The sequence below is a fragment of the Panthera onca genome, chromosome B1, assembly GCF_046562875.1.
Source record: "Panthera onca isolate mPanOnc1 chromosome B1, mPanOnc1 haplotype 2, whole genome shotgun sequence".
Classification (NCBI taxonomy): domain Eukaryota; kingdom Metazoa; phylum Chordata; class Mammalia; order Carnivora; family Felidae; genus Panthera; species Panthera onca.
In genome coordinates this window covers 86,944,205-87,088,383 of record NC_138342.1, presented here as the reverse complement: position 1 = coordinate 87,088,383, position 144,179 = coordinate 86,944,205, and the positions used below count along the sequence as shown (strand labels likewise).

General features: G+C 35.4%; 1 pseudogene; it reads left to right on the top strand.

Moving 5' to 3' along the window:
* The first annotated feature begins 115,392 nt into the window (after nt 1–115,392).
* LOC132677374 (U6 spliceosomal RNA) lies at nt 115,393–115,486 on the top strand (annotated as a pseudogene).
* Nucleotides 115,487–144,179: the final 28,693 nt, after the last annotated feature.

Here is a 144,179-nt window from a genome sequence, read left to right as displayed (position 1 = left end):
TTGACCAGCACTCAGTAACCAGAAAGAGTTAATTGCTTCATCCAAAGTGCCTGATTGCATTCAGGGAAACGTTTAAAACTCCAGGAAGAAATAGACTCATTATCTATTATATCTATGTGACAGAGACTTTCTAATTAACAATGGCCCCATTCAGGCGTTTTTATAATTTGAGGTAAAATTAATATACAGTGAAATACATAGATCTTGAGGGTAAGATTCAATCAGGTTTTACAAACATAAATTTCTGTGACTACCATTCCAACCGAGGTAAACATTTGTATCATCCAGTTCACAGATATCCCATCCCATTTAATTTGCACCCTTATCTCAAAGGTTTTGTTTTCTAACATCAAAGATAAGTTTTGGACTTCTAAAAATTAGAATCAAAAAAGCATGCAATTTTTTTGGAGGGAGGGGGACTTCTCATGTGAAACATAATATTTTTGAAATTCACAAATGCTTTTGTACATATCAGTACACTTTATCAGCAGTACTTTTTAATTACTAACTTCCAACATATGAACATACCACATTTTATTTTTTTATACTTCTATGATAGATATTGGTTATTTTTTTTAGTTTCTTAATGGTGTAAATGAAGCTATTCTAAACATTCTAAGTCTTCTCATGAGTACACATTATCACTTCTTTTGGGTAATTATTCAGGAGTGGCATTTCTGGGTAATGAAGTAGGTACGTGTTTTAACTATATAAGAAAACACCAGTTTTCACATTCCTAGAATCAATGAATAGATGGAGTTCCAGTTGCTCTATATTCTCACAAACATTACTTTGTCAGTCTACTTTGATATTGGTCAATCTAGTGAATGTGGAATAGTATCTCATCTTGTTTGTTTTTTTTTTTAATTTTTTTTCACGTTTATTTCTTATTGAGAGACAGAGAGAGGCAGAGCATGAGCATGGGAGGGGCAGAGAGAGAAGGAGACACAGAATCTGAAGCAAGCTTCAGGCTCTGAGCTGTTAGCACAGAGCCTGAGGCGGGGCTTTAACTCACAATCCGTGAGATCATGGCCTGAGCCTAAGTCGGATGCTCAACCAACTGAGCCACCCAGGTACCCCTCATTTTGGTTTTAATCAATGACAACTAATGACCTTGAGCATCTTTCTCATGTACTAATAGCCATTCATATCTCTTCTGTTTCAAAATGTGGGTTCAAGATCAGTTTTCTATTTTTTAATTGGTGGTTTGTATTTTTATTATAGATTTGTAAAAGTTTGTTATATATTCTGGACACAAACCTGTGGCCAAGTTTGTATTTTGTAAATATTTTATTTTTTGTAAGTTATTTTTTTAATGAGATGTTGTAATTTTTGATGAAGTCCATTTTATCAATGTTTCATTTATAGTAAGGGGTTTTTTTTTGTTCTATTTAAGAAATCTCTGTCTATACCCAGATCACAAAGATATTCTCCTACAGGTCTTAGCTTTTTTATTTAGGCCTATAATACCTTAAATTAATTTTTGTCTATGGGATGAGGTAGGTGTGGATGCTCATTCTTTTCAATATGTTAATCTATTTTATTCCATCATTTGTTGAAAAGACTTTCCTTTTCTCATTGAATTACCTTGAGACCTTGTGAATCTAATTTTATATTTGTGAATCTAATTCTGTTCTCTGTATTCTATTCAGTTGATCTAGTTATATGTTGTCACATCAGTATCATATTGGTTGATAACTGTAGTTTTGTAATAAGACTTGAAATTAGACAGTGGGTGTACTCCAACTTTGTTCTTCTTTTCAAGATTTTCCTGGCTATATTAGGAACTTTGCATTTCCCTGGGAATCTCAGAAATAACTGTCAGTTTACACACACGCACACACACGCACACACACACACATGCACACACACGTGCATGCACACATACACACACACACACACAGAGTTTTTGGGATTTTGATGGAGATTAATTTAATCTATAAATCAATTTAGAGAAAACTGATATCTTAACAATATTAAGTCCGCAATTCATAAAATTGGTATATCTCTCCATTAGTTTGGGTCTCACAAGATTTTCAGTGTAGGGGTTGTACATACCTATCTTTTGATTCTATAAGAAATCAAAATTTAAAATTGAACTTTTCAAAGACAATTGAGTTTGAAATATTGTTCTTGTACTTCCAACCTTGCAAAACTTACTTACTAGTTGTAGCAGTATTTTTTTTATGGTTTGTAACATATCCTAGGAATGTAAGGTATAACATTTTCTGCAATAATCATGTTGTGTGTGAATAAAAAGTTTAACTTTTTCTTTTCCAATATTTATGACTTTTATTTGTTTTTCTTGCATTTTTACATTGTTAGGACCTGCATGTTGAATTGGGAGTGGCAAAACAAAACTCCTGGTCTTTTCTTGATCTTGAGGGGAATGAGTTTTTGGATTACTTCTTTGATTCATGTTAATCATTACTATGTGGTTTAATTTCTAAATATTGGAGTTTTTTCGAATACCTTGTTGTTACTTGTTTCTAATTTAATTCTATTATGTATAAAGGACATATTTGTAGGATTTCAATGTGTTGAAATTTACCGATGTTTGTTCCATGACCCAGCACAGTGTCTACCAGCTAGAACATTCCATACTCATTTGAAAATATGTGGGGGGATGGGCTAAATCAGTGATGGGCATTAAGGAGGCACCTTTTTGGGATGATCACTGTGTGTTATAAGTAAGTGATGAATCACTGGGTTCTACTCCTGAAACCAATACTACACTCACTATATGTTAACTAACTTGAATTTAAATAAATAAGTTAAAAAACAACATATATATATACATATATAAATATACATATATAAACAATATATATACATACATATGCATTCTGCAGTTATTGATTGTAATGTTTCAAATCATTGACATCAATTAAGTCAATGTTTTGGTGTCCAAAGTTTCAACATTGTTAACAATGCTGTTTAACTTGTTCTATCAGTTACAAAGCCAATAGTGTTAAATACTGCAACTATGTTTGAATATTTGTATATTTCTCCATTTAGTTCTGTCATTTTTTTTTCTTTTTATGCATTTTAAAGCACTGTCACTTGTTTCGTACACAGTTAGAAATGTTATGTTCTTTCTTATGGATTGATTTTTAATGAGATGTTTTCTAGTCCCTTGGTAATAAAGATTATTTTACATTGTATTCATATAGCAACTCTAGTTTTTCCTTTGCTTATTAACTGCATGGTATGTTTCCACCATTTTACTTCCAACCTATCTATGTGTTTGTATTTAAGCTTCATTTCTTATGAAAAAAAGCATAGTTGGGTCTTGTAAAAATATTTATTCTGACAATTTTTGCCTTTCAGTTGTGGGCTGTAATCCATTTATATTTAATGTAATTGTTCATCTGTTTGGATTCAAGTCTATTTTCTTGCTAATTCTTTCCTAGTTTTCCATTTGATTTTTTTTTTTCAATTCCACACTTCCTGTCTTCTTTTCAGTTAATAAAATCTTTCCAGGTTTCCATTTTAATTTCTCTTTTCTCTTTTATTTTTGCATTATCATTTTACATTTACCCTAGAAATTAAAACACTAATTTATCACAGTATTCTGTGATATTCTTCAGAATATTTTATTATATTTTTATATACTATATGACAATATGAATTATGATTTCATTTATCCTTCATCCTTTGACTATCACATGTCTATGTATTTTACTAATATCAAAATGCAATATGGGGCTTCTGGGGCTCAGTTGGAAGAGCATGTGACTCTTGATCTCAGAGTCATGAGTTAAAGCCCCAGTTGGTATAGAGATTACTAAAAAAATTTAAAAACTTAAAAAAGAGATCATCAGTTTAAAAAAAAAATGCAATGCTATAAACATTAAACCATCAGTTGTCTTTGTACAGAATTAAACCTGAAAAGAGAATATTTTAGGGCAGCCTGGCTCACTCAGTTGGTGGAGCATGCTACTCTTGATCTCAGGGTTATAGTTTCGAGTTCCATGTTGGGTGTAGAGATTACTTAAAAATAAAATCTTAAAAAAAGATAATATTTTATATTCCCCAGATATTCACAATTCTCAGTGTTCTTTATTCCTTCCTGTAGATCCAAATTGCATCAAGTGTGGTTTCCTTTTAACCTGAATATTTTCCTTTATATTTGTAACAGTGCAGCTCTCCTAGAGACTGATGCTCTCGGCTTTTGTTGATGTGAAAATTTGACCTGATTTTTTAAAGAATATTTTGCTTGGGGCGCCTGGGTGGCTCAGTCGGTTGAGCGTCCGACTTCAGCTCAGGTCACGATCTCACGGTTCGTGAGTTCGAGCCCTGCGTCAGGCTCTGGGCTGATGGGTCAGAGCCTGGAGCCTGCTTCTGATTCTGTGTCTCCCTCTCTCTCTGCCCCTCCCCCATTCATGCTCTGTCTCTCTCTGTCTCAAAAATAAATAAACATTAAAAAAAAATTAAAAAAAAAGAATATTTTGCTTGATGTAAAATATGGTCTCAAAATTATTTTTAATTTCAGTACTCAAAAGTTCTTCTTTCATTGTCTTCCATTTTCTATTGTGTCTAGTCAAAAGTGTGCTATTATTTATATTACTGTTACTTTTTATGTAATATGTTTCTTTTTCCCATGACTACTTTTGTGGTTTTCCTCTTTATCTCCAGTATAATTTTCCTACATGTGGTTAGCCAGGTATTTATCTTGCTTAGGTTTTGCAGAGGTCCTTGGATCCACAAACTGATGTTTTCTTTTCTTTTTTTTTTTCCCAAAGATTTGAGAAACTCATAACCATTATTTTCTGCTCTGTTTTCTCAATTCCCTTTGGGATTTGAGTAACATGTATGTTAGACTGCTTGTCCCTGGAGTTCCTCAAGCTTTCTTAGTTGTTTTTTTAAATCTGTTTTTTCCCCCATATTGGTGACTTTCTACTCTTCTGTCTTTAAGCTCAGTAATTCTGCCTTCCTCAGGTTTCCATCTTCTGTTAAGTCTACCTAGTGCATATGTCACTTCAGATATTGTCCTTTTTGGTATAAGAATTTTCATTTGACTCTTTTTTATACTTTTTATTTATCTATGACAACATTTTCCTATAAGCTTTTGTACCTATCTATAATAATTACTTTAAAACTTTTTAATGACTAATCCAATCTTTGGGTTATCTCAGGGGCTACTCGTATTCTTGCACATTTGCATATTTAGTGAATTTTTAGTTTACTTCAGACATTATGATAATAAACTACAGTGAGTCTAGATCTGTGATTGGCACACATTTTCTTAAAAGCCCACTCACTAAATATTTTAAGTTGTTTCTAGGCAATCTCTGCCATAACTAGCTAACTCTGCTGTTGTGTTGGGAAAGAAGCAACAAAAAATATGTAAACAAATGGGCATGGCTGTGTTCCGACAAACATTATTTTAAACACCAGGTGGCATGCCTGTGGGGCATGACTTACTCAACCCTTCTCTAGAATATGCCTTTTTATTGAAATCGTGTTCAGTTTTATTATGGCAGGCAGTTAGATTACTGGAACATCTTTTTTGTTCTGTCAGTCTTCGCTTATTATTTATTTTGGTGGCTCTAAATCAGTTTGAAATTCATTCTAGGTATTTTTCTTATACCTAATGTATGGACTTCCCAGATCTCTACCGAACAGTCAAGGTGCTCAGCAAGGTCTCTTAGGCTGCTTATAACTCACGGTGTCATCATTCAGTGGTTAACCTAATATTGAGTGATTGTCAGTAAGTACTGCGGAGTCTTATTCTGTGCATACGTAAACCAGCCTTTAGACGAGGCCCATAGTTTGAACTCTCTCTGTTCTCTAACTGTATGCTGCTCCTTCTTATCTTGTACTCTGCTCTGAAAATTCCAGCCACTTCAGCTGCCTTGACTTCTCATCTCTGGATCTGCAGCTCAACAAAATTGTTACTCGGTTTGAGCTAAACAACTCTGTACAATGAAACGATAAAATCCCTTCAGACAGAAGCCAGGGTAATTGCAATAATTACCTCAAAGTTCACAGTCTCGTATTGCCTATTGTTTAATGCCTGCAAATAGTCTCTGTAGATATTTTTTTTCCCCAGTTTTATATGTTTTTCCTTTTGGTGAGAGAACAAATTTGGTACTAGTTATTCCATGAAGACTGAAAGTGGAAATTCATCAACGTTTCTGATTAGAAAACATAGACTTCTCCTGTGTTTATTTTTACTCTCACGTGACTGCCACACTTACAACAATTCTGACACCAGGTGTGTGTGTGTGTGTTTCCCACACCAACCAATTCTGCAATACCAGGTCAGTGTCCTACAATTTAACTCAATTCAGACACTATCTACCTAGGACCGAGCCCTTAACCTATGGGATTTGACACTATACAGGTTAAAGGCTCAGCCCCATAAGACTGCCCCCTCCACCCCCCGCTTCAAATATCAACCACAAGTTTGGGTTGTTACCTGTACTTCTGACTGACTGGTCATAGATTGGAGGTTGTAAGAACTCCTTTTTTGAATTTGATTACCTCTCAGAGTGGTTCACAGAACTCAGGAAAAAATTGTTTACTATTTATCAGTTTGTTATAAAAGGATCTGATAAAGGATACAGTCGATCATCCACATGGCAGAGATGCATAGGGAAAGTTATGTGAGAAGGGGCAAAAAGTTTCCATGCCCTCACTGGGCATGCCACTCTCCTGGCATCTCCATATGTTTATCAAACCAGGAGCTCTGTGAACCCTATGCTTTTGGGATTTCTTTAATGCAGCCTTCATCATATAGGCATAATAGGTCATTAACTCCATTTCCAGCCCTTTTCACCTCCCTGGAAAATAGGGGGTGGGGAGGGCTGAAAATTCTAAGCTTCTCATTATGGCTTGGTATTTCTGGTGATTAGCCTCCATCCAGAAACCCACCAAGAGTCAGTGCATTAGAACAAAAGATACGGGCATCATCCAGCAAATTCCAAGGGATTTAGGAACTATGTCAGGAACCAGGGTCAAAGAACAAATATTAGAACAAAAATGTTCCTAATGCTTTCCTCACTTAGAAAATTATAACAATTTTAGGAGCTCTGTGCCAGAATCCAGGGGCAGAGACTAATATATGTATATATATTTTTTTGTATTATGTCACATACTTTTTAATTTTTAAAGAAGACTCTAGTCAGATATCACAGGATTAGACTTAAGGAATGTTTAAACCATGTTTATGTCATTGGTTATTGGCCACTGAATAATATTTCACCATGACACTCAACATGTATTCAGGGTGCATTTACATTTGAAGTGTCATTACCTGAATGTATAACTGTTAAAAATGCAACTGTACCAAAATTTGTACAGGGAAAGTTTAAAAATTAAAGAGGCTTAATATTTTAGGAAAATCGTGTATTTGAATGAATATATTATGAACTATAGATACTCTTGACCTAATTCTCAGTAAAATTTCCTTCCATGATTCCATATTTCACTCCTCTTCAGTATTCCATATAGACTACAATTAGCACTGTGCTTATGACTCTTTATATCTGTTTCTAAATTGGTAAAGCCCTGGCATTGAAATCTATAGTGAAAATAATGCACTTAGGTTAATCATCATTGTCAAATTTTCCTAATTATAAGCATATAATTAAACATAGAAATTAGGAACATAGTTTGGTCACTTTAATTTACATATTAGTAATCTGTTCAATAATATAATTTCAATATACTTTCATAAAAGAGGTTGACAAGAGGTCAGAAGGCTGGTCTCTATTTCCAGCTATCTTGTTCTGGTATCCACTCCGACGTTAACAACTTTCCTTGGCCTAAGCAGCATGGAAGCTTTGTGTCAGAGTCCAAGCTTGCATGAAAGTTATGTGGGAGGCTTGTCCAAAATGCAGATTTCTGTGCCCACCCCAATTTTATGTGTACCATAGGTTGAGAATCGTCAAAAAAATATTCTCCAATATTACATCCATATGGAAGGTATATATTAAATCAACATGTAGGATGATAATCTCCTTTGCCAACAAAATAATTTCCATAGCCCCTTATGGTTATTAAAGAAAGTCTTCTTTTTGGAAAGTTAACAGATGTGACCAAAATGAGGATTTAACCTGCTATTAGGAAAACATAATCTTCAGAAACTAACTTTATATACCACATTATTTCATGGAAGGAGTTTGTACTCAACCGTTAACTTCTAAGTTTTTTAGCTTTAACAGACATGAAAAAATGTGTCTTAAATACAAATTAAATGTCAAACATTAAATGGTTGGAAAATGACTTCTAATACTCATATTTGCTTTTCTCTGTATTTACAAAGTACAAATATGAAGACTGACATCATTATCCATTCAATTTTTACTATTATAGATTATTAATTAGTTTGTTTATGATAAATATTTAATGATATTTTTGCCAGATTATATTTTATGAACACTTTCCTCTGATTGGAGTAAAAGTCCAAGATTTTTTTCTGGCTACTCTCCTATATTCATGTTGCCATAAGAGAACTTCTATTTCTAGAAGGAAACAGAATTGGAGCAACAATTATAATTCATTTTTTTTCTCACCCCTTACTCTTCAAAAGAAGGGAGAATTGAAACCCAGCCCCTAATTTGTTCCATATTTAAACCCTTCTGAAATTCTGCCACAGTGTCAGAGGCTTCTTAACCCAAACTGTAGTAAGAATATAATAAATGAATGCATTAGGCTCTATTGCTTATGAAGCATATACATGACTACAAATAAATTGCTTTTAAAATAAACCTTGTCAAATTATAGAAGTGTGGTGTAGGATCATACCCCTAAGAAAGAGGGAGGGTGGGATTGTGCTGGGAAGATTTTCTACAAGAAAAACCTCGTGTAATTAACATGACTCTGTCCCTTTAACTTTTAACATACTTCCCCAATTAAGCTTTCAAGGCCTTGAACTACAATATCTGGCCACAGCAGCCAGAAATTGATTTATTCCGGAAGATCACTGGAGCCTCTGACCTCTCTGTTGGAGAATTTTATTTAGCTTTTTGGATATTTGTTTCCTTTTTTGCCCTAGCAGGAGGGTGAAAAAGAAATGATGTAAATATTTGCATATGTTCTAACGGGAGCTTTTATTATTTCAATCTTCTTTTTTAGACACTAGATTATAATACTTACTCATTGTTCTATGAAGGGAGAACTATAGCTATTTTATGTTATAAGCATTTTCGAAAGCATAAATAATGCACAGAAAATTTAGAGTTAGCTTATCTTATAAATATTAGAATAACATGTGGTGAATGTTTTGCTTACACGTTAAGAAATTTTATTTCAATCCAAATCTTCATGAAAATTCCTATTATTATTATTGTCATTGTTGCATTTCTAAAATTAATGCACAGGGACTCACAAAATAATAGGAAAATAGATCATCAAATGAAATTCCATCTGTTTTGAGATGTGCTAAATAATCAAAGATCATCACCTTGGGTTCAGGACCTGTATGGCCCTTCCCACTGCCATGTTCTCTCCCCCCCTTTTTTATAGAGTTTGCAAGGGTTCTATCACTCTCGCACATGTCTGCTTTCTTGGGGAGTTGAAGACTAGTCTACGCTGACTTGACTGTGCTGAAGAACATCTCCTTGCACACCGCTCCTCATATTTATATGTGAGAGTTGCCTTTGTGACGATTCTTCCTCAGCTGTGTGTTGGCACGTAGAGGCCCCGTGGGACAATGAGCCATCTCCCCGGCTGCTTTTGCCAGCACTGCATTTTTGCTTCTGTCATTCCCCTGCCTTGGTCTTAGCGCTGGTAACAAACCACAGGTGTTACAAACTCTAAATTGGAATTGGATGTTGGATTCAAAAACTCATGATAATTACACAGCTGTTTTAAATTGTGGTTAAGTGGCCGAAAACTGCCAAGAAACCCCACCCACATTCATTACTGTCTAAACGAAAAGGACGTGTATACAGTGATTATGAGGTTTCATACGAATCCCCCAAGCCATAAAGCAGACTTTCCTAATTGTCAGCTGGACTGTGCAGTGCTTGTTTAAAATAATTAGAGCACGGCAGCAGATTCAGCAGCAAGCCTCATTTTTTTTTTTTTTAAACCTCAGTGCAGGTTTTTATATCAGATACTATCAGCTTCCTGCTCATTTTGACACTATCATTCTGCCAGTCTGGAAAATGGGGAAGAGGAAAGAAAAGAATCATCCTTAATGTACACAAATAATGCAGCCCCAAAGTCAGGAAGATCCGGCCCCATGTGTGAGATGGAAACAATTCAGCAGACAAATCTAAACTGGGGGTGGGGGTGGGGGGGGAATGTGATTTTCTCTCATTTTTTTTTTCAAGAGGGAGAGCTGAAATCTTTCTTAATTACCGCTTATTCCAATGACAGAATTGTAATTTATCATTTAGTTGTAATTTGACATATGTTCACACCTTTGCCATTTCCAATTTCCTCCTTCATTCTAATTGTCTGCTTCACTCGCCTGTCATGCGCTCCTCTTGGGATTAATTCGAGCTGTCTGTCTGCACCAGGCTACCAGCACACTTGGGGCTGCCGAGAGCGTGACAGTGTCAATGTGCACACAGTTTATCTAAGGCATTACCCAGCCATCACACTCCTGAATCCTCGCCTCCCTCACTGTTTACTGTTTATTCCACTTTGCATTTGTGACTTTTCCATGTTGTATTAGACTCTAATTATGCTCTTGGCTGTCAGCTGTAAAGAGAGAAAACGTTACATTAATTACAGTGGAGGGGGAGGTGCTTAGGATTGGTAATAAATGGACCAGTAGATGTCTCTCTCTGTCTCTAAGATCCATGCATGATTTAAATACTCTTCTTGTTCCACTTTGGTTTGAATCCTTGATAGATGCCTATCCTCAGACATAAACATGCAAACGTTCAAGCTAATGTAGCTATTACACGCAAAGCCATTTTTCCCCCTATCTCATCTGAGACTCGGTAAATTGGCATTAGTAGGAAAGCAACCTCAGCTTTTAAATAACTATCGGTTTTCAAAGGTCAATCGTTTAATCTGTGGATGGTGTCAAAACAAGCATAATGGTGAGTGGTGATGGAGGGGAGCACACTCTGTGAACACTGATATAGTTCAACTTTGTAGAGGTAGATGTTGCTTTGGTCCATTGGAAACTCTTAATTTCTCCTTTCTAAGGCCATCTCAGCTCATTAAATTCAGCAGTAATTTTACATTTGACATCACTTTTTTGCCTTCAGAAAAAAATTCTTCTTGTTGCTTCCAGCCTACCTAAACCATAATGATACAAGTTTTCTGTTTTGCTGAGTAGATTTGCACTGTAGCTAAAACTTCCTGGCAATACAAAGTGGAGGAAACATATCCTCCGCAACCCCCCCCCCCCCACCCATTAGTCCATTAGGATGGACAATAATTCCTCGAATTAGTTGCATCATCCCGGTTGGCCTGAAAGAGTAAATGTGACTGCCTTGAATATCTAATTATCTATGGAGATGGACTTATATGTTGTTTTCTCCTCTTAGAATGTCTTCAGTCATGTTTCAGGTAATTGTGGAGCTGAGGATATCCTGTAGCTTAGATTTTTCTTTCTTTTACAATCCCATCAATTAAAGTTCTGCTAATGATGGTATTTTAGCTTCAGACACTTAGATTTAATTCTGTATACTATAAATACTGCATAACTCTATGGTCTTTATTTCACATATTCTCAGTTTGTGAAAGACCTGTATTCCTGAAAACACGTACATTAAATCATATTGCTAAGTTAGAGTTTTTATGAAAAGCTAATAAGGCACGAGTAAAGAAAGTAACAGTCTATAAAATATGACAACTGAAGACAAAAGTTGTGAAATATTGTTCAGACTTTTCAAAAAATAGTTTTAAATAAGAGACCATAATTTCTGGCATTTACCTAAACTATCTTAACCATGTATATTCTACACTAAAATGAGCATGTAAGAATGTGGTCGTCTCTTGTCTTTTTTTTCTTTTTTAAAGCTTTAAAGCTTTGATGTTTCCATTTCACTCTTCCATCTTCACTCTAGGGTGAATCGATTCTAAAATACTCAAGTCCAAATTGAGATTTTTAAATGTCATGCGAATAGAATATAGCCAATTATAATCAAAATTCCAGCAACCAGAATTTTCTAGCATTTAATGGTTTGGGCTAAATACATTTAAGGAGAAAAAGTTCAAGAACAACAGGATTGGTATGAGAGCATAAAGAAGGGCAGTAGGATACTGATGACTTGGAGGACAAGTGCAATATAAGGGCAACAGATCATCTCAGTAATTAACATGCAGTGTTAAACTGAACAATCGAATCATGTTCTATAATCTTTGACATCTACTTTGAAGGATTTATTTTAACACTGCGCATGCCTTCTTTATTTGCTAGGTATGCTTCATATTCATTTTATGAAAATAATGCAAGGCCTTGATTATTACACAGCTGCATTGCTGGAACACATTTTTAGCTGGATTCTCTTCAAGTTTGGAATCCTTCTAGTGCACGTTGTCTGTAATCTTGTAATGAATCTAACTCAAATATATAATTTTTTAATTTATAGTTCCCTGTTTTGACCCCTTCGCTGGCTTTGAAGGTCATCCATTACGCATAACTATTTCCCACTATTCCATCACAAGAATATGCCACACTTATTCTTGATAAATTGATTGGTTCACTCATTTATTCACATTTGTTCAACAGGTGATTCTATTGTGTATAAAGCAGGGAATAAGACAGAAACTGTTTCCACTTTGAGGCTACTATCTTAATCTTTGTGCTGATTCCCAAACAATGATTATTTCTACCTCTGTGCTCTTGCTCATTTTTCCCCCTTCCATATATTCCTAACAGCTCTGCAAATCTTGAAGGTACAGATCAATTTTAATCTTCCTAATGAAGTTTTCCTAACCCACACTGTGCCACAAAATTCAATTTTTAATTACACGTTATTTTATATATTTTTAACTGTTCCTTTTTTTTTTCAACCTCACTGAGTCAATGCCCATTTATTCTTTATCCTCCAATGGCTAAAGTGTGTTTCTCAAGTAAGACTGTGCATCCCAATCATTTGTAAAGCTCTTTAATAATCCATATTTTTCAAATTGCTGTACCTTAGAGGTTAGGACCCTCAGTGCATTTTTTAAAAAACTATCCCAGAAGAATCTGATCTACCCTCCTGGTTAAGATTCTCTGCTCCAACCAAGGTTGAGCACAAAACACATTGATTAACAGATAAACTGATTCATTCGGGCACTAACTATATTACATTGCCTGCCTTACAGGGCCCTAAGCAAGTTAAATCGTCTTGCTTGTGCCTCTGTTTACACATTTACTACATAAACATTGGTAAAGGACATTGGATATTTGTAGGAAAGATAATAGCATTCGTGCAATGTCCTATTTTATTTCCTTTTATTTATTTAAATTTTTATTTAATTTTTTGGATAAAATTTATCATAGGTGATTTTAAAATTATATTAAATGATGAGATGAAAATTACAAAGAAATTTATTATCTCTCTTTTTTTTACTATATAAGAAGGAAATTTTCATGGCAATAAGATTTTGCAATTAAAAAGTAAAACAAGAGAAATAACATAGCTAAGAAATAAGTATCTTGGTTATAAAAATGTCTCGATGGGGCATCTGGGTAGCTCAGTAGGTTGAGCTCTCGACTTTGGCTGAGGTCCTGATCTCTCAGTTCATGGGTGCCAGCCCCGCGTAGGGCTCTGTGCTTACAGCTCAGAGCCTGAAGCCTGGTTCAGATTCTGTGTCTCCCTCTCTCTGCCCCTCCCCTGTTCGCGCTCCGTCTCTCCTTTTCAAAAATAAATAAACGTTAAAAAAAAATTAAAAATGTGTCGTTAGATAAAAAATATATCAAGGTACTTTATGGAAAGCATGAGACATAGAAAAGAGTTATTTCTTTTTTTTTTTAATGAAAGTACTCACCTTTAACATTTTTAAATGTTTATTATTTTTGAGAGAGAGAGAGAGAGAGAGAAAGAGAGAGAGAGCAGGGGAGGGGCAGAGAGAGAGGGAGTCACAGAATCCAAACCAGGCTCCAGGCTCTGAGCTGTCAGCACAGAGCCTGACAGGGGGGCTTGAATTCTGGAACCACAAGATCATGACCTGAGCCAAAGTCGGAGGTGCCCTGAAAAGAGTTATTTCTTACTGTCTTGTGGTTGAAAGACTTCCTAGCATAAAACGTGGGCTTATTCTGATAAACTATGGGGGAGGCAATGTGGTTTGTCTTGCAAAGTGAAGTTACAGGCATTTGAAATTATGACTAAGTGGCCAAATACACAATTCAGTAACCCATTAAAAAGATATATGGTCATGGTGCCTGCTGATTTGAATGGGCGTGACTGTGGGAAGAGAACTTTAATGCATATCAATCTAAAAGATTATAATAGGAGAGGATCAGGAGAGTTTACACGAAAACTGCAAACCTAAACATAAATAAGATTCCAAGATCCTGCTGGTATGAAAAAACAAAAAAAGAAATAACCTAAAATGTATGCTCTCTTTCGCTAATTTCAGTATTTTTAGGACATAGGGAAGAATATGTTGCTGTGAATATCCTTTCCCCTGTGTTTAATGGAAAAAAAAGGAATTATATGAACATACAAAGAGAAAAAAAACTATTTTGGTTATATCGTGTGAGCTTGTTGCAGATCACTGTCCTAGAAAAGATATGTACAATATAATATATAATATAATATAGGGAGGATATATAAAATTTGAGCAAAATTTAAAATACAAAATCCCTTGGGCACCTGGGTGTCTCAGTCGGTTAAGCATCCGACTTCGGCTCAGGTCATGATCTCACAGTCTGTGAGTTCGAGCCCCACATCAGGCTCTGTGCTGACAGCTTAGAGGCTGGAGCCTGCTTCAGATTCTGTCTCCCTCTCTCTCTGCCCCTCCCCTGCTCACGCTCTGTCTCTCTCTCTTTCTCAAAAATAAATGAACATTTTAATAAAATAAAATAAAATAAAAAATCTCTTTGAAGCCATCAATAGCCAGAAATTGAGAGATAATGATTCTAAAGAGAAGGAAAATTAACAGAAGTAGCTCTTATGATTTTAGATTAATGACCAAAACAAACAAACAAACAAACAAAAAACAGAAACTAATTTTCAGTGTCGAATACTACCCCTCTCCTTCATTTCCAATAATGTGCACTCAAAATGAAAGAAAGTTATTTGGGCAAAAAAATATGTTTCCAATATGGAAGTTTGTAATTTTATAAATGAATGTAGAGAAGAGATATGGAATGAGAAATGTGATTAAATCTGAATTGTGGATGCATAAACATAATGATTATGTCTTATGGAGAAAAATATATAGAATTAATATATGACAAGAAGCAACACAAGAAGCAAAAAGTGATAAAGGGAGTTCTAAGAATGTCTGAGAAGTAACAAAGAGCAAATTTACATAAGATCATAATAAATCTAAAGAATGCATATTATGATTTCCAGCAGTCTTTTAAAGAATAGTAAAAGGATGTACAGTGTAAAAACTGAATGATGAAAAAAATCCTTAATCAATTAAAGGAAAAAAAAGAGAAAAATGTATCAGAAGGAGAACAAAGAAGAAAGAAATTGGATGTTAGATTTTATCAGATAAAACAGGGTTTGAAAATTACACTCCATAGGCTGAAATAGACTTGCTACTGATTTTTTATAAAGTTTTATTGGAATACAGCCACATTCATTCATTTACGAATTATCTATGTCTGCTTTTGCATGGCAATAGCAGTGTTGAGGAATTGTGATACACACTAGATGTAACCCACAGAGTCTAAAATATTTACACTCTGACCTTGTATAGAAAGGTTTCCCAACCCCCATTCTAAAAGGCAGAAATAATCAAACTAGATTTAGGAACATGGAGGGGGTGACCTTAATGCACTTAAAAGTGCTATAAATAAATATATAAATAAAATATAAATGTCAATATAAATATAAATGTAAATGGATTGTATATCTTATAAATATAAATATACAGAAAAAACTGAAAGTAAAAAGTTGTAAAAAAGACCTACCATGCAAATACTAACTAGAAGAAAGCAGGTGGAGCTCTACAAATACCAGACAAAATAGATAATAAAGTAAGAAGTATGATTTGAGATAAAAAGGGATATTCCATAATAATAAAGGAAAAACTTGAAGAGGAAATAATAAGTATAAATTTTATGAAACATACAGTATAGTTTAATATGTGTAAAGTCCAAACTGATAAAGTTAAAAGAGCTTTATAAATATTCATTTTAATGCCTCTATCATTAACTGACAGAACAAATATTTCCATCAGTAAATAAGAAACAAAGAATTGAACCATGCAATTACAAACAACCTAATTAATATTTGCTATTAGTCTATCATCTATTTATCTAATCTATATTTCTATCTAATTCACTCACAACCATACAATATACATTGTTTTCAAATGTGTATGGGATACTGTTCAAAATTTACAATATATTGCACAATAAAGCAAGTCATGACAAATATCAAAGAATGGAAATTGTATAGAATGTGTTCTTTCTATAGTAAAATTAATCCAAAAATCAATAACAAAGTTAATCAGAGTATTGCCAAAAGTTTTAAAATTATGCAAAAAACTTGCTCATAGCTTATGGATCAAAGAAGAAATCAAAATGTAGATTAGAAATACTTCGATCTGATTGATAATGAAACTGATTTACAAAAACGAGTAGGATGCAGCTAAAGACATATTCAGTTGCAACACATTGCACATATTTTGCTATAATAACAAAATGATTATCTTAGAAAAAGTAACATCGATATTATAAAATCATTCATGTCAAGAAGAAAGCAGCAGATTAAACACAAAAGTAATAGAAAGAAGGAAATGACAATAATAGTGAAAATTAATAATACAGAAAGAAACGATACAGAGAAGATGAACAACATCTAAATTGGTTCTATGAAAATATCAATAAAACTGATAGTAAACTTTTTAACCTGACCAAGAAGGTGTGGAAGCGAGAATAAATTATTAGCCTGTCAGAAATGAAAAAACGGAAACCACTAACAATAGACAAAGTCTCCCCAGTAAAGAAACCATGAAAATATACCAAAACACAACTGAAAACGTGAAAGCAATGATCCTATATCTATGAAATTAGTCAAATTTCCAAATAGGAACTGTCTGCTTAGAAAAGCAGACTGTGTTTGGTTCAATAGTAAATTCTGCAAATCATTTAGAAGTAATATAATTGTGTGTGAACTATTCCAGAGAAAAGCAAAGAGGGAGCAATTTCCAATTTGTTTTACAAGATCAATAATTTTTTACAAGAATGGGAAAAGATACACCAATGTCTCTTAAGTCCTTAAAAAAACAAAGTAAATCAAATCCAGTGACCTATAGAACACAAAATACATTATAACTTTGGGGTAATTCTAAGAATGCTGAAGTGGGTAGGTAGGTCATGCATCACAATAACAATAAAGAATAATAATTATGTGGTTATCTCAAAAGATCAGAAAAAGACAATGGTCCCCAAAACTATTAGTAAAGCAAGAATAGAAAAAAATTTCCTTTCCATAAATGGTACCTGCAAAGAATACTTATGGTAAGATTTCCATCTAAAACCAAGAATAGGATAAATATATCCTCTATCACTACCTCTATTCAAATATGTACTTAAGGTTGTAGACAGTGCAATGTAACATGAAAAACAATGACATGTGAATTCAAAAGGAAAAAACAAAAATGTCTTTTCCAGATTTAATTGTATGCATGTAGAAAATCCCAAGGAATATATGGAGGGATTATTGCGATTAATATCTAAATGTAAAATGGTCTTTGGATACAAAGTCAATAAACAAAATCAATCGCATTTCTATATATCAACCATTAACACTTATAAAGTGAAATTAAAAAATGGTTATTATTTGCAATGGCACCAAAAACCATTGGATACCTATTAATAAATCTCATAAAGTTGTACAAAAGTTTTACTCATAAAAGTACAAAATATTTGTGTGAGATTAAAGAAAGCCTTAATATGAGGAAGGGTATATTATGTTCATGAATGAAAATGTCAGTTTTCTCAAAACTGATCCATAGATTCATTGCAATAGCAGTGGAAATTTCATAAGGTGTAATTTATAGAAATTGAAAAAATTCTAAAATTTATTTGGAAGTACAAACAGGCAACAATAGCCAACACAAGCTGCCAGCAGAACAAAGTTTGAAGACTTGGTGGACTAGATTGTAAGAATTGTTATTAAGCCACAGTGACTAAGACAATGTGGGGGTATGGCTTGAAATATAGGTAGATAGGCCATTGACATAGACTTGGGTGTCCAAAAATAACCCAAAACGTATTAAGCCACTTTCTCACAAAAGAGGATGCTTTAAGAGCAGTGGGGAAAAGATGGTCCATTCAATAAATGATGCTGATTCGTTGGGACATCCCTTTGAGAGACTAAATTTTAACTTTCTCTCATACCCAGAACAAAAACCAATTCCACGTAGACTATATTATTTATTATTGAGTTTTATTTTTCTATAAAAGATAAAGCATAAAGCTGCCAGCAAATAACATATGGAACATATTTATGACTTTGGTGTGTGTAAATATTTGTTAAATAGGAAACAATTATTCCTAACAATAAAGGAAAATATTGATAATTTAGATCTATTAAAATTAAGGTGTTCTCTTTATTAAAGTTACTATTAAGACAGTGAAAAATAAGCCAAAGTGCAGAAGGACATATTTGCAACATATTTAACTGACAAATTATGTATATGCAGCATATATAAAGAACTTCTAAAAACAAATAAGAAAACAATCCCCAGATAACCAAATAGAAAAATTGACCATGGGGCGCTTGGGTGGCTCAGTCAGTTGAGCATCTGACTTCAGCTCAGGTCATGATCTCACGGTCTGTGGGTTTGAGTCCCGTGTCCGGCTCTGTGCTGACAGCTCAGAGCCTGGAACCTGCTTCGGATTCTGTGTGTGTGTCTCTCTCTGCCCCTCCCCTGCTCATGCTCTCTCTCTCTCTCTCTCTCTCTCTCAGAAATAAACATTAAAAAAAATTGCCAAAAAACAGAACAAAACAAACAACCAGACATTAAAAAGTATTCAGGAAAATGCAATTAAAATCACAGTTAGAGGGGCGCCTGGGTGGCGCAGTCGGTTAAGCGTCCGACTCCAGCCAGGTCACGATCTCGCGGTCCGTGAGTTCGAGCCCCGCGTCAGGCTCTGGGCTGATGGCTCGGAGCCTGGAGCCTGTTTCCGATTCTGTGTCTCCCTCTCTCTCTGTCCCTCCCCCGTTCATGCTCTGTCTCTCTCTGTCCCAAAAATAAATAAAAAAACTTGAAAAAAAATTTTTTTTAAATAAAAAAAAAAAATAAAAAAAAAATAAAAAAAAATCACAGTTAGATACTATTGAACATGTAGCAGAATGGCTAACATGAATTAGACTAGCAACACCGTATTTGGCAAAGATGTAGTACAATTGGGACTTGCATACACTGGGGGGTTTAAGTTTGTAGCAGCACTCTAGAAAACTATGGGGTGGTATCTACATACCTGAATACTCACATACACTATGACCCAGCAGTTCCCACCCCTGGATATATACCTATCAGAAATGTGCATGTCTGTGTCCCAAAGTATATACACAAAAATGCGCACAAGTTGCATTATGTTTAAAAGTCAAACAGTAGGAAAGAAATGAATGACCATGAAAAATAAAGTGGGTACATAAATTGTGCAATTTCCACGCAATAGACTCCTGTACAGCTATGAAAATCAATGAACTATTACTATGCCAATTTTATAGATAAATCTCAGGCTATTATGTGAATGAAGAAAAGCCAGGCACAAAATAATATGTATTTATAATTCTATTATATAAATTTTCAAAACAGGCAACACTACGTTAAAAACTAATTAATGTTGTTAGACACTAGAATAATGGCTGCCTTTGGATGCGCTGTGTGATTGGGACTGGAAATGACACATTGCAGTTTTCTGAGATCTTTGCAGTATTTTATTTCTTGACCTAGCAGTTTTTGCTGGTTTATCCACTTGGTGAAGATTCACCAGTCTGTGAATTCATGATCTTTATCTCCCTTAGACTGATTTCAGTAACCTCCCCATTCATATGCTGAAGCCCTAATGCCTGATATAATGGTATTTGGATGTAATTAATCCCCATGAGACTGGGGCCCTAGTCCAATGGGTTTAGTGCCCTTATAAAAGAAGAAACACCAGAGAGCTTGCTCTCTCTCTGTCTTTCTCTCTCTCTGCTTGTGTACAGAGGACTGGTCATGTGAGGACACAGTGAGAAGGTGACCGTCTGCAAGCCACGAAGAAAGCTCTCACCAAGAATCGAATTGGCCGGCATCTTGACCTTGGGCTTTTCAGCCTTATATCCAGAAGTGTGAGAAATAAATTTCTATTGTTTCAGCCACCCACTCTCTGGTCTTTTATTATGGCAGCCTGATCAGACTAAGACAGCCCGGAAGCTCCAGGAGGATAAATACCATTTTTTTAAAAAAATCTTGTGTCTCCTGCCTGTATCATTGTGCTTGTCTAAAAGTAGGTTTGCAAGAGATATTTAAATACTTTTTTTTTTCCTTTCAACACGCCCTTTCAATGAAAGTAAAATCTCACATCCTTTCTTTAGTTTGACTTAAAAAAATGAAACATCACTTCATCTACCATACATAAAAATTGCAAGTAATATTGAATATATTTTCAAATACACTCCTTACAATTTTGCTATATTCCCTTACTGTTACTCCTACCCTCCTCTCTTTTGGACTTTTGTACCACTGGTTTACAGTTCTTCATAGAATGATTCACCCCACCTTCCAAATCAGTATTGCAATTTGAATACATCTGTATGTTCTTAGTGTTGTATAATACACATTCATCTGTGGATGAAAAGGTATTATCTGGGATCCATTATGTAATACAGGCAGTATACAAAGATATTCATGTATATGATCACAGGTCATTGAAAAATTCAATCCCACATTTTCTGAGGCATTCTATAATCTATAATCTATAATAATCTGTATGCTCTTAGTTTTCACCCAATGGTGCATATGATGTATCATAAATCATTTTAATATATGTCTTTTACTCATTGACTTTTTTCTTTTTTATGTTTTTCACTCCCTTTGAAGTCTTTCTCGATCACTTGTTTTTCGCCGTTTTTGAACAGTGATGCTCAAAAGTATATAGTCAGGTTTGGACTATATTCATTTTAATTCTTTTATTTAATTCATTTAAATTTTTTCAAATACCACTCCTCCACCCCGAAACAAAAGGGGGAAAAAAAGGAAAAATACGCAAAACAAGACACCAGTTCTGTATGTATGGACATGTGTCTTGACATATAAAGACTTCAAAGAATAATACTACAGTGTTTTGCATTTAGGTAGTGCTCAGCTTTCCAAAGAGCTTCACATACTTCAAATTTCTGATGCACCATATAAAAACATAAAACTTTTCTATTACTTATTCTTTGAAATACCCACATTTCATTCTGTTTTCACATTATCAGAGCTACCTCTGCATCTTGGTCAAGTTTCTGCTATTTTTCCTTTCAAACATTACATTGCAAAACCACAGCGTGAGGGAGTATTTGTAAACAAAGTGTGCCCTTTTCCTGAGTTACTTCATATTTAACCGAGTGTCTCGGTTACCTTTTTTGTTCTTTCTGGCATTTTTTTTTCATAATACTGTTAATTCTATTTTTAAAATAATCACAGTATGTTTATTCTAAAGAAACTTACTTGATTACTGCCTTATTGATCGCAGCCAACTTTTTATCCTCTGTTGTTAAGAAGCTTAAAATCTTTTCCCTGTATTCAACCATCTTATGCTGTAGATTTTCAATATTCTTACACTTTTTTATACCTTGATCCGCCAGACCTCTTACCCTTGAGCACCAACTTCATATGAAGTGATTTGGCATCTCTCTCTTTTTTTATTTTCCCCCTACATTTAGACCTTTGACAAGATTTTACCCTGAAACACCGGATCTCCTCTGAGCAGCATTGACAATCCCTGCTACAGGATTGAATCTCCTTCATAAGATTTCAATTGCTACCTTTCAATTGTGTGGGCTTGCTGTTCCATAAGCCACGGCAATAATTATAATAATGATAATAATAATAATAACAACAACAATAACCTTTCTACAAAGATATTCTACCTCGAGTTGTAGTAGGCAAGCATAATTAATGCATAAAAGACAAAGAAAATAATTGCTTTATAGTACTGTATGTTTCTATGAAAATTCATTGAAGTTTCTTCACTAAGCCATCTTCAACAAACATGTATTGAGCATCTTATTTTTAATGTTTATTTATTTTTGAGATAGAGAGAGAGAGAGGGAGAGAGTAGAGGAGGGGCAGAGAAAGATGGGAACAGAGGACGATCCGAAGCGAACTCCCCACTGACAGCAAAGACCCCGAAGGGGGCTTGAACTCACTAGCCATGAGATCATGGCCTGAGCCGAAGTCAGATGCTTAACAGACTGATGCCCCCATATTGAGCGTCTTAATAAGGGTGTTGATTGATAAGCATGTTACAGTCCCTCTTCACAAGTTGAGTGTATAGAATATTCCTTAAAAAATGTAATGTATAGTAGCCAATTTCTTCATTCCCAATACATTTTCTTTATTTCTTATTCACTCTAAACCAGTTATTTTTATTGATTGTGGATATTGACTTTTTTGCATTTATTTTGTTCCCAAGAATTCTTCTCCCTTCTGACATCATCCCCGTGATTTGTTCCTAAAGTAGTTGTTACTAGTGGACCTGGCATCAATATTTATATATTAATTTCTTTAATTCATTATTTACTACACTGGTGTTAAGTTGGACTTTTGTTTCCCATTTAAAAAAGTCTATTGTTAAAAATATACACAGTAGAGGTCTTCATGGGCTTTTTTTTTTACACAGTTTTTCCACATCAGATCTTATGCAGCAAGACAGCTTATGCAGCTTCAGAAAATACCAGAACAAGAAGTCTGATTAGGCCAGAGGGTTGTAAAGAACAAGGCAAATGTGGACAAATAAGGGGTACAGTTGGTTAAAATGGGTATGCACCTATCAGGGATCTAGGTAGGGACACAAAATCCAGAGTCTAAGTAATCAAAGTCATGTTTTCAATAGATCAGTGATTCCAAAAGTGCTTTAGCTGCAATTGACAAAATTCTATTCAATCTAAGTTTAAAAAAAAAATTCTGATGTAAACACAATGTTACTGGCTTCAGGATTGTATAGAATCAGGGTTTCAAGTGATATCTCCTATTTACTCAACCCTGTGTAACTGATAAGCAAGAAGCCATTGGCTGTCCAAGAACTCCTTCAGAAGAAAGAGAAATTCTTCAGAGAGCTCAGCATCGTATGTCCCACTGAGAACTTGGTCCAGCCTGAATCTTGAGCCTGTTTCAGAAACAAGTGCATTGCCTATGGTATGAATAGTACAACATCAGCCTTACCCCAAGCTGTAAAGCCTTCTCCCACAAGAAACAAGTGGTTCTGTTAGCTAAAGAGGGCAGGGGCACCAGAGAAAACAAACAGATATGCAATACCTCTGGCCAAATTCAACATGGTTATGATCAAGCTGAAGGAAGTAGGAACCAATCCATAAACATACATGACTGCTGGTGGGACACAGCAACAAATACTGGCTATGAAGGGCCGGACCGAAACAAGAAGGAGGGTTTGGCTAATATCTCTAGAACCCAAAGTCAGAGGGATTGGCTAACAGGGATCAGAATAGTGGCAGAAGTCCGTGCAACAGATATGGAAACCACCGGAAATTAACATTGATAACAAACCAGTATATTTAGAGGCATGGGTTCCTCTTGCTCTTTCTTCTGAACATCAGAATCGATATGTATGCATTGAAACAGAGTGTGGGTGGGATTCGTTGCAGGCCAACAAAGTAGGGGTGCATTCCTTGAATGCAGCAAGTCACAAACTTCCTTATAACTTATATTCCCCTTTTCTAATTATTTAGTTATTGCTAAGGAATTAGATGGACCTGCCAGATAAGCAAAGTACCATTGCTCAAAATAAATGTTAGTTTCTTTTCATTCTTTCTTTACCACCCCCCAAACTAGTGTTTGATATAGAGGAATTTGTTCTGTAAAAGTCCATATATCTCCACATACATAAGCAACCTATATCCTTTCTTTACATTTCTATTTAAATTCTAGTTAGTTAACAGTATAATATTAGTTTCAGGTATACAATATAGTGATTCATCACTTGCATACAGTACCCAGTGCTCATTACAAGTGCACACCTTAATCCCCACTACCTATTTAACCCATCCACCCCCTCCACCCCCCACCCCACCCCGCCCATCTCCCCTCTGGTAACCATCAGTTTGTTCTCTATAGTTAAGAGTCTGTTTCTTGAAGAAACCTGTATTCTTGCATCAACTTTTAAACATCCATTTTGCACCTTGTTTATTCCTTACTTTCTCTTGTTCCTGTTTTTCTAGGCAACATGATTATTCCAGCTCTGCTAATCACCGGTTGAGTGCCCTTAGCCAAGTTATTGAAGTTCTCCAAGTATCAGTACCTTCATCTCTTAAATGTCTGTGACCTTCTCATAAAGTGCCTTGAGGATTTAAGAAGTTGCTCCAGGTAAAGCATTTAGCACAGAGCTTGGCCATTAGTAAACACACAATCAATTTCTTCTCTGCATAAGGAAAAGTAACAAAATAACTCACAATCTCTACTTTTTCACACAATGGCTGACACAGTGACTGAATTACTGTATACTGAATGGTAATTGCATGAAGACAAAGTCTCAGCTGAAAACAAAATGCTGATAAACTGATGGGTCAGTGATTCCCATGTACTTTATTTTCATGAATTCATAAATGATGGAAGCCTGATCCTTTGAGGAAGTGTCTCAGAGAAAGAAAAGATAAGAGACGGAAGAATCAGGAATAACATTATAGTGACTTTTCTCAGCTGGGCCCTGTATTCCAGAACTAAGTCTGTGGAAGAAGGAAAAACAGTTTAAATGAGATTTCTTCAAAAGAGGCTTTGTGAGATTCATGCACAGGGAATGTTATTTCTAGGGTCCAAATGACAGAAGTGCCACACGGACTTGGAAACCCAAGCTTTCTACTAACCTTTCCATAATATGTACTCTGGCTGAAAATTGAAAGGCAATAATTTCTGTGAAGAGGCAGCAACTTGAGGAGGGTAAGAAGACCACATTCAAGGGCAGGGCTACTCAAAGTGTTGTCTACATTTGGTGCCCAGTCCATGAACTATTAATACAGAGACTGAGAGCAAGCATTCAGAAATTTTGATAGCTATTTGGCATCACTGTGACATTCTAGAATATGTTATTTCTCTAGAAATTCTTTTTTTTATTGTATTTTACAAATTATTGGTTTTGTGTCCGATTATGAGAGAAAGCTCTTCTTCCAGCACAGGTGGTATGAGAAGAACTGCTCGAGGGAATGTTCTGTGTATTACTGGAGGTCACTATCCGCTCTGGAGGGGGCAAGTTACCTCCCTTAGGTGGGTTTCTGGTAGTGAACATCAGTGAAAAGTGAAGTGGGAAAGTTTGAAATGAATTGACCTTTGAGCACATGTGTGCTGAACACAAGGGTTTGATTACTTCCTGTGCACGAAAAAAAGTAAAATACATACTGTGTTCACTGTATACGTGATACCCACTAGACTTCCAAAAAAAAGTAGGAGAAATTTTGACCCGGGAACTGAGATCTTGTGTCATGAGGTGGGGAGTAATGAATCCATAAAATTTTGGTTATTAATATCACTGTTAGATCATTTGGTCTTGCCTAGAAAATTTTTGGTTAATATTATATTATTTTCTATATATGCCTATTAATAGTAAAATAGTAAGTAATAGTCATACTGATTGCTACAGGGGAAGTGAAAACAAAACATGATAGTTGCTCAGTCATGCCAATGAATAATAGAGTAAAGGGGAATCTAGGCACCTCAGTAGATCCAAAGGAGAGTTTTAATAAGACAAAATCATTTAGTGCTGAGGAAGAAGGACATCAGGAAAGAGCTCTGGTTATGTTTATTTGTAGGTACAAACCAGATCTAAGAAAAGAAACCAGGGACCAGAAATAATTTATATATTTCTGTCAACTAACTATGTCCAAGTACACAGGGAAGTGGATTACTAGGATTGGCTTTCATAAGCTAGAGAAAGAAGATTCTGGGTCAGAGGTAGGCATGACTTGGGAGCTTAGATCCTGGTATCCAAAATATGCAAATATTTTAAAATGTTTATTTATTTATTTGAAAGAGAGAGGAAGGGGAGGGACAGAGAGAGGGAGAGAATCCCAAGCAGACTCCACACTATCAGCCCAGATTCTGTTGTAGGGCTTGATTCCACAAACTGAGAGATCATGAACTTACCCTAAATCAAGAGTTTGAAGCTTTAACCACTAAGTCATCCAGGTGCCCCCCAAATATGCATATCTTAACCATTGAGATAAATCCTCTTCCCACATGAGATGGTAATTTCACAGAATTATTAAGTGCTTTCAATGTAAAGAAAAAGATGAGATGAATTCTGACTTGGTGGAATGTGAGAATTCCATTGTTTGATGGTAAATACCATGAGCCTTGAAGGATTAAAATAAGACTTTCAATAGACTGAGTTGAATTGGTGGGAAAGAGAATATTCCACACTTTACTGACTTTGTAACCTTGAGTAAGTTACTTCAAATCTCTATGTCTCAGTTTCCCTATCTCTAGGAGATGGTGAACAATAGTTGTGATGTTATAGGGTTAGTTACAGAAAAATTGGAGTAGGTAGTGAGAAAGTAAAAATTAGTCCCACTGGTGATCCCATGTTGCTAACAGAATATCAATGACATTTGCAATGATAAATGATGAGACCAAGAGAACAAAATATTTTCAACAGGACACACACAAGGCCTCATTTAGCCATGCAATAACTAAAATAACTGCCCTTTTGTACCAATGACATTCTAGGTCTGCTTTTTTCCCTTCCTCCTGAAAATGATTATGTAAATACCTGATTGCCCCTCACAATTCTAACCAGCACAAACAATCCCTGTAATAAAAAAAAACAAAAACAAGCAAACAAACAAAACAAAAACTACCTCTTTGCTGTAACATTGAGATGTATCCAGGATATCTGAGGAGTGTGTTTTCCCCTTGCTTCAGCAAGCTCGATAGATTTTTTTTTTTTTTTTGTCTACAAGGGTGTGCCAATGGCCTTCTGTGGTATTTAACAATAGAAATAATTTACAATAGAAAATGCAAGGTATAGAAATACTGCATGCCTACATGCAAGAAGGCCAACCAGTATTCGTCTCTTTTACAAATGAAAAAACTGAAGTGGAGTTAGTAAAGTCACTTTCTTCAGGACACAGCATACCATGTAGCTGGTACATCTGAGGATTAACCAAGTATCCAGATCTGGTGTTTGGCCTTATTGCAGAGCTTTTGTCAAGAGACTCGGTTTGGGGGAGAATAACAAAGAGATGATAAAAGGCCAGAATGGACAACAACAAATCCTAAAAATTGCAAAGCATCCGTGAATACAGGACGGTGGGTTGAGCTCTGAGTCAATATCTATTATTCTACCAGCTACTGTGCTAACATTGACCCTCACTCACCCCAAAGTGTCTCAACTATACTCAGCCGTAGATGACTTCACTTCGTGGAGTCACTCTTCTCCACGGGGTTCTTGCAGGGCCACAGAACTGGATCATCTAACACTTTATCCTCCTCTTCTACATACACAAGAAGAGAACGAAGTCTAAGTAGTTAGTGGGGAAGCCAAAAGTTCAGGTCTCCTTGCGATATAATACTTTTCCATGAGAAACATTAGGTCTTATGATGTGAAAATTGCAATAGCCCCTTCATTCACAAACACGTGTTCTGCCTTCCTACAATGGCAGCACAGACCTCTGTCAAAGGTGGATCAAAACAGACAATAATTTATAAAACCCTATTCGCAGGCCGTGTCTCAAGACATTTAGCTATTCTCAACGACTTCATCAGACAATTTTAAACTCTTCTTTTTAAGTATTCTGCAACTTCTCATATATCTTTTTAATGTTTATTTATTTTTGAAAGAGAGTGCATGTGGGAGAGGGGCAGAGAGAAGGGGACAGAGATCTGGAGTGGGATCTGCGCTGATAGCAGCCTCAATGTGGGACCCAAACTCCCGAACTGCGAGACCATGACCCGAGCCCAAGTCGACGTTTAATTGATTGAGCCACCCAGGCTCCCCTGTGACTTCTCATATCTTAAGGAAAACACCAACTGTTCACCTATTCTCTCTTCCATTAATAATTTAAATCAGTAATTTAAAAATCAAGCAAAATTTATTTTACTTTTTACTTGACTTATTTAGATTATTAAATCACTTTGTTTTAAAATATTTTGGTGTATCTACCAGGAACACTTTATTTTGACTATCTTTGCTCTCCTTCTTAAGTTACGTTGACTTTTCTATGCACATCTCTCATTTATTCCGCGACCTTTGCTGTTTTTCTCATGGTCCCTCGTAATTCATCTGTGAATGTTTCCACTCACCATTTCTCTATTTACATGTAGGTGTAGACTGTATATGTTTTTTACCCTCTTCAGTAACTCCAGTAATGAAATCGAGTAATCTGCTAAATGAAATGTAGTACTCCCCACTCCTTGATTTTATGGGTTAGGTATTGACTTTAACTCACACGGTTATAAATAAAATCTACTGAAGCTAAATAATTTCCTCCCAGGTATCATTTCCCAATTTAATTACAATATTAATCTTTTTAAAAAATATTTATCCTAAATTGTACAGCTGTAAAGCAGGGGTGGCAAGCAAATACTTTGCAGCAGGAGATAGCCTCCTTTCCTATTATAATAGTTTACAAGGTTCTTAAGAAATTCCTACAGTTTCTTCCCTACTTTTCAGTAAACCTTCAACCTACTTCTCAGAGGTCACAAAGTTCAGCTCCTTTAGGTGTTTCTTCTGATATTTACCTCTCTGTTGTTGTTTTTTTTTTTTTAAGTAATGCATTCCTACTGATACTGGTTTTCAGCTGTGATGATTTAGCTCTCTTAAAACACCTCCTCATGCATGCACGTATTTTTCCTCTCTTCCTCCTGGACTCCATGCTGTGATTATATCATAATGTGTACTTATACCAATGGTGAGTGTTTAACTATCATGACTGTATCATTTTAATCCATAGCTAAGCTATATATTTTACTATAGTTTTTTTTTTTTTTTTTTTTTTTGCACAACTCTCTGTTGTTGTTGTACGATATTGATCCTCTTTTTTGTTGGTTGAGTTTTTCATGATGAAAACATCACCCCTATGTTCCCAAACTGCGCCCCCAGGAAAAAACAATTCTCTATCAATACGTTTAAATACTTTCCTAATCTTTCCATTTTATCTTCGAATTCAGATACATCCCTCCTTAAGCCCTCTGTTCTCCTGTATATACAGGTTGCTCTGGAAGCCTGACACACATCTGTCATCTTGAGATTTCCTATCCCTGTGAGTCTAGGGCTTCTTTTTCAGTACTCATCTTTAAACACTCTGCTTTCTGTTTCTTGATTAACTTGTTCATTAATATCTGTCACTATTTTTTCTTGAGACGTTTTACAAAGATGGTAAGTTTGAGATCTTGCATATACAAAGAACTCTTTAATCTATCTTCAGACTTGATTGCTAGCTGATGGATTCTAGTTGGAAATCATATTCCCTTAGAATTGTGGAAGGATTATATGACAAGCATGTGCACTGTTTCATTTTCCTCTGGGCCTTTGCAGTAAGAAGGGGCCGTGTGTCTGGAATTAAGTGGCGTATGCCTTTTTCAGCTCTGGCCCCTTCAACCTCCTCAGGAGTTGCTACTCTGTCCCTTTTCCCTTGGATGGCAGCTGATGGGAGATCCAGTGCAGAATTCTGAGTCCCTAAATGAGAGCAGAGGCACTACGGAGCAGACCTAGGCTCCTGAGTACTACCATTACAGGTAGGGCTGAGTCAGGAGAGAGAATTCAAATTCCTCTGTTGAGCCACTGGCATGAGAGTTGTTACAGAAATCAGCCTGTCTTGACTAATACGCACATTCCATTGCCTTCTAGCTCTAAGATTTACTGGTAAGAGGTTTAATGCTACCCTGATGCTGATGTTTTGTATAGATCTAATTAGTTTTCTTTTTTCCTTTACTACACTCTTTTATGGATCTTTGGTATTCCTTACTCTGGGCCAGTTCACTAGAGATTAATGTCCTTTAATTCTTATGCTTTTTCTTTAATTATTTTCTCCTACATCTTTTTATGTATACTATTAATTAGATGTTAGACTTCCTAGAATTACTTTCTTTCCAATTTTATATCTCTTAGCTTTTTGTTTGATATCTTGGAAGATGTCCTCAAATTTATCTTCCACACTTTTGGCTGCATTTATGATTTAAGTCATATTTCTAATTTTCCATAATTGTCTTGTCTCTGAATTTTACTTTTTTAAAGAATGTTTTTATTTTATTTTATTTTTTAGAGAGGGAGAGAGAGAGAGTACAAGCATGTGCGAGAGAGAGCAGGGGAGGGGTAGGGAAAGAGGGGAACAGAGGGTTTGAGGCAGCCTCTGTGCTGATAGCAGCAGGCCCCTTGTGGGGCTTGAACTCAGGAACTGTGAGATCATGACTTGAGCTGAGGTCAGACACTCAAACAACTGAGCCACCCAGGTGCCCCTCTCTGATTTTTACTTTTTAAACAATCTCCCCCTCTTAATTCTCAGGGGACATTTTTTCAAAACCTGACACTATTACTTTGTTCAAAAGACAAATTAGTTACTTTTTTTCTGAGATCCTTGTAAGACCTCATATAATCTGACCATTTTCCCTCTCTGACCTCGTGTCGTACTGGCTTTCCTGTGCGCGTGGCATTTCATCTATACCGGCTTCCTTAGTGTTCCTTGAACCCTCCAGTCATGTTCCTAACTGAATTCTTTGCATTTACCACTCCCTCTTCTCCCAGAAATCCACATGATTTGCTCCTTTATGTTCATTAGAACTTTATTCAAATATCACTTTCTCAGAGAAGTTTTTCAAAATAAACCAATTTAAAATTGTGCCCTCCCTTAACCTCAGTTTCTCTTCTCTGCCTTATTGTTCTCCATAGTACTTGTTAGTTTTTACTTATTATCTTACTCATTTTCTTATCATCCCCAGTAGGACATAAGCTCTATTAGGATCGTCTTGTTGTTTTGTTTTGTTTTTGTTTTTAGCTACTAGCCCTCTAGTTCATGGAACTTTCTTGGAAAATATTGGTACTTCTCAAATATTTTTGAATGGATCTTGAAATCATATCTGTCTCCAATTAGGAAAGCTATACATTACAACAAAACAAATAAAAAGTGTTTTGCCGAAAAACCTGCAAACCTTAAGGAGAATAATCGGTCTCTCTTTAGGACTTCTTCAACACATAGAACATGAATTCTTTCCCATAACATTTACCGGCTCTAAAGTTTGTAAATTTTGGGATATCTGGGTGGCTCAGTCAGTTGAGCATCCGACTTTGCCTCAGGTCATGATCTCTTGGTTTGTGAGTTCAAGCCCCTTGTTGGGCTGTGTGCTGACAGCTCAGAGCCTGGAGCTGCTTCAGATTCTGTCTCCATCTTTCTCTGCCCCTCCCCTGCTGGTGCTCTCTCTCTCTCTCTCTCTCTCTCAAAATAAATAAACATTAAAAAAAATTAAAAAAATAAAATTTGTTTATTTTGATCTTTATCTTCCATGCCAACTATCTGCAGTCATCCTCAACATTATGATGTCACTTGACCTAGCACAGCACTGAGTCTTCCTTTGTTGCCAAGATGGCCTATCACAAGATTAGCGAAATGTTGCTTTCTTCAATCTTTTTTTTTAATTGTTTTTTTTAATGTTTATTTATTTTTGAGACAGAGAGAGACAGAGCATGAGCCTGGGAAGGGCACAGAGAGAGGGAGACACAGGATCTGAAGCAGGCTCCAGGCTCTTAGCTGTCAGCACAGAGCCTGACGTGGGGCTCAAACTCACAAACCGTGAGATCATGACTTGAGTTGAAGTCGGACACTTAACCGACTGAGCCACCCAGGCGCCCCTCTTCATTCTTTTATCTTTGCTGTCTTTCCATCCCTCTAATCATATAATTTTCCCCGTTTCCTTTGTCTTGCAGTTATTTAGTCTCCATTCATGAGTCCTCATCGTTTAACAAATTCTGAGTTAGAAATTATCAGAGGAAGGAGTGGAAATACAGAAGCAGTCAAAGATACAATGTTTATTTCTTATGGTCCTTTTGCTTAACTACATTTTCTGTTTGTTTTGTTTTGTCTTTTTATAAGCAGCCCCACTTCTCCATGTCTAGAGGAATCTGTTTATATTGTTGCTTTGTGGACTTAACTCCATTTACCTGTTTTGCTGTAACTATGGACAATTGAACTAAATATTTCATTTTACATATATGTTGCAAAAAACACTTTTTTCTATTATATAATATTAATCCTTCATTCCTCTGAGGTGTAATGTAGGATAAAACTGGAACGTGTAAAAGAGTCATGCTGTGTCAGGGCAATGAACATTTTTGGAATTGAGGGAAGGCCACTGCCCTGCCATGAAAACTGTGGTGTGGAATCCTGATCTCCCTCCGTGGGAGATCTTGTCCAGTTTCTGGGAAAAGTGTCAGCCGACTGGCTATATCTGTCAGACCCTCTAGGGACTGACTCATCTGTAGGAAATCATCTTGACCGAGGACAACTTCTGTCCTTGGATAGCCTGCATCTGAAGACTGATGTGTGACTTTGAAGTTCTGTTCATTTCGGTCCAACTCAAGACAATTATTTTGAGGGATCATGGAGTCAGTGAAAACTGCCATCGAGCTTGCATCATATCTTGACTTCTGCCCAGTCTCACTTACTTCCCATTCCTTCCATAGTCTTTGATACAGAAATGCACAGAAGGCTCCAGAAATATTCAGCTGAGAGACATAATATAAACTGAGAAGCTGGAGGTATATCAGGAAGAGCTTCCATAAGGAATAGATGCATGATTTAAATATTGAAGATTTAGAATACTAGGCAGATTTCATTAGTCAGAGTAAGTTAGGCTGTGCTGTGGTAACAAACTAAGTGGCTCAGTACAATAAAAGTGTGTTTCTTTTTCATGTTACATTATGACGCGGGGTGATGACTCTTCAAGACAACTATCCTCTGAGGAATCTAGTTTCCTCCAATAATGTGGCCTCAGGAGCTCCTGGGTGGCTCAGGTGCTTGGGTGTCTGACTGCTGATTTCAGCCCGGGTCATGATATCCTGGTTCATGTGTTCCGGCCCTGCATCGGGCTCTGCCCTGATGGGATCCTGTCTGCTTGGGATTCTCTTCTCTCTCAAAATAAATGGATAAAATTTTTAAAAATGATATGGCCTTGCCATTTTAAAATCCATCCTTTCCAGCTGTGCAAGTGGGGAAGAACAAGAAAAATAGGGTAATATGTTTTTACCTAGATCTGAAAGTTGTGAACATCACTTTGGCCAAAATTCTTTGTCCTAAACCAGTCATATGATCTAATAATAATGCAGAAGAGGAGGCTCAGAAATAATTAGAAGACAGACAAAAAATGGAATTGAGGAGTGAATAGCCATTCTCTACAACACAAGTGTAAAAGTGGAAAGTATTTTCGATAGACGGAAAAACATGAACAAACACATCATATTAAGAGACAGTATGGAACATACGGCATAAAATGAAGTAAGGCAGGGTAGGGAATGAGGTTAAAGTGGTAATCTAGGATCAAGTCACAAAGAAAGTTGGCATTCTAAAGGGTTCTGACCTCGTGATAGACATCAGATTTTCCATTAAATATTTTTGTTAGTAAGATTGCCCCATGCCTTTTTAAGGACAGAATGGGAGAAGACAGAACAGGGCAGCAAGCCTGGAGGCAGGGAAGTTAATAACAAAATATAATATGCTTTGTATCATATACTTTGTTACCTGATATTAAATATGCAACTAGACAATTGTTTTTTAACAGACACACTAAGTGGTCTTATAATTTGCATTATATACAGAGACATGATGTAGAACTTCTTTATCCTGTCAATTCACGATTTCTCCTATTGGAATGAATTGTTACATGCTGAACTTGATCAGTTTGGCTTAAGTTCAACTTAATAAAAAATAATATTAAATAACAATGACTTAAATAAGACAGATGTTTATTTCTTCCTCATGTGAAATAATTCTGTAGATTATTACAGCACTGGCATGATGGTTCTATAGGTATTTGGAACCCAGGATTCTTTCCAGCTCACTGTTTTGCCATATTGACCAAAGATGGCTCTAGCCATCATGTTTGTTTTTAAAACGATAGGAAATGAAGCAAGGGTTGAAAAGGAATATGCTTCTTCCATGCTTGCAAGAAGACTTCTTGGAAGCTCCGCATTACATATCCACTTACACCTCAGTGACCAGACTTATTCATTTCCTGAAACTAGTTGAAAGGGACATTGGTCCTTTGGTTGTGCAGCAATGTGCCCAGCAAAGTCAAAACTAATTTGTTAGAGAATTGGAAAGAGGATATTTGATTGGCATCCAGAAGTCCCTATTGCAACTTTTTCAGGTCACTACCATTACCCTTTCAAGTTTATTTCACTCACTTCCCACGATTATAGTGTCTCTTTATAAAGAATTATATCTCATTTATTGTTTCACTAGGAAATACTAATTTTAGGAAAGAAATCATTCTCCTTGACTTGTGTTTCCATATGGAGAGCCCTCCCCACATGGCCTCTCTTCACACCATTCCCACTCTTCGGGGAAGGAATGAATTGCTAATTGCCCAAGTTTCTTTTTTGGACAGAGCTAATCTAAAAAGAAAAAGAAAACCCTGGAGATTAGCATTCTTTTCTCTTGCTGCCTGAGACCAATATGAAGCAAGGATCTTATGTGAGTCTGTTCTTTAGACCTTTGAGTGGGCTAGTCAAAGTCTATCCCACAGTCTACTTGTCAATGCGGTTAATGATGGTGTGGACATTTGCAAACACATTCTGGCACACGTTTTAAGACCACACCTTTTAATCAGTTTTTATTAAAACTAAAGCTGGTATTTTGATCTTTTGTTTCTGGATATTTTCTCTTTCTCAGTGGGTTATGAGTTCAGGAGGGGAATTAGCACATGGCTTATGGGCTCTTTAAGTTCCATCATCCTGGAGATTCTTTCTAAAGATTCCAAAAAGCGTAGCCATACAGGAGTCCGGTAAAGAGCCTAATGAATGAAGCTGTTTCATGAAAGAAGATGGACAAACTAGACAGTCTTACTAATATAAAGAGGGAAGCAGTTCCTCAGCTCTATTAATGATTGCCAGATAGGAATTCATACTTAAAATCGTGATGTTTTCATTATGGGGGGGAGGGGGGAAACTATAAATTGGATTTTCATATTAAATCATCTCTCTTGGACTTTCCATGTCTACTTAAATCATCTCTTTTTAAAATATTGACTAAATTTAATGAACAAAGAAACACATTGTGAATCAAACAAAACCTGTCTATAGACGCGTGAACTGCCAGTTTGTTCTAATATCCTATCATTATCTACAAATCCCAGTGTTTTCATTCTATCAGGGCAGGTTGTTATTCTTCTAGGTTAAAGGGGTTCAAATAATGGAGCCTGGGCCCCTACAAGAGAATAAAATATAACTTTAGGGAGAATGTCTGCCAGCAACATGAAAATATTCAGGGCTAAAAGTAAGGACTACTTAGTACAGTCTGTATTTAATGACACACACTAGCTAGAAAAATGGTTTGCCTTTGAAGATATTTTGTTTGTTTGGAAGTAGTGACTGAATTTTGTAAAACTGAAACTGGAAAAATGTTAATGTTCACAAATAGTCTAAAGCTTGCGTACCATGGATATATCCAAAAGTAGAGAAGAGGAAATAAGAATATTCTTATTCTTATAAGCAGCCAGCAGGGGAAGCAGCCAGCAGGTGTCAGAGGCATAGTAGGACTTAAAAATAGAAACCAAATAAGGGATTGTCATAGGAAACATTGCTAAGACTCTGCTGTGCATTGACAACTCACAGGACTAAAAAGAGGGATTTTTGGCTTTCTCCCTCACTCTCCTATTTCTTCTTATGGAAAAAGTGTATTTCCCAAAAGCCATTGCATCCTTTTTTAAATTTCACCACAGCATCAATGTCTCTTCTTTTTTAACTTCAGGATGCAGGGCTAAGTTTATTTTTTCAAATAACGGACGTCAGGGGTAAGTCATAAAGGTTGCAGCCTTCCGGTGGGAGGAGTGCTCACATTTTATTACCAGGTGATTTCAGTTAACAAAGTACCAAATTCAAGATTTTATATAAAATCTAGAATATTAATTTTACTCTATTTCTTTTTATTATTTTATACCTTATATGCAACAATCTTGAAATGTATTTAAAAAAATAAATATGTAAGAATAAATCTGTACAGCATGTAATTGGTAGAATTCTAAAGATTTTAGCTTGAGTTGTATAGAAAACAAATATTATTCTAGAAGCAAACTTTTATCATTGTTTATTAAATTAAGTCTATTATATCATTGCTAATATACTTTTTATTTTTATTTATTTAAAAAAATTTTTTTTAACATTTATTTATTTTTGAGACAGAGAGAGACAGAGCATGAATAGGGGAGGGGCAGAGAGACAGGGAGACACAGAATCTGAAACAGGTTCCAGGCTCTGAGCGGTCAGCACAGAGCCCGACGTGGGGCTCGAACTCACGGACCGTGAGATCATGACCTGAGCCAAAGTCGGCCACTTAACCGACTGAGCCACCCAGGTGCCCCGGTAATACACTTTTTAAAAAAGACTTTCAGCTGATCCAATGTGACCTAATGATGAAAATACTATCAAAAAGCATGTAACATTTTCTTTTGTTCCTAGTTCATGAATGAGCACTTCATCGCCTTTAATTATTATTATTTCTAAGTTTGTGTAAGACATAAGAACAATTAAGTCTCCTGTTATCTTTAAGATCATTCTATTGTTTTGTTCTATGTGTCACCTGGATAACTAAAGAACAATAAGGCATTTAAAAACTGAAAAGCTTGTCATGTTGAATAAAAAAGTAAAAGACTTTATTTTGGGGGGCAAGGGGCAAGACATTTTATGCTCACATCCTCCTAAGGTATAACATATCGAGGAAATTCATGCACCCTATTCTGCAGTAAGGTCAATTTCAGGGCAAGGTGAAACTTCTCAGCATAACTTGTGAGGACTGTTGGACATTTTTATAGCAGTCAGTCATCCATATATCTGGTCAGTACTTATTCCCAGCAGATAAGACTGCCATATTTAGCAGCTTCCAAGGCATACCTAGCACATGGTCTATTAAGTTTATCCTGCCTTAGCATACTAGGACATCAGGAAAGATCTTCAGGTTCTATTTCCTGCCACCCTTCAGAATCTGCGTGCTACCTGAGCCAGTAAGAACAACCTTTGAAATGATAATTCACTGGACCTCTTTCACAACTTCTCCTTTCAGTTTAGGATGCTGTTTTCTGGGATGTGTCTTGGCACCATAATTATACCGTCTTAGATGAGCCTCTTTTCCATATCTGTCCATATATGTGTAGGTTTATTTCTAGAATCAATATTCTCTTTTATTGAACTCTTTGTCTATCTGAATATCAATAACATTATTTTGATTGCCAAAGTTGTATAAGAAAATCTTCAAACTTTGTTAATTTTTTTTCAAAGTTATCTTGGATATTCTAGGTCCAATGCACTTCCACTTAGAAATAGTTGGTCAATATGTACAGAAAAACTCACTGAGATTTTGATTGACATTGCATTCAATCTATAGATCAATTTAGGGAGAGCTGCTATCTTTAAAATATTGAGTCTTCTAAGCCACAAACATGATATATCTCCCTATTTATGTCTTCCTAATTTCTCTCAGCAATGTACAGGTTTTTGACACAACTTTTTTTGTTTTTGTTTTTGTTTTTTTAACACATGTATCTGCTTTTTTTTAAGTAAGCTCTACACACAACATGGGGCTTGAACTCTTGACCATGAGGTCAAGAGTCCCATGCCCTACTGACCGAGCCAGGGAGGCATCCTGTCACAATTTTTTCTATTTGATTTGATATTTTTAGTACTGTCGTGCATGGCGTGTCTGTCTCTTTCTGTGTCTGTCTGTATCTCTTTCTCTCGAAGCTCTTGTTCTGAAAGAATTAAGCTTTCCATAGATGAAAAGGCCTATGTGGCAAGGATTTGGTGTCTCAGGCCAACAGTCAAGTGAGAACTTCAAATCTGACAATCTTTACATGAGTGGGATTAGAAGAAGATTCCTCAGTCAAGAATCAAAATGGTGACAATCTTAAGCAACACCTTGATGTAGCCCTTGTGAATGACCCAGAGTTGGAGGCATCCAGCCAAGTCGCACCGCATTACATGGTCCACAGATACTATGGGATAATAAATATCTATGATTTGAATCCACTAAATTTTAGAGTAACTTACTACACAATAATGCATATCTAACATAATGATTTGCATTTATGCAAGTATCACTATATATTGTCTGCATAACCCATTAAAATACACTTATTACTTTTTTTGCTATTTTAATGTAGATTTAAATTAATTACAATTAATATTTTAGTTCATCAATCTCATGTTCCACATTTTAAGTGGTCAATCATCACATGTGGCTAGTGGTGATCAATGTACTAAACAGGGCAGTCTAACAGCGTGTTCTGCTAGATTAAACCACCACATTGATAGAAGGTTAGGTATGCTGATCAATTTTTTTTAAGATTACAGAGCAAAGCAAAGATTCAGAGACTGAAGTCACATTTCCTTTTTCCTGTCTCATATTTTTATGCTTTAGTTCAGCCAGCTAGTGCTCTATTGTGTAAGCATGTGTGTGTGTGTGTGTGTGTGTGTGATATGAAAATAAACTAGAACCTCTGCCACATATGGTAAAGAAAATTTTTGAATTCTTTTTGACTGCAAAAAGGCAAACTGGCCAAGTATAAGGAGGTTCAAAGACAATAATGGGTAGATGTAATTTTCAAGAATTTTCTTGTTTGGAAAGAACATAGGTAGATGTTAGAGGGCTCACAAAGGCTAATATTCCATGGTGAAAAGACAATTTGTCTTATTCCTCATGTTCTGCACTGCCCTTTCTGAGCAAAGATTTCATGCACAGGTTATGTGTCTCTCTTGTTCAGGTCAGACTTTGTAGTGCTTGTGGCATTAATTTAATAGTAAGAGAACATGCTGGAATTCTCTAATGCTATTCTCTTCTAGAAAAAAAGGCAATGCATCACAGTTTAGTGCTTTTATGACACTGTCTGTTTGGTCAGATAATCATTGTTTAAAGAACACACTGACCCTTTTTATGTGAAAGCTGTCAATGTATTTGGGTCATATCCACATGGGAAATATGAAGTTAAAAATTGCACAATTATTTTAAAATTTTAGGACATAGTAGATATTTTTTCTCTACATTAGCTATCAAAAATTTAATAAAAATGCATCGACATTTCTTTAATTTCACATTCACAAATACAGCTAATATTCTGTGTATGGAAATAAATCATTGCAAAGTTAAATACACATGACAAGGAGGTACAAAAATGTGAATTTATTGTATTTAACTGAACTAAATTGGCTCATGAAATCCCTCATTGTTGTTCTATATTTAAGAATTCAAGATTTAAACTTACTTGCCAATTTAGGAAATATAAGATATTTCAGACAATTAAAGGTTTACTCTCTTCTACCCTGTTTTCTTCTCTGCTTCCTAGCTGTCATCTGAGTGTGGGATGATACACAGGTTTCTCTGATGATTTGGTGCAGTCCTCACAGTGCAGTCCTTCCTGGCCTCCATAATGGATAACCAGCCTCCTCACTTGAGTGTGAGGTGCTGGCTCAGAGGGGTAGAATTTGCTGTTGATGTCCTCCACCCCTCACAGGGTCTCCACCTGCAAGGAGCACACTGTGCTTTCCGTGTCCTGAAGCCAAACCCACCCTGTCTCTTTCACCAGTGCTCCCAGTGCTTTCAAATCCTTCGCAAGATCTTTTTGAAAATTCTAGATCTTCCTTAATGCCAGATGATTTTTATGAGGAATTCTGGAGGGTGATAGGTGTGAAGTACGTTTCAGACATTTCTTTAATATATCGTGTTACTATTTTTATTCTGCTCTTTCCACTCAATTGTTTGGCAAATGACAACCCGCAAGGCCTTTCTTCCCAGAGTTCTGAACCAGAAGAATATCACAACTCTCTTTGCTTTTGCTTTTCCCTTCAACTTATTTCAGATTTTCTGTCACCTTACTCTTCCCCTGACCTTGGGCTTACAGGATTGAAAGCATTAGATCCTTTCTCAGTGACTTCACAGGATTTGAACTTTTATCTTATTTATTACATATTAACCCAGGTACTTCCTAATAGGCTCCAAAGGGTTTTTCTCCTTTCTAGATTTCAGACTCCTTTCCAGAGTTGGTCTCTGTGTCTTATGTTATCTATATCTTCTATCTTTCTATAGATATAGAGATATAGATATCTATCTATATCTCTAAATCTTTCTATTATTTAACAAAATAAATGTTATTGATCTAATAAGTAGAGAGCCCCAGGATAAGTAGGCTGTAGGGATAATGTCGAGCAATAAAAGGAATAAAAAAAATACTCAGACAAAACAAAACCTTTGTAGTAGATCTCCACATAGCTGATGGCTTAGAAGTGGAAGGACACTTAGGAGAGTGGACTTATTATTTATTTATTTATTTATTTATTCATTTATTTATTTATTTAGAGAATGCATGCACACATACATGTGGGGAAGGGGCAGAGAGAGAGAGAGGGAGAGAGAGAATCCCAAGCAGGATCCGCACTCAATGCAGAGCCTGAGGTGGGGCTCAATCTCACGACCGTGAGATCATTACCTGAGCCAAAATCAAGAGCTAGACATTTAACCAGCTGAGCCATCCAGGTGCCTCATTTTCTGAGAATGGATATTCTTTGTAAGAATGCAAAGCTCTCCAAAGTTGGGAGGGTATGGAACACAACAGATAAAACCTGGAGAAGTATATAGAAGGGTGTCAAGAGGTTATTAGAGTCATCTGACTGAGTACATCATGGGGACTTGTCTGAAGCCTCTGAGAGGAAGAACTATGTTTTTCTAAAGAAACAGGAGAACTTTCATTATTCCAGCCAAGAGAAGAAACTGAAATTAATCAGGAAGAGAAAGACATATCAAACAGAGGCCAGTGGATATATTTCTTCCCTCATGCTGCAAAAAACGTAATGCATCCAGGAAATTAGCCCTTGATAATTAGGACAGAAAATGTGGGAATAAACAAAACCATTGCGAATTCACACTTATAACCAGAGTCTTAGCTTGTTTTTGTTTTTGTTTTTGCTTTTATCTTTGTCTTTATTAGACTTAATTTCAAAACAAGAAGACAAGTACCTTCTTTAAGGGCAGGATTTAGTCTCACCATCCCAGCACCCATCAGATGAAATGGAGGCTTTAGCTCTACTGAGGTAAAGTTATAGAATATAATGTTATAATAGTAAAAATATAAAATTAAAATATGTTTATTTTACACAGATTTAAAACATTCAAACCTTAGCATTTTAATATGAACTTTACAGATGCTGCCAAAACAGTCCCTACATCATGTTGTAGAAACATGGTTTCTTATTGCAAAGCTAAAGGGCATCTAGGGATCAGTGATACCATGGCTCCCAGTCTTTCCCTTTTGACTTTTTTCCTGCTGTGGACCCAAAAACTCAAGATAAAGATCCACTAAAAAAGGAATAGAAAATGGAGACTTACCCCAAGAAAATGAACACTGAAAATAGAGAACCAGACTCGGGGAGCTTCAGAGAGACCCAGAACCCTCGGTTTGGTATCACTAACCTGACTGCCGGTTTATACTGAGTTCTTTCACTTGAACTGTCTTTCCAATGCTGTTCCCACATCTGCTTAACAGAGAACCATATTTGGATCTAGGCTCTTTTCCAGGTTTTCTCCCCAAAATCACCTACTGAGTATGTTTGGATACACAGCAGAGTTTGTTGAAAGTTTGCAGAGGGGTTTAATCATAAAAAATTCAAATGCCTTACTATTAAATAGCAGACACCTTGGTTCTAAAAATTCTATGGATATAGATCCCTGGTAATTTTTCATTGGCAACTTTTTTCTGCATTCTAGCCACATAATTTATTATTTAGTTCCTGTTCACTCTCCCTCTACTCCAGCTTTATTTCACCTGGTGTTTTGTGTCTGATGTAACTGGCATTCATGATCTAGAATCTAAATCATGGCATTCATGGTCTAGAATTCTATGAGAACTGGGTTTTAAATGTGACCTTTCCCGGATGATATTCTTACGGTGGGTGTTGAGGGGCCATCAACCCATGACCATTTTGAATTAAATCTTAAATGATTCATGAGAATTTGAAGCCCCACACTTAATTGCAGGTGATATGATTTGTAAAAATTTGATTGCCACACCTAATTCTCAGAAGATATCTCATTTGTAGACACTCAAATGTAAGGCTGAACTAGTCAGTCTCCTTTGTGTATGCCTTTGTGGGCAGATACGTTTTCTTGTCTACCTTTTTACTTTTAACTTTTTGGTTTTTTATGGGCATCTGCGGCCCAGCTCTTCACTGTACACAGATCAGGGTCATGTGTCCTTTTTCACGTGTGCCTTATTTTTTTTTTTAAATTTTTTTTAACGTTTATTTATTTTTGAGACAGAGAGAGACAGAGCATGAACAGGGGAGGGGCAGAGAGAGAGGGAGACACAGAATCGGAAGCAGGCTCCAGGCTCTGAGCCATCAGCCCAGAGCCCGACGCGGGGCTCGAACTCATGGACCGTGAGATCGTGACCTGAGCTGAAGTCGGACGCTTAACCGACTGAGCCACCCAGGTGCCCCACGTGTGCCTTTAAAACCCAAGACTGAATTATAAGAATTGGCAAACTCTGTTAGGCTGGTCACCAGCTTTAGTACTTGCTTTTATGTGTAGATTCAGACTCATTTCATTTTTGTCTCCTGTGGAGATCCCTTTCTTGCAAGCTCTGACATGAATTTAAGAAAATTAAATATATATATATTTCAGCCAATTTTGTTTTGTATTTAATGTTTTGTAGACAGGGAGTTTTCAGGACATCTGGTCTACTATATGACCAGAAGTGGAAGGCTCTCCTTTCTTTTCTCACTCATTACCAATTTCTGTTCATTTCATAGGCGGAAACATTCACTCTTATTTTTGTTTGTGTGGGAGTCTTTTGCAAATATTTCTTCTGTTTTTATCTTCTCTGCATAAAAAAGCTTAACAAGATACTGTTTTAATCAAAGATAACCTTGGCTCTAAAATAGATGTCTGTGACGTTTATTAAAATACTATTTCTTCATACTACTACATCGTATCCTCTATAATTTTACCCACAAATCATTAACATTGGCAAATAGCAGTAATTTGGTTCGTTGGTCTTTCATTTGCAAGGGTTTTTTAAAAGTATGTTAGGGGCGCCTGGGTGGCGCAGTCGGTTAAGCGTCTGACTTCAGCCAGGTCACGATCTCGCGGTCCGTGAGTTCGAGCCCCACGTCAGGCTCTGGGCTGATGGCTCGGAGCCTGGAGCCTGTTTCCGATTCTGTGTCTCCCTCTCTCTCTTCCCCTCCCCCATTCATGCTCTGTCTCTCTCTGTCCCAAAAATAAATTAAAAACGTTGAAAAAAAAATAAAAAAATAAATAAAAGTATGTTAATAGACCACAATATAGTTGGGCCTTACTTTATTTCTAGTGCCCAGAGTTTCCGAGACTTTGCTGGGGCTTGTGCTTAGCTCTCTAAATCAGTGCTGCTCAAAGCGTCGTCTGTGGTATGAAGATGGTCCATAAACTGTTATTGGTCTCCAGTAAGTACAGTACAGAAGTGGAGTGTTTAGAAGCCTTCACAATTTGGCATTGCAGATTGTAGACATATCTAAGTATGCAGTAAGTGAACTAAGCTTATTGAGCAGGACATAGTCTGGTTGTTCTGATGGCAAATTCATGATTTCTGTTTGGCGGAGCTGTGTGATAGTTGTGCGATATTTGTCCATGAAGAAATTTATTTCACTCCACGCATGAAGATATGTATCCATATCTTCAAATGAACTCAAATAGTTCTTTCTAGCAGTATATTCAGTTATTTCAAATAAATTACTGATAAGGCCCAATTTTTTTTTTCTGGGTAGCCAGTGCTTCTAACCTGAAATTGTATACTTACACCTCTTCCACGGGTACCACAGGTCACATGAAGGCATGAACAAAAATCAAGCTGTAAACATAGGTGTTTTACTTGTGTTGGAAACACAACTCGAAGCACCTGTACCACCATCATTTGGTAATAGATGCTACTACACTAGGCAAGGAGAGCATAAAGGCTGTCACTATTCAAGAGACAATGTAAGTTTAGGAATTGAGACTCCAAGCTCTGAAACAAGAATGCCTGGTTTTAACTCCAAGCCCCACCACTTAGTAGCTGTGTAACATTGGGCAGGTTACTTAAACTTTCTGAGCCTCACCTTTCTTACCTTTAAAATGAGGATCATGGCAATGGTCCCATGTCCTAAATTTGTTTGGAAAAAATTCAGTGAAGATTGTCATCATTATTTTTGGCACTATTTCATGCACTTAGAGCAGAGAAGAACACTATGATAATCCACATTTCTATCCAATGCACACATAGTTGTTTTGATCTTTAATAGTGGATGAAAAAAATGCAAGTATGCAAGTTTTAACTGTGTGTTTTTATTCCCTTCTTAATTTTCCTAACCCAATAGCTTGCTCTTTCTTTCTTTCTTTCTTTCTTTCTTTCTTTCTTTCTTTCTTTCTCTTCTTCTTTCTTTCTCTTTATATCTGTCTCTTAACTCTTCTCCAAGCAGTTCTCTGTATCTTTGTTCACCCCAGTTTCCAAATATTCTCCCTTGTTATGAGTCTTTATACGACAAATATTAAGAATCTTACAGGTTCCAGGCAGTATTCCTGGTTCTTGGGATAAAGGAATTAATCAAACACTGGTTCTGTTTTTAAGAAGTCCACAGTTTCATTTGGGCTACTGCATATGTAATAAAGATGAGTATTGTAAATGTTATGATACATACATGAATGAGGTATAGGAGAGATTTAAAAAGAAAAGTCTCAAAATTTTGTGCTATGAAATAGTGTATAAGTGATGTTTCAGCTGATCATACAAAAATGAATGTGCTCTTCAAGAGGACTGGGCAAAGGTGATCAGATGAAATATTTGTTAGATATAGCTAATGTAAATAGGAATCATTCCATATAGGCATATAGAGAAAACTTTTCTTTTTACAAGAGGAGGTTGGTGGTAAAATATATCCACAACTAGATCCAAAGCTCTGCCAAAATAACAACCCCTAACTTTTACAAAGTAGAAGAGAAATCAAAGTTTGCACTCGGTATTTGCACCAGATCTTTTTTTTTTTTTTTTTTTTTTTCAGGAAATCTGTGATTTTCTTCATTCTATTTGCTTTATTTTGCTGTAGCCAAAGAAACAATCAGGAAAAAAATATAATCCATTTGTTCAATATCACAAAGTGAAAATAAGACGGTTGCTGGGTCAGAGTAGGGAAGCAAAGTGGAGATACATACCTAGCCAGGGAAAGCAGAGAGAAAGCCAATGACTGTCAAACAAGAATGGTCACCTGGGTCTGCAACAAACTATAAGATTGCAGAACACGGGCACAGACATGTGAAGTACAGAAAACAGCCCTGGAATATGATGAGCCAGTGGAGAATTTCTGGACTGAGGAATTAAGTGACAGGAAAACACCAAGCTGTAGGAATAATTCTTAGTGAAGTGACTACTCCTACAGCAAGTTATAAATTAAATATATTTAAATCGATAACTATTTTCACAACTTAGTTCTGATTTCCTTGCATGCATTTTCAAGAAACAAAGATGGAAATGTTGTAAGCTACAGTTCCCATAATTCACTTTATCTTTTCCTAACTTTTAGTCTCTTAAAGAAATACAGACAATAATGCTTTTATTTCCAATATGTATTGCTAAGGCTAAGTAAAGTAAGAAAACCAAGCTTGTGTACACAAATGAATGAGTTGTTTCCTTTCTTGTGTGCTCACTAATATTAACTCACCTTTATATTCAACCTACACATATAAACACACACAGATACGCACATCCACATACACATGCTTCAACACATAGAAAGAGGATAGTTTAGATACCCTTGAGTAATATACTATAACTAAGTACCTAATTTAAATCTTTGCCAAGAAGTTGGAAAGTGAGGGAAGGGAATATAATGGATTTTAGCTTTAATTTGTGAAAAATTTCTCTGCCTGTTGTAAGTCACAGTGGAGAATGGAAAGAGATCCTTCTATGAAAACTGGGTTTTGTGTGACTGACACACACTGCAATTTTAATAACACAGACTGAAATACATTATTCAGAATTAACTCTTGTCCAGCAATTCAGTTCTGCTGTAGATCTTCATACTTCTAGTAAGTCTGTTGTCTGCAAAAATTCAAATTATTTTTCTGATTAATACTAGTAGCCAAGATAGTACTTGTCTACCTAAGTAGAATTTAGTGAAGAAATTCTTTGTAATGTATTTCAATAGATCAGATAATTTTGAGTTAGTATTTAGTGTGAAATACTTCAATGAATATCTAAAAGTATCTAGCCATTTTGATTTTGATTTCCCTTTGACTGGTAAGAATAGTATCACATTTACATAAAAGAAATTATCCATGTCAAGGGACAAAGCATAGTCATAGATGTTACTTCTAAAGAGCTGCAATAAAGCCCTTATTAACTTTCAGAAATTCTTGAAGTGTGGGATGGTATATTTAAAGATGATAATATTTATTGTATTCATCTAATAAAGGAATATAGTCTCACCTTTTCAAAATCAAATACAGTAAAACCTTGGATTGGGATTAACTTGTTCTGCAAGTGTTCCCAAAGATGAGCAAACATTTCTACTAAATTTTAACTTGATAAATGAGTGATGTTTTGCAATACAAGTAGTACGCGATGCTGAAAGTCACATGATCACAACTGAGCCAATGGTTCTTGAAATTCACTTTCATATATACAAGTGCTTTGGATTACAAGCAAGTTTCTGGAATGAGTTATCTGTGTAAACCAAGGTTTTATTGTAATCAACACAATTTAAGGTAAGTTATCTTGTATAGGTACAACTCTTCCACCAAGATGATATGATCTGTCAACTGTATGCCTTTGTTATTTGATATTTAGCAGTCCTGCTTATTCTTATGCAAGAATGACCCCTGTAAATTCATGATCTGGAGTAAGGTAATTATTACTCTAATTCACCACATAGTTTTGGTGAAGAATCAATGAAGTGATATATGCAAAATGCTTAGTGTAAATCCAAGGAATCCTTATAACATGTGTCTAGTATGTGGGAATACAATCTCCTGAAGTAAGTGATCACAGGCTAGAAACAAGAAACTGGTCGCAAGAAATGCTACGGATTAAAAAGGACAGAAAGACATGAAGTTCACAGGGATGCATTTACATTAATTGACAAATGTCTTACTTTTCTCCTCTGTATGGGACACATTACAACAATGAATGTCTTTTCCAGGAAAATAATTATCTTCAACCATGAGGAAACGCTTCCTCTAATTTCTTATTTTATTCCTTAGAAATCAATAGATGAATGGGGAGGAGGCAATCAACATGACAAAGAACAGAGGAATAAGGCAGGGGGAGAAATGAAGAGGGAAAGGGAGAGGGACATAATGAGGAGGTGAGAAGAGGGGCAGTGATGTTGAACATGTCGACACTGTACCTCCTTCTTCCATCCTCTCCTCCGGGTATGAAGGAGACAAAAACAAAATTTTCTCAACATACCAATCCACTTTTAAAAAAATGTAATTCCTATTTATACCTAAGCCCATCTCTTTGCTCAGTCCATCCTCCATAGAGTACACACACACACACACACACACACACACACATGCATACACCTCACATTTCCATACACTGGACTAATTGAATCAATCAAATTGAATCTATTCAATCTAATCCTACTGAAAAATTTATAGCTAAAATTGAAGTTTCTTGTCATTAGTATATTACTTTTACTTGAGTAAGCTTATATGCTTTGGACATAAATAACTATATTCATAACTAAGTAAATATAATATACAAAAATATTAAATAACTTAATATATAACATAAAAATTATAATTAAATTTTTATTCCAAGTGATTTAAAGACCAAAAAATAGTTAAAAATAAGTTTAAAATGTTGAGGATACACCAAACTCCACACCCAAGAAACAAATAATCCAGTGAAGAAATGGGCAGAAGACATGAATAGACACTTCTCTAAAGAAGACATCCAGATGGCCAACAGGCACATGAAAAGATGCTCAACGTCACTCCTCATCAGGGAAATACAAATCAAAACCACACTGAGATATCACCTCACGCCAGTCAGAGTGGCTAAAATGAACAAATCAGGAGACTATAGATGCTGGCGAGGATGTGGAGAAACGGGAACCCTCTTACACTGTTGGAGAGAATACAAACTGGTGAAGCCGCTCTGGAAAACAGTGTGGAGGTTCCTCAAAAAATTAAAAATAGACCTACCCTATGACCCAGCAATAGCACTGCTAGGAATTTACCCAAGGGATACAGGAGTGCTGATGCATAGGGGCACTTGTACCCCAATGTTTATGGCAGCACTCTCAACAATAGCCAAATTATGGAAAGAGCCTAAATGTCCATCAGTTGATGAATGGATAAAGAAGTTGTGGTTTATATATACAATGGAATACTACTCGCCAATGAGAAAGAATGAAATATGGCCTTTTGTAGCAATGTGGATAGAACTGGAGAGTGTTATGCTAAGTGAAATAAGCCATACAGAGAAAGACAGAGACCATATGTTTTCACTCTTATGTGGATTCTGAGAAACTTAACAGAAGACCATGAGGGAGGGGAAGGGGAAAAAAAAGTTAGAGAAGGAGGGAGGCAAACCATAAGAGACTCTTAAAAACTGAGAATAAACTGAGGGTTGATGGGGGGTGGGAGGGAGGGGAAAGTGGGTGATAGGCATTGAGGAGGGCACCTGTTGGGATGAGCACTGGGTGTTGTATGGAAACCAACTTGACAATGAATTTCATATTAAAAAAATAAAAAAATAAAATGTTGAGAATAATGGGTAGTATTTTATGCCAGTAGACATCAGATATTTTCTCAGACTTTTAACATATCTTGGCCACTGATACCTTTTTTCTTTTCCTGGAACATACCAGGTTTATCCAGAAATTTGGCTTTTCTCTTCACTTCATGGTAGGAAATAAAAATTATGGAATGTTCAAAGGTGAGTAGAGCAGTGGCTGGGCCCTGAAATAAGCAATGTCACAAATATACTGAGCTAAAAGGATGACATATGATTTTCTTTATATTGGTTAGAAAATACTAAGATAGTTTTCCTATTCTCCGCCATCGTGATGTATACAATTGACTTTTCCTCGTCATGTCTTGTCCCAAGACTTTCAGGATCAAGGTACTCCTGGCAAAGAGACGAAAGCAGAATCATCCCATTCCCCAGCAGATACAGATGAAAACTGATAATAAAATCAGGTACAACTCCAAGAGGAGTCACTGGACAAGATCTTAACTGAGTTTGTAAGGGGTTGCACATGAGATGGCACACGTATTGATGCCATATGTAGGTCATGTGCTCATACCTTATCATTCTGTAAACATCAACTACTATCTGAATGATATACATGTTTTATTGGGGAAATGATTTTTCTCTTTTACTATGCTTCTGCATCAGTAGGTTGGTTCCGTAACAAATATATGAAACCTTTTCTTTGAAAAAGAAAAAAGAAGAAAGAAAGAAAATACTGAGATAAATCTTTTGTTATATAAAAAAAATCAGAGAGACAAATTTTCTAAGTTAGATTTCCTTCCTTTATAACTCCAAAATAATAGCATACCCCTGAATACAATTGCCTCCTTGGGGTTACTAAAGATAAAGTTTTTCCCTAGGAATTTATTTTTGAAATTTTCCTAATTCATAATTAACCATTTAGTTGCATTTGCACAGAAAATCAAAATGTACCATGCAGTATTTCAGTAGTGATGTGAAGAGTGTAATTAATTTAGAAGTTCATGCCAGGGGCTCCTCCTTTTAGTTATAATTTCTATTTTCCCTTTCCCCTTCAAATTATTTGGATCCATTTTACCACCTCACTCTGCAGATCATGACAATAGTTCAATAAAATTTGCAGGTGCTAAGCAGTGTGCGTGGAAGAAACAGAAAAAGCTTTCTCATTTATGGTAAATGTATCTTGTGATATGGTCTTTATTTTTTTAACACATAGAATGAAAGCAAAACAAAAGAACTTTATACTAAATTCTTCTATCACTGAAAGACATTTAATTCATTTATATTTAGTGTAATTACTGAGAGTTCTTATATTTAATCAACACATTTGATTTACAGTTATTTTTTCTTTTGCCTTTCTCTTGGTTAATCAGATATGTTTTTGTTCCATTTCCCACTTAATTTATAGTTATACATCCTCTTTATTCAGTGTTAACACTAAAAATTATAATATACATTTCTGAGTTCTCACAGGCTAATTAATACAAGTTAACTTTATCACATCCAGATAATGCTAAAACTTTACAATACTTTAATTTATAATTCTCTCACTTGTTTGCATTATTTTATTTTGCATTTTAATTTATATTACCCACATATATACAATTTTCAGTGTTTGTCATTATCATTTTAATTTCCATGATTCTATTTGTCATTATTTTTCTTCTGACTGAAGAAATTTTTTTTCTCAGTATGTAAATAAAATTTATTGAGATGTAACTTACTGGATTAAAATAAATAGGTCTTAAGTACACATCAATGAGTTTGTTTAATTTTTTTTTAACTTTTCTCTTTGAAGTAATTATAAATTCCTTAGAATTTGCATAGATAATACAGAAATTTCTATGTGTTCTTTAAAACCTTCCCCAAGGTTACAATCTTTGTAACTATAGTACATCATCGGTTCCAAGAAGTTGACGCTGGTGTAAAGAGTATATACAGTTCTACATCATTTTTCATATATATCTAGATTTATGTAGCCAGCACCATAATCAAGATACAGAACTCTCCTATCAGTACAGAAATCTCTTTATACTGTCATTCACTTCTCTCCCTAACCTCTGACAACCACTAATCTGTTCTCTATCTCAATAATTTTGTCATTTTGGGAATGCTACATAATGGAATCATTATGAGACCTCTGATATTGGCTTTTTTCATAAGAAGTAATGTTGTTGAGAGATATTCCAGTTATTGCATGTATCAATCGTTTATTCCTTTTTATTGCTAAATGGCATTTCATGTTATGGATTTATCACAGTTTCTTTAACCATTTCTTTATTGTAGGAGATTTTGGTTGTTGCTATGTTTGACAAAAACAAATAAACCTGCCATGAACAATTGTGTACTTTTTTTTTTATTGTGTAGAAATAAGCTTTCATATCTCTAGGGTAATTGTGATTTCTGGGTTCTATGAAAAGTATATGTTTAGTTCTTTAAGAAATTGCCAAAACGGGGCACCTGGGTGGCTCATTCATTAAGCATCTGACTTTGGCTTGGGTCATGATCTCACAGTTCATGAATTCAAGTCCCACACCAGGTGAGCTAGAGCCACACATTGGGTGAGCTCAAGCCCTGCTTCCAGTGAGCTTGTGCCCCCTTGTTTCAGGGGAGCACAAGCCCCACTTTGGGTAAAACACGAGCCCTGCATGAGCCCCGTTTCTCTCTCTCTCTCCCTCTCTCTCTCTCTCTCTCTCTCTCTTTCTCTCTCTCTCTGACCCTCTGGGACTTTCTCTGTCTCTCTCTCATCCTGCCCCTCACTCACTTTCTCTCTCTCTCTCAAAAAAAAAAAAGTGCCAAAACTATTTTTCAGAGTGGTTCTGTAATAATGAATTCCCACCAGTCCCTCCACACCCTTCAGCATTTGATATTTCAAGGTAAAAAAAAAAAAATTAGGTGCATGATGACAGCTTATCATGGTCTTAATTTGCATTTTTCCCAGTGGTTAGTGATGTTAAACACATTTTTATGTGTTTATTGGTCATCTGTGTATTATATAACCTCTTTGGTAAAGATATGTTCATGTCTTTGTCCATTTTCAAATTGGAATTCTTCTTAATATTGAGTTTTTAAATTCTTTGTCATCTAGACATCAGTCTTTCCATGGACCTGTTGTTTGCAAATATTTCTCCCAATCTGTAGGTGTCCTCTTAACCATCTTTATAAGATCTTTCAAAGAGAAAAATGTTTACTTTGACAGAGTCTAATTTTTCAATTTTTTCCTTTACTGGATTATGTTTTGGTGTCATGTCTAAAATATTTTCACCAAACAACCACCACTGCAATAAGTGACAAATCTCATTTCTAAAGTTGTTATATTATTTGAAATTTCCAATTTTCAATAAAATTATGAGGTATGTAAAGAAAGAAGAAACTATAGCTCTATATACAAGGGGGAAAAATCAACCAATAAAAGCTGTCCCTAAGCAAACTCAGATGACCTAGAAAGCTAAGGCAATATTCAAGAAGAGCATAAAGCTAGGATTTATACAGTCACCTATCAGATCTTACTAAAAAATGAACAAAAAAGAAAACTAGGATAATTAATGTCAGCATGACATTGGTGCAAAGATACGAAGTTACAAAATGAAATACAATAATCTAGAAACAGGCCCACAGATAGTCACTCTTTGGTATATAACAGACACCATTGGAACTAGGTGAGGAAGAGAGGATTTTTCTAAATGGTGCTGGGTAAATTAAATATTTATTAGGGAAATAAATGAACCTTGACACCATGAAAATATACAAAATAAACTTGGGATGGATCATAAACCTAAAAATGAAAAATAAGCAATCAAACTTCAAGATGTCTTTAAGATAGGTAAAGATCACTTAAACCAAAATAGGAAGATTGATATTAAATTTAAGAATCACTGGGGTGCCTGGTGGCTCAGTCAGTTAAGCGTTCGACTTAGGCTCAGGTCATGATCTCACGGTTCCTTGGTTTGAGCCCCACATCGGGGTCTGTGCTGACAGCTCAGAGCCTGGAGCCTGTTTCTGATTCTGTGTCTCCCTCTCTCTCTGCCCCTCCCCTGCTCATGCCCTGCCTCTCTCTGTCTCTCAAAAATGAAAAAAATGTTTAAAAAATTAAAAAAAAAGAATTTCCATTTATCAAGAGACACCATCAAGAAAGTGATAATATAAACTAGTAGAACTACCTGACATACTTATGTATTAAATAAATGGCTCATTCTATTATATGTAAAACACTCTAACAACAAAAAAGCTCAAATAACACCATTAAAAAATTAGCAAGAATGGACAAGTACTTCGCATAAAAAATGATAAAAAAAAAGCTCAGTTGACATATGTGAAGTTTCTTGACATCATTACCAGCAGATAATTGCAGATTTAATTTGCAGACCAGAAAGACTAAAATGAAAAAGGCTGACAATACTAAGTTTTGACAAGGATATAAAGCAATTGCAACTATATTCTATTGCTAATCTGAGGATAAATTTATTAAACAATTTAGAAAAATATTTTGGCATTTTTTAATGAAAGTAGACATGCGTATAACTCATAAATCAGCAGCTTTACTCTTGGGTATGTTAATACCACAGAATGAGTCCTTATAATCACAAAAAACACATACAGATAAATTCATAGTATCTTTATTTATAATAGCTCAACACTTGAGAGAACAAAATATAAGAAGGCATAAATATATTATGCTTCATTCATACAATGGACATCACAACAATGAAAAACATACTACTGAAAGGTGCAAGAATGTAACAATCTTAAAGACATGATTATAAGTGAATTAAGTCAAGAACAAAATACTGCATACAGTATAACTTTCTTTATAGCAAGACAAAATTAATCTACAGTAGTAAAGATCAAAACAATGGTTAACATGAGGAGAATACTGATAGGGAAACATGGTGGATTCTTGGAAATATATTATTTGGGGTTATAGTTACATAGGTGTACACCCATGTAAAAATATAATTGACCTGTGCAACTTAGATTTACTCAACTTATTGTATGTGTTGTAGCCCTATAAAAACAAACATTTAAAAAACATTTTTTAAATGTCGAGCAGAAAAGATTTGCTAATAATTGAATTGAGAGTTCTGAGAAATAAAGCAAAAGATTATTTCATAGTTTTTCCTTGAGCAAATGGAAAACCGGAGTCACCAATTATTGAGATAGAGAATATTGGAGGAGGAGCAGGTTGAATTAGGAAAGAGAGATTGAATCATGTTTGTCTGGATACCTATTACACACTTGAATGCAGACAAGTTAGCAGCTAAGATATATAACTGTAGGGTTTGTTGAGAAGTCTAAACTTAAGATAAAATTTTGGAGGTTATCACTGTATTAGGATTCTCCAGAGAATCAGAACCAACAGGATATGTGTGTACATGTGTCTGTGTGAGTATATCCTATATAGTATTTGTGCGGGTATATGTAAAGAGCTTTATTTTAAGGAATTGGCACACATGGTTATGGAGGCTGAGCAGCCCCAATATGTGAATTCAGCAACTGGAGACCTGGGAGGGTCAATACATAGCTCCCTGTCTGAGTCAAAAGGGCTGGAACGCCAATGATGTAAATTCTAGTCTGAAAGTCAGCAGACTTGAGACAAAGAAAGAGCCAATGGTTTAATCCAAGTCCAAAGGCCAGAAAGGATTCATGTTCCAACTCAAACAGTTATGCAAGAGGTTTAATTAACCCTCTTACTCAGCCTATTGTTCTATTTAGGCAGGTCTTCAACTGACTTGGGTGAGAATTAGACCCATTAGGGAAGGCATTATGCTTTTCTATATCTTTGCAGATGCACCAGAATAATGTTTGACAAATATCTGGCGCTTTGTGGCTCAGTCAAGTTGATACATAAAATTAACTGCCATAAATCACCAAAGATTTAAAGCCATATTAGACGAGGCCTCCAAAGAAGTGATGCAAGAACAAAATTCTGGGAAATTTAATGTTTGAAGACTCTAAACATTAGTGATATTCAACTAAAGAGGATTAGAATGAGTGTCCCATAAAAGCATGAGGAAACCAAGAGACAGTGATGTCCAAAAAGCCAAGTAAGTACTTCACAAAGTTGAGCTTAAGCACTATGTCAAAAACAGTGAAATGGAACGAGGGCAGAGACTTGCCACTCAGGACATGGAGATTTGGTTCAAGAGAAGATTGAAATTCTTCTACTCCTGACCATAATAGACCAAGAAGGGTAATTTAAAAGACTTAATCTCTCTACCATAAACAACTAAAAACCTGGATAAAATGCGTACATCACTTGTTTTTCAAACATTGAGCAATAGGTATCACAGAGCTCTAATTCCTGAGAAAAGGAAATAAACCAGGTAAGCCCTGCAATTCCTTTGGCTTTCCGCCTTGCGATAATATTTAGACAAAAGGGCAAGGATGAAAAACCCAAACAGAGCAATTAGATTTGGGAAGGTAGAGGCAGCTGGAACTATGGAGCAAATACCAGCAAGAAAGGTATTGCACAAAGAAAGATCAAGAAGTCTATAGAGGACTGGATCTGTTGTTGTAAGTAGGAGTAGCAAAGAATTACCAGAGAGCTGTAACCTGAATATTTACCCAGCGATTACACAAACTTTATAAATTTTGAGTCACAACCGGCCAGAATGAAGTCTCCATTAAACACCTAGAGCATTCAATATGGACCTCAGAGGAGTAGGAGAACTAAATTAGACCAAAGTAAAAATCACTGTGAATACATGCTAACCAAGTTTACACACAAACCTTGAAAAGACAAGCTAATTTTCAAGTTACCTAGTTGCCTTCAAGAATCCAAATAAATGGAGAGATATAATATGTTCATGCATTTGAGGACTCAATGTTGTTATCTCTGAGGAAGGCATAAGATTTCTAGTATATTAAGCTATCAGTCCATCTGGCCTCCATTATTGTTCAAGCAGGTCATGGATTTGGGGGTATTTGGGGGAATTGGTTGGAATTTATACAATTCTTTGGAATATGTGCTACAAGGAAGGAAATTAGAAATGATTGGCCCCTGTGCAGAACTATGTAATGATACTCACTAAGAACTTTATTCTTGCTTGTGGCTGGCCTGGGTATAACAGATCCAGCATGGGACACATAATGTACCTATAGCCTAAGGCCCTTCTCTTGGGTGTTATGCTATGTACAGTTCTCTTCAGTCTATCATACGGTTATGTATCAGAATTCAATTAGAAAAACCAACCCATTATAAGTATTATAAGAATGAAGGATCTAGAATAAGAATATGAATTCACATGAATGTGAGACAACTGGGGAATAAAGGTCTAGAAGGGGAGTTTGAGTACTGGAAATACAGACACGAACCACGTCAATTTAGTGAGGGTGGAAAGGGCAGAGTTTTGGCGACCAGGCTTGAAGTGGGAGGCTCTGGTGGGAGGTTATGGAGCGGTCTATGGACACTGCTACTTGTGTGGAAGCTGTTGCCTCTGAGGAACCTGCGGCCTGCGCTCTGGGGTAAGCGTGGATAGTGGGCTTAGGGCTGCTATTGGCTATCAAGGCCCCAACCTGCAAGTTAAACTGGATGAAGAGTAGGAGGAAAGAAGAAAACAGGGAGACAAGAGAAAATGAGGTCCTGCTGGACACATCTGGGCCTGCTGGTTATGTTTGTGACCACCCAAACCTCTGACACTAGTGGCTTCTGCTCCCCTTCCACCTTCCACATCTCATGCAAGCTGCTTTTTTGGCCAACTCTAACCAAAATCTGTACCACTCAACTTTAGATAGGAGCAGTGGCACCAAACTCACAACACGAATCGGCACAAAAAGCCTGAAGACCTGTTGAGTGATATGGAACTCTTTGATGGAGTACTTTACATGATGCTGACTATATATGGACATAACATGAAATAAAATGGGGAAGGGTGTTATCTATGTCAAAATCTTAGGTTACTTATGTAAGACCTCTGACAAGGGACATGTGAGTTGGGCGTTTGTCTTTCTTTCTTTCTTTCTTTCTTTCTTTCTTTCTTTCTTTCTTTCTTCCTTCCTTCCTTCTAGATGTTTATTCATTTATCTTGAGAGAGAGGGAGATAGAGAGAGAAAGTGAGCAGGGGAGGGGCTGTGAGAGAGGGCGAGAGAGAGAGAATGCTAAGTATGTTCTATGCTGACAACAGAGTCTGACATGGGGCTTGACCTCAAGAACCGCAAGATCATGATTTGAGCTGAAACTGAGTCAGACCTCCAACTCACTGAGCCACCCAAGCACACCAGCTTTTGTCTATTTTAAAAGAGTGGCAAAATAACAGAATAAAAGTTTAAGGTGATAATGATCAGCTCATTTATTATACTTACCACATACCAGGCATTTCAAATACATTAGATATATGGACTTACTTAAGTCTGACAACAAACTGTGAAGGGAGTATTATTACCCCTATTACATCCGGAGACCTGGAGACATTAAGTAAATTGTTGAAAGTCATATAGTTGGTCAATGGCTAAGCCAGGATTTGAATCCAGGTAGTACAGTTTCAGAGTTTGTGCATTAACAGTGATGATAATATGCCTGATGGAAAAAGGTGAAGGATATTGCAAAGGAAGAAAATGTATGGAGTATCAACTTAGATGCAAGCAGGTAATTCAAACAGCAGGATGATAAATGGACTGGTTTTGATTCATATTGAGTTCATTGATAATTTGAAGATAGAAAATTCCTGTAAAATTTTGAAAAGGGATTAAGCACATGGATCTCTAAGCTTAAAATGTTTTTCTCATGATGAAACTATAGGAATTCACTGTGATGCAAATAGAAGAACTTAGAAAATGTCTTAAGAGTCCAAGTTCATGTAATGTCCAGCAGAAAGAACATTAAGATGTATTCTTTAGGAAGAAGTAACAATATTTGATTACCTATTAAAGACCTAAGACTTTTCATATCTTCTTTGAAAATGTACATGAATTCTAATCCAACCCATCCCCTATCCCTGGACTCAAAGTCAGTGTCAAATTTAGCTCCTTCGTGAAGTCTTTCCTTTCTCCTTTCAATAAATTCAGGCATTCCTTCCTCTGGGTTTTCACAGAAAGTACTTTGTTCACACTTCTAACTTAGTGAGTATCATTACATTGACACTGGATGCTAATATGTGCCATGGATTCTGTAGTGCACAGTTTGCATATCCCTTTAGGACTCAGACATTTATTCTTCTAGCGGGAGGAAGGTCTGTCTGTTGACAACTTACAACTGTCCCTCCCCAAGCATTGCTCTCAGCTGAATGAAACAATTCACCCTGTCCCCCAGGAAATCTCACATTTAATAACTATTTGATGCAAAAGTACAATGGCCTGGCCCATTTGCTCCAATTGGAGATGATTCTGAAGGGGCAGCCAAGCGTCAGAACTCCCTGGGGGACTGACTGAGTTTGCTGTTGCAACTGCACTACAGTTTGATTTCACCTTCTCCCCAGTGCCGCATCCTAGTTGTTGCAACCAGAAGACTCTCCAATAAATCTAAGTGCATTAAAATATACACTTTTATTTTTTAATAGTGATTTTTAATTTTTAATTTTTTTAAGTTTATTTATTTTGAGAGAGAGAGAGAAAGAGAGAGAGAGCGAGCACGCATGAGCAGGGGAGGGGCAGAGAGAGAGGGAGAGAGAAAATCTCAAGGAGCCTCTATGCTGTTAGCACAGAGCCCTATGCAGGGCTCAGTCTCTTAAACCATGAGATCATAACCTGAGCCAAAACCAAGAGTCGGATGCTTAACTGACTGAGCTGACTAGGCACCCCTAATTTTGATTTCTTTCAACTGAGTCCTTTATTTTCAGTAAAAAAAATATAAATATGTTCAACTCTTAGGAATCATCAATGATGCACTGATTTTCATAATTCAGTCATATGATTTTGACTGATTTAGCACCTTTCAGATAAACACCAAATTCAAAAGCATATCTACAACACAGGGAGATTTACTGCATTTTTTTATGTTGTAAGACTCATACAATTGCTTCCTGATAGCAATTACGCTTTCCTGAAATTTAATTACTGCATTGAAAGACTACTTATATTGGGTCAATAAATGAAGGAGTGAATGATTGAATCAATTAATATGAAACTGAGGGATTCAAGACAAAATATCCTGTAAACATATTTTAGACCATGGAATTGTGATGCTTCAATTCAACTCCCTATAATGTTAAAAGAAAAAATAAAGCCATGGATTGCTAGGGAATTGACATTAGTCTGATAATACAAGGAAGAAAAGAAGAAAACAAAGGGTGATAAGTTAAATGTAGTATTTGAGACATTGAGAAATGTGGGCTGAACCAAGAACAACTTGGAAGGCTAAATAGATTTGTGTGGACTAAGGAATATTGAGATCTATTTACACGTCTATGTGTGTTAAATTCAAAACTATGAAAATTACCATATTCACTTGGAAACTTTGTAGGCCGGGGAACTTCTATGTTTTAAAAATGCATTGGTCATACCTGAAAGAAAAAAAAAAAAAAACAATCATCAGAGACTCAGATAACTTCACCTCTGGGGATTAAAAAGTTAGCTATTCCAGCAGAAATGCATGGGCAATGGTCCTTAGGCAATGACTTGTTTCAAACTGTGACAGATTATATTGCTGGCATTAATCAGGCATGTGCATCATGATGCCTTGCACAGCTGCTTAAGGCCATGAAGCTTTATTTAGAAAACATAAATGTACATTTAGTGGATATGTTTATTTTTTACTTATTTCAAATACTTACAATTAAAGGGACCTAGTCTTCTAGTGGAATCACTGTACCATTTTAACATGAATTTTAGTAATGATTTTTTAAAAGATGATTTTATGATTCCCAAGACTTCAATGAAACAGCCTTGTAATCTTATCCAAAGCCATTTATAAACTTTGGATTCAAAATCAATCTAGACATTCCCTAGGTAAGAGTACTAGATATTTGTCAGGAATCTTGGCATGGTCAGGAATATTGCACAAGAACCATGTGTGTCTTTGTTATGAGAAATGATGTTGTAGAAAGAAGAATTATCTAGAGATTATCATTACTTACCATTATTCATATATTTAAATTAAATTCAAATACGAACTCATGGAAAACAGAACCCCTTTTATATAATTACAAATGAATTAATTCAGCAAAGTATAAAGTAGCCTAATCAATAAACAACATCCCTTCCTTCTAACTTTTAGCAGGATACACACGCCTCATAAAGTATGAGAGTTACATGAGTTGAATCAATATTTCTGAAACTAATTATCTGCTAGATTTTAAGAGATAGTTTTGTGAACAGATAAGTGCAAGCTAGTGGACAAGCGAAGCAAAATGACATTCGCTTCTAGCTAGACTACAATAAGGAAGAAAAACTAATTTTATGGTTTTAAGAAATGATTCAAAGTTCATTTTGTTTTTGTCAAAAATTCTCTAGGTTGTAAAATTAATATTTAAAAACAGACTCTGGGGTCACCTGGGTGGCTCAGTCAGTTAAACGTCTGACTCTTGATTTTGATTCATGTCATGATCTCACAATTTGTGGGATCAAGCCCCACCCTGGACTCTGCTCTGATAGCGTGGAGCCTGCTTGGGATTTTCTGTCTCCCTCTTTGCCTTACCCGCACTCATTCTCTCTCTCTCTCAAAATAAATAAACATTAAAAAATATATTAAAAACAGACTCTGAACAAACATAAATTTGAATAAATTCTTTCCCTGGAGATAATGGGAGTGGGACTCAATGCAGGGTATAGAGAGGGCCTGCCATCCATATGTCCCTTTATATAAATGAGGAAAAAGTGTGCTTTGTATGCTTAATGATCATGCCATACACATAAGGAGAACATCATTATCACATCATCATCAACAGCAACAACATAGCAATAAAATCACTCCATAAAGAAGAATTCCCAAAAGGCTACGGATCTACTCTTAAAGTCAAGTAATAATTTCCAGAGGCTTAAGAAAACATCTTGAATCTTTCAACTTTATTCTCCTTTAATGCTGACTTACAGGCATGAAAAGAATCTTCTCCAATATAATCTAGTGTCTGTAAATAACCTCACTGCTCAGGGGAACCTCAAGGATATTGTAGGACCCAAATGCAATACCATTATGTGAGAAAGCACTGTCATGATAACTGGACAATCACAACTGCCTGCATATTAACCAATATACTTCTATATAATCCATTGCCCCCCCCCAATTGAAACAAATTAGATATCTCAATTAAACTTTATATTTTGAGGTACTTGTATTTTCACAGGTAGTTGCAAGAACTAATGCAGAGGAATCTCATGTATCCTTTATGTTTATCCCAATGGTAACATTTTACAAACCCAACCTAAAATATCACAGAGTGTTGACATTGATACAATCAAGCTACAGTTTATTTCCCTGCAAGGACCCCTCAGGCTGGCCTTTTAAAACCAAGCCTACATCTGTCCTGTCCCTGACCCCTCATTAACCCTTGGCAGCCAATAATCTGTTTTATATTTCTGTAATTTTTTCATTTAAAAAAGTGTTCCATAAATAAAATTATACAGTCTACAATCTTTTGTGATTGGCCTTCTTTCTCCCCACAGAGCCTTATTCTCTGGAAATTCACCCAGGTTTTTTTTTTTTTTTTTAATTTTTTTAAACATTTATTTATTATTGACAGAGAGAGAGAGAGCATGAGCATGGGAGGGACCAAGAGAAGGGGAGACACAGAATCTGAAGCAGGCTCCAGGCTCTGAGCTGTCAGCACAGAGCCACAGAGCCCGACGTGGGGCTCGAACTCATAAACCAAGAGATCATGACCTGAGCCGAAGTCGGACCCTTAACCCACTAAGCCACTCAGGCACCCCAACCCAGGTTGTTTTGTACATCAATAGTTTGTTCCCTCTCGTTTAGTATTCCATGGTATGGATAGACCATAGTGGGTTTAGCCTGTCAGCCACTGAAAGACATCTGCTTTTTCTTCCATTTTTTGGCAATTAGGAATAAAACTGCTATTAAACATCCATCTACTGGTATTTGTGTGAACATAAGTTTCAATTTCTCTAGGATAAATGCCCAAAAGTACAGTTGCTGGGTTGTATGGTAGTTGCTTGCTTTAAGAGAGTGTAAATGTGTTTTACAGAATAACTTTATCATTTTTATTCCCACCAGAAATGTATGAGTGACCAAACCTCCATATCTTCATTAGCATTTGGTATTGTCACTACTTATTTTAGTTATTAATAGGCGTGTGGTGATAGTTTGTTTGGTAGTTTATACTTGTAGTTAATATTTGCATTTTCATAATGGTTAATGATGTTAAATAGCTTTTCGTGTGCCATCTGAATATTCTCTTTGTTGAAATGTTTTCACATCTCTTGCCTATTTCTAATTGAATTATTGTTATCATTTTTTTAATACTGAGTTTTGAAAGCTCTTTATGTGTTCTGAATACTCAACCTTTGTTAAATTGTAGTCTGCAAATATTTTCTCCCATTTTTTTTAGCTTACCTTTTTACCTTCTTAATATGGTCTTTCTCAGAGTGAAAGTTTTTTATTTTGATGAGATCAAGTTGATCAGTTTTTGTTTTTTTTTTTTTTTTAATGGTGTGGTTTTGGTGTATAAACAGTAACTTTATGCTGGAGAAATGTGACAAACATTATCTCAGCCAGTTTATCAAAGTCAGCATCAACAATGGTAAGACATGTTGATAGTATGTACCCTTGATAATCATGTGATGAAAATTATACTTTATCTTTGTGTTTCCTTACCTCAAAAAGACACACCCTAGTCTTATCATGAGAAAAACAGCAGACAAATCCCAGTTAAGGGACATTCTACTAAATACCTGTCAAGGTCATCCAAACAAGAAAAGCCTGAGAGATTGTCACAGCCAAGGGAAGCCTGAAAAAGCATGACAATTGAATGTGTGGTATCCTGAATAGGATCATGGAACAGAAACTGTACATTAGGTAAAAATAATGAAATATGGATGAAGCATGGACTTAAGCTAAATATAATTTATCAATATTGGTCCATTAGCTGTAGAAAATGTATCATACTAATGCAAGATATTTATAAGAGGGAATTCTAGGTGTTTGTTATGAGAACTCTCTGATTTGTCTTCATAATATAAATCTGTAAATCTAAAACGTTTTAATATAAAAATGTTATTTAAGAAATATGCATTTTTTCCCCAGCTCTGTCCACTGAAAATGGCTATGTGAAACAGTGAACAGCATAATAACAAGAATCACCCTAGTGCCCAGTGGGGCAGAAGGGACAAAAAAGTTGTGTGATGAATAAAACACATTTCCTTTATTATTTTCCCTAATTTATATGTGTTTGAAAATTCCAAATTTAAAAATTCCTTGAAATGGCAATGTTGTGTAATGAGCATTGCTTTTTATGACCTGAGATTCGTTATAACTGGGGACAGCTGAACTGATATCATCTGTACGGTAACATGTGGTATAGCCATTACCCCGCTAGTAACCACCCATTCCCAAGCCTGTAGGAGAAACCAACCAGGCTCTCCTGGAGACCATGAATTGTGAATCAAATCTATTTTAGCTAATGAAATGATCACAATAATTTTCAAGGAAAATATTATACTTAGAGAGGTACTAAAGCCTACTTCTTCCATCAGATGATTTTCCTGGCTCGTGTTTTATAGAAGAATCTTCAAAACTGATGCCTATGATTCTAGACAAAAGTTTGCTTTTTGTGGACAAAATATGTAAGTACAATAAGCTATTTATAAATGTAAATGCAGATGGCGCCAGGCACAAGGTAGGCAAATTGTGTTCTGGTTTTTGTTGTAGGAGCCATGTGTAGATATACACCTCCTGGCCAGGGACTCTGCTAGCCAAAGGCTTCAGTCACTATGTAGTTGCTCAGCCTCCCGTGAAAGCGCCAAAGAGCCTATCACAATTTTTCATTGATTCTTCTGCTTAGGCACCAGCCTCTTTCCCTCTTATTGCCTCATATTTGACACATATTTTAAGGTTATTCACTTTTTCTTAGTTTTCTTATTTTTATTTTTGAATTTTCAAATATATGTATATATATATACATATATACATATATACACATATGTGTGTATATATATATATGTATATATATATATATATATATAACAGAGAGGGTATATATATATATATATATATATACATATATAAGCAGAGAGGGTATATCGATCATTCCGTTTTACATATCATCAATGCCAATCGATCATTTTCATCTACAACCCTTGCCACAATGGGCACTCAGGTACTTGTTGATATTATTTGGCCATTTCTCGAGAGATTTTCAGTGATCAGAGCTAGGAAACATTTTTAGTCCATTATGGAGTCAGCCTAAAACTTTTACCCAGAGCCTGGGGGAAAGTTTTGTATGAGATTCAGTGATGAGGTTGGACATCAGGAAGATTTCATGGAAAAAAAAAAAGGAGCTCCCATTAAACACGTTTAAATGCTGTTCCTTTAAGGAAGTGCCACTCTGAAAAATAATCCTGTTTGTTACTTCACATTGAATGTCATGTCGTCTCTGTTAGATTTCCTATATAATGCTTTTTGTTTTTTAGTATTTATGCTCAAAATGCAATTTAAAAAAAAAGAAGAAGCAAACGAATACAAATGAATTTTAAAAAATAGCTGGCAAGAATACAAACAAAGTTTTCCATCCCATCCAGCACATGCTTTCAATGTCAGATATGGCTTTTGTGTGGGGTTCTTCATATGTAAAGAAGACCTATGAGGTCAGCTAGTACAGATTTTCTATTTTTCACATCACTGAACTAACAAAACTACAGATTCCCATTTCATTAACATGTTAGAGAAAAACCAACCTCTCTTTTCTATTCATTTTCTTTTCATAAGGATTGCCTTTTCTTTTGTGCTTCCCCGAAATATGAAAACAGTGTTCCTGTACCAAATCACTATACTGTAGCATGCAAGCACACAAACGCTAGTATAGTGTGAAATGAAATGATGAAAATGTGCTATAATCCCCACATTGTAATGCAAACCTATAAATGAAGATCACACAAACACTAGCAAATTTGTAGAATAAGAGAAGTTTGACAGAGTTGCATGCATTTCTACGTATTTTTGTTATTTATATGTCTGATGATTTTGCCCCAAATGTTTTGACTGAAACAAACATTTTGAAGTTTGACAGAGTTGTCAAAAAACTACGTATTTTTGTTATTTACATGTCTGATGATTTTGCCCCCAAAATGTTTTGACTGAAGTGTTTCATGCTTATAACATTATTAGGAATCCATGATTCCAAATCCTGTCTTTAGAATGAGGTCTTTAATTACATATAATGCTGTCATTTCCTAAAACATTAATAATATATGTATTAAAAAATTCACAAACTGTGGTCCCACTACATTGGAAGTTGAAATTGAAAATTAGCCATTGGGAATCCCTCAGGGCACTAAACTATCAGGCAAAGAAAGGGTTGCCTTACAGACTGGGAAAAGTGTTTCTTTCTTTCTTTTTTTTTTAATGTTTATTTTTGAGAGAGACAGAGAGGGAGACAGAGTGTGAGTGGGGGAAGGGCAGAGACAGAGACACAGAATGAGAAGCAGACTCCAGGCCCCAAGCTGTGAGCACAGAGTGCATCATGCGGGGCTTGAACTCATGAGATCATGACCTAGCAGAAGTCAGCCGCTTAACCGACTGAGCCACCCAGGTGCCCCTGGGGAAAGTTTTTCTAATTACCAAGGAGATATTTGAGTGCTGCTCTCTGATATGGATTTGAAGGAACCTTGCCATCTTTTCAGACTCCAGGGAGTTTTCTAGGGAAGTTCTAGGGTTTTCATTTCACAATAAAAACATTTCATGGCAGGTCTTCCAACGCTCTAGGTTTGGTGTTTCACTAAGCAGGTAAAAAATGCCAACCAGCTTCAGCTGAAAGTAAAGGGAACATGGAATTAATGGTGAAACAGGGGTTTTTAAAGACCAATGTGGCCTCATAACCAGTTCCGTATATGATGACTACAGCAGCAACGGATATTTTATTTTTGTATTATTATGCACACATTAATATATTAACCCTGATCTCATCCCTTTCTTTCCCATATTATTTTTTGGTGATAACAACTTTAAAACTCAGTTTTTCTATGATATAATGTTAACATTGAATTGTAATTGAACTAAAACAAGTGTTACTATCATAAAGTGACTTTGGGGATCTTGTACCTTCAGGTTTTGAGAGGTGAATGTCTTCATTTGCATTAAAATTGGCTGCAACTTATCATCAGATTGATATTGTTGTTGCAATGAAATAATTATTACTTATTTTTATTATGCTTAAGCTTAAATGTGCAAGAGAGTATCTTGACTTATAAAAAGGGTGTCACATGGCTAAATATCAGCTTTGCGAAGGCTTCTCCCAGAGATCCACATGCTATCCACACAGCCCTTCTTCCAGTAGTTTCCTCAATGCAGGGAATGGTAATTCCTCACAGGAACTCATCTCTGAGTTTCTTCAACATCCATTTATGGCTCTTCCACAATCCAACACTTGAGTAACCAATTTTCTATATTAAATTTCTTGTGTTTAAGACTCATGGGTTGGTTTCTATATCCCTAGGTATATTGATAACTTCTATTTTTAATGATACCAGATACAAATGGATTAAATGAACATTTATCTTATAGTCATCCAATTATGTTAAAATTGCTGAATAGCCTGAGAAGGTCCTTACATGGATCTGCCCTTAGAATAACTCACAGCATTACAAAATATCATCCATTCCTTTATATCACATATGGGTTTTACCTTGTGGTTATTGTGAATAATGCCACATTAGACACTGATACACAAGAATCTTTTGAGTTCCTTTTTCACTTCTTTTTAGTATATACCCAGGAGTAGAATTTCTGGGTCACATAGTAATATGTTTAGTTTTTTGAGAAACTTCAAGCTGTCTTCTACAGTGGCTGTACCATTTTACATTCCTACTATCAATATATGAAAGTTTCAGTTTCCATTATTTTTTATTTTTATTTTTTTTAGAGAGAGAGAAAGCAAGCAGGGGAGAGGGGCAGAGGGAGATAGAGAGAGAAAAAGAGAGAATCTTAAGCAGGTTCAATGCTCAGCACAGAATCTAACCAAACGTGGGGTTCAATTCCATGACCCTGGGATTATGACCCGAACCAAAATCAAGAATCAGATGCTCAACGGGCTGAGGCACCCAGGCACCCCTCTTATGATTTCTTCTTTGAACCACTGGTTGTTTAATATTTTAGTTTCCACATATTTGTGAATTTTCCAGTTTAACCTGCCTTATGGATTTCTAGTTTCATCCCATTGTTATCAAAGAAGACACTTTGTATTATTTCAATATTGTAAAATCTATTGAGACTTATTTTATGGCCTAACATGGTATTTCCTAGGCAATCCTTAATGTATATTTGAGAAAAATACGTAGCTGCTGTTGTGTTGAGTATTCTATTGGGTCTATTAGGCCTATTTGATTGATAGTGTTGTTCAAGTTTTTTATTTCCTCATTGGTCTTCTGTCTAAATGCGTTATCTATTATTGAAAGGAATGCATTGAAGTCTCCAACTATTATTGTAGATATGTCTGTTTCTTCTTCCAATTTTATCAATGTTTGATTCATATATTTTGGGACTATGTCTATAATTATATCTTGATAAATTGATCCCTTTTTTAATATATAACACCTTTTTTGTCTCTTGTAAATATTTGTGACTTAAATATTTTTTTTTGATATTCTCTTTTGGTTCCTATTTGCATATAATATCTTTTTCTTTTAAAAAAAAATTAACATTTATTCATTTCTGAGAGACAGAGAGTAAGCAGGGGTATGGCAGAAAGAGAGGGAGACACAGAATCCGTAGCAGGCTCCAGGCTCTAAGCTGTCAGCCCAGAGCCCAACATGGGGCTTTAACTCACAGAATGTGAGATCAGACCTGAGCTGAAGTCTGATTCTCAAACAACTGAACCACTCAGGCACTCCTGCATAGGATCTCTTTTTCTGTTCTTTCTAATGTGAGTCTGTTGTAGATAGCATAGAATTAGATCACGCTTTGTTTTTCTTTTTATTTTGCCAATCTCTGTCTTTTGATAGGGGAGTTTAATCCATTTACATTTGAGTAATTACTGACAAAAAAGTACTTACTTCTGCCATTTTGCTATTTGTTTTCTGTATTCTGTAATTTATTATTTTTTGTCCCCCATTTCCTCCATCACCAATTTGTTTTGTGTTTGTTCCATTTTTAGTATGATAAACAACACATAACATAAAATTTGACATTTTAACTATATTTAAACATAAAATTCAATAGTGTTAAATATATTCATATTGTTGTGAAACATATTTCCAGAACTTTTTCATCTTGCAAATCTGAAATTCTGGACCATTCACACAAATTCCCCTTTTCCTCTCCCTTTAGTCCCTGATAGCCAGGATTTTACTTTGTTTCTATGAATTTGATTACTTTAGATACCTAATATAAGTGGAATCATCTAGTATTTACCTTTTTGTGACTGAATTATTTCACATAGCATAATGTTCTAAAAGTTTGTCTATATTGTAGCCTTTTTAAAAGCTGAATAATATTTCACTACACATATATACATTTTCTTTATTCATTCATCTGTTGGTGGATATTTGGGTTGCTTCTACCTCTTGGGTAGAGTGAATTATGTGAACTTAGTTCCCTAGTGTGAACTTGGCTATTGGCTGCCATAAACATGAGTATTAACTGATTTATTGTACTGTACCAATTTGATCCCTTGTGGTTTCCTTTGTGCATATTTTTTTTTTAGGTACTTTCTTAGTGGCTAATGCAGTGATTATAATTAGCATATTAAATTTGTAACAGTTGAGTTTAAATTGATATAAGTTAGATTAAATAGCATGCAAAAATTGTGCCATTGAATAGCTCTTAAATGACCAATTTGTGTTGTTATTGTCACAAATTATGTCTTTATAGAGTTTACTGATTAATATGGATTTACAATTATTGGGTTTTTTTTTTTGCATTTTATTTTAAAATTATGAGAAATAAAGAGTTACAAGTCAAAAAATGCATTTTATATTTTGTATTTACCTCTTTTACTGTCTTTACTGGAATTTTCTATTTCTTTGTGTGGCTTCAAGTTGTTGTCTAGTGTCCTTTCATTTCAAACTGAAGAATTCCCTTTAGCATTTTTGTCAGAAATGCAACTAGCAACAAACTCTTTCAGCTGTGTTTAGATAAGAATGTTTTATTTTCATTTATTTTTAAAGATAGTTCTGCCAGATATAGAATTCCTAACAGTCCTTTTATTCCTTTTCTGCACTTTAAAAATATTACCCTACTCCCTTTTGATTGGTACTATTTATAATGAGAAATCTGCTCTTTCCCTATTAAGGACACCTTGTATGTGACAAGTCACTTCTCCCTTGCTGCTTTCAGTATTCTGTTAGTCTTTGGCTTTGGACAGGATTATGTTGTGTCTTGTGAAATTTTTAGCATGTATCTTTTTTTGGAGTTTGTTGAGCTCCTTGAATATGTAGATTTGTGTCTTTTATCAAAATCGGAAAGATTTGCCATTATTTCTTTGAATAGTCTTTCTGCCCTTTAGTCTTCTCTCTTTCTAGGATTCCTATTATACATACGTGTCCCAAAGGTCCCTTAGGCACTGCTTATTTCTCTCCATTCTTTTTATCCTTCTAGTCCACAGAGTGAATAATTTCAGTTGACCTATCTTCAAGTTTGCTGATTTGTTTTTCTGCCTGCTTAAATCTTCTATTTAAATCCTTTAGTGAGTTTTTTATTTTATTTATTGTACCTTGTGTATCAGCATAAGAATTTTTATTTAGTTTCCTTTTTTAGATTTCTTTCTCTTTATTCTCTATATTTTCTATTTATTTATACATTGCTCTCCTAGTTTACTTTACCCATGGTTTCCTTTAACTCTTTGAGTATATTTAAGATAGTTCATTTTAGTTTTTGTTTAGTAAGTACAATGTCTGTGCTTCCTTAGGTACATTTATCAGTGAATTGGCCATACTTTATTTTTTCTTTGCATGGTTTATAGTTTTGTTGTTGTTGTTGTTGATGTTGTTGAAAATGGAACAGTTTAAAAAAAAAAGAAAATGGAACAGTTTTGACTATTATAATGAAAGTACCTCTGGAAATCGGCTTGTTCACCTCCCTAAAATTTGCCATTGTTTTATACTCTGTATACAACATAGTATACTATGTGCTATAGCTGTTTGTTTAGCAGTTAGTGGTTTTTAAACTACTTTTGTGAAGCCCATATTGTTTATGTGTGGTTTCTTTAGTTCATGTTCTGCTTGTGTTTTCACATAGCTTTATTTCACCTCCAGAGAGAGAAAGAGAGAGAGAGAGAGAGAGAGAGATAAAGGAAGTAAAGAAGGAAGAAAAAAACTCTCTCCCAGTCTTAGTGTGTTGACTCTATGCTGGATCAGTCTGTCAGTGCTTAGACACACTCTTTACGACTCTGCATTAGCCTTCACTTCCTGCTTGCAGTGAGACTACAGGTAAGCCAGAGGGAAAGCTTAGGGTCTTCTCAGTCCTTTCTGAGTATTCATCCTGCCCTGGGCATATGCATTGCTTTCTGTATCTCCCAATATATGAAGGTTCTTTTGAATGCCTTAATTTACCAAAGAAAGCCTCTCCTGAGCTTTTCCCGCCAAGATTTCAGCATTCTAATTTGCCACAATTGTCATATTTTGCCTCAAGCAGCTGCTGAATATTTATTTACCTTACATTGTTTTTGAGGAATGCTACTGCTTTTCTGCTGTTAGTGAGTTCTGAGTTAAGAAAAAAAGTAAAGGTAAGTGCCTTGCATCAGTCCTTCCTGTAGCCTTCATACAGGTTACAAAGGATAAACACATTTCTTTGGGGGTGGGGGGTGGGGGCAGGCCAGTTCTACTCCTTCTGGAATCAGGCACCAGGGTCACACACCGGTAACATGAGCTGCCATCTTTAAGACTTTGTCCCTGTACCAGGGAGGAGATGTGGAAAGGGCACAATAGAAAAACACACAAAGTTTCCTCATGTTTTTAAGTCATCTGTTTCTCGATTAAGCAGTCTCTTGGTTGCTATGAACTTTTAACTGTTTTCCAGAATTCTGACAAAGTTGATTCTGACAGTTTTTCTACTTGATATTTAAAATTTTTCTGGGGAGAGGTGAGCTCTTGGAGCTAACTACTCTGCCATTTTTGGTGATGTCTAATTTATGTATTTTAATAACATATGTTATGTTTGTAGTGAGTCTGCAGCACAAATGCTCTCAAAAGAGCGTGGCACTTACTTCCCAGCTTCCAGGAATGTTGACTGCAGTCAGTTTGTAGCTAAATCTTTCCCCCAGAATTTTTGTCAGCTGAAAGGAGAAGTCTCTTTCAATATAATACCTCTCTGGGGCCAACTCATGTCTACTGACTGGTTAATAAGAAGGAACAAAGGCTGGACCCTTCTGTCAGGACATCTGATGATTCAAGACAATTCTGACCATTCACCACACCTTCAAATTCTTATGGAGTTGGTGAGCTCTTCTTATACCTTCATTGATGTTATTCACTTCCAATAATTTCTGTACACAGAATCTGAGGAATAGGAAATAAAATAATACTTAAATTCAAATGTTAAATTGAAAAAAAACTGAAGAAAATAATTTTATTTTGTGATAACTTGCCCTTTTTATACCCTTCCTTGTTTCTGACCATTATCTATTATTTTCTTAATTTCTTACAAAAAATATCTAATGTTTTTATAAAAACCTGCTAGGCTAGTTATCAAGTTCTGCAGTTTGTGTTATTTACTTACTTTCTCTTTTTGAAAGTAAGGAAAAATTACCTGTATTTTTTAAAATAAATTTATTCCAAATTCCTTAATGATCGCTGATACTTGGAAGTCATCTAATTTCTGCATTCTCTTAGCCTCTGGCAAATAATTGGTCACTACATGACATTTAACTTTTTTAAAGTTATGGATTTTGAAGATTGCCAGGAAATCCCTCTATTTATCCTTAAATAAAATCTTAGGCCAAACCTCACTATATGAGAAAACAAGAAAAACAAATTTTTAACATCATTTTATTTTTAAAATCCACATTGTTTTCTCATCTTGTGGGCAATTGATGAAAAACATAAAGCTTTTTTGATCAATACAACACTTGAAGTAGGAACTTATCGGTGACAGTGGTTGACTTATTTCAACTTCAGCATTCAGTTTATTTCAACACTGCACAAACAAAACCAAAAAATAGAAGAAATATATCTTCTGACACAGAATATTTAGCTAAAAAATTAAAATTAAATTTATATTTGTCTGACTCTGTTTCTAGGTTTTATGGCAAGGCTCAGATAGGATTTTTATAAAATTGAAATATTTCAGTGTGATGATCTAACTCAACGGTCAGCAAACTATGACAGGTGGATAGAGGGATCCACCTGTTTTAGTAAGTAAAGATGCACTGTAATGACAGAGTTGAATAGTTGTGACAGAGACCATATGGCCCCTAAAGCCAAATATATTTACTATCTGTCCATTTATAGAAAATTTTTCCCAACCTCTGATCTAACTTAAAATACAGGCTATGAAATATATGCAAAATTTGCTTCAGAGAGACCTAAAGCATACTTCAAAATAATAAGCAGATATACCCCAGATGGGGTAAAATTGAGATACAAAAGAATGCGTTATTGCCATCCAGTGGAAAGATTCCAGATTAAAAGAAGAAAAAAAGGAAGAGAGAGCAGTTTCAGTAAAGAAATCATGAAAACTCCAAATCAAACTTATAAAGATAAATACTTCAAACTGCAACACTATTGGATCAAAGCTGCTTTTCACTTGGGAAACTCCATGCGCTACCAGAAAAATTGTATTAATTATTATATAATGATGTTAATTAATATTCAATGGGATAAGAGTAATATGAAAAGTATAAAAGAGATGACCCAAAATATATAATAAGTGCTGAAACTATCCCAGATGGCAATATAGAATAGTGAATGTGAACTTGGGCTCTGGAGTCAAACTGCTTGAGTTTAAATCATGCTTCATTTACATATAACTTAAAACAGTGCCTACCACAATGTGAGCAGTCATAAGTGATTGCTGTTTCTATGATTTTGAACATGATATATGCTCTTTTAGCTGACGCTTTGCCTTTTGTAAGTAGTATCCCATTCTTGCGCCTTCCCTTTGTCTAGTAGTTAAATGAACATCCGTGCTTAATTTACATGAGCTAACATATTTATAACTGCATTAAAAAATTATCATATATGTCATGTTCCATAACCTAGACCTTGTCACTACAAATTGTGCAACACTTTATCCCTTTATGAACATAACATCGGATTTTTCAATTCACTCCTGTTAATATCCCAAACGCCCACAACCTATGTTACTTTAAAAATAAACTTTTCTCGGTGCCTGGGTGGCTCAATCAGTTGAGCATCTGATTTCGGCTCAGGTCATGATCCCATGATTTGTGAGTTCGAGCCCCACATCAGGCTCTATGCTGACAGCTCAGAACCTGGGGCCTACTTCAGATTCTGTGTCTCCCTCTCTCTCTGCCCCTCCCCTGCTCACTCTCTCTCTCTCTCTCAAAAATAAATAAACATAAAAAGTAAAGTAAAAATGAACTTTTAATTTTAAAATAGTTTTAGATTTACAGAAAAATCTTGAAGGTAGTACAAAGAACTCTTGTATATCATATAACCAGCTTCATCTACTTCAATGTTTTAGATTAGTAAAGTATATTTGCCACAACTAATGAATTAATATTGATTCACTACTATTAACTAAAGTTCATATTTTATTCAGAATTCTATAGCTCCCTCCCAATGTCCTTTTCTATGCCAGGTTCCCATCTAAGGCACCGTATTACATTTAGTCATTATGTCTTCTTAGACTCCTCGGCTTGAGACAGTTTCTCAGACTTTCCTTGTTTTTGATGACCTTGACAGTTTTGAGAAGTACTGGACAGGTATTTTGTAGAATGTCTCTCGGTTGGGATTTGTCTGATGTTTTTCTTATGATTAGTTGGAGGCTATGTGGTTTTGGAAGAAAGACCACAGAGTTGAAATGCCAGTGTCATCACATCACATCAAGGGTACATGCTGTAAACGTGTCGTATCATTGTTGATGTTAACTTTGATCACTTAGCTTGAGGTAGTGTCTGTCAGCCTTCTCCACTGTAAACTTATTCTTTTTTTTTCCCTTTCCATATTGTGCTCCTTGGAAGGAAATCACTATATATGGCCTGCATTTAAGGAGGGAAAAACTATGTATCAAAGGTTGAATATCCACCCAAAGAATTTGGGATTCTTCATGAGACATATGTTTATGTCATTTATTTGGGCAACCATTTCTTTCTATCTATCAGTACTGATTCATGAATATATATTCTATATTTCAAGTTATGATTCAAATTACTGATTCAATTTACTTTGTTGCTCAAAATTTTCCAGCTTTTGCCATTGGGATCATGTTCAATTGGGTCATGTAACCCTTTGACATACTCATCATTTTGGACTTTTTGGATTTTTTTCAGGTATTTTTGGCATTATAAAATTATCTAGTCTCATCTTGTATATTTCTCCTGACAGTCCTAGAATCAGCATTTCTCCAAGGAATTTTAGTCCCTTTTATTGGGAAATGGTATTAAAAACCAAATTCTGAGTACTAGGGGTGCTTGATGTTACCAGGGTGTTATTGCTTCTAGGACCTCTTAATTAACAGAATAAAAAGATGATGTGTGTGTATGCTAACACTGGAAAATGGGATTTTGTTGAATCTATAGATGCCTTTAGGTAGGATGGTCATTTTAATAATATTAATTCTTTATATTCATGAACATGCGCGATCTTTCCATTTGCATGTGTTTTCTTCAATTTCTATCAGTAAAGTTATATAGTTTTTATTACACAGATTGTTCACCTCCTTGGTTAAATTTATTCCTAAATATTTTTTTTATTTTTGATGCTATTGTGAATGGTATGTTTTTTTTTAATTTCTTTTTTCATATGCTTTATCATTATGTAAGGAATCCAACTGATTTCTCTATGTTGCTTTTGTAGCCTTTAGTAAATCAATGATTTATTGATTTTGTTTGACTGATTCTTTGGCATATTCTGTATATAGAATCATTTCATCTGCAAATAGTGACAATTTTACTTTTCCTTTCTGCCTTGGATGTCTTTTATTTCTTTGTCTTGACTAGTTGCTCTAGCTAGGAGGACTTCTAGTATTATGTTGAATAGAAGTGAGAGTGGGCATCTTTGCCTTGTTCCTGATCTTGTTCCTGATTCTGTTTTTGACTCCTGATTCAATCTCTTTAATGGTTATTGGTGTGTTCAGATTTTCTATTTCTTCCTGAATCAGTCTTGGTATGTTGTATGTTTCTAGAAATTATCCATTTCTCTTAGGTTATGTATTTTTTAGCATATAATTGTTTATAAAGTCCATTATGATTCTATATATTTCTGTAGTATCAATCTTAATGTCTCCTCTTTTTAATTTTATTTATTTGAGTTCCCTGTGTTTTTTTTTCAGTCTACCTAAACATTTATCAATTTTGGTTTTTTTGAAAGAACCAGCTCATAGTTTCATTGATCCTTTCTATGGTTTTTCTGATGTCTATTTTATTTTTTTTCCATTCTAATCCTTTTTTTTTAAGTTTATTTATTTTTGAGAGAGACAGCACAAGGGGGTTTAGGGCAGAGAGAGACACACAGAATCTGAAACAGGCTCCAGGCCCTGAGATGACAGCACAGAGCCCAATGCAGGGCTCAAACTCACAAACTGTGAGATCATGACCTGAGCCGAAGTCAGATGCTTAACCGACTGTGCCTCCCAGGTGCCTCATTTCTATTCTAACATTTATTACTTTCTTAGTTTTGCCAACTTTGAGCTTAATTTTTTTCTTCTTTTTCTTGTACCTTGGGGTACAAAGTTAGGTTGTTTATTTGAGATCTTCCAAATTCCTTAATATATGCATTTATTGCTATAAACTTTCCTCTCAAAACTACTTTAGTTGCATCTCACAATATTTAATATATAACATTTTTATTTTAATTTGTTTCAAAATAATTTTTATTTCCCTTTTGATTTCTTCTTTGACCCAGTAGTTACTTAGAAATGTGTTCCACAGTTTTGTAGATCTCACTTTCCTCATATTGTTTGATTTCTGGTTTCATACCACTGCAGTCAGAGAAGATAGTATAATTTCAATCTACTTAAATATTCTAAGATTTAATCTGTGGCCTATCATATGATCCATCCAGGAGAAAATTCTTTGTGTACTTGAGAAGAATGTGTATTCTGCTGCTATTGGATGGAATGTTCTGTATATGTCTGTTAAGTATGTTTGTTCTAAAGTATGGCTCAATTCCAACATTTCCTTGTTGGTGTTATGTCTGGACAACCTCTCCTTTGATGCTAGTGGGATACTGAAGTCCCCTACTCTTATTTTATGGTTGTCTATGTCTCCCTTAAGATCTGTTATTAATTTTTTTAATGCTTATTTACTTTTGAGAAAGAGAAACAGACAGACAGAGTGAAAGCAGGGAAGGGGCAGAGAGAGAGGGAGACACAGAATCTGAAGCAGGCTCCAAGCTCTGAGCTGTCAGTACAGAGCCCAACATGGGGCTTGAACTCACGAACCATGAGATCATAACCTGAACCAAAGTCGGATGCTCAACCAACTGAACCACTCAGGTGACCCAATATCTGTTATTAATTGCTTAATATATATTGGTGCTTAGGTTTGGGGAGCATATGTATTTATTACTGTTGTGTCTTCTTGATGTGTTGACTCCTTTATCATTAAATAATTAACTTCTTTGTCTCTTGTTACCCTTTTTGACTTGAAGTCTGTTTTCTCTATTTCCCATTTTCTTTAAGTTTGTGTGTCCTTGGAATATCATCTTCCATCCTTTCACTTGTAGACTATGTGTATCTTTAGAACTGAAATGAATTTCCTGTAGGCAAACTATAGTTGAGTCACTTTTTTATTATTCATCTAGTCACTCTGCCTTTCAATAGGTGAGTTCAATTCATTTACATTTAGGGTGATTATCAGTATGTAAGGGTTTGCTACTGTCATTTTATCTTTTGCCTTTGGTTATTTTGTTATCTCCATTGTTTCTTTTTCCTTCTGTTTCTGTCTCATTTCTAAGTTAGTGGTTTTATGTGATTTTCTCAGTCTCCCCCTTTTTTGTTTCATATCTCTTCTCTGAATTTTTGCTTGTGGCTACTTTGAGGTTTATGTAAAATGTCTCATAGATAAAATAGTCCTCCTGCTGATAGCAATTTATCTTCATTAGCCTATAAAATTTCCTTCTGTTTACTCTTCCCTTTTTATATTTTTAGTGTCACAAATAATCTGTTTTGGTATCATGATTTGTTACCAAATTGTAGTAGCTATTGTTATATTTCATACTTTTCTCTTTAACCTTTATGTTACAGTTAAGAGCTTAATCTACTATCTTAAAAAGAGTTACAGTATTCTAATTCGGACTATTTATCACTCTAACCAAAGATTTTTGTATCTTCATCTTTTTTGTTTCAAGTTGAAGAGCTGTTTTCAACATTTCTTTTAAAGCAGGTATAGTAATGGTAAATTCCCTCAGTTTTTGTTTTTCTAAGAAAGCTTTTAATTTTCCTTTATATCTGAAGGATAACTGTTGAAAATGTTCTTGTCTAGTGTTTTTTATCTTTCATTATTTTGAATATGTTATTCCACTCTCCTCTGGCCTGTGGATGTCTTCTGAGAAATCTGCTAATGACCTCTTGTAGGTTACTATCTACTTTTTTTCCCATGTCTTTATTTATCATTGACTTTTGATAGTTTTAATATAATGTGTCTTGGAGAAAGTCTTTTGCATTGAGATAATAAGATGTTTTATTACATTCATGGACTTGTATATCCAGATCCTTCCCCAGGTTTGGGAAGTTCTCAGCTATTACTTCCTTAAATTTGCTCTCTTTTTATTTTTCTCTTCTCCTTCTAGGTTGCCCATTGTTCTTATGTTGTCTTTTCTAACGGTGTCAGATGGTTCTCACAGAGTTTTTTCACTTTCTAAAAATCTTTATTCTGTCTCCTTTTCCACATGAATCGTTTCTTTATTTCCATCCTCTAGCTTATTAATTCTCTCTTTTATGCTATCTGTTCTATTTCTAATGCATTCTAATGCATTCTTCATCTCTTTTATTGAGTTCTTCAGGTCCAGAATTTTTGTTTGATGAAAAGCATTGCTGCATTTGAAGAAGCTAACACTTTCTTATGTAGGTGAGGCCTTATTTAGTTTGATTCTAATAGTTCAACATGTTGGTAATTAGATGTCTTCCTTTTGTTTTCCTGAAGGTAGCACTATAGAAGAAATTTTTGCTGCTAATATTCAAAGTTTCTATAAGTTTGGAAGTTGCTAGGAGGGCTAAGAATATGCACATTAAAAAAAAAAAAGATGGGAAAGAGAGAGGAGCAATGTACTTAGCTAGCGCTAAGTGGCTTTAGGTGTGCTCATGGCTCAGTAGGGAGATCCTCAAAGGACAGAGGTTCCTGGTGGTCCTCTTGTCTCCAGGGGCAGACAATATGAGATGCTGTCTTTCAGTCCTCTCTGTCTGCCTACTTCTCTTTCCTTTCCCAACTTTGGTCACTGTGGGTTCTCTTCAAAGAGAGCAATTGGTCCTTGTAGCTGCAGCACATGTGGCCAGGCAGACCCCCACTAACTGCCTTCACCCTCCACCTCCTCTGCCAGAAAGTCCATGCTGGATCTCTGTTGGACTGGCTTCTCTTGCTATCACAATCCCTGCTGATGCAGGCTCCACCACCATTTCCCTCAGTCTGCCACTTCTTCCACGGTCCAGTCTACCCACTTTTGGGTACACAGATGATGGATCCCTCAGGAGTCTTGGTATGCTGTGCAGAGCCCCCCCCCCCCCGCCCCAATTTGGGTTATGAATGTCCACTTAGTTGTAAATCAAAGCAGACAGAAAAGGGAAAAAACTCAGACAACCATGATGTTGACATCACTCTCTATCCAAGAAGCTTTTTATCATTGAAATAAATGCCATTGCTCCCTTCTAACAGATCAGTTGATTATAATTGTGTTGGCCTACTTCTGGCTGCTCTGTTCTGTTTCATTGACCTATGTATCCATACTTTCACCAATATCATGCTCTCTTGATTACTATAACCTTAAAGTAAGTCTTGAAACTGGGTGTGCAAGACCTCCAACTTTGTTCTTTTTCTTCCATATTGCTTTGGCCATTTTAGGCCTATTACCTTTCCATATTAAGTTTAGAATTGCTACTTTCATATCTGCAAAATATCTTGCTGGCATTTTGGATGGCTTTGTGTAAATCTCTATTTCAAATTAGGAATAATTGACATTTCAACACTATTGAGTCTTTCAATGCACAAATACAGAATATCTGAATATTCTCCCTTTATTTAGAATCTTTGATTTATTTCATTATTATTCTTTAGTTTTCTGCATGTAGATTATGTACACACTTTATCAGACTTAGAGTTACATATTTCACTATTTGGGGCATTATTCTAAATTACATTTTTTAAGTGTTAAGTATTTATTATTTGTATATAAGAAAGAATTCATTTTTATGTATTATGTATCTTATGACTTTGCTATCTTCAATTATTAGTTCCAGAAGATTTTGTGGTCAATTTTTTGGATTTTCTACATGGACAATTACGTTATCTGTGAATAGAAAAATTTTATTTCTTCATTCCCGATATTTATACCTTTTTCCCCCTTGTCTTGTATTATTGCATTAGCTAGGACAGCCAGTATGATGTTAAATGAGAGTGATGAGAGAGGACATTCTTGCCTTGGTTCCAATTTTAGTTGGAAACTGCCCAGTTCTCCACCTTTACGTATCCACTATTTAAAGCTGTTGAGTCTCTCTGGCCCCGAATTCTCTATTTTTCTTGCTTAATTTTTCTTCATAAAAATGTAACCATAAAAATATGTATTTTATTTCACTTAGTATCTGTTTTCTTGAAATAAAGTATAAGCTCCACAAAGAGGACATTTTTAAGGAATGTTTGTTTACTATGTCCATACCATGAAAAATAGTGCACTTATGGACTTTTAATAATATTTGTTGAATAAATGAAAAAATTGAGAAGGGAAAATAAACATGCACAGATACATTGATTTTAAATACATGCACAGAGATGAAATTATAACATTTCAGTTTTTGCTCATATATATGCATATATTTACATATATATGTAAATGGGATATCAAGGTCAGCAGTTTTGATATCTTTCATTCATATTCTACACAAATTAAATTGATTATAATAATGATAATTCACGTCCATACAGCAGTTTATGATTTTCAAAGTACTTTCATATAGTATTTCATATGATCCTCATCTCCACTGATATTATTATTATTATTATTATAAGTTCTCTTTTCATGTAAAGAATCTGAAACCCAGTTTCTTGCCAAAGGGTATGCATTAAATGAGTGTCAAAGTCTAAAATTAACTCCCGGTTTTATTATTTCAAGTCTATTTTCCTTCCTTTCACACAGTGCTCCTGTGTTTTTCATTATTTATAATGATTATAATTATACAGCATGTTTCTATCAGTTGCGTAGGGTTAGTTGAAACCTGTCATATAGAGAAATACAAAATGATCAGTGGGTGAGTATAACTGACATGCTTAATAACTAAAAGTTTTCATCAATTAAAAAGCTAAAAGAACCTTTATATGCTCAAAAAAACTCTATCATTGCCTTTATGAGGAGCTTTGTTCAACGTCTTTAAGACTAAAACCAGAATAAATGTTGCTGTATATTTCCTCCCAACACAAATTTTCATTGTTTCTAAACTTGTTTTTGTTTGCTTTCCTTGTTTTTGGCATCAATTTCCACCAAAATAAGATACCTGAGAAATCTACTTAATTTCTACTTCTCTTAGCCTCACCGTTATAACCAATGAATGACCAAACCCTGTTAATTTTACTTAGCAAATATTTCTGGAACATGTATATTTTACACTCCTACTCTCACTACAGTAGTTCAGGCTCTTACCATCTTTCACTTGACCTCCAGGGACAGCGTGTTAACTTTCCCCCCTTAAACAATCTCAGACAAGTCTTCAATATGTCCTCTACATAGTAGTACTTCTGTACCCCAATCCCATGTATCCTCTACTGTAAAGGGACAGATAATAAATATTTTAATCTTTGGGGTATATGGTCTCTATTGCAACTACTAAATTCTGCCCTTGTTGTGCAAAGGTTGATATAAACAACATGTAATTGGATGGCTGTGCTTTAATAAACCCTTATAAAAACAGGCTATGAGTCAGATTTGACCCGTAGATATTAGTTGCCAACACCTGTTCTTAGAGAATAGGGCCTTTGTTATCATCTATGCCATCAGCATCTAGGTGCTCAGCACTTAGTAGAAGCTAAATAAAAATTGATCAAAAAGTAATGAATGATGGAGCACCTGGGTGGCTCAGTGGGTTAAGCGCCTACTCTTGATTTAGGCTCAGGACATGATCTTATGATTCATGAAATTGATTCTCCACATCAGACTCTGTGCTGTCAGAGCTGAGCTTGCTTGGGATTCTCTCTCCCTCTCTCTCCACCCCCCTGCCCCTGCTCATGCTCTCTCTCTCTCTCTCTCTCAAAGTAAATAAATAAACTTTAAAAAGTTAATTAATGCTTCCAAAAATAAATAGATAGTGGGCAACCAACAGTCAAATATCTACCCCAAGAGCCTTTAGGTATAAAGTGGGGAACTGATTTAGTCATTCACTTAGAAATTGTTCATGAAAGGAAAAACTATAATCTTCTATTGTATATAATTAGTGTAAGGTCTTCATAAGTTAGCTAATGTATTTGGTTGGTTCTGGGCTGGAAATGTAAATTTTGGAGGTAATAGTAATGCAGAAGCATTTAAAGTCATAGCTATGGAAGAAGTGAATGATTAAAGAAGAACCAAGGGCACAGGTAGAGGGTACCAAGGAAATAAGCAAGGAGGACATCAACTTTGAAAGAAATAAAAGGAAAGTAGACTCTACATAGAGAGGGCTGAGGGACAGCCAACATGAGAGAAACAACACTCTCATGAGTCAAGGGTGAAAAGAGTTTAAAAAGTAAATAAGCAACAGTGGTTAATCCCACCAAGATATTCAGTAAAGTTAATCCCTGAAAAATGTTCAAGAATTCAGAATTAAAAGTCACGAATTACCTTATCAATTTAGGGCAGTGAAGGTAAAGCCAAACGATGATGGGTTTACCAGTGGATGCGAGGTAAGAAGGTGAGGATGAGATAAGTGAGTTTAAAACAGACAAACAAAACACTGTGGAGCTATTGAGTATGCCGTATCATGAGAGAATTTGTTTTATGTTTATCTTGCTTATTTATGAGTTTCTGTAAGGTGGAAGAGCATTGTGCATATCTAAGTGACTAAAAGGAATCAATACAGAAGGCTATATTGAAGATTCATGAAAAACTCAGGAGAAATAATGGGCAAAGTTCTCAAAACAGAAAATGAGAAAAAATAGCTACAACAAAGTTGGCCTAAGGGAGTTGAAGAGACACATCTTCATCTAAAAGTGTTAGAACTTAAGGTTAGAAGTAAACAGAAATGCATTTTAGGCAAAGAAGAAGCTGAAAAAGTAAAAAACAAACAAATAAAAACAGTCAATTTTTTCATTTGGAAAAAAAAAATAATAAAGTAAGTCCCATAGCTGAGAAGGAGACAGAAAGGAAGGATTGAGAGCTTGAGGAAGTTTCAAAAAGCTTTTGAGGGAAATGAGAGATATTGATCATTAAGTACACACAAAAGAACTGCAAGATAGTATGTAGGGTATAGCTATGAGTAAATCTTAAATCTCTACTGGCACAAATATGCACTGTTAGATTTTTTTTTTTTTTGTATTATTCAGCAGCAAGGTGTGGGTGCTGAGAAATAAGATACTAAAAATTATCCATGATTGAGCATTTGGATAATCTGTGAAATCAAAAAGCAATGTAGCAAAGGAAGGAGGGTGTTGCCAATAAATAGTAATTGAAATGATGTCCCATAAATTGTCATGTTACAGTGACAGGATCAAAGCTACAAGGGAGCTGGTAGAAATGGACATCTGTGGTTGCAGATCACTATGAAGTTAAGGATAGGGAAATGAGTGAATTTCCCTTAAGGAAATGAGTGAGAATACCAGAAGCATAAGAAATCATGTTCAGAATTGAGATACTGGAATTTATACCTCAAAGGCAGAAAAATTCTGGGTAATGAGAAGAACCAAATGGACCTACAATAATTGGAGGCTGACATAGAGTGCAGGAAAGGTAAATAGAACTCACGGTGTCAGGGAATGTGAAGTGAGGGTGTTATCATTGTTATCCACTGTAGCTGACGCTGTTGATACCCTGCCCCGCTCCTTCACCTGTACCAATTACCAGCCATATATCTCATTGCCAAACCCTGTGCTTTTTTTCTCCCCTGAGATGTTCCCTAGCTTTTGGAGCCTGCTTTACTGGAAAAGTAATGTCCTCCCTTCTCCCTAAAGCTCTTCACCAATGAGGGACCAGCTCCCTCACCCTTTGGATGGGATGTGTGTTTTTTACACTAGTTCACAGAATGCCTCCAGTAGAAATAAGTTTCAGTATTCATTAGTACCTCGTTTGAAACACACTCTACTGGTTCCATTCTCTTTCTTATCTAACTTGTTACTTTCAACTCAAATTCTTACATTAGGGTTCTACTTTTTCCACTCACACTATGACACATAGATCCTGAAGTTCCTTATAGTGATGCCAGGAAGGGAGGGTAGAGGCAGCAGATACAGCAAAAGCCAGAAATGACTTCAATGAGGAGGATTAAACATGGCTCAGTCATTAAAGTATGCAATTTTTGATCTCTGGGCTGTGAGCTTGAACCCTATGTTGGGCATAAAGATTTTTTTAATTAAAAAATAAAATTGGGGTGCCTGGGTGGCTCGGTCAGTTAAGCCTCTAACTCTTGGTTTTGGCTCAGGTCATGATCTCATGGTTTGTGATTTTGAGCCCTGTGTGGGCCTTTGTGCTAAAAGCATAGAGCCTGCTTGGGATTCTGTCTCTCAAGATAAATAAATAATTAAACTTAAAAAATAAATATAATTAAGTAGATGTCAATAAACAAAAGAACAGAGGTAAAGAGTTTGGGTGTCTTAGGAGGAGGAGGAAATGAACAATGTTACAGAGGGTAAGAATAGCATGATATGTGTAAGGAATTTATGTGTAAGAACCTTAGTGCTTTTAGAACTTAGAAAGGAAAAATAAAAAAATGTGTCGGAGAGCCAGGCAAGGGACAGATCATTACTTGTATTTGGCTCTTGGAAATCTCTTCTTATGCAATGTACTGTCATTGAGGAATGTTGAGTAAGTGCAAAGATTTTGCCAGAATTCATACTAGAACTTAGAATGGTTTGTATGTCTGCAAGTATGTGTGTGGTGTGAGATTGAGAGAAGTTAATTGATTAATACAAAAATAAATTCATGATCAGAAAAATAGGAGATATTGGTAGAAAATTTATTTTTGATGATGTTATAATATATGGATAATTTCTAGAGGTGCACTCACTGGCTTATAAACCATCTCTGAAAAAGCAGAATTGAAGGTGAGATTTAAATACTAGGGAGACAACTATGTGAAGATAGAGTCGAGCATACAATCAGTACGGAGGACCTAAGGTGGATTCGGTTTGTCCTGCCTGAAGAATAGAATATTCTGGCTGGGATAGTGGTACAAAGGGAGTAATAAGAGATGGATTTGGAAATAGTAAGAAAAGCTGAGATAATGTAGGGTTTTAGAAGCCTACTGTGTTTTATTCTAATGTAATGCCGTGTAAAGTAGAATAAGGGACTCCTATAGGAATCCACATCGTGATCCTTGGAACCTATGAATATGTTACATTACATGGTAGAGAGAATTAAGGTTGCAGGTAGAATTAAGGTTTCTAATCAGCCGACCCCAAGATAGGGAGATTATCCTGCATTATCCTGTGTAATCACAAGCATCACTGAAAGTGGAGGAGGAAACAGAATGGAAGAGTCGCAGATATATATGGCTATGAAAGAAAAGCACAAAGAGATGCAGTGATGGCTTTGAAGATAGAGACATGTGAGTGGCCTCTAAAAGCTAGAAAAGACAAGGAACTGGAGCTCTTTTAGTTTCTCCAGAAAAGGTAGGCCGGCCAACATTTTTATTTTTAGTCCTTGGGGGACTGAGGTTAGATTTCTCACCCAAAACTGTAAAATGATATGTTTTTGTTTTAATACACTCATATTGTGATAATTTCTTATAGCAATATTAGAAAACTTATGCATGAGACAGAGGGGGTCAGCAAACAAGGGGACTGCAATAACTACATATGATTTTAAAACTCTTCGTCATTACTGTGTGGACAGTGGGTTATGGTGGAGGGACAACAAGTGAGGAAGTCAGTTATGAGTTGGCTGCATAATTTAAGTGGAAGATGATGGTAGGTTGAGCACGAGTACAAATGGTAAATATAAAGAGAAGTGAATGGGTTTGGGATATGTTTTGGAATTATAACTGACAGAGCTGGTCATTGGTTGGATTTAGTGAAAGAAAAGTAACTATCAAGGAAAATGTATACACGCACAACTGGCTGGTTGTAACATCACTCAAACAGCTGGAGGAGAGCAGTGCAAAGGCAAGTTGGTGAGGTAAATGAGGAGTTTTGAGACCGTAATGCTATGTTATGTCCCTGAGGTTGTGTCAATAATGTCAGATATGTAAGTTTGAATTTCTGGGGAAAGGTCAGATGTGTAGGTTTAAATTCCGGAATCATAAGCATGGAGGTGTTCTTTAAAGCCATGGGTCAAGTTGCCTGGGTGGCTCAGGCAGTTAAGCATCTGACTTCAGCTCAGGTCATGATCTCATGGTTCATGAGTTCAACCCCATGTCAGACTCTGTGCTGACAGCTCAGAGCCTGGAGCCTGCTTCGAATTCTGTGTCTCCCTCTCTCTCTGCCCCTACCCAGCTTGTGCTCTGTCTTTCTCTCTCTCTCAAAAGTAAATAAACATTAAAAAATTTTAAAAATAAATAAAGCCATGGGTCTAGATTCAGTCATCAAGGGAAGGCATATATATATATATATATATATATATATATACACACACATATATATATATATATATATACACATATATATATATATATATATATATATATATATATATCTCCAGAGAAAAAGAATTGAGAGACACAGCAATGGCACCTTGCAAAAATTAAGGGTAAAAGAGAATACAAGAATATGAAGAACCTAGAAAGAGTGGTCAGGGATATAGGAAGACATCAGAGTTACATGATATTACAGAAGCCAAGCGAACAATGCATTTCTAGAACAGATCTCAGATCTGTTAAATCATTGGATTTGGCAGCATGGGCGTAAGTAGAAAACTTGACTAAATCTCAGTGAAGTGTACCAATAGTAGCCCACTTGAAGTAAGGTGAGGTTAGATTGAGAGACAAGGAAGTGTAGGCAGTGATTTCATGGTAATCATTTCAATAAATTTTTTTGTAAAGGGAAGCATCAACATGGGGTAGTGGTTAGAGTTAGGTGTTTTCCTTGTCAGCATAATAATTTTCCAATACATTTACACAAAGTGAATGTTTCACACATGACTTTTCTTCCGCCCATCTCATCCTGAAGCACAACCCTTAACTTACTTTCTACTTGAAGTACATTTATCCATTGTTTAGTCATTTGCTTATTTCCTCATTAATTCTCAGTAAATGTTTGTTGAAATCCTATGAAGTAGAAGACACTGAGATGCTATCTGGAGAGGTCAGATCTTGTATGTTTAGATTTGGGGGTCATAAGCATAGAGAAGACATATAGATACACATGGCACCTGGCATCTAATAATTATAATTTAGTAATTTCTCTTAGATTATAGTTCTTCATATATTAAAAGTGTAGATTAATTGTCCAAAACCATTGTCATGGACCATTAATAGCTCTATTCAAACTTACCTATGGTCCTTAAAACTATTGCTTTTCAATGGACTATTATTCCACTTTCAACACACACTCTGTATTTTTATATTTCAGTTCTCCATATTTTCCTTAAAAATACTTTTTTGTGTCAGGTCCACTTGTAGAAATAGTCGCCATAGAAATTGAAGACTTATACTCAATATTTTACTTCTTCCGGAAGTCTTCTGAAAAATCCACTATCCAGTGGTGCCTGGGTGGCTCAGCTGGTTAAGTGTAGGACTTCAGCTCAGGTCATGATCTTACAGTTTGTGAGGTTTGAGACCCATGTTGAGCTCTGTGCTGACAGCACAGACCCTGCTTTTGATCCTCTGTCCTCCTTTCTCTCTGCCCCTCCCCCACTCGTGCCCTCTTTCTCTCTCCTCAAAAATGAGGTAAAACATTTTTTTTTAAAAAAGATTGTTTGGAAATTTCTCCCCAAAATCCACATGTTCTCCTGAAAGGCACAACAGAAAATACCATTAAAAAAATTAACTATCCAAACATACGGATCTTTTTGCTTTAAAGTATTGTATCAGTTGTCATAAATACTGTATGTACGTATTCACCATAGTGCTTTAATCTGCCTGTGGAAAGGGCACTTTCCTTTCTTTCAAGCACTTACTTTACTTTCACTGTGTTCTCAAAAATATCTTTCCAGAGTGCTTAAACTTAGTAACTCTTAATGAATATATGTTGAATAGACATTCTGCAGTGCTTCGTGAAATAATTAGGAGAAAACAACACAAAACTGAGCTAAAATGATTGATTCGGCCCATATTCTAGTTGCTGTATTTACTAGTGGCTACATACAAGCAAATCCCTCCAAATCTAGCTTAATGAAACAAGATCCTACAAATTCTCTAAGGCATTTATTATTGATGTGTTATTCTGTGAATGCTACCTGCTTCTCTTTGGTATTCATTTGATAGAAGAAATAGTGAGTTCATTTCAAAATGAATTCACATAGTCCCATTCAAACCTTCTTTTAACCTCATTACAGTCAAATGGCATGACAGATACTGAATCCTGAACTTAAATTTTGAGAGCTTATGTTAAATAAATGAATGCTTCATCAGCAAAGTCTTTTATCAGTAATTGATTATTTTAGGCACTGAAATACAAAAAGTACTTTTGAAAGTTAGAGAAGAAAATACACTCCCCCCAAATAATTTAAATTGAAATAATTCTGCGTTTCATTTTGGAGAAAATTGTAAAAGATCAGACTTGTCCCATAGGAATTCTAGTACTTCCAGGTTTGGGCTTAAGTTATAAATATCTCAGAAACTGCCTTACTCATGGTGTTTCAAATTATTCCCACTTGTGTCTCTTACTGAAACAAAGATGCATGACTATACCTGTATATAGTGGAGGGAAAAAACGTTCCAACTTTTTGAAAAGGTTACATCTAGTTCAAATTTGGATCTGCCCTTTCCAAGAGCTAAACTAGTTTTTCAACAATTACAAAAAGAAAAGGATTCTATGATACCTTTCCCTATTGTGCGCACTTTATTTCATCTGAAACCGATTTCATAGGTTCTGGGTTTTTGGTGGATCATCCATGCACATATACAAAAGTGTCATTAAGGAAAATGGCAAATATCCCTCCATTTTGGTATCTATCAGAAGTCCAAACCACATTGTGACATTTTATTAAAATAAAACTTTCTCAGGATTCTATCACATGATATGGAAACCTAATAGTTCTTATTTTTAAATCCTTAAGCTGTATACCGTATATTGTTATATTGTATATTAAATTCTTTTGTATATTATATATTAATAAGAGCAGGCAGTCAAATAAGAGGATGACAAAAGTCAAATAATGACAGTCACAGTAAAAAAGGAGAAAAATATAGAATTTCCAGATAGTCTCTGGGCACCCGGGTTGCTCAGTCAGTTGAGTGTCCAACTCTTGATTTCATCTCAGGTAATGATCTCACTGTTTTGTGGGTTTGAACCTTATGTCAGACTCTGTGCTGACCAAGCATGGAGCCTGCTTGGAATTCTCCCTCTCTCTCTGTCACCCCTCCCCTGCTCACGTGCTCTCTGTCTCCAAAAAAGGAAATAAACTAAAAAAAAAAAAAAAAAAGCATTTCCAGATAGTCTCTGAAAGAAAAATCATTACAAAGAAGCATCATTTCATAGCAAATAGGCAATATGTTTGTAGCCTGAACCCCACAGGCACTGTCTCTGAGCTTTTGGCAGTAAATAAAATTGAATCAACAAAAGAAAATTCATCTGCTTTATGAATAGGTTAATAGACCGTGTTAGCAAGATGTCAGAAAAAAAATAAAACGGCTTTATTTTATTTTTTAAGCAGTAGAAAATCAAAATTTTAAATATTCAGACTCTATAAATTCTGAACCTCCTGTTTATAGAACTATTTATTATTTTATTTCCTTGATTTACAAAATGAAGCATATTTATTTGCTTCTCACGACTCTTAAAGGTATAACCAATAATTTCAGATGTAAGTGGTCAAAAAATTATATATCTTGGAATGAGGAGTAGAAGTCAAACTTCTTCTTTTAAAATCCAGCCTGAGAGCTATCAGAAGGTATCAGCTACAATCACGCGGCTGGTGGTTGTATAGCAATTAGCAGTTGGCCCATTGTCAATTCCACACAAATAAAATATTAACAGCCTAAGTATTATGGAAGATAGTTGAGGAATGAGATGATTTTGAAGACACAGAACAAGCTATGTAGCCTAAAGAAAAAAATTATGTCCCTGATTCACAGATTGATCTGCTGTAGATTCTGGCATGTCCTTCCAGCAGTGGTTCATACATGCTACAACATAGATAAACCTTGAAAACAAAAGTCCAGAGTTTAGCTAAACTACTCCACGGTATTGCTGCCTCAACATCCATTTTGTGTAACCAAGCAGCCTGCAGGGACCATAAACTGGCACCAACCCCCCAGGCAGCACATACTCTAGGTAACAACCCGCAGAGTCACACACAAATGTAAGTTCTTGATGGACAACAGTTCTTTGGCTCCATGGCCTTCCTCTTAGTTGCCCCCTGGAAAGACTTCCCTGGGCCTTGTCAAAACTCCATCTTTTGGTTTGAGCTGATCAATTCAGCCTCAGCCCAAGAACCCCAAAGTACTCTATCTGGACCCCCATAAGGCGTATACCCAGGTCCTATTGTTCTGTCTGCACCCTGGTACCTCCTCATGAGGCCTTCCAGGTACTTCCTCCAGGACTGAGTGATAAACTTCTGTAGGTCAACTTTTCTTATGGTCTGTTGTTGAATCATATTCAGTCATGTTGTGCTCACCATTCAGTACCTATGCTCCACTTAACAAGTATGAATCTGATAGTTTCATAACAACAATGCTAGGTGAAAGAAATTAGTCACAAAAGAGTACATATTTTGTGATTCCACTTATATGAGATGTCTAGAATAGGCAGATCCATACAGACAAATAGTAGGCGAGTAGTTGCCAATGGGGAATGGCAGATGACAGCTAATGAGAATGAAATTTCATTTGGGGAATGAAAACTTTCTAAAAGTAGGTAGTGGTGATGGTAACACAATTCTATGAATATACTAAAAAAGAAAAAAACTGGGTTGTACACTTAAAAAGATGTGAATTTTATGATATGTAAATTATATCTCAATAAAACTGTTATAAAAATCAGTGTGACAAATTTTGGATATACAGTCAGTGATTTAAATATTGTCTTTAATTGGCAAACTAAACTATACTTATTGAATACTATCATTTATGTTAAATACTGTCTACTTTTGTACAGTGTTTTATAGGATTTATAGCACTTTTATATACATTATCTTTCTTAAGGCACAAAAACTCTGTTACTGAATTAATAGTTCTCATTTTATGGAAGAGGACTCTAAGACTTAAAGAAATTGAATGATTTGCCCAGTGTTAAGGGATCTAGTGAGCTACAGATTTAGGACCCTTCTCAGGTCAAGCCTCGCCGTCTTTCCTGACATTACAGATGACTCCTTCAAGATTTACTGAGAGCAACACACGAATGGATAGGAATGAAATGGAGAGTCTGGATTCCAGAGAGGACTGCTTTAGTCATAACTACTCTCTCTAGAGAAAATGTGGATGGCTCAGAGTGGGAAGTCAGTAGCAATTTATTGTTTCATTTCTATGTTCCCAGCACTAACGAAAAAAGAAACCACTGAGTACTGAGGTTATGGTTAGACAGAGGATGCTGTTTTATAAGAACATTGAAAATAGAAATAATTCAGTAAAATTTAGAAGTAAGAACATGAAAATGCCTGAGAAGAAACAGAGAAGAACATTTCTAGAAAAGTTAGTATTATTAGAGATATGAAAAAAGGTTATTTGTGATCATCAAAGATCCTTTTATTTCTCTATAATGTCCATTTGACTAATTCTGGCAAAGGAAGCGTGAACAGAAGTAAAGAGTGTCCTGTCTACACAAAGGAAGTGAACAGCCCATGAACCTCCTTCATCTCTCTCTCTTTCCTTCCCATGGTGAACATGGAGCTGTCATACTTCAGATTGCATGACCATACGATGGACTTACATAGACTCACATTAGACCATGAGGTAAGAGAGAGAAAATGTTTTTTTTTTTTTCTTTAAGCTACCAAAATTGTATGATTTAATTGTTCTCGCAGTGTAGGGTATCCTATCCTTGCCAACTTGAAGTTAAGTGCTTTCCTTTTTATTTAAAAATATGTGTCATTGATGTAGCAATTGCAAAAGCAGTGAAAAAAGCCAGTTGCGTAGAAGTTCAAAACATAGCTATCTGTATGATGCCCAGACCAAAGGGTAAAACTGTTTCCTGATGTAGTGTGGGAGGCAGACTGCTTTGTGTGTTTACTATTCACTGTGCTTGGCAAAGTACTAAAAATGAAGAAAGATCGTTAAGAAAGAAATAATCAAATTGTAAGCAGAAATAGGAAGAAAGTCATTTAAAGCTCAGAGGCTTGACCAACTGGAAAATATTTCTACAAATAAGATAAAAGAGAATTTGAGCAATAAAGACCTACTAGGCTTTCTCAGCTGATGCAGAGCAAGGATCCAGTTACGGCTGTGGTCTTTTCTTTCAAGCCTGATAACCTCAAGGTAGCCATCCTTAAGGAGGTGGGGCATAGGAGGATGAGAAATTGAGAGAAAGCAAAGGCATCAGATCTGAAACAGATGTCTCAAAAAGATGTAGGGGATGGATATTGACACATTGAACTGACTGGAAGAAAAATAGATTCAAACCCTCATATTTGAAGAAAATGGTATTGATGAAATGAATTCAAGTATTTAAGACTTAAAACAAGCCTTAGGCCTTTAATCTTTCTTAAGCGGATATTGGACTTAGAAAAAGCGGTCTATTCCCCAAGCTGAGCATATTCACCACCTCCCACTTTCAGATGGAGTCAAGAAAGACAGCAGGAAGGAAGAAACTTCCAGGAACAGAAGCTAGGAGCTAAAGAAGACTGTGGACAAGAGTGTTCCTACATAGCAGAATTATGGACTAATAAACTCCCTGCTCCCAAGGTCAGGGCCTTCCCAGTGTTTGCTGTGTGTCCCGTTATCTTGTTTTCTGATTAAGAGTTTTATTGTGGTCATGCCCTTGCTCTGCTTTTTCCTTTTGAATGTGTTTTTTTTTTTTTTAGTTCCTGTGACACACGCCTATAGGAAATAATTTGGACCTAATGTGGAGGGCCGTGTAGACAAGCTTCCTCTATTTGCTTACTAAGGAAGTGGAGGACAGTGGACATTGAAAAGCAAATTGTAGTGTCATCTCATTTTGTGACCCCAATAAATATGCCCCTGACAGCAGTACCCAAGAAAATCATTCACTTATTTGCTATTTCATACTGAATTTAACATAAGCAAAAGTAGTAAGGGGGTTGCATCCATATCCTGTCTATTTAGCAAAACAGATATTTATATATTCCTACTTATATACTGTTCTTCATTGTTTTTTAAGGTAGTTTATAGGCAAACGGAGAACTCTAACATGGTATAAAAAGACTTACATTTTCTCTCTTTAAGCTCTGTTTAGAGTATATGCATTATTTTTATTTGTTCAACATACCTTCTCTCTAACTTCTGGTGGCAGATCTCTCCTCCATGACTGTATTTGTGGACTCACCCAAACAATGTCAAAGTAGTAATTTAGCTTCTAGGTCACAATGACTATATCAGAGGCTGAGCACATGGTCCTATAGTTTACATTTTGTGTGGTTTTAGCCAGTTGTCATAAATTCACAAGGGAGTACACTCAGATCTTTAGGTGATAATGTTACCCTGCCTTCTGGATAAAGTTGATTTGATATAATTATGTTAATACATGAGAAAGTGTCAGATTTTTTAAAAAGATAGGTGGAAGAAATTCTGGGTTCCTTTGAGTCTCTGTGATTTCAAACACTCCTGGGTCTAGTGCCACATTTGCCTTTTCTACTGATAGATTTATACATTAATGGGAATAATATTCCTCTTCTCGTTTAACTTAGGCTGGCTTAGATTTTTGTCACCATAATTAAAAAGTACTTCTAATTAATCTACTTCTAGGCATACCCATAAATGGCAAATAGTTAATACATTTCCTCGTGTATTGTTTCAGAACATTTCCATCCATATCTATACTTGACTGTCTGGATAGAACATGCTTTACATACTGTTTTGTGCAACTTTGTTTTCACCTGAGAGTAAATCATCATTCCATTAGATTTCTTTGCTTATTTATTCCATAATTTCTAGAAAAAGCCACTCTACCCAAGTAACTAGATTCTAATCAGACCTGGGAAAATGCAATTTTGGAGTGGTCTAGAAATGAAGGATCTAGCCATAAGGTTGTCAGAGGGAAGTGCATTTGGAATGGTCAGTACAAAGCTCTAAGTTGAGTATCCTGGAGTACTGGAAAACAACTACAGCTGAGCAACCATGGTAGAAAGTAATAAATTGGCATCACAGAGATTGTGGAGATACTTGTGAGTTAAGGAAAGCCCCTAGAGTATTTTGAGCAGAGAACTGAAATGATCTAATTTAGGGATTAAAAAGAACGCTCAGGCCACTTTAAAGAAAATGGACCAGAGGAGAACTATGTGCAGTATGGAAACCAACTGGAAGGCTATCACCGTAGTCAAGGCAGGAGATGATGGTGGTGGTATTGAGAGAGGGCTAAGAATTTAGCCCTCTCTCAATACCACCACCATCACGAATCTATACATACACACATGAATCTATACATCATGAATATATATATATATATACATATACATATATATATATATTTTTTTATTTTTTATTTTTTATTTTTTTTTTGAGAGAGAGAGAAAGCATGAGCAGGGGAGGAGCAGAAGGAGAGAGAGAATCCCAAGCAGGCTCTGTGCTGTCAGCATAGAGCTCAATACAGGGCTCCATCCCATGAACTGTAAAATCATGACCTGAATGGAAACCAAGAGTCGGTTGCTTAACCGAGTAAGCCACCCAGGCACCCCTCAAAATCTCATTTCTTAAAAATAAAACAGATTTATGGAGATGTAATCACATAACTTTACATTTACAAGTTTAAAATGCACAGTTTCTTTAATTTAATATATTCACAGACTTGTACAACCATTCACTACAATCAATTTCAGAATGTATTTATCACTTCACCAGAGAAAACCTATTCCCTCCAGTAGTCACTCATTCTCCATTTGTCCCCAAAGCCTAGGAAAAGACTAATATGCTCTCTGTCTTTATAGATTTTCATGTTCTGGACCTTTCATATAAATTAATAACACAATATGTGGCCTTCTGTGACTAGCTTATTTTATTTAGTGTAATGTTTTCAGTGCTCACCTATGTTGCTGGTTTCTTTTGAAATTTTTTTTTGTTTATTTATCTTTGACAGAGAGAGAGAGAGAGAGAGAGAATGAGCCTGAGCTGGGGAGGGGCAGAGAGGGAGAGGGAGACAGAATCCGAAGCAGGCTCCAGGCTTGAGCTGTTACCACAGAGCCTGATGCAGTGCTCGAACCCACATGACCTGAGCCAAAGCCGGATGCTTAACTGCTTAACTGATTGAGCTGTCCAGGTGCCCCTCAATGCTCACCCATGTTAAAGTATGTATCATTTTATTTATTTTTATGAATATTATTCCCTTGTATAGATATATTTTATTTATCTATTCTTCCGTTCATGGACATTTAAGGTTGTTTCCATTTTTTAGTTGTTATGAGTAATGCTACTAAGAGCATTTGTGTATGGATATTTTTGTGTTGACATATGTTTTCATTTCTCTTGAGTAGATACCTAGGAATGGAATGGCCAGGTCCTATGACAATTCTTTGTTCAACATTTTGGGGAACCGCCAAACAGTTTTGCAAGACAGCTACACCATTTACATTCTCAACAGTAACGTATGAGCATCTGATTTCTCTACATCCTTGCAAAGCTGGTTATTATCTATATTTTTATTATACACATTCTAGTAGCTGTGAAGTATATTTCATTGTGGTTTTAATTTGTAGTCTCTAGTGGTTAATAATGCTGAACATTCTTTCATTTTATTATTGGTCATTTGTATCTTTGAAGAAACATCTACTCAAAACCTTTGCCCATTTTTTGATTGGATTATCTCTTTTATTGAATTGTAAGTTTCTTATACATGCTAGGTATAATTTATATAATTTGCAAATATTTTCTTCCATTCTGTAGGTTATCTTTTTACATTCTTGATAGTGTGTCTTAATACACAAAAGTTTTAATTTCTCTGACGTCTATCTATTTTTTTCAGAGCTTGTACTTTTGGTGTTGTATATGAGAAGAATTGCCTAATCCAAAGTCAAGATTTATTCCTATGTTTTATTAAGGGTTTCATAGTTTTATGAAAACTTAAATTTGGGCTTATGATCCATTTTGAATTAGCTTTAGTGTAGGATTTGAGGAAGGGATCCAAAATAATTCTGGTCAAAATAAAACTGGATAGCACGTGGCTATCCAGTTGTCCTAGTACTATTTGTTGGAAAGACTATTCTTTTCCCATTGAATTGTCTTGGCATTTTTGTTACAAATCATTTGACTATTAAAGAGAGAGAGAGAGAGAAACCAAGAAACAGACTCTTAACTACAGAGGACAAATGTGGCCACCAGAGGGGAGGAGGGTGGGGAGGATTGGTGAAATAGGTGAAGGGGATTAGTACACTTATCTTGATTAGCACTGAATAATATATGGAGTTGTTATTGTAAGCCTGAAATGAAATATAATAGTGCATGTTAACTACACTGGAATTAACTTTTTTTTTAATAATTTGACCATAGATGTTAAGTGTTTGTTTCTGAACTCTCAGTTTTATTCCACTGATCCATGACTGTCCCTATGCCAGTACTATACTGTTTCACTTACTTTAACTTTGTAGTAAATTTTGAAACTGAGAAATGTGGATTCTTCAACTTTTTCAAGATTATTTTGTCTATTTGATGCCACTTGCATAGACATTTGAATTTTATAATCAGCTCGAAAATTTTAAAGTGATTACATTTAATCTGTAGGTAAGTTTGAAGAATATTGCCATCTTAAAAATAATAACTCTTGCAACATATGAAAATATTATATCTTTCCATTTATTCACATCTCCTTTAATTCCTTTCAGCAATATTTTGTAGTTTCAGAGTATGAGTTTTGTACTCCTTTTAATAAATTTATTTCTAAAATTTGTTCTTTTTATGTTATTGTAAATGAAATTGTTTTCTCAATTCCATTTTGAGGCTGTTAATTACTGGTGTAAGGAAATGCAATTGGTATATTGATCATATATCCTGAAATAAGGCTGAACTTGCTAATTACTTCTATTTTCTAGTTATATATTAGGTGTTTTCTTTCTTTCTTTCTTTCTGTCTTTCTGTCTGTCTTTCTTTCTTTCCTTCTTTCTTCTTTCTTTTTTTTTTTTTTGTGGATCCCTTATGGTTTTTTATATGTAAGATTATGTTCTCTGCAGATACAGTTTTACTGCTTCCTTTCCAATTTGAATGCCTTTTATTTCTCTTTTCCTCCTTCCTTCTTTCCTTCCCCCCTCCTTCCTTCCTTCATTTTTTTTTTTTTTTGTTCCCTAATTGCCCTGGATAGAAACTCCAGTGATGAATAGAAGCGGTAAGAGTGAATGTCCTTATCTCATTCCTGACTTTAGGGGAATAACATTCAGTCTTTCATCATTAAGTATGATAGCAGTTGTTTTGATTTTGTTCTTTGTAAATGCCATTTGTCAGGTTGAGGAAGTTCTCTTCTTTTTTTTTTTCTTTTCAAGTTTTTATTTAAATTCTAGTTAGTTAACATACATTAGGTTCTGTGAAAAGAGTGGAAAAAAAAAACAATTGGTTTCAGGAGTAGAATTCAGTGATTCATCACTTACATACAACACCCAGTGCTCATCATAACAAGTGCCTTCCTAATACCCATCATCCATCTAGCCCATCCCCCACCAACCTCCTCTCCATCATCCCTCAGTTTGTTCTGTATCTTTTATGGTTTGTTTCCCTCCATCTTCTCCCCCTCCCATATGTTCACCTGTTTTGACTTTTTTAATTCCACATATGAGTGAAATCATATGGTTTTCTCTAACTGACTTATTTAGCTTAGCATAATACAGTCTAGTTCCATCCACGTCATTGCAAATGGCAAGATTTCATTCTTTTTTGATGGCTGAGTAATATTCCATTATATATATTTATGCCAGTTTTTCTTTGTCCATCCATCTGTTGGACATTTAAGCTCTTTCCATAATTTGGTTATTGTTGATAATGATGCTATAAACATCAGGGTGCATGTACATCTTCAAATCTGTATTTTTGTATCCTTTGAGTAAATACCCAGTAGTACAGATAGGATAATTCTATTTTTAACTTTTTGAGGAAACTCCGTACTGTTTTCCAGAGTAGCTGCACCAGTTTGCATTCCCACCAATAGTGCAAGAGGGTTCCCCTTTCTCTGCATCCTTGTCAAGACCTGTTGTTCTTGTGTTGTTAATATTAGCCATCTGACAGGTGTGAGGTGGTATCTCATTATAGTTTTGATTTATATTTCCCTGATGATGAGTGAAGTTGAGCATCTTTTCACATGTCTGTTACCCATCTGGATGTCTTCTTTGGAAAAATGTTTATTGATATTTTATTCCCATTTCCTAACTAGATTTTTTGTTTTTGGGTGTTGAGTTTGATAAATTCTTCATAGATTTTGGATACTAATCTTTTATCACATGTGTCATTTGCAAATACCTTCTCCCATTCTGTAGGCTGCCTTTTAGTTTGATTGGTTGTTTGCTCTGCTGTATAGAAGCTTTTATCTTGATGAAGTTCCAATAGTTCACATTTGCTTTTGTTTCCCTTGCCTCCAGCAATGTGTCTAGTAAGAAGTTGCTCCAGCTGAGGTTAAGTAGGTTGTTGCCTGTGTTCTCCTCTAGGATTTTGATGGTTTCCTGTCTCAGGTCTTTCATAAATTTTGAATGTATTTTTTGTGTATCGTGTAAGAAAGTGGTCCAGTTTCATTCTCCTGCATGCTGCTGTCCAGTTTTTCCAAAACCATTTAGTGAAGAGACTGCCTTTTTTTGCCATTCTTTCCTGCTGTGTTGATGATTAGTTGACCATAAGATTTGGGTCCATTTCTGGGTTTTCTATTCTGTTCCATTGATCTATGTGTCTGTTTTTGTGTCAGTACCATATTGTCTTGGTGACTACAGCTTTGTAATATAGCTTGTAGTCCGGAATCATGGTGCCTACAGCTTTGCTTTTCTTTTTCAGGATTGCTTTGGCTATTCAGGGTCTTCTGTGGTTCCATACAAATTTTTGGATTGTTTGTTCTAGTTCTGTGAAACATGCTGGTGGTATTTTGATAGGAATTGCACTAACTGTGTGGATTGCTCTGGGTAATATAGACATTTTAACATAGAATTTCTCTTCTTGTCCTAATCTGCTCAGTGTTGTGTGTTTTTAACCATAGCAGGGTGTTGTACTTTTAACGATGTCTTTTTAAAATTTATTCAGACATTTTAACATAATTTGTCTACTGTATCTATTCCAAATTCTTCCCTTGGTAAATTGGGGAAATATATATATATATATATATATCCAATAAAGAAGAATATTCTTCTTTATTGCTTCTTGATGAAAGTATGTTTTCTTTCAGGCTATATTTTTAATTCAAATATTCTTTCTTTTAGCACAAAATTTAAAATTTTGATCAGTTCTCATTTTTTTTATGGTGTGAGAACTGAAGTAAGGATACAACTTTGTTTTTCTGAATTGGCTACCTCTTTCACCAAACTAAATTTGTTTTGTTTTCCACTCTTTTCACAAAAACTAAATCCAAACATGCCACACAGTAGGCTCTCAATAGAGATTTGTTGAATCTGTGAAAGAAAAGAGATTACTGTGTTTTGTTTTGTATTAGGCTAAATTTTACATATAAATTTAATGAAATAGTAGTAACTAAAAACATGGGAACAAAATGCAGTAAATACTTTGGTGTTCACTAAAAATTTCAGGATGCTAGCTACATAATATATTTGTTCATGTGCATGTATGTACATGTGTATCAGAGAGAGAGAGAGAGAGAGAGAGAGAGAGAGAGAGTCTGTGTATGTTTGAGTTATTTTCATTGACTTTATGAATTTTTATTATTAATTTTGGGTAGTTTTACTAAAAAGTTTTGCTTGCAAATAAATAGTGACATTTTCAGGCATACGTAATAGAGTAGAAATGATCAATATATGAAAAAGTTTAAAATAAACAAACTATAAGGAAACACTGAATGCATACAGCAAAATAAATGTAAAATGTGATTGTAGCAAAATTTCAGAATAAAGAGATGTAAGAAGTTATTAATAGAAAACTTTTACTGAAAATAGATGTTTTAACATAGTTTGAATAGGAAATCAAAAGAGGCCTCTGACAAGGAAGTAACATGGCTTTAACATGCAAAAATTAAGAAAAGTGTTTGGGAAAATAAATAGAAGGGTCTTAGAGATGATTAAAGGATTGGACATCAAGATCTAAGAGGAACAGGGTTTGTAATTACAAGTCTGGAAATGAGAGAGAAAGTATTCCTAACCTTCTTCCTGAAAGGACCCTCAATTTTATCCCAATCTGAGTGGTTTGAAAAATTTTATAGGATGCTCTCTTTTCTCTATAGTTAATTTCCTTTGTTTTCTTAGCTCTCATGCATCTTTAGTATTAGAATAACATAAATTATTTTAAGGAAAATTATATATATATATATTTAGCAAACATCAAATCATTTACTAAGTTTTGCCCATGTGTTTTTAGTTACTACTATTTAGCTTGAATGTAAAGTTTAGTCTATTACAAAACACAGTAATCTCTTTTCTTTCACTAACTAAACAAATATTACTGAGAGTCATATAATGTACAATGTAAATTTTTAAATTATTATTTTTCTTTATAAATTGACAATGGGAGATGAGCTAATTCTGGGGCTAAGTTAAAAGTTAACTGGTGTTCCAGCAACCATCAGTTTGCTCTCCGTATTTAAGAGTCTCATGATTTGGCTCTCTCTCTGTTTTCATCTTAATTTTCCCTTCCCTTCCCCTATGTTCATCTGTTTGTTTCTTAAATTCCACATATGAGTGAAATCATATGACACTTGTCTTTCTCTGGCTGCCTTATTTTGCTTAGCATAATACACTCTAGTTCCATCTATGTTATTGCAAGTAGCAAGACTTCATTCTTTTTGATGGCCAAGTAATATTCCATTATATGTATGTATGTATGCATGTGTGTGTGTGTATATATATATATATATATATATATATATATATATAATATATGTGGTATATACCACATCTTCTTTATCCATTCGTCAGTCATTGGACATTTGGTCTCTTTCCATACTTTGGTTATTGTTGATAGTGCTGCTATAAACATTGGGGTGCATGTGCTCCTTCAAATCAGCATTTTTGTATCCTTTGGATAAATACCTACTAGTGCAATTGCTGGGTCATAGGGTAGTTCTATTTCTAATTTTTGAGGAACCTCCATACTGTTTTCCAGAGTGGCTGCACCAGGTTGCGTTCCTACCAGCAGTGCAAGAAGGTTCCCTTTTCTCTGCATCCTCATCAATATCTGGTTTCCTGAGTTGTTCATTTTAGTCACTCTGATAGGTGTGAAGTGGCATCTCACTGTGGTTTTGATTTTTATTTCCCTGTGGATGAGTGATGTTGAGCATCTTTTCATATGTCTGCCATCTGGATGTCTTCTTTGGAGAGGTGTTAGGTGGGGGGATTGGTCAAATGGACCATGGGCATTAAAGAGGTCACTTTTTGAGATGAGTACTGGATGTTATGTGACTACTGGGTGTTATATATAAGTGATGAATCACTACCTGAAATCATTATTACACTATATGTTAACTAACTTGGATTTAAATAAAATTTAAAAATTAAAAAAAAACCACATATTCAGCAAAAGAAAAAAAAGTTAGCTGGACTTAATGAAATCCATATCTTTGATATATCAAGATACAATGAAACCAGTAACAGAAAATGGATGTAATCCCCTCAGATTACATTCCATGGAATAAAGTTGGGAGCCCTATGGCCATTTACAACTTGTGAATGTTCACTTTTGGTTTTAGAGAATTCAGCACTTAGATTATGTTTGTTTGAAAGTGTTTGTGTAAAATTTAGATCATTCAAACCTGGTTAATAATTATTAGATCATCTGCTAGACTACCCAATTTTGTTTTTTGTTCTTTGGCTTTGTTTATAATTGTTTTTCAGTGCAGATAAAACTGAAAGAAGAATTTAAAAGAAAATACAGGTTTTCCTTTCATTGTTCTGGCTGGCTGGCTTAGTGTAGTGGTTTATAGGTAGGAAGACTCTGTATTGATAGACATAGGATTGGAAGAAGTGTTTACCCACAGACAGGTGATTGGAACAGGTTAATTAGTCAATCTGTGCTTCATATAATTATACTAGCTAAGGCATATGATTGTTATGAGGATAAAACTTGTTAATGTTTTTAAAGCACTTAAAATGGTATCTGACACACAGTAAGCAAGTAATAAAAAATTCCTCTATGTCTATGGAACTCTTCAGGAAATAGCCTGTAGTTTGCTTGCTAGTTATGAAAGAACACCTCCCTAAGATTAATGGAAAAATGCCACAGTGCTTTTGATGAATGGATGGTGTCTAGTCAGGCACCACATTAAAAAAATATATATATATGTATGTATATATATATATATATATATATATATATATACACACACACACACACACTTACATATATATGTGTATATAATGCCTTTTATTTCTCAAATAGCATTAATATCACATATATAAAATAGAAAATATTAATACGTTAGAAACATCCACCATACCAAGTTGGTATACATTTACTTTATGAAGTTTAAATAAATTGTATATTATTTTAAAAGATATACATGTTAATTAATACTCCAGTTTCTTTTCCACTTCTAAATTTGGATTTATATTTTTTTCTTCTTATTCTTTTCAAAATGGAGTTATTTAATCATTTAATAAAGGGAAAATTTCAAAGGCCTTCTGCCTTTTTTCTATTATTTTGGAAATACTACTTTCTTCTAATTTTTTAAACATTTTATGTGATCTGTGATAGTCTCTTTTGCTTTCTCCTCCTTCTTGACTACATCAATTTCCCCCATTTCTTTGGACATTTCTTTTTGCAAAAATTTAAACAATTTCATCTGTTTTCTGAAGCCTTTCTAAATGTTGTCATTTTAACATTTCCCAGGGCCAAAGGCAGAGTGCTCTGTTCTAGTCTTCACCATGAAAAGAAGGATTTGTACTCCTCTGTTCTGACTGAAACTTTAACAATTTAAAGCCAAATGGCTTAGCTTCCCTTTTCTGTATCAACTCAAAAGCTAAGACGATATTTCTTATTTTCAGTGTTATACACCCCTTCAAAAACACTTGTTCTGAGATTTAAATATCCTGAGTGCAGTGAGATCTCAGTGGATTAGAGGAACTTTTGAGCTGTAAAGGGAAGGCAGTCCCACGCTTCAAAGGTGAAGCCTAGAAGGGTGAACTATATTTCCTCCAGTGTAGACTAAAATCTCCTCAGAAAAGCAGGCAATTCCAACTGCATTCTCACTATCAGAACACTTATTGCTGCTCTAATGTGTTCCTGTGGCACAAGGCAGAGACTCTTCACTGGGTAATAGCCTCACTATTTGCAGTATATACGTTTATGTAAGTCGTGGTCTTTTTCGTGGTGGGGGGTGGGGGATGGAGATTAACATTTATAACTTGGAGTGGATGTAAATAATAGTGTCTTGGACAGCAATGTTGATGGTTACACTCAAGTCCACAGCCACAGGGCCTGTTCTGCTTATTCCAAGTCACGGCTCAGAAGGTTCTAAAAACAGAATCTAAAGATGCTCCTTTGGTAAGGGCTTCTTTAAAAAACAAAAACAAAACACAAAACAGGCAAACAAACAAAAAAAAACCTGTGTGAATGATGACAGTCTGACATTCATATGACCCAAGTCATATGATTGGAACCAGCTGACTGAATTGTCGGTGATTTTGTTCCATTCTTTCTTTGTACAATGTTGCCCCTGAAATAACAGTACACTCAGTAGTCTTTTCTAAGAACTTGTAAAACCAGTCTTGGATTGAGAAATTTTAAAAGGGCACTAAAGAAAAGACTTGTAAAGACCTGAAATAGCAGATGTGAGAAAGAAAAGGGCTTGCAAGAAATGACATGAAAACCAAAGTATTTTTCTCCTCAAATCGTGTCTTTTTTCAAGTGTATAATTACCTTGATGGCTCAAAGCATTAAGGATATTCCTGTAAAAAAGTTGTTGGTTTGGAAATGAAGCACCTGGGTACAATAATCGTACATACGATTATAATATATAAAATATATATAAAACAAAAATACTGCAGTGAAGGGCCACCACAAAATGTTAAAGTGAAACTGTCAGTAATTTGGGGGCAAGAATGAATAATTTTAAATGTGTAGAATCCTAAGCAGTTATTAATATGATGGCTGGAAAATAATGAATAATGACACACTTACCTTTTTTTTATATTTGCGAATAGTTGACATTTAGCAACAGGGTGACTTCTGTAAGGTTGTAATTTGGAGACCAGAGAGCTACAACCTTGCTGTCATCTCTAGCATTCAGTGTAACAATTGCTAAGAGTGAATAATTTGTAGTATTTTTTCCTTCATATTGACAACTAGTTTTGATCATGTCAAGATTTCACCTATTGTCTAAATATCATATGAACATAGACTGAAGGTCTACAATTAATAATTTAAGTTACAACATGCATTACTCTTTCCTACCTTATTGATAGTGATGTTGAAAAGATAAGTTTTAAACTTAAAAAATTGTATCAAGATTATTGAGTAATGAGTTCTTTAATAATATATACAGTAAAATAATTGCAGGGGAGTAATATACTTAATATGTGATGTGTATGCTATTTATTTGTTGACTTTTTCATCCCATCAATTATTGTACAGTTAATTAAGATATTACTGTATGCTGTTTATGATCTTAAAATGCCCAAGGATTTTATTGGAATTTGTACCCTCCAAAGAGCACTTTATTAGAACTATAATAATACCATAAATAATCATTGTCAATCTCTTTTATTTTACAACTTTAGTATTTTTCTAGGTAACATTAATGATGTGAAAGTAAAGCTACTATAAACTGAATATCACCTACTGGCCTTTGGTCTCTTCATCATCTATGTAATTTATTCATGATTATAATACTAATATTTATTAGCTGTTCATGGACCAAGTATAATATACATGGACATAAGTCCAAAATAGCTTCTCACCATTACCTTGAAATTTGTGAATTGAAGAATGCCTGGGAACCACTGTGTCACACAGACAGACAAACACATACACCTACCAACACTGATGGTATTCTCCATGCCTAAATCATACAGTGAATCCATTTATGTCTAGCCAAAAAAACAAAAACAAAAACAAACCCAAACCCAAAACCTAGAAAGAAACCAAGAAACTCTAGAAACTCTGGTTAACTCTGGAAACTCTAGACTTCTTTCATATGCCTGTGTTGAATTTATATGATTTAGTAGACCGTGCAGAGAGCTTTATGGTAAGACTATAACCTCTCTTTTCAGGAAATCTGGAGAATTAGAAACTCTGAAAATCCCTCCCACTGAAAGAAAACCAGATTCGGTATAAAATTTGCTTTCTAATGCATTCCTGGGATCATAAAGAGTAAGAAAAATCTCCCAGATTCATGAATAAATGAAGAAAGTAATTTAATAAAACAAAAATATTTGAGCTATTATCAGCGTGGAAGCCTTGCACCTTAGACAAACCTGACAGGCAAACGTGAGACAAAATATATGTTTGGTAAGCCATGGTCCTTTGAAGCATACAAGAACTAAAACTCTAACATTAAGTCTGGAATTTGGGAAAGAAGTAAAATTAATCTAGATTGAAAGAGTTTTTGGCTCTTTGAAAAAGCAAATGTAAACCTTTTTTTTTCATTTTTTTAACAGTGAATGTAATATAGCTCTTAAGATTCTTATCAATTATGGTTAATCAGTATAAGCTTATAATAAAATATCACAAATACATATAGAAACAAACAAGAGATTAGAAACCAAAGATTTCAGACAATGGAATTATTTGATAATATACAATATAAAACAAAAGTGGGTAAAATAACAAAAGAAAAATGAAAATGAATCACAAAATGAGAAGGGGAAATATGATTTTGAAAAGCAATTTTATAAAAGCAACTTGAGAGAAAAAAATAGAAATTTAGAAATAAAAATATAATCACTGAATTATAAATTCATTGGATGTCTCAGTGTAAAGGTTAGAGACAACTGAAGACAGCATTGTCATTCTGTAGACTATATTGTATGGTATAATGGAATAAACTTAGAAAATGATAGATTTTAAAAATGTTACCCACATATTTGAAGAAAAAGATAAACCAGGGGCACCTGGGTGGCTGAGTCAGTTGAGCATCCAACTTCGGTTCAGGTCATGATCTCACGATTTGTGAGTTCGAGCCCCATGGGCTCTCTGCTGCTAGCACAGAGCTGGCTTCAGATCTTCTGTCTCCCTCTCTCCCTGCCCCTCGGTGCTCATGTTCTCTCTCCCCAAAATTAATAAAACATTAAAAAATAAAAGATAAAGATAAATCATAATCAAGATGAAAAATAATTAGAACTTTAAAATAATAAAAATGCTAGATATTCAATGTCGGGAAGAAACAAAAATAGTGAATTGTAGGAAATTTAAACAATTGCAGGTCCTTATTAGAATATAACAAAGGTTACAAATTAATGAACACAAAAACCAACTCAAGATGTTAAAAATATTAGAATTAATCCAAAGAAATTAGAATGAATGTAATAATAAAAATCTAAAATTTTTCAAAGAGTAAACAAATTATGTTTACCATTATTATGACCAAATTACTAAACAATTACTAAACAATATTAACATATTATATAAATCATGAAGCAGACAGAGAAGAGCCAAAACAAACAGAAGGAATAGACATAATAATAATTTCATAAGGACAAAAAATGTTAGAAAGGAATATGAGAACTTTTCTCGTAAAAATAAATGTGAAATCTAGACAAGTTAGACAAATTCCTACTCAAAAATAACTCATTAATTCTGCAGAAGGAGGGGGGAAGAAACCCTGAACAGGTCAAGGTTATCAGAGAAAAGGGTATATAAAATATATAAATTTTTTCCCTTCAAAGACAAAAACTAATTCCTGTTTTTGAGAAAATGCTATTATAATTTTAAAGAACAAATTATTTTAACTTCCTAAAAATGTTCCCAAAGAATAAATAAGAGAAATACTTCTTAATTCACATTATTAACTTATTTGAAGTTTCATAGCAACACTAGATAAGGAGTGTACAGAATGGAAGATTTAAGACTTTATTAACTCACGGAACTAGATGTAAATATGCTAAAAATATTAGCAAACAAAATCCAATAATTTCTATATATTGGTATATATTATGACCAAGTTGGATTTAGTCCAGAAGTTCAAGAATAATATAAAATTAGTAAACTGATATATTTATTTTACGCATTATAGAATGGGGAAAATTATCCTCATCCTATTAGATGCTATAAAATACATTTGATATAATTCAAAACACACTCATAATAAAAATTATTTACAAAATATAAATATTGGAGGAGTTTCTTTTTTTTTCCAATTTTTATTTAAATTCTAGTTAGTTAACGTAGTGCAGTACTAGTTTCGGAGTAGAATTCAGTGATTCATCACTTCCATGCAATACCCAGTGCTCATCTTAACAGGTGCCCTCCTTAATAGTCATCACCATCTAGCCTGCCCCCCACCCACCTTTCTCCATCAACTCTCAGTTTGTTCTCTTTTTTTTTTTTTTGCCACTTATTTATTTTTGAGAGAGAGAGAGAGAGAGAGAGAGAGAGACAGAGTGCAAGCAGGGGAGGGGCAGAGAGAGAGGAAGACATAGAATATAAAGCAAGGTCCAGGTTCTGAGCTGTCAGCACAGAGCCCGACACAGGGCTTGAACTTACAACCTGTGAGATCAGGACCTGAGCCAAAGTCGGACACTCAACTGACTGAGCCCACCCAGGCACCCTGAGTTTGCTGTCTATCTTTAAGAGTCTTTTATGGTTTATTTCCCTCTCTTTTATTTTTTCCCCTCCCATATGTTCATCTGTTTTGTTTCTTTAATTCCACATGTGAGTGAAATAATATGGTATTTGTCTTTCTCTGACTTATTTGGTGTAGCATAATGCACTCTAGCTCCATCCACATCATTGCAAATGGCAAGATTACATTCTTTTTGATGGCTGAGTAATATTCCACTGATCTATATTTTCAATGCAATTTTATTAACTTCCTGTTGTGTGTGTGTCTGTCTAATTTGACAAGCTAATTCTAACATCTATATGAAAGAGTATAGGAACAAGGGATCAATAATTGTGAAAATAGTCCAGAAGCAGAACTGGCCTTGTAAGATACCTGTTTTAGTCCATTTGAACTAAACAGGATATCACTAGATATTAACTGGCTTATAAAAACCTCATAATTCTGAAGGCTGGACCTGGAGATCAGGCTGCCAGCATGGCTAGGTGAGGAACCAAATCCAGGCTGCAGACCCTCTTGCTTAATGGGGCTAGGGAGCTCTGTGGGATTTCTTTGATAAGAGCACTAATCCCATTAATGAGAGTTCTACTCTCATGACCTAATCACTTCCCAAAGGCCCCATCTCCTTATACCATCATCTTTGGGGATTAGAATTCCAACATATGAATTGGTGGGGGGGACACAAACATTGAGACCATAGTATTGTAAAACTTGTTACACAGATAAAATAAATAAGCTATTATGGAATTGATTCAGGGTTAAAACTAACTGACAAATGCAGGGGCCTAGATAAACTCAAAATTGACCCAACCAGGAAATGATTTCTCCCATACTTACTGCTTTATTTCTATCCCATAGAAGTGTATGCGACCCCAGTAGGCACTCAAAAGTTGTTGAATGGCACTCACAGGATTTGTGACATATGTAGCACTGTTGAAAACTGGGAGAAGGACACAATCATTCCATGAATTATTCTGGAATGATTGGTTACTCCTGTATAATGGACTCCTTGCTAATTACTGTATAGAAATAAGATCTCAATATGTTGGATATTTTAAAAAATATTTTAATGTTTATTTATTTTTGAGAGAGAGAGAGAGAGAGAGAGAGAGAGAGATAGCATGAGCAGGGGAGGGGCAGAGAAAGAGGCAGACAAAGAATCCAAAGCAGGCTCCAGGCTCCAAGCTGTCAGCACAGAGTCCAACGCAGGGCTCAAACTCAGAAGCCATGAGACCATGACCTGAGCTGAAGTTGGATGCTTAACTGACTGAGCCACCCAGGTGCCCCACGATATGTTGGATATTTAAATGTGAAAAGAAAACCCTGTAGTTTTAGATTAAAAAATATGGGAAAATATAGTTATGATCTTAAGAAATATTTTTAAACAAGTATTAAATGTTCTAAACTTAAAATATTGAAGCATTTAAACATATTGAAATTAAGAAATTTTATCTTTCAAAAAGCATGATATGATAAGCTGACAAGCTGTAAACTGGAGAAAATATTGAAATATACACAACTGAGAAAAATAATTATACATAGTATGTAAAGAATTCTTTTTCCTTTTTTTTAAGGTTTATTTATTTAGTCTGAGAGAGAGAGAGAGAGAGAGAGGAGGAGAGAGAGTGAAAGTGTGTGTGGGGGAGAGCAGAGAGAGGAGAGAGAGAATCTTAAGCAGGCTCTACACTCAATACAGAGCCTACCATGGGGCTCGATCTCACCACCATGAGATCATGACCTGAGCCAAAACCAAGAGTCAGACAAACTGAACCATCCAGGCACCACCAATATAAAAAATTCTTACAAATCAGTAAAGAGGTAAACAACCTGATATAATGATGGACAAATTATATAACTAAACAATATTTATAAAACCTGAACAGTAAATAAAGATATGGAGACATGCTTACCTTCCTTAGTAATCAAAGAATTAGTAAGTAATACTACAATGCTCTACAATATTATACCTGCCAGATCACAAAAATTATAACTGCCATTACAAGTTTTGGTGAGTATATACATTAATGAGAATTAATGTATGTTGCTAGCATGGTTTTAAAGTAGTACAATTCTTTTGGAAAATAATTTGACATTATCTTTTAAGTATAACATTCCCCACAACTCAGCAATTCTATTTCTAGATTTATACCATAGAGAACCCTTACATGTGTGTATCACAAGAATATTTATGGTATTATTCTCTTACTAGCAAAAACTTAAGACACTGTAAACATCTATCAACAGGAAAAGGGAAAAATAAAATGTGTAGTTATCACATAGCAGAATCTTAGATTATAGTGAAAATAAATACAGTTTTTTGAAACCCCATGAATGAATTTTTAAAACTGCTGAGTGATATATCATCAAACTATTTTTTAAATTTTTTCTTAATGTTTATTTATTTTGGGGAAGGAAAGACAGACAGAGAACGAGTGGGGGAGGGGCAGAGAGAGGGAGACACAGAATCCGAAACAGGCTCCAGGCTTCGAGCTGTCAGCACAGAGCCCAATGCAGGGCTCGAACTCACAGACCGCGAGATCATGACCTGAGCTGAAGTTGGATGCTTAACTGACTGAGTTACCCAAGTGCCCCTCAAACCATTTTTTTTTAAAGCAAAGAAATGGTAAATACAAATTTAAAGGGGGAGTCACCGGTGTTGGAAAGGTAGAAGGATGGGATCAAGGAGACACACACCCATTGGGGACACAGTAATGATGATGCTCTATTTTATAACTGTCCTGGCAGACTTGTGAGTGTCCTTTTTATTACACTTTATAACCTGCATCAGTACCAAATGTTACATAATTAAATTATACCTACATGATACATTTTAGAGTATTCATCAAAGCTACACACAAGGACAAAAATAAAGTCATCTGATATAGACTAAACTTTGAACTATACTATACACTCACAACCACTGATTGTTATATGTTCCTTCCAAATTAGTGATAAAAATAATTGCCTTTCTGTATTGTTTTAGGAAGACGATTTCATCTGCAAGTACCAATAATAACATTTAAAATTTATACTGAGGTAATAACATATCACTACCTTCTTCTGCGACAAACATCTTGGTAATAAGAAAACTTTCAATAAGAAAGCTTGACTTGAGAACAAGGAAAAAAAGAATCTTTGTGATGCTTTTAAAAAGGGATCTGCTTTTTCCTTGGTCCCATTTCTACCGATATTTCAGAAAAGCAGAGAAAATGAGAGTTTTCAAAATGGCATATTTTGGCCTTTGGAATATTGTAATTATTTTCTGTGAAAATATATCTGAAAGCAGCTTAATTCTAATTTAACTATAAGAAAATATAAATGTAATTTTTTTCCAAAGATATTAACCCAATTTTCATAAATGGGAAATTGTGAAGAGTAAGATTTAACTATTATTAGCAGATTGGAACCATAGACTTGTAAGTATTTTTAACTTTCTTATTTTTTATTCATAGATACCTAGGATTCTTTAGAATGGATTTCTTCTCAAAATCTCAAAGTTCAATAAGTGTTCATTAAACCTCTGTTGATATTAATTATGATTTGAATTATGTAAGCTTGCTGCTAAAAAAAAATCTTGGGGTTTTTCCTCAATAGGGCCACTTTCGGTTTCATGGTGTCACTCTGGGTCTCTAACCCTGATACAAAACTCAGCAGTCAAGCTTCATCATGTAATCAGGATGACATATCTGATCTTAAGGATGGTACATTTCCAAACACAAAATCCAAGAGAAACCCAATAATGGATAAGACAATACATTTTACTAAAAAATTTAAAAGGAGAAGGAAAGGGGAAAAGATGATCAAGGGTTTCTGACTTGAGCACTTCAATAAAAGTGATGTAAATATTCACTGCAAGGAAAGTAGATGGAACTACATGAAGGCAAGATTTTAGGATCAAGTCATTACTTTGGTCTGAGTATGAAATATCTCTGAGACAAACCAGATGGCGACATCTGGTACTCAAAAGAGAACTCCAAGCTGGAGATACAACTTTGGGAAGTATTGGTGTATGTATAGCTGAAGCTGTGGGTATGGAAGAGCTCTTCCAGGGAGAAAGTCAAAACTGAGAAGAAGCCCAAAGAGAATTGTGATGAGTACAGATAGGGAGTTAGTTTAAAATGTCGGCTCCGTCCCACCCCACAGGTCCGCCCTGAAACCCAGAAACTTGTATTTTTATTAAGCAAATGTTCTCTTGGATCAAACCTTAAGAGAAGCTAAATAACAAGGAGGAGCTAATCTTTAGTTTCCTTGAGTTTAACTGTTTCAATACATGCATCTTATTTTATTTCTAAATTAAGGTCATGTGTCTTTATCACATGAATGAGGGAATCTTGAAGGAACATGATGACGACATACAACAGGGGTTGCAAATATTTTCAGCTATGAAAGAACGTACTGTGTAAAAAAATCATACCTGACTATATACCTGAAAATAGCTAATTTTATAAATAGCATAATTATTTATAACTACAAATATTGTGGTGAGAAATATGCCTAGTTTATGGAGAACAACTCTCTCGCTACTCAAAATACAAAATCACTATTCGGATGAATTACAATAGAATCATGTGACTAGATGACTAACTTATCCAATCTTCTAATTTTGGTGTATCTAAATTGCTCCAGAACAATCTAGCAGAAAGAATCTGCTTTAAAAAGGTAATGCTAAAAATATTTTTACTGAAAAGCATACTAATCTAGTCTGGTTTGGTAACTAAAAATTTAAGTGTTTTGAGTGTACTGATTTTCCTAAGATGGACACTTCAATTAAAGGAAAATCATAGTATCAGTAAGAGTTTAATCTTTTCACATCATAAAAACTTGAATTTTCTTACTGGAAAAAAACTGTATGTTCATGATTGTCACTCTTGTGCTGTTAATAATATGAAAGAAATAGAATAATGAGGTAAAACTGAAATTGAATTCACACCCAAGTAATAAGAAGTCATGGTGAGAATAAAATATTAATAGAGACTAGATGGAATATAGCTAGATTTTTCATTTTCCTAATAAAAGATTCTAAAATCTGGTGTATTTTAGAAAAGTCCTTGATTGAAGCATTCAAAATTACAAAGGACACTTTTTTTTTTTAACCTTGTCCCATAATAAGATGAGGACAAGGAGATACTTGATAAAAATAAGAGGCAGTAAATTCAGAACAAATTGAGGTAAATAATGCCTTATGAATGTGTATAGTCAACCTGTGAAATTCATTGACCGAAGAGGTCACTGAGTCAAATACTATGGTTGAATTTAAAAAACAGCTGGGTAATTTTATGACCACTAATAGCTTTGGGAGCTCTGCTCAGCAAGCAGAGATAATGATAAGGGTAATCAAATCTCTTGTTTCAGGATGTAAGTTACCAACGGGGGGTTGTCCAATTCAATGCCTTCCTTTCGTCCTCTGGACATTTCTCATAAACACCCACCTTCAGGGAGGTGCAGCAATGGATACTGGTGTTGTTATTCAGCACTTTTATGCTGAAGTTTATAGATGCCTTTGTGTTCTTTCACCTTCATCTGAAGTATCTGTAATGTAGGCGCAGCAAAAACTGGTTTGGAAATAGTATGTTCCATGATTGTCCCGATAATCAGTGGTTTATACTTTTGGCAGGGGCCTTAGAATATTGCTCTCATGACTTTTCAATTTATCAAACTGAAACAGTTTGAAACTTGGCAAACATTACATTTTGAGGGTATGAGGCTCCATAGTGTCATTTTTTTCGTATACCATTATGTAGTGTATTAGTGAAGTTGCCGTTCTTTTAACACCTCATTCTAAATGTGTTATGTTTTAAAAGACAACATGTCACAGAGTTTTAAACTGTGTTCTTATTTAGAAATATTATTGATTGGATTATGCTACCTTTTTATCCTTAATCATTATCATAGACCAAATCTTTTTATTTAATTTATTTTTATTTAATTGAAGTCAAAATTCAAATTTTAGTGTTTGAATTTTTTTCACAGTAAAAAATATAATAACTTTTTTAAACATTTATTATTTTTGAGAGGCATAGAGAGACAGAGAGAGCACAAGCGGTGGAGGGGCAGAGAGAGAGGGAGACACAGAATCTGAGGTAAGTTCCAGGCTCTGAGCTATCAGCACAGAGCCCCATGCAGGGCTCAAACCCATAAATGGTGAGATCATGACCTGAACCAAAGTTGACGACTTAACCGATTCAGCCACACAAGTGCCCCCACAGTAGAAAATTTTGACAGAAAAACAAAAACCTAAAACTTTGTAATCTTAAAATACAGAATAACTATTCCTGTTGGGTATACAATTATACATGGCACACACACACACACACACACACACACACACACACACACTGTTGTGTATGTGTGTATGCGTGTGTGTGTGTGTATATATATATATATATATATACACGTATATATAGGTGTGTGTGTATACGTGTGTGTATATATACAACACACATCTATGTATGTATGTACATATATCTATGTATATATATATATATATATATATATATACACACACACACACACACACACATCTATCTATCTACGTGTGTGTGTGTACTTGCTAACTTGGTTAAATTGGGAGCATGTTATACATACTATTCTATAGCTTATCCTTTTTAAATAACAATTCATCATGAACAATTTATAATTAGGTTAAATATTTTTGAATTCTGTTTATCATATACCTATACTATAATTTATTTTACCAATTTCCTCTTTGGACATTTAGATTGGCTGCAATTTTTCACTGTCATAACTGTAAGAAAATCTATGGTTACTTTTCTATTATTGGTTCAAAACAAATACACACTATTTTTGAGGTTTTTGATTCATATTGCCAAGTTATTTTCCAGGGAAATTGAAAAATTTACATACTGTCTGTTTAAAAGAGTATAATTTCCTTGAACAATCAAGGGATTATATATATATATGTGTGTGTGTGTGTATATATATATGTGCACATGCATGTATACATGTACATACATACACACATATTAATATTTATTAGTATTATTAGTAAAATAGTAAAAAAGGGGGAATCTCATTAATGATTAATTTTTTGCATCTTTGATTATTTGCACTTTTAAAATAATTTCCTAAGTTCTTTGGTCATTTGTATTTCTTCTTTTGTGAATTACTACTTCAAGTGCCTTTACTATTATTGAAATTTGGATATATTAACCTTTTCCCTTCTATTTGAGCATCCTGTTGTTATTAAGGGTATTCGTAATTTGTTTGCATATATTTCCCAGTTTGTTGTTTACTTCTCATTTTACTTATGATGTATTTAACTTACAGAAGTTTTGTTTTTTTTTTCTGTAGTCATTTCCATCAATCTTTACCAGTGTTTTTCACATGAATAAATACTCATTCTGATATTTACCTCTATTTTCTTCTTGTGTTTGATTATTTCATTTATCAGATTTAACTTCTCAATTTTTTTAACATATATTTATTATTGAGACACAGAGAGAGACAGAGCATGAGCATGGGAGGGGCAGAGAGAGGAGGAGACACAGAATCCAAAGCAGGCCGCGGGTTCTGAGCTGTCAGGGCAGATCCTAATGCGGAGGCTCGAACTCACAAACTGCGTGATCATGACCTGAGCCGAAGTCTGATGCCCAACCAACTGAGCCACCCAGGCATCCCTATCATATTTAACTTCTTAAAAGAATGATCCTATACAGAGAAGATTAGCATGGCCCCTATGCCAGAATGACACACAAATTTATGAGGTGTCCCATATTAAAAAAAAGAAAAAAAAAGGAGTGTTCTTAATTTTTTTCTGCTTTTTCATAAAAATAGAATTATCTGGGGGCACCTGGGTGGCTCAGTCAGTTGGGGGTCCAACTCTTGATTTCGGCTCAGGTCATGATCCCAGTGTCATGGGATCAAGCCTCGTGTTGAGCTTCCCAGGAAGCATGTAGCCTACTTGAGATTCTCTCTCTCTCTCTCTCTCTCTCTCTCTCTCTACCTGCCTGCCCCTCTCCCTCACTTGTGGTCTCTCTCTCTCTCTCTCTCTAAAAAAAAAAAAGAAGAAGAATTATCTGAATCTGCTTTTTACCTTCAATAGCAAATAATTTCTGGATTAATAAAATATTATTTTCTTTCTCCACTGATTTAAAATCAGATCTTCACTGTATATCACATTAATGTCAATAATTAAACCAGCTTCTGAGGTTTCTATTGATTTTAATATCTTTTCCTGCATTTTACATTATTTAATTTTATATTGTATTTAAATATTTGAGCATAAATATATCTTTTATTATTTTTCTCAAAAAGTTGGGTTAATCATTGTTTCCTGATGAAATGTTAAATTATTGTATTATTTTAAAGAAATATTAAATGCAAATTTTTTATTTTAAATTTTTTAGAACTTCATCCTGTTAATTTTTGAGTAGCCAAACCAATAGCACTCCATTTATTTTAGTATTTTATTTTATATAATTTAGTAAATTCTGTAGCTGTATCATATTGTTTGTGTGCTTTATAAATTTATTACAGAAAACTTTATATTTGCACACTTATTGAAATAAAATATATATTCTACTGTATTTTCGATTTGGATATTGGTTGCAGATAGAGAACCTCTTGGTTTTAGTCTTGTTGACTTTCTCTATTGATTTTCTGCTGTCAATTTCATTGATTTCTCCTTTAATTTATTATTTTCTCCTACTTACCATGGATTTTATCTGTTCTTTCTTTCCCCTTAGTTTCCTAAGATGGAAGCTTAGATAATGGATTTTAAGTCTTTCTTCTTTTCTAATACATATATATATTATTCAATGCTATACATTTCCCTCTAAACACTGATTTCACTGTATCCTACAAATTTTGATAGTTTTATTTTCATTTTCATTTTTTTCAAAATATTTTTAATTTCTCTTAAGATTTAGGCTTTGACCCATGTTTTATTTAAAAGTGTATTGTTTAACCTCCATGTATTTGGGGAGGTTCCAACTATCTTTCTCTTACTGATTTCTAGTTTAATTCCATTGTGGTCTGAGAGGAGCCATTGTATGATTTCTACTCTTCCAAATTTTTAAGGTGTCTTATGGTCCAGTGAAATATATATATTTAAACTCCCTTTTTAATATTTATAACTTTCTTCTTTCTTCTTTTTCACTTTTGCTGCCTTTCATTTTCATTTCTCTTTTTCTTTTTTTCTCCATCTTTTCTTCTTACCTTCCTTTGTATTTATTTGTGTTTCACAAATTTAACCATTATTAAAAGCAACCTTCAACCGGTGGATTTTATTCCTATATATTTTAGTATTTAATAGTTATTTAAGTCTGTGGGGCTAAAAGATAGGTTTTACTTCCAGTTCTTTTATAAACTGATTGTATATTGCTTTAGTAGCTCACCTCTTTCTTTTTTTTTTTTCCAATATTTTTTTTTTTATTTATTTTTGGGACAGAGAGAGACAGAGCATAAGCGGGGGAGGGACAGAGAGAGAGGGAGACACAGAATCAGAAACAGGCTCCAGGCTCCGAGCCATCAGCCCAGAGCCTGACGCGGGGCTCGAACTCACGGACCGCGAGATCGTGACCTGGCTGAAGTCGGACGCTTAACCGACTGCGCCACCCAGGCGCCCCACTCACCTCTTTCTTAATCTACCTTAAGCAGATTGAAATTCCATTCTCATTGTATTGTGATTTTCTTCTAAAAATACCAATACATTTTCTTCAACAAATGGATGAACAAACATTTGGACCAATGAATGTCGATTCTCTTGTTTTATGTCAGATTTTATGGCACTTTCTGAATTTAATCCTAATTTCCTGGAGTCAAAAGGAGCCAGATCATAAAAACACGTGCTGAGAACTCATGTATGTTTAGGCAAGAGTGAAGGTTTCCCCATATGACTCATGGGAGACGGAGATTTTAGCATGTCCACTAAGGTGAAGTTCTAGGAAACTGGTATCTGGGTTGATACCAGAGACTGCATTTCTTACACCATTCTTCGTGAAACCTTTGGCTTTTGAGAGGCATTCATTTGGGAACTTTTACCTGGGTTCACACTGGGTGTGTACAGCTGATTTCTGCTCCTATGCACTGTTCCTCTGACAGAAATGGTGATGTCCAAATGATCTAGCTTGGTAAGGGAATGGGAAGAGAGAATGGAAGGACCTTTCCCTCTCTGCCTGTAATATACATACACGCAAATACACAATATGAGAAAAATTGGTATTGCTTGGTAAATGTTAGTCACTCCATAGATGTATGTGAGGAACAAGATTACATAGCTATTATCTATTTTAGTGTTGAAGTGTCTGAGGGGAAAAAAAATGAGTGTCACATCTTGTATCTTACCCTATATAATTTCAAATGTAATTTGAAATCTCATGTAATTCACAGTGAATGTCACTTTATCAGGTCCACCTATATTCCCTTGGATTTTCTAAAGTAATAATAATTTAGCATCTGTTTTCTTCTGGAGAGAGTTTTCAGAGTTTCCATGAGTAACTATGGTAGAGATATGAACCTGTCTGGTTGAAGCTATCTCTAATATATGTATACTCCAAGAATCCTATAGCTTATTTCTTAGTAATCAAGAGGGGGAAAGGAAGTATTTGAAACACTGTACTATGTGTTTTGTCAATTTTCAAATATCATTATTGTATCAGAAACACTTGAAATTGTTTCTTATGAAGCAAAAGTGAATTTTCACTACAGTTAATGCTGGTTGTTAACATTTTGAGGGAAAGAATATTCAGAAATGTTTTTGTCAATGAACAACATCTTCAAGAATCAATGTTGATAAATGAAATATAATTTTAAGAAGTGAGTAAGCAGAATTTACTGATCCAGTAACACAATAAAAAAGAAATAAAAATTGATGAGGATATAGAAGTCTATAGTCAGATCCTGTTTGCACTTCTTTGACCTCAGTGCCCCTTAAATGCCCCTTAAACACTTCTAGTTTTCATAACAAACATTGGAGAAGGGATGTTGAGGTCATTTCCATTCCAGAAATATTTAACAATTCCCCCAATTCCCAAGACTCTATGTATTAGGGTGGAATAAACTTTCAAGAAAAATTTGTCTTAACTAGTATGTTAATATCATGTAACTGGTTTTCAGTGTCTTCTTCCTTTCACTTTGGTGCCTGGATTGAATGATTCACCACTAGTGAGGTTACAAGTCAAGTATGGATGCTTTTTTAATAAATATTTGCAAAATATATCTATAACTTTCTCATTCTCATAACAACAAAATCACCACCTCTACAACCAAAACCAATATCTACTTCTAATGATAATATAGTCTTTGAGTTTTTGCTATGTTCCAATGGTATAATTATCATTCATAGGTTAGTTCATTTATCATTACAGAACCTCCATGTATAGGTACTAACATATTTAGTAATAACTGAAAGGATAGGTAGACTGTAGCCATAGAAATATTGCATATTGAACAAACATACAGTGGTTAATACACAATTCAAGAGTGAAGAAACTTCATCCTGCCCTTCAAACAGCAGCAGGAATGAAGTGAGAAACAACCTCTTTGACTCTGTCTCATAGTTATGTTGAGATGCTTTATGAACAGAATTCAAAAAGCATTTTAAGGGCAAGTAACATTATCTGGCAGGACAGTTTTACTAATATATGTACGTATGTGTGCTTTTCAAAGAATAATCATCTTTCCTCCAGCAGCATCAGAATTATGGAATTTTTCTGTAGGAAATACATAGGTCCTTCCATTGTGGAAGAGAGAGAGAAAGACATAAAGAGAGAAAAAGAGTGAGAGACAGAAAGGGATGGGAGGTGGGAGGGAGGGAGAGAAAGAGAGAGAGAGATGGGAGTCAAGCAAGATAGCAGTCTCTGAGACATGGGTTATATTGAAGGGTTTTAGGCGGCTGTGAAACAGAAATGGCAGTAGAGGAGGGAGTCACCTGTACATGATGAACCTACATGTGGCATTGTTATGAATAAGCCTGATGAAATGAAGGAAGCTCAAAAGGCAGTTTGTGTAAAGAAAAGTAGCAGCAGTGCTTGGACTGGCCTTAAAGGGTTTAACAACTGGGAACACTGGGAAGAGAAACTGCAGAAGAATGCTTTTAAATAGCACTTACGATAAAGAATGTAAGAAGAAGACATAGAACTTTATGAAGACTTGGTGGCAAAAATATAAAGCCAGAATCCATACCATGTGTGGTGATCATAGCTAATACTTAGCACTTAATATGAGTAAGGCACTGTGCCAAAACTCCACATAGATTATTTCATTTAATTCTGTGAAGTAGATGTTATTAGTGCTCAAGTAAGGCAAAAATGCACACAGTGATATTCTTCCCAATGCCAAACACCTTGTAAGTAGATATCAAACCTAGCAGTCTCATACCAGAGGTCATGTTCATCATAACTGATAAGCATAAGCTGCATCATACACACTGAAAGAGAAAAGAAAGAAAGAAAGAAAGAAAGAAAGAAAGAAGAGAGAGAAGGAGGGAAGAAGGAAAGGAAAGAAGGAAAGGAAGGAAGGAAGGAAGGAAGGAAGGAAGGAAGGAAGGGAGGGAGGAAGGAAGGAAGGAGCAAGAAAGGAAGGAAGGAGGAAGGAAGGAAGGAAGGAAGGAAGAAAAGGGAAGGAAGGAAGGAAGGAAGGAAGGAAGGAAGGAAGGAAGGAGAAAGAAAGAAAGAAAGAAAGAAAGAAAGAAAGAAAGAAGAGAGGAAGGAAGGAAGGAAAGGAAAGAAGGAAGGAAAGGATGGAAGGAAAGGATGGAAGGAAGGAAAAGGAAGGAAGAAAAGAGAAGGAAGGAAGGAAGGAAGGGAAAGAAGGAAGGAAAGGAAGGAAGGAAAGGATGGAAGGAAGGAAAGAAGGAAGGAAAGGATGGAAGGAAGGAAGGAAAGGAAAGAAGGAAGGAAAGGATGGAAGGAAGGAAGGAAGGAAGGAAAAGGAAGGAAGGAAAAAGAAGGAAGGAAGGAAGGAGAGAGAAAGAAAGAAAGAAAGAAGAGAGAGAGGAAGGGAAGAAGGAAAGGAAAGGAAATAATGAAGGAAGGAAGGAAGGAAGGAAGGAGGGAGGGAGGGAGGGAAGGAGAGAGAGAGAGAAAGAAAGAAAGAAAGAAAGAAAGAAAGAAAGACAGACAAAGGGAATGAAACTAATCAAGACTTAGAGCCTTCTCTCTCACTAAGGAATATTTATCAACTCTTTGTTGTCATTACTCACTTATAACCATCCCTTTCCAAGAAGACTGAAAATGCCTCTCTCTGAAGGTGTCGGGAGAGGCAACAATATACCCTATGGAATTTAGTTATTGATAATGTTCTCCAGATGATAAATTTAAGGCTTTAGTCATTAGATGTGACTTAGCTAAATACTCTGTACTGTGTGTCCAAGTTTGAAAAGGATACACGAAAAATGTTTACTCTAAAAAATGCAGGATAATATCTTGTAATTTGGTCATTGAGATAGAGCCCATAAAGGGATGCACAGTCTTACTGGTTATCTGCTCCCCAACCTCCAGCCTCACGAACACAGGAGAAATAAGAGCAGTCAGATATTTGAAGTCTATAGCATTTTCTCGGTAGCCAAAAATTATGAAAGCTTTTATTTAGATGATGGAATTTATAACCACTAAAGAAATGGTTCAAATTGCTTGCAAGTTGAGATAACTCTAAGTCATCTTCCTAGGAAGATCAAGATATTAAAAACTTACCAGTCAGGAACAACTTTACGGAAGTAAATGCCCTCCATAAGTAAGAAAAAATATCTGTTTTCACTATATTTTCTGGCTCAAAATTATATTAAATTACCTAAAAAATAGTGTCATTAGTTACCAGTGAGCGATGGTTCATGCCTCCCTTTGAATATAAGCAAACAAAGTTTTTTAGGGTTTTGTTCTTGTCCTTATTTTAGGAAGTGCAGGCATTTTTCCTTGTGATTTATCTTGTTCATTTTAGCATGGTAAATAAAAATCTCAGCAATATTTTTAGGTTATCTTTTCAGAAAGAAGCATTTTTTTTTGTTCTGTTTTGTTTATCAGCTGGTGACAGAAGGAATGGATGTCCCACTAGCTGATTTTTCATGGGGAGATTGTCAATTTAGTGATACACTTTTTCCACTCACCCATGACCATTTTGTTGAGGGCGTTTTATGTGATAGGCCTTGGAGATACACAGATGAGTAGGTGAAATGTATTGTCTTTACTCATTGAGTTCAGAGAAATATATCTTAAGCAAATATGTGCATAAATTATTTACATCTTATTACAATTGTAATGGGTACCCTAAAGGAGAAAACCAGCATGTTTCCAAAAGTGCGGCCTGATCTAGACTGATCAGTGAGGTGGGGGTGTAATATAAGTTATGCAAAACTTTTCTAAGGAAGATATTTTTAATGTAAACTATATAACAGATATATATCTCCATGCAGAAAAGGTGGGAAGCAGTCATGGTCTGGGGACACTGTATGCATGGCTAGGAAAGCTGGCAGGAAACCGAGGAAGTCAATGCTGCTAGAGAAAACAAAGCAGGGGAGAACGTGGGAGAGGAAGACATGAGTGGGGAGGCCATATCACAGTGACTACTTAGAGTTATTTGTGATCAAAAAGTAGAGAAGGGGTTGATCTTTGATTTAAAGACCCCCGCTGGCAACAGCAATCTAAAAAGCTTAAGTAACTGTGCTGTTAATTGATTGCAAGAAAAAAATTGTTTTCCATCCAGCCCCACTTCCATTTTTTGTTAATCAAATCAAATTTTATTGAACGCGGAAAAGAAAAAGGACATTTAGATGTGAACTATATTGTGTTTTGTAGGAGTCAGTTTATATAAAGTACTTGAAGAAACCTTGCAAATGATGTACTTTTCATGTGGTAGAGTTGTAGACATATTTCTTATAGCAAAATGGATTAAAATTAAAGGGCTAAAACCTGAAATGAGGACACGCTTACCAGCATGCCAGTTGCTTAGGTTTAGAAATAGTACCACTAAGTGCAGAGCAGCTTGAAGAAATCTAGTTACTTAAATTAGGATGCACCAGTAGACTTTAAGATTTTAGTTTTTTTTTCTATTAAAGAATGTTTAAGTGAAGGTAGAAAATGAATTTTACCATAAAACTAGCTTTAAGTTTACTTTCATTCTGAAAGCATACCAGCCAGTTGCACTAATCTGTCCTGCCGACCAAAATGTGCTTGAGTTTTTATTCTGTTATGGCCAGATATTTGTTCCATGTAATTCTAAACCTCTCTAAGTTTGGCAATGGGGAAGACAAGGAACACATGAAACTATTGATTCCTTCAAAAAAATATGTTGAATACCTATCAGGTGTTGATGACTTTTAGGTGTTATGGGTGATAGATAAGAGACATAGTTTCTACCCTCAAGGCATCTTGGGGAGGACTTACATTTCCTATACGGAAAATAGAAGAGATGGTAATATATAACACATGCCATGTAAAAATGCTGTACTAGATCAGAAGAGGAAAAGCTCAACTGAAATAGGAAATGAGATAGAAAAGCCTCAGAGAAAGTAGCATTAAAATCACCTTTAAAGAATGAACTGAGGGGTGCCTGAGTGACTCAGTTGGTTAAGTCTGTCTGACTCCAGCTCAGGTCATGGTTCATGAGTTTGAACCCCGCACTGGGGCTCTCTGCTGTCAGCATGGAACCCGTTTCAGATCCTCTGTCTCCCTCTCTTTCTGCCCTTCTCTAGCTCATGTTGTCTCTCCCAAAAATACATAAACATTTTTTTAAAAAAAGAATTAACTGAAATTATTATTATTATTATTATTATTATTTTATTTGAGGGAAAGAGAGAGAGAGAGAGCATGCACAAGTGGGGCAGACAGGCAGAGGGAGAGGGAGAGGGAGAGAGAGAACTTAAGCAGGATCCATGCTAAGCATGAATGCTGATGCAGGGCTGGATCCCACGGCACTGGAATCATGACCTGAGCTGAAATCAAGAGTTGGATGCTCAACCGACTGAGCCACCCAGGTGCCCCAAGAATGAACTGAAATATTAATAATAAAGTCAATACAATACAATAGAAGCTGCCTTTGTTGAATGTTAAGTACTAGTTGCTTTACGTACATTTTTTCATTCATTCCTCACAAGAATTCTTTGAAATAGTACTGTTATCCCCACTTTCACCAATGAAGAAACTGAGGGTCAGAGTGATAAAACAATTTGCCCTAATATTATAGCTAATACATTTGAATTCAGATGTTTTACAGTGAAGCTTGCCTCATTATTTATTTTGCATCTCAGGTGAAGGGTTCGGCAAGAAATAAAGCTATAAAAAGTCAAAATATCCTTAAATAGCATTTGTCCTATTTGTCAAGGTAGGGGTATGGTAAGAAAGCAAATCCCGAAAGACCAGAAGTCCTATTTGACAGTGTAGGATAATTTTCAGCTAGAAAAGCAAGCTAAGGCAAAATTTTACAAAATCTTTTATGCCCAGCAAGGGAATGTGAACAGTATTTGATAGAGCATGGAGAAAATTTTTAAATCTCTGATTAGAAGAGTGATATGATGGATGTAACACGTACAAGGATTAGTCTAGCTGTGGTATGAAAGGCGCATTCAAACAGAGAGAGAATGGAGATAGAATGGGCATTGAGGAGGGGTACCTGTTGGGATGAGCACTGGGTGTTGTATGGAAACCAATTTGACAATAAATTTCATATTAATAAAATAAATAAAATAAAAATAAAAATATTCTGTTAGAGAGTAAAAAATATCTGCATACATAAATAAAATAAAATAAAACATAAAAAAGAAAAAAAAAAAAAAAAGAAGAGAACACTTCAGCAGTCCAGAAGCATGATGCTCAGAGTCTGAGTTTCGGGTGGCAGCAGAGGGAATAAGAAGAGAAAAATATATATGAGACCCAAAGAAAAAGTAAAAGGAGGAAATAGCAGTGAGAAGCTTTGAAAGGTTTTTAATTCAGGAACCCATTATTTTTTAATGTTTTGGGAGACATAAAAGGTCTCTAAGCAAAAAAAAAAAAAAAAAAAATCATCTTCCAGCGCTTTTCTTTCCCATCTAAAGATTCTCAGTTTACAGAATAGTCTACTTTTATTTGGGGGTAAAAGTCCACATCTGTGCGTGCCAGGCTTGTGCTGGGCTATCTCATTACTGCTCCAGCCTTTGTGCCTCGAATCTTCAGATGGATGGCTTTTTCCATCATATATCATCACCACGACAGCACAGGCATGATCTACTACAGCAAACGCTGTAACCCTGATGATGTGGATGGTAGTAATAACACAGCCTACTCAGGGGAGCAAAAGGCAGCGGGGTGTGTGTGTGTGTGTGTGTGTGTGTGTGTGTTTTCGTAAAGGTAAACTGGAAAGGTGGGGGGGAGGGGAAGTGAACTCAAAAATTAAATACTGCCTTTTCAGAGATTCAAAATAACTGCTGCAGTGTTGGCAAGAGGCAAAGTGATAAGGCAGCATGGAGAAATAGAACGCTGTGGATAATACTGAAATTCACTCTGGGAATCACAGTCATAGAAATCAATTTTAAGATTAAAAAATTGAATTGGTAATTTTGACCCACACTGCGATTGAATTATGTGGATCGTGGCTCTTAATTAGAGTTGCATGCCCATCAAGTAAAACCCTCGGGTGTGTATGAAGCAAAAAAGAACATTTCAATGCCTTTTAAAAAGAAAAGACCCTAACTCTGTCTTGGAAAAATTATTTTTCTAAGAACTACCTTAATTTTAGTTTTTCTTTCTCAGACCATGAGAATATTCCAAATTCCCGTTGATAATTAAAATACTATTGCAGCGTCTGAACTGAATACCAGTCATGAAAATTAATAATGCTATAGGTCTCAATTTTTCTATCTGAAACATTGACAAAGTCAGATTAATATTTTAGGATAAGGGCTGTGCCCTTTAACTGAGTCTCTCTGCATACCCGCTAAGCTGATTTGGTCTCTCCCTTAGCTAAACATCCCAGATTACTTAATTTTCAGATTTACAGCTGTGGCTTGTAAAGAGTTTCTCTTCCCTCCCTTATACACAAATCGATTCCCCTTGGGTGCTGGTATCTTAATCATATAATCATTTGGGTTGGAAGGACCTACGCTAGGGCACTAATCTATCCTCGTGAATCACAGCGGGATTGATTTTATTATTACTAAGTCATTCCTGATCAATGAGTGTGGGGTTTCTGCCTTGAATCTCTCCAATGATGACGATTCCACAGCTTCCCCTGGCAGCTAGTGCCATCCCCAGCTATTCATATTGTTATAAAGTTAGTCCTTATATTTAACCTAAATTTTCCCTTGTGGAATTGAAGCCTATTGCTTCTTGTTCTGTCCTCATTGACTAATGAGAATTGGTCCCTCTCCTCTTTATAACATCCCTTAACGAATTTGCAGACAGTTATGTTTCCCCCCAGTCTTCTCTTCTCCAGACAGAACATGCCCGCTTCCCTTAACCTTCCCACATAGGTCTAATTTTCCAAACCCTTTATCATCTTTGTGGCTCTCCTCTGAACTCTCTCTGTTCTGTCTATGTCTCTTTTGAAATGGGATGCTACAACCTAAATGCAGCATTTCACTGGAGGCCAAAACAACAGAAGGAAGCACAGAATAGTAGCTTTTTGCTGCGTATGACAATTTGTATTAACTACTTTACTGCCATTTAGTAGAACTAGTAGAAATTGCATGCATGTGAGTAGAATCTTGCCCAGGTTCTCCTAAATGCATGAGCTAAGGTAGTGGCAGATTCACTGATTTGCTCATATAATCCCTTAAACAGGTCATTGCTAGCAAAAGTCTTATTCTGCAGAAGCATCCATGAGACTCTCTGAACTTGCATTCTTTTCAGGGCCTAACTCTCCTCCACCCCTCAAACCAGCAATAAACAGCAAAGCAGTAAACAATCAAATGGTTAACAAATTAAAGTCTTAATTATCACTCATATTTGGTATACATGTGAATTCTTTGTCTACACATGATCAGAGAATCAAAAAAAAAAAAAAAAAACCAAACCATACGAGAAAATGGAGGGAAAAATCAACATGTATTTTTCAAAAGGCAGGATAGTTTTAAGTTTTCCTCTCCTAGTTGGCTATTTATGCATCACTCAGATGTAGACTTTAAAAAATTCATGATTTAATACAATGACAATTTTTCCCAAAATGTCACTGCACAAAATAATAGCAGACCTCACAGAATGCCAGAATGCTAGTTCTGGAAGAGGTCTTAAAAATAACCCTCTTAGGAAACATTTAATGAAACTTAAAACCTAGAGAGATTAAATGAATTGCTTAAGATTGACTCCTAAGATTGATTCATTATTGAATGCATTTTTTAAAACAAATATGCAATTTATACCTAGTAAGTGCCAGCCAAGGACCTTAACATGAAATGTAAAATCAAATATGAGATACATCTTAGGCTAAAGAGCTAGTTAGTTGGAGTTTCAGGACCAAAATCTATGTCTCCTGAGTATGTATCACCATTTATTTACCGTTACAAAACACTGCCTGTCATTTGGAGTGCTAATCGCATTTCATTCTTTCTCAAAATATAAGAGGATTACATTGCCAAAGCACAACTACCAGATAAAGTTCACCTCAGTTGTGTTTGAAGAGAATCAGTTGAAAGAACTAGTAGGACTTCAAGAGTTGTCATTGATTGTGTACTTCCACAACAACAAAAGACACAATCTCATTTGGGGGAACATAGTCCAGTCTTCTTATAAATTTGGGGCGTGCTTTTAGATCCACATGATTTAACTCATGTCTCCATAATCCAGTGTGTGCTTTGTAGTTTATGCTCAGTGGCCACGTCTTTCATTGGAAAGATAGATTGGAGAGTTAAGAAGGAAAATCTGTATTATAAAATTTAATGTGTATACACAATTCCCAAGGATCTTGCTAAAATGCAGAAATGATTGAGTAGCTCTGAGGTGGTACTGAAATTCTGCATTTCTAAAATGTTTCTAGTTGATAACAATGTTGCTTGTCTTTAGGCCACACTTAAAATATAAAAGGTTCTAGAGATAATTAGTTTAAGATCTATATGAATTGGACTGGATTCCAATCAGTAGAAGTATCAATGCCTGAGAAAAAGTAACCAGAAGGACAAAAAACTTTCACAGGCTTTTCAAAGGTAGTCACACCATATCTTCTCTTGCTTAATATACTGTTTCAACATGTGGTTAAATAGGAAGTTTGAGTAAAATGGGCTCTTCTATATACACCTTAAGAGAAAATTAAAATAGGGGCTCCTGACACGTGGGTGGCTCAGTCAATCATCTGACTCTTGGTTTCATCTTGGGTCATGATCTCATAGTTCATGAGTTCAAGGCCCACATCTGGCTCAGCACTGACAGTGTGGAGCCTGCCTAGGATTCTGTCTCTCCCTTTCTCTCTACCCCTCCCCTGCTCTCTCTCTCTCTCTCTCTGTCTCTCTCTCTCTCTCTCAATATAAATAAATAAACTTGAAAAATTAAAAACAAAATAAAATAGGGGACACCTAGGTGGCTCAGTCAGTTAAGCATCCGACTTCTGCTCAGGTCATGATCTCGTGGTTCGTGTGCTGACAGCTTAGAGCCAGGAGCCTGCTTTGGACTCTCTCTCTCTCTCCCTCTCTCTGCCCCTCCCCTGCTCATGCTCTGGCTTTATCTTTCTCTCTTCCTCTCAAAAGTAAATAAACAGTAAAAAAATTTTTTAAAGAGAGAATTAAAATAGGTAAATATCCTTCACTTATCCAAGTACAAAAAGCAACACATAATAGAGCTTGACTGATTTAATCTGGCTCCTTAAAACAGCATTAGGGTCATTTTTATATATTTTATGTAGAGGCTATTCATAAATATAAACGTGTTAATTTCAAAATCTTGAGTCTTGTAATTCTTGTCCTTGTCACTATTAATTTTATTGGTTTGGTCCACATGAAAATCACTTCATTATTTTATGCCATCTGTTATTTTAGATATTTTTATAAGATGAAAAATAAACCCAGTCAGTCATTTTGGTCAGTTCAGTAAACAAACCACTCAAATGGGGGGAAAATATCAATATATTGTGTTGTTTTGCTCAATGTCCACAGCATTTTTTAAAGTTTACAAGTTGGTTAGTTAAATCAGTTAGATTATCGTCCATTCACTAGACTCTGACACAACAGAATGTACTGTTCTCTGGAGCCAGATATTCCTGTAAGCATTGGATAAAATTCACCTAAAAAGATTTCCTAAAATGCCTGATTCTTTCTTATTCATCCATTTATTCATCATATATAATGGTAGGATGTCTACTGAATCAGAGATTTATTTTAGTCTTAGTAATAAAAACAGGTACTGGGAAATTGTTCAGTGGAGATTTGAAGTTATTATCTTGAAGAATATATTATTATTATGGAAGAATCATAATTGTAATGAGACAGTGTTTGGCTTTACAAAGACCAGGCAGAAAGAAACCCAGCAGTTTTCTTACATACCCAATCATTGCTAGGTAGAAACACTGCAAAAGAACCAAGGAGCTAAATGATAGGAAACTCTAATGTCTATTGCTCATTTCATGGGTTCATGGGTTCTGTTAATGTTTTATATTAATATAGAAACAGTTTTGGGGGCACCTGGGTGTCTTGGTAAGTTAAGTGTCCTACTCTGGATATCGACTCAGGTTGTGATCATGAAATGGAGCCCTGCCTCAGGCTCCATGCTGAGCATGGAGTGTGCTTGGGATTCTGTCTCCTTCTCTCTCTCTCTCCTTCTCTGCAACTCCTCTGCTTGCACACACACACACACACACACACACACTCTCTCTCTCTCTCTCTCTCAAAATAAATAAATATTTAAAAAAGAAACAGTTTTCAAAACATAAATTATATGAAATAAACATAATTTAGTAACCCAGAAATTTCTTCTAAACCACCTAAAGATTTGTTTTAAGCCTGGACTGAATTTATTATGTTTGACACTAATATTTTCCAAAAGAGCATTCATTCCTAAGGAATAGACTTCATGCTTTCCTTGCTTCATACAGTGTCTAGGTCCTAGTACATACAGACATACAAAATAAATGGTTGTTGAATGGATAAATAATTATTACATCACAATCCTTTCTGTCAATTTTATTACCGACAAAAAGTTTCAGGCTGGCCACAAAAAGTATTTATGGTTGTTTCAATATAGTAAGTCTAGAATATTTAGGCACAAGTAAAGTAGATTCAAGATTTCTATAACAATATTCCTAAAATTGAAAAATAACCAAATACAGTTGTCAGGATGGGAAAATGAACAAATGGCTGTTTGTTTGTTTGTTTGTTTGTTTTTCTCTTCAATAGTAGATACTACAAGAAACCTTGATTCATATTCATGATTCATGATGATTCATCACTGATATAAAGAATCTGTTTTAGTGAGTATACTTTTTTCTTTGTTGTTCATACCAAATTGTAATAAGAATTATTGACAGGAAGAAACCTGTAGTTATGGTACCAAGTTGTTTCTCAGTCTCCACAGTGTGCTTACCTCCACCACAATTCTGGAAACACTTGGTATCTCCACTATCAGCCTACTCTTGTCCCATTCTTAACTTTAGTAAAAAACAGTTGAGTAATACAAGGTAATACCATTATTATCAGCATTAAGGCAGTCTTGTTCTTTGTACCCATTGTCTGTGAATATCAGCCCTAATGGTTGCACTTTCGCCTTGCTTTGAGACATAATCTACATTTTTATACCTTAGGCTTTTTGCTTAAAAATTTACTTAAATTTATGTTTTTAAATTATATTTGTAATATATGTTCATTGTATAAAATATTTTAAAATGTATAAATTGAAAGTAAAAATTACCTGTAATTCTAGCAATTAGGCCCAGAACTTTTCCCTTGTGCTTAAATATGCCTTGATAACCAGACTAATTCTCCAGTCATGTTAAGACAAGGTATTGCCTATTCTTAGTGACTGAGAATAGCTCTGTATTTAATACAGTTCTTTGATCCCTAATCCCCATTAAAATACTTCTGTGAAGTTGCCTGCCTGTGTATCTGAATATAAAGCTTTTAAATTCCCATCCTCCAGATTAAGATTGTTGTATTTATATTAATTCTTACAATTTCTCAATATTGCTATCCTAGATTTCCACAACAGTCTAATAATGTTGATTATTAACATATTCTTTTCTCCTCTGGATTCTGTAAATGGCAATGGACAACCTTCTCCCTAGGACCTGTCCCACTTCTTTGGTAGTACTCTCATTTGAATTATTCAGGGTCCTATCAGGAGATAGAATTTTTGCATGAATTTGAACAGGAGATTGGAGTGGTTGGACAGACTATAAAGCATATATCAAAGAGTACAGAAATAGCAGTTATATGGAACAGCCACTACCTCCAGGGCTGATGTTGAGCACCCCAGTAAGGAACATATCTGGAAGAGGCACAACGCCAGGGCTGAGATCCAGACCTCCATGAAGGGGGTGAAACTTGGCCTCCTGGAGAATGGAGAAGTTGTTGAAATGCCGTATCTCTAGTACTCACTGGAAAGCTACTAATGGGGAAGTGTCACATTTTAGAACTCATTGTGAAGCCGCCTAAGTCATCTCATCCATGGGGAGGTGCCACCAGGAGTAGAACTCACTGGGAAACCATTCTTTGGGTTAACAGAGGAAAATGCCCACAGGGAGTGTAAAAGCCAGCCAAGAATATCGCACATCATAGTGCCTAGTAATGATGAACTTAACATCATGCAAGCTGGTGAGGGAGAAATGCTCCAATATCACAAGAAAGACAATGAAAGTGGATTTGGAGTTGAGAGAAAATGGATTGATAACTGAGACGCCATTTGAATGTCAGATTTTCCCAATCTGTCCCCAAGATAGGACATTTCACAGTAGAGAAACAGGAAGAAAAATAAGTGGAAATTTTGGATCAGAAAAATACAATTTCTGAAACTTTAAAAATCCACTGCATATTTTTTTAAGAAATGGAAAACAACAGAATAATGAAAGGTACTTTCATTAGAACATAATATCTAAGCAATATTAGATATTTCTACATATCTAATACCATGTTATTTAGCAAGTATTTTAAAGGGTTTCTTGGCATAAGTTGTTTTACATTTGCTTTACTTCTAGCTTTAGTTTATGTATCTCATTTTTTTCTCTTTGCATGTTTTGATTTGCTATAAGATTTTAAATGCTTTCTTATATATAAAAAGATTGAAATAAATATATGTCATAAATTATTTCAAATTACATCTAAATAGATATCAGGCACTTTCAAATTAGTGCTTAATATAATTTTTCTAAAATCTCATAAGATTTAGTGTAAAGCTTAAGAAACCAATTTTCCATATGTAATATTGGGAATATAGTTGTCATTCATGTTCTTTTCAATTCAGAGTTTGAGGCTGGTACAAAAATTTGCAATAAATATGAGAAATAAGTTTGATTTTTTTTCACCATGCAAATGCAGTTAAGAATAGAAAACAAGCAGGAATTTGGGGACGATGGTGGTGGTATAAGATTTCTAACCTGTTCACATATTCTCATAAAACCAGACAAAACAACCATATAAGAACTAAAAACCCAGGGATGCAATACGGCTCCTAGTTAGAATATAAACGCACACACACACACACACACACACACACAGAACTGTCTATCCTAACAATGAGAACAAGTTGGATAAAACCATCTAGCTTTGTGTTGTGTTTTACCATAACTACTCAGAAAAGGTAAAGACTCTAAAAAATTACATTCCAGAAGATGCAGAAAGTTATGTATTTCCTAGCAGAGAAGATAGGCATAACTGATTTCAGGTAGAAAGAGGAAGGATTCTCTATAGAAGGTGAAAAGAAAGACCAGCCATACATTTAGCAGTATTTAATGTCAACATGTAGCCTGGCATGAAGGATTAGCCTCTAGAGGAGCCTTGGTAACATAATAAGTCGACATGCACAATTTCCCACAGACCTTCACTGGATGAACAAAGTTTACTGAATTTAAGCCTGATAAAAGGCAAGAGAGTTGAAATAAATTTCCCCCCCTTCAGTGCATTCTACAAGTCCATGTACATGGCAGGGCAAGAGATGAAGAAAATCTCTCTGAGGCACGGGGCACTGAGTAAAAGGTAGTATATCTCTGAAGGCTGGGGACTCATCAGGATTGCTGAGAGAAATCCCTCTGGGGCAACAGAGCTTTCACCAAGGACATAGAAATGGCCCTCCAAGGGCTGGGGGCAGAGCAGCAGGGTGAAGAGAGTTCTTCTAAATCAATAAAAGCCCAGGAAAGGTCTAAGAAGCAAAGACAATTCCCCACTAGAACAACAACAACAAAAGTGGGCGGCTAGGTTATAATGCAGACAGAGGTCTCCTACAAATTTGAAGATCAGCTGCTGAGCTGGAAAGTATAAAGAGATATGCAAAGTCTCACAAGTGCTGGGACTCAAAGCTCTACTGAAAATAAAATCCTGATCCTGCTCTCAAAATATTTGAAGCATGTGGTGAAGTGAATCTAACTAAAGCTGTAATAAGGCTCAGACCTAGCTCAATAGCAGCTTAGATGGACTCAACCCTCATTACCAGCAGCCTTTCAGGAAAAGATACATGTCCTTTTCTGGAGTATGTATTATTTTCTTCACCTCTATTTTTTTATATACAGCTGTCTAGCATAATATCAAATTATGATACAGGCAAAGAAGCAAAGATATATGACACTTATTTAAAAGAGAAAAAAGACTTTAGAGAAAGAGACCCAGAGATGTGCAAGTGTTGGAATAAATAGATGAGGACCTCACTAAACTAACACATGTATGTTAAGGGATCTACTGGAAAATTGGGCAATGTGTTTGAATAGATGAGCAATTCCAGTAGATAAAATGAAGTTGTGGTAAGAGGTAGAGGAAGAGAGTTCTGCTCTTCTCTTAAGGCAGTGATTTCCTAAAAAACTAATCCTTCCACAGACAAGAACTATAGCTGCTGGGAAAATAAAAAAAAAAAAAAATCAATTACCGAAGGGCTCTGCAAAGTGATCAAAGTATGTAGACTTTGGAAAGGAACTGAAACATTAATTTAGGGAAAAGCACATAGTGAAAAACGTTTATTTGTTTCTGTGGCCCTTCCTGGACAATAGCTGAAATTGTGGTAATGGTAGATGGAGACTAAAACTCCAATAGAAAGTTTAACATATTTCTGTGTGGAAAATCTAGGAGAAAATGGCCAGATAATGGGGGAATCCTGGAAAGGAGAAAGCCAAAAAAGGGAATCCCAAATTCTGTACGGAAACGATGCTCATGTCTCTCACTGACTCCTGGACCTTGCATTCTTAACTGAGATATGAACCACCACCAAAACCAAGCATGACAGAACTTGAAGTCTAAGCCTAGACAAATTCACTTCCTGTTGAAATAAAAATTTCAATACTCGTTGGAAGAATACTACAAAATTCAGAGTGTGCAATTTAGTACTCACAATGTCAATCCAAAATTATCCAACATGCAGAGTCAAGGAAAAGCAAACCATTCGTAAAGGAAAAGACAATCGAAAGATGCAAACTCCAAATAACACAAATGTTGGAATTATCATTAAAAGGCTTTAAAGTGGGTTGCCTGGGTGGCTCAGTCAGTTAAGCACACAATTCTTGGTTTCAATTCAGGTCATTCTCTCACAGTTTGATTGAGGTCCCCCGTGTCAGGCTGCAGGCTAACAGCATGGAGTCTGCCAGGGATTCTTTCCCTCCTTCTCTCTCTGCCCCTTCTCTGCTCATGCTCTCATGCTCTTTCACTCTCTCTCTGTCAAAAAAAAAAAAAACAAAAAAAAAAAAAAACAAAGGAACTTTAAATTAGAAAAAAAAGGGCCTTAAAACAGCTACTTAAAAGTGCGCTAAATAAAGTTAAAGAGAATACATTCAGTGAATGTAAAGATAGACATGTCAACAGAGAAATAGAAAAAAAGATTTTAAGTGGAAATTTTGGGTGTGAGAAATACAATATGGAATAAAAAACCCACTGAATAAAACTGATAGGAAAATGAAAATTACAAAGAAGTCAGTGAAATTGATGATAGCTTCAAAGACATTATGAAGTATCAGTGAAATGGAATCCTTAAAGTGCTGAAGAACTCTAATATTTAAATCATTACCTGTACAAAGGTGCAAAAAATGTATTAAGACAAATTTCCACAATAACTGGAGTTACTTTTCCAATTTCTAATCTCTTATGTCTGCATTTTTCCACCTTCAGTTCCCATGAGACTTAGTCTCTATTGCTCATCTCTTTGTTCTTGTTTTTATCAGCTGTCTTCCTGAATTCCTATAAAATGTTGGCTCACCTCACCCTCACAGCTCTTCCTTTTCAAAATTTCTTCCCTTAATTCTCGGTTTTCCTTGGTAGCATGCCTTCAAAACATTTTTTAAACTTATTTCAACCACTTTTCTAGCTGCTCTCAATGGGAGCCCTGGACTGTTCAAGTTACTCCATCATTCCTAGAATTGTTAAAAATCACAAAATGTAACTGAGTGAAATCTAAGAAAAACTAAATAAGTGAGGATATAGATCACAATCTTAGATTGAAGAATTCAGTATTATAAAGATAACAGCCCTCCCCAAATTCATGTTTAGATTTCTGGAATATATGTAGAAGTTCAAGAGCCAAGATGCTATTGAAGAAATAGGAAAAGGTGAAAGATATGTTAGCAGATATTAAGACAGAACATAATATGTGCTATAGCTATGAATACATTATAGTATCTGGAAATAGATCCATGGGATTTAACATGGACTGTAAACATTGTCTTATATGTATATGGGAACTTTATTTATGACTGAGGCTTTATTGTAAGATCAGTCAGAGTGGATTTTTCAGTAAATACCGTTAGCAAACCTGGGTAGCTCTATGAAAAATAATGAGATTGTGAATCTATGCAATTTAATACTCACAATCTTACATCATTCCACACATAAAAAGCAAGTCTAGATGAGTTAACATCTTAATATGAAAGTCAAAACTACTCAGCTTTTAGAAAATGATATGGAATAATATCTTAATGACCTCTGCCTTGGTATGTTTAATTAAAAATAAACATCCAGAGAGTCCCAAATTAAGGGTTTTTTCCATCAATATATACCATAGTGAGAGATAGAAGGCAAGCTACAAGTAGAAGATACTTGAGACAAATATAACTGATGCAAGACTAGTATCTACAAGTCTGTGAAAAAGAGACAAATCAGTGAAACATTGGCCAAAATATTTTAGCACATATATATAGAAGACATTCAAAGACTTGGTAAATATATGAAAGCTAAGTACTCAACCTCAATTTAAATTCAGAATATGCCAATTAAAACCACAAATAGAATTTATTTCGGATCTACAAGAGTGGCATATAGCTATGTTGCGACTTCGTTAAATTAACACTTGGTAAGTAGAGCCCGACTATATTGGATGGTGAGCCATAGTTCAACAAAAGGCCACAAAGGAAAGTGAAATAGAGAAGTTTATTACTCACGGTTTCTGGAGGAGGAGCTACACAGGGAGGTGGTGATAAGAAGCAGGCAGAAGGAGAAGTGGGACTTGGGGAATGTGCCTGTGGGCCATAAGGCCTGTGGGTGTGCTTTGGCGTTCCTGGGCTAAGGCCAGATTGGTCCGTTCAGACCAAAAAAAGTGGTGTTTTGGTAAGCTTCTCAAGCTCCTCTAAGGGGCACCCGAGGGAAAACCCAAGGAGGTGGGGGTGAGTGCTAAATGACAATGGCGTTTATAGGAGTCATATCAGGCACTTACATTTACTTGTGACTCTGCATGCTGCTTTCTAGTGCATATGCTCCTCAGAGGGGCTACTGTCATCTCAAGGCCCCTGCAGGTCACTCAGCCACACAAAATGGATGCAAAGGCAACAATATTATGGAGTTGTTTAGCTAATTTCTCAGTAGTCCCTTTTGTAATGCCTCAGCATCAAGAATAGCAATCACTTGTGTAGAAAATATGTTAAAAGACATAGGTATTGTTTTCTGAAGCCACTGTAAAGCACCTATAACTAAGGCAATAATGATGAAACCTATGATGAATAGACTCTCAGTCATCGCCCATTGCCATAAGAACAAATCAGGGACCTCAGGGAGCATGGGGGAGGGTCATGTCTTTGGACACTGGGGCTTATAGATACAAGTGGGGAGGAGTGGAGGCACTAATTTCTGATATCTGACATACCACTGGCAGAGTAGATCCTTATTACATCAGGCCATGGGGGAGTGACAGCACTCACTGACTAGGCATAGTCAGTGGCATTCCATTTATCCCAGCTCTATCCAAAGAGGTGATAAATAATTGTTTCCTTTACTCCCAAACAAAATTCTGGAGACTCCCAGGTGGGGATATGTGCCCCAGGGACACAGATCTTATTTGAGATGGCAAATTGATTTCATTGGGCCACTGGCGCCCTCTGCTGGAACTGATAGGTATGCAACCACCATCATGGATACTTTCACTGGACTCCTGAAAGCTATTCATTCCTTCCAGAAATGCTGCTTCCCATCATGTAATCTTCTTAACCAGGTATGTGTTTGTCCCCTTTGGCCCACCAGCCATAATAGGCTTAGATTAAGGTACCCATTTCATCTCTCAAGCTGTTTGGTCATGGGCTCTAGAACATGGTAATTTCCCTCTGGCTTTCAACCCCCAAGCACCCAGACTTCTAGAGAGGCCTACTCAAAGACCTGTTCTTCAAGCTTTTAAACAATAGGTGGCCTCCCAAATGGATAGACGTTGTACCCCAAGCCGTAATACTGCTTAATTCCTTGCCCTCACATCTCCAAACTCTCTATACTTCCAGTATAGACTGGAACTATATATATGGAACTATATATATGGAACTATATATATGGAACTCCAAACTCTCTATACTTCCAGTATAGACTGGAACCAGTATAAGCCATGCAGACTCAAACTCTCCAGTCTTCTCCAAAGGCTGCCCTGTTAATACAGACAAGGAACTCCATTCCTCTGATATTAGAGAGGATGTTATTAACATCCGCTTACCACATAAATGTTCTTCTTACCATTTTGATCCTGGTTGGGAATCCAAGAAAGGAAAGACAGTGAGGTCAAGATGAGTGTTCCCTGGTTAATGTCTTCATTTCAGGCTCCCTGAATCTTGTTAACTCCTACCGCTCCTCTTCAGATTTCTGTACCGTCTTTTCTGTTTTCTCTACACCTTAGCTACACTCTTATACATAGACCCATTATTCAACCCTTCTCAAATTGTCATAATTTAATTGTGTCACTTTTCATGCTGCAACAATAATGTATATTTATTACAGTCATACTAAGGACCATGGGACTATTCAAAAGAATAAGACCATCAAATTTATTAAGAATACTTTCCAAGGTTTACTCTTTTTTTATTTATTTTTTATTTTTTTTAATATGAAATTTATTGTCAAACTGGTTTCCATATAAGGTTTACTCTTAAGTGGGGGTTTTGGGGTGGGGAATCAAATCAAGAGTAGCTTAATTCCAGGCACATTAAAGTCTTACATATTCATAGCTAACTAAGTAAATAAAAAAATACTTTGATATACTAAACGGTAGTTTTTGTTGTTTGTTTGTTTGTTTTTGTTATTTTTTTGTTTATTTATTTTGAGAGAGAGAAAGAGAGAGCATACAAGTGGGGAGGGGGCAGAGAGAGAGGGAAAGAGAGAGAGAGAATCCGAGGCAGGATCTGCACTGTCAATGCGGACACGGGGCTCAATCTCATGAACTGTGAGATATTGACCTGAGCTGGAATCAAGAGTCAGAGACTTAACCAACTGAGGCCTCCAAGGGCCCTTGTTTCTGTTACTTTAGGCCATACTGTGAGCTTTCCTGCAATGATAGCTAGGGACTTCTTATTCATTCACTTACTCATTCATTTAATATGCTTGACATAACAAAGTTTTTCTGCATAGAAGAGTCAATCAGCTTTTAAATTTGAAACTTCTGTGTCCCTGAGTACTCATGACCAAAATACCTCAGGGTTTCACTGACCTCCTTATATGAAAATATTTCAGAAACTAGGAAAATATTGAAAGTAAAAAGAACTTGAATGGTGAAAATTTCCTGAACTATGGCTTTGTGGTTGCATATTTTTCAAAATGGTATAATTACTAGACATATTTAACAAGTCTTAGGATGGAAATGATCTCTAGCCATTTCCAAGGAACTTCCCACCAAAAACAAAATCTTGACTTCTTCTGTTCAACAGAATATGAAAATAAGGAAAATACCTATCTAGTAAAAAATAGGTCTGAGACAACTTTAAATGACTGCAGCATAGGGTAAGAACAGTAGTAAATTTCCCACCATTCACTCATTCATTTAAAGGATATTCATGGAAGGCATTCTATACATAGACACATTACTAGAGACTTGGAATATAGTAATGAATAGAATTAGTTGCCTTCATGGAGCTTACATTGTAGGGTTGGAAACAGGTAGTAAGCACAGTAAAAAATAAAATATGTTATATTGATGAAAACTTCTAAAGAATATTATGAAGTATTAGCTACAGAAGAACAAAGTTTTAGGGCAATTATGGAGAATTTCAGTGAAAAGTTGATTTTCTTTAACATTTTTACTTACTTTTGAGAGCAAAAGAGACAGTGTGAGCAGGGGAGGGGCAGAGAGAGAGGGAGACACAGAATCTGAAGCAGGCTCCAGGCTCTGAGCTTTCAGCACAGAGCCGACACAGGGCTTGAACCCATGAACTGTGAGATCATGACCTGAGTCGAAGTCATGACCTGAGCCAAAGTCATGACCTGAGCCGAAGTCAGACGCCTGACCCACTTAGCCACCCAAGCACCCCAAGGTGATTTTTGAATAAACACGTTGAAGATACCTGTGTGGAGAACACTGCAAGAAGAAGGAATAATGAGACAGTAGAATGACCTTACAGTGGAAGCATGCCTGATGGCTGCATAGAACCAGGGGAGACTAGTGTGTTTGGAGCAGAGTGAGCAGTTAGAGATGGGTGAGGATAAGCCATGCAGGTAAACAGGCCAGGTCACAAGGGCTGTGTAGATCATTGTAATAACTTAACCTGTACTCTGAGTGGGATAGGAATCCATTAAAGGGGTTTCAGCAGAGGATTCACACAATTTGGCTTGTGCTTTAACGTATAAACAATAAAACAGACTGTAGGGAAAAGAAAGGTAACAGGAAAATGGCTAAGATACTGCATTTATTTAGGTGAGATATATTCTCCAAACATGGAGAGGTATGAGATAGAGAACAAGTAGAAATAAAGAGAACTTAGAATTGAAAATGAGGAAAGACATGGGAAAGCTATCAGTGAAATGAAGGTAAAAGACTGGATGAGAATTGGGGTTGTTTTGTGGATGTAGGCGTGCTCAGATACCGACATTTGGGACCACTCCTGATATCTTGTTGCTATGGCCCATGATACTGTGGAAATGACACTATGATATACCCAGACCTATGACACAGTTCCAATGGGGAAAGGAATCCAAAGCAAATGGAGATTAGGTTTCTAATTGAGACAATTTATACAATTTTTGTTCAACTATAGAAAATAGAAGTTATTTTTTTTGACACCTGTATTTGTAAGTGGAGATTTGTATCTGGTATGTATGTATATTTGTAATGTGTGTCTAAGGCTTCAAAAGAAGTCTTGGAATGTATACTCTCTAAACTGTCCCTAATGGTTACCTAAGGGTTAGACACTACAATTGTTCAGGGAGTAGAATATCCAAAGAAAGCTGGATAATGAAGGAGAGGTTTTGTTTGTTTGTTTGTTTTACTATATTTTTACAAGGTTCACATAAGAGTTTTGTAATTCAAAAAGAAAAAAAAAGGTTGGAAAAAAATTATACTTTTCTAGAATGTGTTATAATGGTTCTATTGCTAGATTTACCTTTTTAAACATTAGTATTCTACAGTGAATATCATATACTCTGCAGATTTGAATACATTCCAAGTTACTTAGATATTTTTTAAACTAAATAGGACTCAAATTTTGCCCAGTTACATGTTTTTCTCATTAACTCTTATTGCCCTGAGCATCCTGTTCCCATTATAATTGTTGTCAATGACTGACGTAAAGTAGCTATTAAGAAATTCAACCCTCACCTTGATGCATTCTGCTTTTCCTTCTGTCCCTGAAAAGTAGCAAGCCCACCCTTTCTGCTGCGTGCTTTGACTTTATAATCACTTCTAATCTCTGACATGCTTCCCTTTATATCCTTTGCTAATGGTAACCTGTTATAGCTTCACTGTTTTATATGTCCCCTGGATGCCCTTACTAATTATTTTTTCTTCGAGCATCATATTTTTAAACTCACACTTATTCTCCATACGATTGTCTTCTTTCTTTTATTCAGTTGCTTTTTTTAATCTTCTCCTTAAATAGAAAGGAAATCTTTAAAAAGAACAAAAATAAGACATTTTCCAAGGAGAAAGTTCTTTCTTCTTTGTTTCTTGGGTAATGAAATGTAGGTCTATTTAGTTTTCCTTGCAGGAGTAGTCTACCTCTAGTATGCATTCTCTTTCAAGTCAGTAAGACAAGTTTTTCTCATTTTGTACCCCACACTGTCCTTGTTACTTAATCAATCAACAGGAAATACTCATACAGAGGTCAGGGGAACTATAATTTTATTATGAATAAGAAAAATTTTAGAGTTATGGAGGAAATTTTTTTTTGAGCTGTGTGTAAGTAGTACAGTGTGAAGTTTGGGTTGCCACTCAAAATGCCTTCTAGGTCCTTCTAATTTCTTAAGAGGAAGGAACAGAAGGGGTAAAAAAAAAAGTGAATCTGGGAGAAGCTGGTAAATAAAGGGCATTCTATCATCTAGCCACAATGTACAAAACATAAGCAGGGTGTGAGGAATTGAAAGAATCCAAGCAACTTAAATAGACGAAAAAAAAAATGAAGGAGTTTGAAACATTTCCTTTGGAACTGGCAATGTATATAATATTGTCTACATAAAAGTTTCTGCTGTTTTTGTTTGTTCGTTTGATTTAATCTCTCTGTGGTAATTTACTTTCATCTGGAAGCTTCTGAAAGAGCTATGCTTAAACTTTAATATATCATATTCAACTCTGGAAGACCAAGTAAGAAGATATTTTCATGGAAGTAATATATGTATGTTTTTAATATAATTTAGTACTGTTTTAGGTTCATAGCAAATTTAAAGGAAAATGCAAAGAATTCCAATTCCCATATATCCATGACCCCCTCACATGCACAGCATCCTTCCCCCATCAACATCTTGTACTACTAGAGTAGTACATTTTTTTACAATCAATAAGCCTACATTGACAGGTGCTTATTACCCAAAGTCCTTAATTTACATTATGGGTCACTCTGGATGGTATACATGCTATTGGTTTGGGCCAATGTATAATAGCATGAATCTACCATTATGGTATTGTACAGAATAATTTCATTGCCCTAAAACTCTTCTGTGCTCTGTCCTTTCATTGTCTCCACTCCCCTAACCCCTGTCAACCACTAATCTTTTTACTATACCCATAGTTTTGCCTTTTTTCCCCAGAATGTGACATAATTGAAATCCTACAGTATGTAGCCTCTTCAGATTGGCTTATTTTACTTAATAATATGTATTTAAGGTTCTTTCATGTCTTTTTGTGGCTTGATAACTCATTTCTTTTTAGTACTTAATTCCATTGTCTGGATATACCACAGTTTATTTATCCATTCACTTGCTGAAGGAGATCTTGATTGCTTCCAGTTTGGGTAATTACAAATAAAGCTGTTCTAGGTATCCCTGTGCAGGTTTTTATATGAACATAAGTTTTCAACTCATTTCTGTAAATACCATAGAGTGTGTTTGCTGATCATATGGTAAGACTAAGTTTATAAGAAATATAAGTTTTATAAGAAATTGCCAAACTGTCTTCCAAAGTAGTTGTCCCATTTTACATTTCCACCAGCAATGAATGAGGCTTCCTGTGGTTCCATATCCTTGCCAGCCTTTGGTGTTGTCAGGATATTTTTATTAGAGCTTCTTAAACTACATTTATTTTTCTTTACTCAGTGTTAAGAATGTTATCCTCTGTGAATAGATATTTCTTTGTCAGTGTGGAGGTGGGGCAGAGAACAAGTGCAGTGTGACCAGTGTCCATGCTAGTGAGTAACCAGTGGCCTAGGTTACTAATATCAAATAGAAAATACCTGAATATCTAAATTTGACTTAATAAAAACACCCATGCCAACAAGTCTGATTTTAAATACATCACTGTGAAACTCAAATGGGCCCACGGTGCTCGTGGACCATCCTAGCACAATTCTTTGGAAGACGGAAAATCTTTCACTCTCTTTGGTGAATATTTTTTTCTTCTTTCTCCTCAAATCCCCAACACCATTCCCATTCTTCTCTCTTAGTTGAGGACATTGCATCCTAATTTTCTGATTGCTTAAAAACAACCAGGAGAGAAATTTTACCTGCTCCAATTACCAAATGTGACACCAGTCTCCATCTGACAGCATATACCTAAATTTCTGTCAGTTCTTCCAGGTGGACTGTCCATGTTTGTACATAAAGCCACATTTTCTTTCGGGCACTAAAGTCCCTTTCACATATTTAAGGATTTTACTTTTTTATGTGGCCCCATTCTCTCTCCCTTGAATCATCAATTTCCCCTTTTTGACAAATCTTTATGAGTAGTAGATATGTGTAGATATAGATATTTCAAGTATGTACATATATACTTACATAATTATATATGTGTATATAGTGCACATAAATGTCTTTATAAGTAGTATACCTATATATGTAAATGTACACACATACATGCACATACACACACATGCCCCCACACATGTATACTTCTTTCCCATTATAAACAAAAGTTCCTCAACCTCACACACCATTTCAGCCATTGCTCCCCTTTACAGCAAATTCTTAAGAGAATTGTTAATAGTAATGGTCAGTCTTCAATTCCTCCTTTTTTTTTTTCATTCTTTGTTGAACTTACTCCAACCTAAGCTTCTGTCCCTGGAGTGTCACTAAAAATGTTCTTATTAAGGTCAGTGAACTCCACAATGCTGAACACAATAGTTAAATTTCAATCCCCGTATTTTGTAAATTAAAATCAACTTTCAACTTTCAACACAATTAATCCCACTTGTTTGAAATACTTTCCATTTCAGCTTCTCTATATTATTAACTCTTTTTTTCTTATCTTACTGACTTCTCTTTTCTGTCTTAGTTGGTTACCTTGTATCTATCAGACTTCTAAATATTTGAATTCCTCAGATCTAGGATCTATCCCCTTTCCAGTCATTTTTTTTTTTTTTGGTGGTCTTATACAGTTCCACGATTTGAAACTCCCTCTGTATTAAGAAGGCTTATGAATTTAATATCTTCAGTTTGGATGTCTGATCAAACCTCTAGATTTTAATATGCAACTGTTTACTTGACATCTCCACATGGATGTCTAATGATCATCTCCAACTTAATATGTCTATAGATGAAAGTTTTATTCTCTCCTTAACTTATTCCAAACTGTTTCTCTCCTA